The sequence below is a fragment of the Nanorana parkeri genome, unplaced genomic scaffold (genome assembly GCF_000935625.1).
Source record: "Nanorana parkeri isolate BGI_ZX_2015 unplaced genomic scaffold, ASM93562v1 scaffold55, whole genome shotgun sequence".
Classification (NCBI taxonomy): Eukaryota; Metazoa; Chordata; class Amphibia; order Anura; family Dicroglossidae; genus Nanorana; species Nanorana parkeri.
Genome location: NW_017306323.1, coordinates 790,628 through 934,806, shown reverse-complemented (window position 1 = coordinate 934,806; position 144,179 = coordinate 790,628). Strand labels below are relative to the sequence as shown.

Genomic DNA, 144,179 nt, shown 5'->3' with positions numbered 1-144,179 from the left:
GGACAGACAATCCTGCACATCTAGTTTACAACTGATAATGGAGATCTGCCCGCACAGTACAGCCAAAGTTAATAGTGGCAAACATTTACTCCCCAGCCACCTCCTTAACATTACATAGTAGGGGAAGCTAATTAAGATTGGTCAGCAAGTAAACAGGTACGCAGCAATTTGTAAATATAATGGGACCATGTAACAAATATAAAGGTAGAGATTAATGAGGATAGGTTATAGTGTGGAGGCATGGACTTTCATATTGTATTTACATTCCCTGAAATTGATATAGAGTGTTGAAGACTCCCGTCCATGTAACAAATTGCACAACTTGCGACAGATTGAGGTCGGTAACGTGTGTATGAATCGCTGGCAGAATTGCCTCAGATAGAATTTTGTCTGTGGCACAATAGTTACATATGCAACACAATTTACTCCAACATGGAAAAGGTCTTATTTACCTTCATAACGCCATGTCGCAAATGCTTTCTTGAATCTCCACTTGTTTTCCCGGTAAAAAGCCCCTGTATATATTGTTTTTATTGTTGTCTTTTCCTCCATTGTAGACCTCTTCCTACTCCAATGACTTAATGTACAGTGAAGGGAAATCTCCCTTCCTTCTCAAACAGTCAGGAAAAAAAGAGTTTTCCTAGATTTATCTATCGGCTTTGCCTACTTTAAAATCCAATCCATGAACAAACTTTAGATGACACTTTATTTTTTGTTTTGGGCAGCCGCTCAGCTCTTGCTGCTGTTAACTCTTTGCTCTAGGTTTGGTAAATGTATGTCTTCTATTAGACCAACCCCATTTAACATAGCTGTTCATGAGGAGAGCATTAGTGTAACTCCTTTTGGTAATCTATAGGGATGCACCGATACTGAGTATTTGACTTCGCCCACAAGCTCAGAAACCTTCCCCTAAACTGGAACTTCTGGTCAGCGGATTTCCTTTGACCGGCGGTGCCGTAGGGGAACATGGAGCCGGCTTCCCAGGCAATTAGGAAGCCATGTGACGAGTAATGACCCGGCTTCCTGATTGGCTGGGAAGCCGACTCCTTGCTGATTGGCTAAGAACCCAGCTTCCCGACCATTCAGCATTGAGCCAGCCAAACAGCCAATAACGAAGCCGGGAGGCCGGTCATTACTCGCCGCCCGGTTTCCTGATTGGCTGGGAAGCCGTCTCGATGCTGATTGGCTGGGAAGAAGGTTTCCCGGCCAATCACAATTGAGCCAGCCAAACAACATGGAGCCTTGCTTCCCGGGCAATCAGGAAGCCAGGCAGCATGTCATTATCCGCTGCCCAGCTTCCTGATTGCCCTGGAAGCCGACTCCATGACAGAGGAAGTATTTGTACTCGGTATTGGTGAGTACCGACAGCAAAATATCAGTACTCGATACCGGAAAAACCAGTATCGGTGCATCCCTAGTGATCTGTATCTGTTTTTAGATGCACCATGGACAGACGGCAATAAAAACTAAAACATTTTTTTCTAGATTAGTAATATTATTGTGTTCAATGTAAGATCATGCTTTTATCCAATTTACCATGGCTCTATTGTTAAGATATGTCATTATTGGTCATTGTTAACCTGAGCAAATTAGCCAATCATGTGAAATTTGAAATGAAAAGGTACATGCATTCTACCTGTTTTTTCAGTATTTTGAGGAGTTATATGCAGATGATCCCATGAAGTATCAATCGTACCGGATTTCACTTTACAGACGAATCATTGTATGTAAATCATGCATCTGCCTGCACTTCTGTCCTCGCCATGTCCTCAAGAACTAACAGAGATTCAGCCTGTCTGGCTATCTGATGCTGTTATTATGACAAGGCTGCATTGTGTCCCTTACCATCACGGCTTTCAGTGTCATTGTGTCCTGTCTTCATGTTTAGCACAAGAGCACAGTTTCTTACTAACCGCATCTGTAGGCAAAATGATTCTAACCACAACCCAATGAAATTCTCTGACTAAATGTAATTTTTGACCCCCATTGTATATTGTACAGGACTTTTATGTGCGTTCCTGTGCAGGTTGAGTGCCATAAGGATTTGCTTTTCCCTACTGACAGATATGGTTTGTCAGCTATGGGATATCGCTAATCTTGCCCCATCTGCCTTGACCCTTTTCTTTCTTTATAATTTGATCATAGTCCTATCATTTGCCATTACCATACAGCAGACAGAATCATATATTTTCTTTAAGTTTCTCTGATTTCAAGTGCAATCCAGTTTATTTATATACATTTTGTGAATATCATCAGATACAACCCTGTCCATCTTGCTGATACCATTAATACTGATTGATTCTCAGTCCTATAGCCTACCTGTGCAACTGAATGTGTCAGTAAATGAGGGGAATGCTGGAACTATTACTTAAAGGATATACCGTATAGAGGGGAATTACCTAAGACTGGAGCTGCTGTATGTGACAACCAATCAACTTTTAGCTTACAAACCGTCTGAACAAGGAAGGATAGACTCTGAATGTTTGGCATTCACAGCTGCTCCAGATTCTGTCTGCTCCAGTTTTAGTAAATTCCCCACATTGTACTTAAGATTTAGCACAATGACTAAGTCGGAGTAATAAAGGACTATACAAACTAGTAGTCCTATCAATGGAGCCATTTTTTAAACTTTATTTTATTGTTTATCCGATTAACCGATTAATCGAACCTAATAATCGGCTAACTAATCGATTTTGAAAATAATCGTTAGCTGCAGCTCTAACAGTGTGGTATATTCAGGTGGTATACCTCAGAGACGTGCCAAGGTGAGTAACAGAAAGGTGGGCCTTGTATTCCAGACGGTTTTAATAACAACTGTATGTAATACTTAACAGAAGCCAAGCAGAACTGTTAGGGAAATAAGGGGGATTATCTGATTCTGATTGATTTTTGTTGGGCACCTGCGACAGTTTTTATTAAAAGAAAATGCATCTTGTTTTGAATGTTTTCAGAAATAAAAAAAAAAACAGGTAAATGTGAAGTATTACATAATTGAACTAATGCTCACCAATATTTCATATCTATCACTCGCTGCCAATAGGTAGCATGTGTGAGCATACTATGCAGCTTTTCACCAAGTGGATTTATTGCTATGCTGTAAAGTTTGTGTCATGAATTGTAGGAAATGAAATTACACACACAGCTTAGTCCGGAACACACAACTCTGCTGGCAGCTTTTCTATTTAGGCATATGCAGTCAACAAAAAGGCAAACAAAATGTCTTGGATTCACCCCTTTTAAATATTTGTTTGTGAAATGATTGAAATGATCGTTTTTGCAAGTGATGAAATGTGGTTTGTACTCAAAAAATTGTTTAGCAACCACCATCTGTGTGGTCCTCCTGTCTCATACGCCACAGATAATGAAATGGGGATCCAGTCTAGATGGAGAGAGCTCCCAACAGTGGACATTAATACTCCCCCACTGTGGTTTTTTTTTTGTTTTGTTTTTTACCTATTCATTACACTGAATTGCGCACAGCTCTAGATTATGTGTGTAATCATCTTTTATATTCTTGCTTACTGTGTCAGGAAGAAATGATTTGCATGGTTCCTATATAGTTGCTCCCTTCCTTGTTATATTCTGTGTACCCTACACTTTTTAACATATAGTTGCTAGTTCTCCGGGCAGAATTTTACAAACTCTGTTTATGCCATGCAGGACTTTACTATATAGCAATTTTAGTTTGCTTTTTGACTCTAAAACTGTCAGATAAATTACCTCCAGCATGATATATGTACCTGTACAGTCAATTATATTTTCTGACAAATTCAGTGATCTATTGTGCTGCTTCCAAGAAAAGCAGCAGACTATACAAGTCATAAATTAAATGGTTCTAATGACATAAATGAGGATATGTACATTGAGTGGAGAATTCTGCCCAGATGAGCACTGACACTTCTGTACCTGAAGCACAGACGCACATCAGCCACATGGTGGTGCTGTTACTTAGCTGTTTGGTCCTGTTATTCACTAACCTGGCTTGGCAAGTCGAATGCAAAATCTGCCATGTTGTTTAAAAGGGTGTTCTCTATTAAGATAATGTTCATATCTGCAGGATCTAATGGAGCAACTTGAGAAGCAGGATAAGACGGTTAGGAAGCTGAAAAAGCAGCTGAAAGTATTTGCTAAGAAAATTGGGGAGCTGGAAGGTAATTGATATGCCGCACTTGCTATTGTGTCATCCAGTTTAATAATCTGCAACTACTGTTTTCTCGATTTTTAGGAATACTTTCAAATATGTACATTTTTTTTCTGCTCTGACGATCTTCTTATCGAATTGTGCCAACAATTACTGTGGTAAAAATGTCTGTTGAAGCATTTTCCATACGAGCTCAGTGCTGTTACTCAAATCTGGGCCCCCTTTAAGTGGGTGGTGTTGCATTGTAGGATAACCAGATATGAAATCTCATTGGGTCTTGGTGATGCAGGATTTTTAGATTTGGGCTGCATACATTCTCTACTCCACATGTTTTTACCTCTAAATATGAAAATACTGGGCAAGAAATTACTTTTTTATAGGGGATCAGATGAAACTTAAAACTGGGTTCCAGAATAACAAACTATGTTGCATTATGGACAGTGATGTATATTTGGAACATGTGAATACACATTAGCAATCACTTTACCGAGCCAGACTTCTAATCCCAGTTTACAGAATGCTGATTTGGAGAGAAATCATTAAATCATATGTTGAAAAGTCTCCTCAACATGTATTCTTGCTGTTTGAACGTGATATACAAAACAATTCTTTATGGTCCGTTTAGATGCAATGTAGTTTTAAAGGCCAGCTCCAATTTTTTATTTTTGAATAGAGTGAGGAAGTGTCGGGATTTAATTGCCCTATGCGTCTCTCTAGGGAAGATTTCCCTGCACTTCCTGTTGATAGGATCACATAGAAAAAACAGTCATAATTTAAAGTCTTCTCCTATATATCCAAAACTTGAAAACTTAGCTGGGATTAGGCTTTAAAAAGATAACAGACTTGTGGGAAATGTGATTTGCTTGGTAGATTAAGTCAACACTCCTCCCAGTGGAAGTTTGGGATATGGCACAAGAACACAGTCCTCTTCCTGGCATGCTGTATGGTTCTTCTGTTATAAGTGTAATTAGGTTCCTATATAATTACTGTGTTTACATGTTTCCTGTTGTCATTTGTATTCCAGTTGGTCAAATGGAGAATGTGTCTCCTGGTCAAATAGTGGATGAACCTATTCGTCCACTCAATATACCACGTAAGGAGAAAGATTTCCAAGGAATGCTGGATTATAAGAAGGAGGATGAACCAAAGCTGATTAAAAATCTAATACTGGGCAAGTATATGCATATAATGTATTTTTCCTATATACTCTGATCCATAAGCCTGACTATATACCAGCAGATCCAGGCTTTTAGCCTGACCACTTGGTAGGTCAAATGATAGGATACATTTACACATTTATGGAGAAATTTATAGAACTAAGCTGTGTGTTATGCTGGATAAATGGATAATGCAATAAGCTGTGTTTGTGTTGTGGTTTTATGGCAACATACATAGTTAGGTTTGGCCACCGTACATCTATGTATGCCATCTACCATTTCTAAAATTATGTAGACATCATTGACCTGGTATACCATCAATGCCGGATTCCCCCCCTCCCCGCTCCGATACTCCAGCTCTGGCTGGAGGAACGGACGGGGGAGGGGGCGGGTACAGTTGCCTCTGCCTCTAAATAGGCAGAGCCAGCTGTCATTCATGCAGCTGAGTGGATGTCGACGGTAATGTCTGGATCCGTCCCGGATGCGGCGGTCTCAGTATACTGCGAGCTGTAGCTCCCTATATACTGAGCTTTGGGTCACGGGAGGATGCTAGTATATGTCCTCCCGTGACCCTTAAGAGAACTATGGGGAAAAACACTTACTTTATAGTTCTCTTTTAAAACCACACATTTAAATGAAGTAGTGTATAAAATAGGCTTTATGTTGTGGTAAACAGATGGAGATGCCATATGTCCTGATATTGCATACATATAGAAATTAGTTCTAATATGCTAGCTCCCTGGTGCAAATCATGCAGCTGGATCTAAGGCCTGGTTCATACTGCAGCGCACTGCACCACGACATACACGTTTTTATGCATGGAGGCACATTGTGTTAGACAGTCCATTCAAAATGAATAGGCTGTAATGTACATTCAACACACAACTGAGATGTGGCGATAGACTGGGGTGCCAATTAAAATGAGTTGCAAAATGCGTAGTAAGCCATTTTTTTTTATGCAATCCTGCACACCTGAAGGATTGCTTTTTTGTGCACAAAACAGTGATGTGAATGAACCCTAAAGGATCTGTGGCCAGATCTAGTTGATTAGTCTTAGCTTGGGTTCAGATATCAGGCTGCCATGTAGAAAAAGAAGAGTGGTTGTCAACTTACAAGTTGTAGGGGTCCTTACTGTGCCCCCTGATGGCTCCAAAGGTCCTCACACAATAGTCATTATACGACAGTAGACTATCAGAGACTTAAGATGCACTAGAGGAGACAATCAGAGACTGTGGCCATGCAACAGGGGTGGCCGGAAACTAATGACACGGAACTCACAGACAAGAACTTCAATTCTACAATTTTTGTAATGGCTTTGTACTTCTTTACCAGATCTTAAGCCTCGCGGTGTTGCAGTGAACCTTATTCCAGGATTGCCAGCGTATATTTTGTTTATGTGTGTGCGCCATGCCGATTACCTCAATGATGACCAGAAAGTTCGTTCGCTCCTCACATCAACGATTAACGGTATTAAAAAGAACTTGAAGGTGAGTTTTGGGGGTTTTTTAAATTTGTTTTTGTTTTTTTACAAGGTATTTGCAACAACTATTTGTATATAAGAACTGGGTGAGATCTGGGAAAACTATATCAATAAAATGTAACTTAATTTTATCTCCTTTTAAAAATGTTAACGTGTAAAAATATAGCACCATAGCCGTTAAATAGTAAATGTTACTTATTGCATTGAGAGTCTTTGTAATACAATTAAAAGATGATAAATGCAATACAGCGCTCTGGTTAGACCACCTTTCCCACAAAAAATACCTCTGGGCTTAGTCAAACCATTAAGTATTAGAGACCAATATCTTGTATGTTAATCATAGCCCACCGTTTACAAAGACTATATAATATCCGGGAACAAAGTGAAAAAAAAAAATTGCATAACTTTTAGTCCAAAGTGCACCTGTATTGGGAGCCTAAATACCAAAAAATGCATTTAGTATAGTATGTCCGGAGGCACTTACAATGATATTTCTATAAAATAAGTCTGGCACAAGGTATTCCTGCAAAGATTGAATACATGAATTAGGGCTCAAAATCTCCACTCGCCCCTTTGCAATTGGCAAGTGGAAATTAATTCACTGAGTGCCCAACTACTGGAGGAGTTCGATGCGGCTTCCCGTGTGCCGCAGCTCACCCCCATGTGCCTTGCCCATGTTAAAGATGGCGGCATGAGGACAACCATATTTACTAAGGTCCTTAACTTTGCAGACGTACAGTTAAGTTCGCGTTATGAACCTAACGTCCATCTTTAACAGGGAAATGCACACGGGAAGCCCAGGGGAGGGCTAACTAACCGTGCACTAGAGGGACCCTACATATGCAGTGCCAGCAAGTAATTAGACCGGGGGTGCACAGACAGAGATGGGTCTGTGTGCATGTTGTGCCCTGTGTGTGTGTGTGTGTGTGTGTGCATGTTTGTTATGCCCTGTGATTTGTGCTGTCTTTGTATGTTTGTTTGTTATGCCCTATGTGTTGTGCTTTGTGTATAATGCCCAGTACGCTGTGCTGTGTGTATTATGGCCTGTGCGTTGCGCTGTGCGTGCATGTGTTATGCCCCGTTTGTGTTTGTTATGCAGTGTTTGTGTGTGTGTAATGCCCTGTGTGTGATATGCCGTCTGTTGTGCTGTGTGTGTAATGCCTTTTGTTTGTGTGATATGTCGTGTGTTGTGCTGTGTGTGTATGTTATGGAGCGAATTACAGCTGAGTTGATGGAGCTCTGTACTTAAGTATAGGGCTCAATCCATTAGGGTAGAAATCACACCATATTAAGTGTGAGGAGGGCTTGCTTGTGGGCAGGCCACATGGGGCCACATGACTGCCTATTGCCACCTGATACCATAGGCATTGGTGGCTTCTGGATATTAAAAAGATACACCCGGTAACGGGTGTGTTTAATCGTCGGGTCTTTTCTGCCCGTGCGTGCCCGCTAGGGGGCGGGCACGAGCAGAAAATAATTGCCGTCTGGAGACGGCAACCCGCAAATGCAGCAGTGCCGTCTGTCCGTTTTTTTACTACGGGCGGACGGCAAGAGGTTAATGGATGCCTCACATGCAAGGCATCCATTAATACCCATTTCTTTATTTAAATGGTGGAATTAAAGATGGGAGAGGGCGATGTTAAAGGAGGGGAGGCGGGCAGGATAGGATGGGATTGGTTCAAGCAGAGCAACTGGTGGCGAGTAACTTTTAAGGCCTGGCTAGTAGCTCAGGACCTGAAATTGTGAGCCCTGCATGAATAATCTACATAGAAATTTCTCCCACTATACCCTGATTAAGCACTGACATGATAGCCTAACTTCCTATTTGCACATACAATTATAGGTCACCTGAATATAGCAGCATAATTGCTTAATGACATTACAGTAATAACTATTTTCAGGGATTTTCCTTAGACAGTTATCCCAGTTTCTCAAGGTCTTTATCTGTAGATGATTCCTCTGGTGAGACTTCTCACATTATATGCAGAACCGAAGTTGAATGTTTCAGTATTTGTGTTCTTACGGCAATCAGAGACCTCGTATTGCTACAGATAGAATACACATGTGTAATAATTGGGGTATTTTGTCTTTAACCACTGTTTTCCTGCAATGGTACCTCCAAAAGTGGAATACGTCTATCAGACAGCAGCCTCCTGATTTAGACATTGTCAATCCAATAGTAACAGTTACATTGTAATCCACACGATAAGTTAGTGCGTGGAATATCTGATATTCAGCTGCTCTAGTGGTGACCAACTTTGCAGCCTGTGTACATCTTGCAGGCGTGAATGTACATATACCAGCCAATATGAGTAATAACCTCCTAGTATCAGCAGGTTTTGGAAACAGAAGTAACCACCTTAAGGGTGTCCTCGGGTGAACAAACCACCTTGGGGGCGACAAATGTAATAATGACTCAAAGGAAACCCTTGAACTACATTTCTGTGCACCTATTAATCAGATGCAGTCCAAGGAGTCTGTTAATCGATCTTTAAGTAATTCATGATTGATTACCAGCGTCTTTTCATTTATACTATCGTTTTCCCAGGTCTCCTTCAGTTCTCTACTGTTATTTTGCTTGAGTGGGATCTATAGTAGTTTGTATATTAGTAGAGATGCATAGATTCTCTTTGAAGCAGAACTCAGGGGGAAATTATTATTAACCCTTGCAGTGGGGCAAGGGTTAACTGTTCATTTTGGTTTACGGCTGAAAACAACAGTTCTACTCAGCCAATCCTCGGAGCCGGTCAGCGGTGACACAGCTTCCCCCAGCCTGTTTCCTCCTATGCTGCAGCAATAGAATGTCCCTCGGGGTCCTCACGTTCTGTGTATAGAATGTGATGATTTGCGGGACCTTAGACTACTGCAGCGGAGGGAAGAGAGGCTCCAGGGACCAGTCTAAGAGCAAGCCGGTTCAGAGGATCAGGTGAGTATAACTTTGTTATTTTCCTCCTTAGACACAAAGAAGCACTTAACCCTTGTAGTCTGGGGGTAGCCCCACTGCAAATGATTATAATTTTCACCAAAGTTCTTCTTTAAACAAAGCCTTTTGAGGCCAGAAGCCACCATACATGATCTGCGTGTATGGAAAGGCTTCTTCTGATCATCCCTGTACCAGAATGTATATTGCAAGCATGTTTTTTTTTTAAACATTTCCCAACTTCAGCTGTTGGCAGTGCCCACATGATGAGGGCGGTGGGGGGGCGGCTGTGGTGCATTGGCCACAGTTGTATCAGTCCCTCTATTCCAGACACACAACTACTACATTTCTAGCCCAGGAAGTTGTCAGTTTATCTGAGTGATATTGAACGGACAAGACATGTAAAATATGATTAAACAATACAAAATGAACACATGACTATTGTTTAGTAATAGAGCGCACTTGTTTTCCTTCTATCTATCGGATTCTCTTATATCTTATATGGTTGGACTTGATGGACTAATGTCTTTATTCAACCTCAAATACTATGTAACTATGTAACTATATATAACCCAGGATTCCCACAATTTCCAGTTCAATTCAGGTATAAAAATGTGTTAATTATGGGTGAAATAAATAGACTTCTTACTGTTGTCTAAAGGTAGTCTGTACTGTGTAGGTTGTTTTGATCTAAAATGTCAGATACCCCCGTCCACTAAATGGTTAAAGCAGAACCCCGGGGAAATGTTGATATTAACCCATGCAGTTGGCTGCCCACCACACCGCAAGTGTTCATTTTGGTCTAGGGCTGAAATAACCAAAGTTATACTCACCCGATCCTCTGAGCTGGTCGGCTGCGACAGCACTGCCTCCAGCTTGTCTCCGCCTCCACTACAGCGATGGTATGTCCGTTGAGGTCCTAGTGTACAGAAAGTGATGATTTACAGGACTTTAGAGCACTGCAGCAGAGGGGGAGAGAGGCTCCAGGGACCACTTAGACTCCGAGGATTGGGTGAGAATAGCTTTCTTATTTTCCTCCCAAGATCAAATGAGCAGTTAACTCTTGCAGTACGCAGGTAGCCCCACTGCAAGGGTTAATAATAAAAAATGTCCCCAGAGTTCTCCTTTAATGAAATAATTCTGTGTAACAGGTCATTAAACCACAAGATGTGTTAGTGTTCATTGAGCTTATATAAAGCACTAGACTGCGTTGATGATTTACGGTGTATTGCTATAAATCTGTTTTCTTCCTGCGTGCACTGTTTCGTATTGAGCAGGTGCGATCATGTGAACGTGCTATGTGTGATTCATGTTTGAGTGCAGTCTATACTGGCTTTACCAGACTGGACACAGTTCTGAATGTGGCTGCAGGAAGTGATACCAGCTTTGCAGTGACTTGGAGGCCAGTTCCACCTTCTCATTGACTCTTGGAGAAATGACATGTTACGCATGATGGCTTCTTTCCACTACTGAACAATGGGCATGGGTATACAGCGCACGCCTGCCAACACGGCCTTGTCTGAAGTTACTCTGTGCTGTTTAACTCTTGAAGCTACAGTTTAGGGGTTATTACAAACTGGTAGAATGTTCCTTTTAAAGTGTCTATAACGTTATCTATTATACTTCTGTCAGTGTCTGGCTGTGAACACTAAACAGTGCACAAACTAATAGCCGGAATCTCTTCATAAATGCTGTTCTAGGGAAAATGTTTTTGTGAAAAGGGCTGCACTACCATGCTGGGATCTGGGATTCCTGTGACAAAAATTTAGATGCAGCCGCTGTACCCATTGAAGTTAATGAGAGGGTGACAGCAGCTGCATTGGTCTGCGGCAGTCTGTATATAATTGTTCATGGTACGAGTACATGTAGTGTGGAATAGATGATTGTCGCTGGATGTATCTAACCTGCGTCCAGGGGCAATCATCTATCCCGCACTGCATGTACTTATGCCTTGTACAATTACATGTGAACTACCACTGAGTTACACTGATTTGTCTATCTTGTGTGTTGGAGCTTGATGTATTTGTTTGTTTCCCCTGCACAGAAAAGAGGAGATGATTTTGAGACCGTGTCCTTCTGGCTTTCCAACACCTGTCGATTCCTCCATTGCCTGAAGCAGTACAGCGGAGAAGAGGTACGTCATTCCTAAATGCTCTGTCTGCCTCTTGATGCATCATAAAGACTACTATGGTTTAAATAGAGTTATAATTCTGTGACTCCTCCAAACAAAACTCTAAAGGTTATCTACAGTCACCATGTAAATATTTGCTTGCTTAATTCCACCTTTTGCAAAAATGTAATAAATGCACCCACAGTAATAAAAGAAAAAAATGTGCATTTGTTCATTTTTTGCATTGAAGCATGCAAAGCATTGCAGCCGGGATCCGTCGATCACAGATGCAATGCACAGGCTCCTGCAGACTATTTCTCAAGTTTATACAGAGTTATGGGCCTTCAGTTATGGGACCGGAGGAAGTGATCAATGAACTACAAATGTGGTGAGGTAACTGCACTTCTGCTCCATTGAGGTCTACGAGTCCCTCATCTGAATGGGTCTGTGAATGAATGAAAAAATACTGGGGGGGAGAAGAGTCCAGTGATTCAGGACAGGAGAGGAGTGCTTTGAGGGTGCAGGGAGGCTGTGGAATGTAACCATGTTTCATGTTACACCCTAAATATGAGTGTACCATGAAACATGGTCTGAAAAGTTGACATAGTGTGACTAATGTGTAGTGTACAGGCATGTGCAAACAAATTATTTTGAAACTGAATTATATTGACTTGCTTTTGAGCTGAATGCCAGGCAAGTGACTAAATTCACAGTTGAAATATAGATGTGGGTTTTGTTTTCGCTGCTAAAGTATTTGTAAAGTTGTTTTGCCAGTCCTGGAATTTACACAACCCTGCCAGACAGCACAGCACTATATAGCAAAGAGCTAGGTCGCCACTTTGTCCCCAGCCTGTGACTGCATAGTGATGTATCAGCAGACTGATGAGCTCAACTCTTACCACTCTCCTCCTTTCAGCATGTTCCCTGTCAGCACATGCGCATGCACCAGAGCCTGATTGGGTCAGAGTATTGACTCCCTCTCCCAGTCTGGGTGCTGTTGTGTATAAAAGGCTGATATCAAGATGCTTAAATGCTTACATCATTTACATTTAAATTAAAAAATATATTTCAGTAATATTAATAACTATTTGCTCCTACAATGGTTATACCCCTGTCGGTATGTCCAAGGTCATACATGACAATCTTCATAACTACATTTCCTGGCTGAAACATAGCTAAGATGGAATAATGTATGCCAGTTGTTCTGCCTGGTCCTATTAATGACATAAAATATATGTTTTAGAGCTATTTTAGACATTGGGATACAAGTCGCTTGTGCTGGGTACTTTTGGTAATATTTTTAATAAATATATAAATTTAATTTTTTTAAATATTTGCCTCAGTTCAGCATCCTAAAACTGTGCTGTACATAAAGGAATTGTCTGTTTTTATGAAATCAGAAGTTTTGACCTTGTGATCTGTGTTGCAGAGTTACTGTAGGTGAATTGTGATATAAAACCTGTATTTGCTGATATTTAGTTCAGACACATTTTTAGATGTGAGATACCTTTGACAAGTTTGAAGAGATCAGTCCTAATAGGTTGTAACTATATCTGCAGTTCACTTTGTAATTAGTGTAAAGAGATTTCAATACTTTCTAGGAAAATGTGTCAACATTCATTGGAGAGTATTTTCATATACAATAAGATGATAAGTATGTAGCCCTAAAGATTCTCACACTTAGTGGCTGTGTGTAGGAGGATTCTCTGAATCATGCAGCAGTCTCGCTTTCATGCACTCCTTGAATCCAGTCATCCATGCACACTTAGTAATTATGTTCAGAGCAAATAATGGCATCACGGTATATCTGTCCTATATATTCTGAAAGTTGAAATGTAAGATTGTATTTTTAAAGCAGTTGGATCAACATGACTGCCAGGCTACTAGTATTTTCAGTAGAAGATAACAGTAGTGGCGCCCCCCTTTTCTTTCCACTTGCCTTAGTTAGCCTGATACAGACCTAAACTTGTATACTTGCTTATTATGGGCATTGTAACTGAGCTCGATGCTTATGCCTGCACTGGTAAAGAACATGGGGTTGCCGAGGAAAAATATTCTGCTTAATTAATAGAATTTCCCCCCAACAATAATGACTTGGAGTGATTTATTACAGCCTGTCATACCTCATAGAGCAGCAGTGTCCGAATTAAAAGGGCCCAAAACATTTGAATCAACAGATCTAAATATAGAAGCAATGTAAACATTATCTATTTTTATTTTTTTTTAGGACAAACCAGGCTTCCTATTGTTGCTTTTGTCTTGCAAAAATATTGTATCTTCTATGCAATCTAGAGACAAAAGGACATAAAACAAAAAAGATAGAAAGATAGATACAGAAACCCTAATAGCAGTGGGTACTTTACAACACACGCAGGGACCATGGGGAAGAAAGGTAGCCACCCTACAGAAGGTAGGACAGTGTTAGCACAAATTCAGAGATGAGTTGAGGATCTACAGCCGAGTGATAGACAAATAAGATACATTGTTGTTAATAAGGTACTTGAATGCATTTTTTAAGATTTAACTCCTGAGTTTAGTGTCACTTTGAAGGTGTGTGCTATGATGTGATTATTACTTGCTTAATTTCGGACATCCTTAAAGCTGACAAAGCAACTGGATCAATCAATATTTTCTAATATTGTGTCTCTGCAGGCATTTATGAAGCACAACACATCTAGGCAGAATGAACATTGTCTAACAAACTTTGACCTTGCTGAATATAGGCAAGTGCTGAGTGACCTGGCCATCCAGATATATCAGCAGCTTGTCCGAGTGCTGGAAAACTTCTTGCAGCCAATGATTGGTGAGTAATGCAGGATTTATACAGCTCCCAATATCTAACAAATGTCAACCTATCCCTTGAATTGGACATTTCAGTCCAATGATCAAAACAGGTGACAGGACACTAACAGTGTTATTGTACACCTTTACTTATACCGTGTGTGCAATTGGAAAAAGAGACTGGAAAGCTGGCAGACTTGTCCTCTACCCTTCTTACCCACCCAGTGATACATAGATAATGTTCCATTTCTATCTGTCATCCAATGTCTGCATTGAACTGTGCTCTTATGTTTGCTATGTGACAGTATATGGTTATATGAAGTACAACGAATATATATAGCTCATCCTCTTACATTTCCGCCCTGCTTTTTACCAGTTTCCATAATAATATTTTACCATGTAGATTACGTGTTCAAAACACATTTTCCACATCATCCTTTGCTTGGTGTTACTCAACGGTTTTCCTAGCCCTTCATTTGTTTGTGTACTTGCCACAACTAGCCTACGCCATTATACGCTCACCCGAGCTGCACATCCGTGCCAGCGTGGGTGTCCATGCTTGGACGCAGACAGGATCCATCCTGTCTGCGTCCGAGTACGGACACACGCACCCACACGGATGTGCAGCTTGGGTGAGCGTACGGCCGTGTCCTCCCATAGAGAAGAACAGGCTGCTGCGTGCAATCATACGCAGCACCTGTCCTTCCCGGGAATGGCCCGATATGCCGCACGGATCTGTACGACCCCACTCTACACTGTGTGAATGAAGCCTAATGGCTCATTAATTGGTTTCCCTTATTGCTATTTATTTCTGTCAGTTCCAGAATTCATTTGTAAAACCCCCAAGGCCACCTTATTTTTTGGTAACATCATATAATCTAAATAGTTGTTTGCCACCTCTTTTGAAATGTTGATTACATGTTTTTTTTTTCTTTGAACTTAACTTTTTATATTATTTATCAAATAATATTTCAGCTTAGTCTGCTGCTCTGTGGCCATCGTCCGTTCCACAAATCTGGACTCCACTACATACTGCAATATCTAGTAAAAATCAGTCATTATATGGTGGATTGAATTTTGCTTCCAATTCTACTGTATATTTAAATTGCAGTGGGGATTGGACGTCACAGTTTTCTCTTATAAGGTTTTAAATGAAATACTGTTGCTAGCCATTTTTATGCTAAATATTTTTGTGTATGCCGTTTAGTTTCAGGAATGCTGGAGCATGAAACTATTCAGGGTGTCTCAGGGGTGAAGCCTACTGGTCTGCGGAAGAGGACATCCAGTATAGCTGATGAAGGGACATATACATTGGACTCCATAGTTAGGCAGCTAAACACTTTCCACTCCATATTGTGTCAACATGGCATGGATCCAGAACTCATCAAGCAAGTGGTGAAGCAGATGTTCTACATTATTGGGGCTGTCACCCTCAACAACCTGCTGCTCCGAAAGGACATGTGTTCATGGAGCAAAGGCATGCAGATCAGGTAAGAATAATCCAGAAGTGTTATAGTTTGACAGATTATATAGTATAGTCCCCAGTGCATTTGAGGAATAAACAGAATACCTAGAACAGGAGAAAACATATTTGTTTTTCTCAATAATGGAAAGCACTTACTTTGCTTTAACGTACTTTGTCCTAAAATTGTAAAGATCAATCTTTATTAAAGGAATCCTGCAGTGAAAGGAATATAAAGGGTCTCAATTAGGGATGCACTGATACTGGACATTTTCACGAGCACTCAAGAAAAATGCCCAATACCAAACACCGATACCGGTGCTTACAATTTTTAAATTTAAGCGGCTGCCTGAGATCCTATGCTTGCTGGGGACCTGGCAGCTTCCTGTGAACCACGGTGCCCGTTTACAGTGCCAGCCGCACATCTCCTCCTTTCATGGGAACCACGCAGCGCCCACGAGACCCCGCACAGCCCACTTAAGACCCTGGAGATAATGCCACCACCCCAGAACAACACAGAGTATGTAGCTTCATATTATTCTGCATTGTGCTGTATAATGTGTTGCTGGGATTTGTAATTCTCTATAGCTGATGATGTTCTGTATTGTGCTGTATAATGTGTTGCTGGGATTTGTAATTCTCTCTATAGCTGGTGGTATTCTGCATTGCTGTATGATGCATTGCTGGGATTTGTAGTCACTCTACAGCTCAGAGTCAGTGGCAGAACTACCAGGGTCGCAGCAGTCACAGCTATTCCTACACAGTCTCCCTGTAGGACTGGTTTAGCTATGCTCATCGATGCATTCTTGTACGCTGCCATGTAAAAACTCCTAAAATGACGTCGGCAAGCTTTGACAGACTCGTCCACACAGCAACACCCACAGTGTAGCTGACTGACAGCAGCTCCAGTACTGTGCAAATCTGCTGGTCGCTGGATCCATTCTGCTATTTTTGTCCAGGCAGGTAGTGTAATAAAAAACAGGCAAACGTCTTTAGACAGAATTTGTTTAAAACTAATGAAATACTCATACTGTCATAGATATTCTGTTTATGATGGTCCTCTGCTGCTGTCACTTGTAGGAGGTACCAGTTGAGTGATCGAGAACGATGACATACAATGCATTGATTAACGTCAGTGAAAGGCATCATGGGATTTGTAGTCTGAGGTTGGCAGTGCATGTGTCCATGATGATACATACACTGCTCAAGCCTTAAACTGGAAGTGTAGGAAGGTGTTTCAGCAGTTTGCTGGCAAAAGGCAATAATTGGTAGATAAACCCTTTCTTGGCTCGTCCATCACAGCTCGTCTATCACAAATTGCCATGAGGTGGGAATTACTATTTAAATAACTATTTAGAGATAGATTTGCACATGTGTTTTTTTTAGCATGAGGGTTTAGTGACACATTTCCAGGAGCCCAGTAAAGCCTATATATCTCTACAGCCTTGCTTTAAGCATGCTAAGATCAGCAGCCTAAACTTTAAAAAATAAATGATTGTGCGATGTGTGCTCACTCGTAACAGGGATACAAAGGCTGATGATATGTGCTTACCAGTTACAGCGGAGTCCTACTTGTGACATCCACAATGCTTCCTCTAAACATAATTCATGTAGTTTGCTAATCACACCATCGTGGTTACTATAGAATCAGCCAGAGTGCAGAGAGTACAGAAGACAAGAGCACTGCGCTGCCCTATTGGTAAATTGCAGTATGCCCTAATAGCTTTCCAAGAAAGGCTGCGTCTTTCAGTTTGTGTGCTAAGGTTAATGATTCATTAAGAAAAAGGTATAAAAAAGAGTGAATAACATCTCTTTAAAGGTCAGTAAACTTCATAAATATGTTAGTTTATGTATAAAAGCTGTGAAGGAGCAATAAGAGAATTAAACATCTTTCAACAATAAAAACAGTATATTTGCGTGGTGTATTCAGCTTTTACTTTAGGTTCAGCTTTAATGGCTTTTAGGAAGTTTCTATACGTGTTGACGTTTCATGAGCTCTTTACAGTTCGTGCAAAACTCCCATTTTAGTTGTGGATGTTGGTGGGATGAAGCACATCACCAAGTCCATAATATTGGTGTAAATTGCTCTGCTGCATCAAGTAGTTGTAGAAAACACTGGCAGGTGATGTTACTGTTGAGGGCAAGTATAGGATTATGTATTTTGTGTAGTTGGGCATTTATGAGCATGATGATTATTATCTTTTCTATAACATGATACATATTTTGGCTTCTTTATCCACATTTAGACAAATTGGTTAATAGCAGTGAGCAGTAGCTTATTTGTACGGTAAATGTAAAGCTAAAATCAGTAGGCATCATAAAATGTTATGCTTTTTGTCTTTAATGCAATGCGATTGCTCTTCAAAGACTTGTCAATTTATATAACTGTTATTTAAACTATCCTGTGCAGTTCTAATTATTTCTACTTATTCCTTTAAAATTGTTTAAATTAAGCCAAGTTACAGTGTTTCTTGCCGTTTTCTACAACTTTCCTAGCAGTTGTTAAATAACTTGTAGTTTTAATGTAGTTTCAATGATTTTTATACATATGAGATGCCTGTAAAACCCAATAATGTGACCAATAATATGCTAATCTGGAAGCTGATGTTTTGTGTTACTTAATACAGGTACAATGTAAGCCAGTTAGAGGAATGGCTGCGGGACAAGAATCTAATGAACAGTGGGGCCAAAGAGACCCTGGAACCCTTAATTCAGGCTGCTCAGTTGCTACAAGTGAAGAAGAAAACCGATGAAGATGCAGAGGCTATCTGCTCTATGTGCAATGCTCTGACTACTGCTCAGGTAAGGTTCCTCTATTTACAGTGAGGATATGAGCCAATCCAGAAGGGGTGTGCAGAGCAGGTTGATGTATTCTTTGTGGTCACTGTGCTCTGTACCTTACGGTGGCCATGCACTGTGCGAATTTTGTTTGGTTCTTGGTGAACCGACCGAAATTCGCAGTGGATGCCGCTGTCTGCAGCCTTTTGTCTGGCATCCCTCGATTAGCTGATTGAAGGAGCCAGTCAGAAAATCTTTAAACAAATGAGCTGCCAGCTGTGCTCGGGTATACTGACAGGAGCCACCATGACAGCGGGAGATTCCATGATCAAATTGGTGCCAAGAAGCTAAAAGTCTTCTGACAAAGCTTTTCCTATTCAACCGAAGGAGCATTTGTCAGGTGCTGATGATGAACAAGAGGACCTGGCTCAAAACTGACATTCCAAGTCATCCCAAAGGTGTTCAGTATGGTTGAGGTCAGGGCTCTGTACAGGCAACTAAAGTTCCTCCAGACCACACTCATTAAACCATGTCTTTATAATGGAACAGAAAAGTGCCTTCCCCTAACTGTTGCCAAGGTTAGCAGTGCACAATTGTCTTAATCTTAAATGACTACTGCTAAACTGTACCTATAGTGTAAAGAAAGAAAAACCTGAAGGGTAAATTATATTGTCTTTTTACAGATTGTGAAAGTGTTGAATCTCTATACTCCTGTAAATGAGTTTGAAGAAAGGGTACTGGTATCGTTTATACGCAACATTCAGGTACAGTATGATTTTTGTTGTTTGGTCATAGGACATATGTCCTCCATGTTTTGATACACTTCAGTATGATTTATGACCTCAGCATACACTGAGTGGCCAGTTTATTATGACCACCTGACGTTTGTAGGCAAATTAGCTATAATTCCGCGCTGAAGTTGCTAGAGGGCCAGACCATTATAAATAGGGAAGCAGGTTGTTTACCACGACAGTAGAAGTGATTTTTTTCTGAAGATACGGGTAAACAACGCGATTTAACAGCCTTAGTACGTGGGATGATTGTTGGCGCTCTGAGCCATGGAGCGAGTATCAGCAAAACAGCAGAATTTGTAAATGTTCAAGAGGTGCTAATTGTTAAAGTGTTTAAAGACTGTCAGCTGAAAATCGGGGTCTGAACGTGCGAATTGTGGCCGTCAGCGACTAGTCAATGTTAGGGCAGAACGGAGAGGGGCAAGACTGGTACAAGACAACAGAGGGGCAACAGTGCAGATTCCTTGCATCACCTTTTCAACATCTCGTGGAGTCATCTCGTGGCCCAACGAAGTACTGATGGGGTGGTCATAATAATCTGGCCATTCAGTGTATATTACTAGGATGTTTGTATTGCCGTGTTTGAGTTGGGTACACAGTCATCAATGGATATTAGGGAAAAAATAAACCTCTATATATTAATAGACCGTAAAACATCACATACAATTTACATTGGTAATGCAAGTGTACAATTTAATATATTATGTTTTTGGTTTTTAATTTTATGGATTCAAAAATGAAATGGTTGGTGTGGTATCCAAGTTTTCTTGTGTTTATAGTTTTTCAATTTTTGTGGGCACTGAAAGTTCCGGCACCCAAAAATGGCATCTAATGCATAAACTCCAAAAATGAATTTACATCTTTGATAAGGAAGGTGATGGAAGTGTATTAGCATGGTCAGATTTGGTGAGACATTTTGTTCAATGGTGCCAGCAGCGTCTTCGGACTATACAGACATGCACCTCCATACAATAGACTTGCGTTGATGCTGGTTGGGCAATCACATTTTCCAATGTCTGCACAGTAACACTGGTGAGCCTAAAATGACATGTATGCTCATGAAATATTGAGATAAGGGGACCAAAAATATGAACTTTGCTGGCTTGAATAGCAGAAGAAAGAAAGGTGAGCCTAAAGGTTTATGTAGTGTGTTCAGCAAGAAAATGAAGCGGAACAAACTCGCCGAGTTTGTAGACTGTAAAGCAGAGTGAACAAATAATTAAAGTGGCACTAAACTCGGGAGTTAATCTTAAAAATACATTCAAGTACCTTATCTATTACCAAAAATGTATCTTTTTTTTTTGTGCATCACTGAGGTGTAGATCCTCAAATCATCTCTGAATTCATGCTGACACTGTTCTTTCTTCTGGAGGGTGGCTACTTTTGTTTCCCATGGTCCCTGTGTGTGTTTGTAAAGCAGCCACTGCGCCAAGCTCGCTCCTGTGATGAACTACAATCTCAATATAAATTAGCAAACTAAATGTGAGATTGTAGTCCATCACAGGAGTGAGCTTGGAGCGGTGGCTACTTTAGAATACACAGGGACCATTGGGAACAATAGTAGCCACCCTCCAGAAGGAAGGACAGTGTCAGCACCAATTCAGAGATGATTTGAGGATCTACAGCCGAGTGACACACAAATAAGATACATTTTTGTTAGTTAAGGTACCAGAATGTATTTTTAAGAATTAACTCCTGAGTTTAGTGCCACTTTAAGCCTTTCACTCACCACAACCATGCAGTGAATATTGTTATGATGAATGAATTCATACATTGTCAGCTGCTGCTACATGATGTGTCACTTATATTAAGTCCAGTGAGAGCACCAAACAAGACAATCTAAGAGTCCAAAAACATATAATAATATAATGGGTTCACAAACATTAACACAGACCAGCCAACGTGTTTCTGCAATGGGATATGACCGCAAACAGTGAATCAACAAAACTGAGCAAAAGCAAGTTTTGCCGATTCACAGATTGTGGTCATGTCCCATTACACCAAAATATAATCCCTGCGGATTTGTGCCAGCTTTCAGTCCATATTATTACCCATTATGTGTTACCCTGAAGAAGGAAGAGCTCTTTGAGCTCCCAAAGCTCATTGGCTGTTCTATGTTGTCATTTGTGAACCAGTTTTATTACTAAACATTTTTGGACTGTCGGACGGTCTTGTTTGGCGCTCTTATTGAATTCTATATACGTGAATCTTCAATTCTGGGTCTTTTTGTTTGAGGGACATCTCTTTTTGTAGAGTGTGGGGTCACCTTAGCCATTGTGCTTTATCAACAATCAACTGACTGATCTTCTGATTATTTAAATCCAGCACCTCATCTCTACTTGTTCCAAACACTACATGATGTGTGACGGTTCAAATTTAGATATAATTTCATTTGCTGGCAGGCGTAGGGAGTGGAAGTAATGGACTCTACTGTATCTACTCCAAATGTATATAACCATTAAAATATTGAAATACTTTGACCTGAAATAATCATTGTTTGTCTATTTTCCCTCAGTTGCGTCTAAGGGACCGGAAGGACGCCCCTCAGCTGCTAATGGATGCCAAGCACATCTTTCCTGTCACCTTCCCATTTAACCCATCATCTCTGGCTTTAGAAACAATTCAGATCCCCGGTAGTCTCAGCCTAGGTTTCATCTCTCGCGTGTAGAGAGAGCCACGTTGCCACATATCATTTTGGATGTGAATCGCCCTGACATGTAAGACGCACTGGAGAAGCATTATGGAGTCCACCACTGCATTCTTAGATATGACTCGTATACCTTCTGCAGTTTGTATATCATGTATAAGAGACTGATAGAAAGATGTCAGTTGGTACACATCCAGTGGAATTGTCCTTAAAGCCTATTGTTTGGGTAATTTGCCTTGCTCCTCAAAACCACATTCTGGGTCGCCAGTTATATTCCCAAAATAGCCATTCCCTTCCTGATAGGAGATAAACAGAGGTTACATGTAATGTATTTAAATACATTTTCTTAGTGTAATCACATGATTCACCAGAAGCTACGCTCTATTGTGGTAGACTATATGGTAACCGGTCATTTCATCACTATAGGTGTATGAATAACTGTGTACACTTGTAACAATAGCCAGACCACATCATTATTTATTTTACAAGAACAATTCTATAAAAGTATTGGAAGAAACAAAAAGAAATCAGCTTTATGTGTAATGTAGATGATGTTCATTTTGTTAGCACCGTGGTTTACTATGCATTGAAAATGCTGCTGTGTTTTTGTGTTGCTCTAATGTTACAATATCCGTATTCGGCACTACACAATAAAATATTCATCTCTTTATTATCCAGTATGTTTACAGTCCAATGTGATCTGTTTATTAGGGTAAGCCACAGAATAGGCTGGATTCCTTATCTGGAAACAAGGAAGAGGCACCTTAAGCACAAACGGATTACTGATACAAATTTCTGTTTTTAAATAAAAGAAATAAAATATAAAAAAAGAAATAAAAAATAGAAGCCTTAAAGAACAAATAGATTCTCGTAATATATTGTTAAAGGTTATGTATAGTCTTTCCTGGCATTTTTTAAGTCTGATTGAGTGTTTCAGTTCAACACAGTATTTTTTCTTTTGTTGCAGCTGATGGTTTTAATGATGTTTACTGTGTTATTGGTGTTTCTTTGCTGTATTACATATTGTTATTCAGTGCTGTTTATTTATTTATACCCCTATAGTACAGAAAAGAGGCGGCTTGTAGTGGATTGATTCATTCACTAATAGTAAGGGAGTTTAGATGAAGAAGTGGTCACAGTATTCCTGGTATTTGCATCACTCACTACTACGGACCAGCATGCAGAAAAAGAGGCTGTACCGCAGCATAAAGCACGACGTGTAAGTGCATGTAAGGACACTATTATACTAAGTATCGTGGTGTAGACTTCACCTGTCCACTGCATTTACTGTCTGCATTTCAACTGATTAGAGCACTACAAAAAATACAAACAGATGAGAGCTTGCAACACCTAAGACAAACTATTTATAAGTGTTCATGTTGGTGAGTATTCTAAAAGGAACAAGCAATGTGCACTTTCACCAGTGCTACCTGGCACAGATATTCCATATTTCTAACTGTTAACAATGATGATAAAAATCCCTCTTATGCTGAGTCCACATGAAGATGATAATTTGATTATAGAGAGGGCTGTATTTACCATAATGCCACTCCATGGCTAATACCTAGGGCAGCAGGGAAAAGGTTACAGCCCCATGCCTCAAAATGTACAAAGTGTGGAAAACTTTTTCTTTATATTGTTTTCCTCTTCTGCCCACCTCTAAACAGTTGTGGCTAAATGCAGAAAGAAAATGTATGGGCTTCTGGGAATATTGAGGGGAGTCAGAAAACTCTTCAGGAAAGTTCAGGAAATGTGAAATGATCTCTCCTTTCTCTTGTTTGTTGGTCTGGAAAGCTGAGAAGTTGCTCTGCATATTAAACATGGCCCAGGGGGTGGAGCTTATCACATGGCCCGGGATGGAACTTATCACATGGCCCGGGATGGAACTTATCACATGGCCCGGGATAGAACTTATCACATGGCCAGGGATGGAACTTATCACATGGCCAGGGATGGAACTTATCACATGGCCAGGGATGGAACTTATCACATGGCACGGGATGCAACTTATCACATGGCATGGGGTGCAACTTATCACATAGTACTTGGGGTAGAGCTTGTACATATAGGCATTATCATTTATGTCTCTTTGGAATAGCATGATGCCTAAAAATGACCCTGGTTATCGATAGATTCTTGCCATACTTCCTGAGTTTCTTCCTGTCCACATTGGAGAATATCTCCTGCAACAACAACCCGTTGCATTCCCTTTCATATTAAAAATAACCCAACAGGAAGTCTGAGTCCCCTTATAATGGCTGCAGCAGGTGTGCAAGCCCAGGAACTTAAGTGCAGGGAGCTCATCATATCTGAGAGATACTAGAAACTGTTTGGCTCTTTGAACCTGAAGCATCTATCATATCATTTCTGGGTAGACTCAACTAGCCCTGTGCGGGAAAATACAACATGTCTACATTTTTCCACAATGCTCTGCAACCAACCTCAAGTCAGAGTTGCAGTGTAAATGAGGCACATGCGGTGTTCTTGTGCAGAAAAACACCAGTCACCGCACATTATCTAAATGAGCCCTTAAGCTTGACTTACCACCGCATGTTTATTTGAACAGTAGGTGGAAGGTAAATACATTTTCTCTGCATTTATTGGGTTTCAATGTCTCCATTATCTCCATCTTGCTCCAACTCTATTTATAAGGAGCTATCATTGTTGTAATCCTTTTTTTCAGTGGTTTTAATTAGTTCCATCCAATTTTTTTGTTATATCGGCTGCCTTCCATAATTAAATCGATTCCCAGTACTGCTTTCTTCTTAAAGTACAGGAAGTAATTTGCTGCTTTAACTGAGAGTAGAATGGAACAAGACCACTGACTTTCTAACTTCCTTTTATATACAAAAAGTTCTCTAGACCAAAACAGCCAATTAGACATTTGGTCCCACCCTCTGCGTTTTACTAGACACATAAATGCTAAATGCTCTTGGTTACCATGGCTATAGGATAGATTTTTTTTCTCCATAAATACACTTTAATAAATGATCTTGGATTTATTTGATTGCATAAGCAGTCGGAGCATCAAATGGAGGTCACAATGTCTGTCCCCATGCATGTTGTTGATTTTTTTGAGCTGCATGTTTTGGTGCCACAGAAATCTAGCACTCTGGCTTTTACGCCCTCCCCCTCCCCCAAACAATGTGGTGTAAACATTTTGGGTCACAGTAAATAAATAAAGTCCGTCATACTATGCAAGCGTAGCCGCTTTGTGTGTGACATCATCAACTTTGTAAATCTTATACAACATGAGATTTGACCCACTCTGTAATATATACACCCTGATATGACTTTATTTTTACCACAGCCATATTGGATGTTGGTGTTTGTGTCACCTGTTAAGCAGCTCCATGCTGTAATGCCATGTTTGCTGCAGCACAGAACAGTTAAGGCCGTGACACACTGCACGCGAAGCTGTGCAGAGCGAAGCAAAGGTCTCCGACACAGAGCTTCGCGTGCAGTGTGTGAGCTGAGTGCAGTTAGATGATTGACTGCACCTTCAGCCAATCGGCTCGTCTGTAACAACCGGTCAGACGTCGCATCCCGCCGCGCCTGTTTATACGCGCGAGCCGATTGGCTGAAGTTGAAATTGTTCATCTCGGCACGCTTAGCTCTGCGAGCTCTCGCAAGCTGAGGTGCCGAAAAGAAAGTGACATGACACACTGCTTGCAAAGGCAGCGCGCCACCGCTCCGCGCTGCTTCACGTGCAGTGTGTCACGGCCTTTAAGATACAGAAGCTCTTCAATAAGCAGTTATAATACAGTGTATTTGTGGAGATTAAAAATGACATTAGAACCTTATGTTTAAATAAATCCATTTTTATTTATGAGATGATATTGCCAAATACATTGGGGTTGGTTTACTAAAGGCAAAGAGGCTTTTCATTTTGCAAGAACATTTTCCCTTAGCTTTGTGAATGTGGTGAAAATCCACTTTGCAAAGATTACCCAATCACATGCAAATAAAAAAAAATCAAAACAGGATTTCTGCTTGTATGATTGGATGATGGAAGTCCGCAGAGCTTTACCTCATTCACTAAGCTAAGGAAACATTCCCTGGGAAAGTGAACAGCCTATTTGCCTTTAGTAAAGCAACCTCATTGTGTTTATTATAGGTATGCATGAGCTCAGTTTGAGTCCGAATCTGAGCTCCTCTTAACCCAGAAGTGACATGGGCCCACTCAATCAGCTGAGGGTCAGGTCATTTTCCCCCCTGCAGCTGTACATATACAAAGGGCAGGATGCCTGTGATGATGCCACTGATTTTTTATGGCCACGTGGCATAATTAGGCCAAAGCCATTGACCTGATATAGCCATGTGACCATGTAAGGTCAATGACATGACAGCATCACGCCCCTTTGCTTACGTGCAGTTGCATGTATGGAATTCCCTGGCTGCAGCTGTTCGGGTGGCAGTGGAAGAAGCGTCCTTCAGGGTTCAGTCCGAACCTGAGCTCATCTCTAATTATAAGCATCATTTGAACTACGGTACGTATTTCCAAAGCTTTTTAGGTTTAATACTTACATTTTGCAGAATTCCTCCTGCCAACTTCTTCAAAGCTTTTTTCCACACATCTTCATCTTAATTTCTCAATACCCATCTAAGTGGCTTCTTTTAACTGGTACACGTCCTCCTATGGGTGCATTGTTCTAGGTATAGTTCTTTCCTTTTAGTTGTTGTTGTTTTTTTTGTACATTTAACTTACTCACAAGGATGTCTGTCTGCAAAGGTGACGAATAATAAGTTAAGGAAATGGGAACACTTGCACTTATGTGACAGGCAAACAACAGATGAGAGAAAGTTATACTTGCAGCTGGGGTGGAGACCTTTTCAAATGAACTTCTTAAGACACTTTCCCAAGTGTACACTCTTTGTAGAAAATACCAGTAGAAAAAAGGACTCCCGTACCAGATACTGGTTATCATTCCATGCGGATTGACTGATCGTGAATAAAAAAAAGAATAATCTTTGAAATACATTGCTTACCATGCATGAAGCTATTCTAGTCAAGGTGGTCAATGCACACAGTGCATGATACTATGTTTCTATCATTTATTTCATGTATGATGTAATTTATTCTTTACTAGACTAGGTACCAGAATAGGACTCATTTCTTAATTCATACATATCCTTGAAAGAAAAAGGTTGTTAATGAATTTCATTTAGGCAATAATAATACTGAAGTCCATATGCTAACAGTTATATTCTGTACTTTGTAATGTCATGCCTAGCAAATGTTTGCATCAGTAACACTGTAACTAATAAGCTATCACTGCAAACTGTAAAAAATAAAATAAATTCAAGAATGTGATGTCTAGCTTTTTTATTTCACCAATATACTGTGATATTGAAGAACTGTTTAATAAGTAAAATATTCTACTGTATGACTAATACAATTCTCATTTATTCAAAAGGTTTTAGCAAAATAATAGATTGTAAACATGCAGTCCAGTATAGACATGTAGAGAAATGTCACTGCTCCCAGCCTGTGTAAAAAAAATCTCCCTCCTCTAGAACCCCGGGTGGCGGCCAAAGAGAGCCCAACCGTGCTCTACTTATGAGCTCAACAGGAAAGCAGGAAGTCGCACACCGATGACATCCAACTTTATTGAGCCCAGACATGGCACACTGCAGCCCCGGCTAGGACCACCCTTCTCTATAGTTTCACCAAGCCTGTTTTAGGTGAAACTTTAGAGAAGGGCATCCATGGTGGGGCTGCAGTGTGCTATGTCTAGGTTCAATACAGTTGGATGTGATCTGACATCGGTGTGAGACTTCCTGCTTTCATATGGATACCATTATGTCATACCACCACCCCTGACACTGCACATCATTATAGATGGTACATGCATTTTAGCAGTGATTTTCTGCAATTGTATAAGGAGACTTTGTTCCCAATTTCTGGTTCTAAATCTTAAGTACATAGGCTCTAAGTATACACAGAAGGATTCCTGATAAGCTCCCTCTTCCACCTCCTGTGAAATTGCTGTCAGAACACTGCTGGGTACCGCTATCTAGTTTTCATCATCAGTGGAACTTACGGACACAGTTGCCCTTTGCACACCTGCACCTGTCTCATCGGACAATCACTTTCAGGCTGTTCTAGGAAGCCCTCAGCTTGGATAACTGGTGGAAGGGGGAGCAGCATGCAAGGACTATGGATCCATCACTACTGGTAGTGTTGGATTCCTATTAGATTTGTAGCACATTTTACTAACTGAAAACGGAGCCCATGGGCATCCTTGAAGGTATTTATTTTACTGAACTGACCGGAAATGGTCTGGGTAGCTAAATGTCATGTTGTATTCTTATCTAAGTATTGGGTTTAAAAGTTTTTATAGCTGTCATGAAAAGTAGATCATCCGAGTTTCTGGGAATTATGCTCCTAATATTGCTGTAATCAGGGACATTGTTTTTAAATATTACTGGTACTACCATAGCAGATGAGACCTGGAGACATTGACCATTCAGGTATGCTGACCCTATGGCCCATGTGGGTCCCTGATGCTTGTAGTACAGGGGTGAATACATTCTAGTTGATCGGTAGCCTGTACAAAAATACAACAAACTTTTTTTATGCTTTTTTTTTTAATTAGTATTATTATTGCCATCAATGGCACCATCTTCTGTAGTTCCTTAAAGTATCCATTGACACATCCCTTTGCTTCCCCTACTCTTACTTATATGCAGTAATGATGGAGGGAATGGGTATAATAGGTAGGTACATTAATGGGAATTGCATACATCATACTTGGTATACTATTGCTGGGGCACTGTAGGTTGGATTGCTCCCTTATTCTATCATTTGATCCAAATTTTCTTCTTTTATGATCTCAATTAGTAAAGATGAAAAATGAACTCCAGGCATATATAAACTTAATACAGTTCTAGATCAATTAAAATATTTCAATGCCTTTACATTAATAATTGAATTATATTTTAATGTAAATACATGCAGTTAGTGTAAGTACCTGAACCACATACCCTTCTGAAATCCCCGGTACAGTTGTAGTCAGGTTAGGAAGCCAATCAGGCTGCATTGCACAGTGATGTTGATCTAACACAGGTAACATGCTCACAGGAGTGGAGAACAGATAATGGATCTCTTTAAATGGGCTGCTGCTTCTTCACTATCCAGTTGAAGGCTCAGTTGAGTCCCATTTCAGGCTATTTTGCTTCATTTTAGTTTGGTCTGAAGTATGGTCACATACTGTGCCTGGTTTTTAATAGGAAAAAGATTCTCCTTCTGGTACTTTGGCAGAGGTGCCCTTTGGTCAGTATATCAGTGTTAGTGTGGTTACCGCGGGTCGCAGGTTAGATGCAGATTTACATGGTGATGGTATCGTTAAGAAGTAGGATTTGTTGTGGTGGTACACCCTTAAATCATACTACTTAAAGATACCATCACCAATCTGCATTTACCTGCGACCCACGGTAACCACACTGATATACTGACCAAAGGGCTCCTCTGGCGGAGAATCTTTTTCCTTAGAAACCTTGTGTTTCTACCATCCTGATGTCCAACATATAACCTAGAAAGCAGTAAGTCCCCCTGCACTCTTTGCAGCGTCTCTGGCCCAAATTACAATGGTGGTGCTTGTAGTGATCATCAAGGATGGTGCCATGTGCATCAAACAGTAAAAGGTAGGGATCACCAGTACTCGGTAGATAATGTTCAAATAATAACGTCTATTTATTCGGATCAATCGTCACACATATCAGAGTAGCCAATGTTTCAGGGCCACGCAGGGTCCCTTCATCAGGGCAATAATGTGACATATAACGTAGGAGTGGGAACCCCAGGCATTGAGAGCGACCTTATATGTTACTGCGTGGAGACCGTTTCATTTTCCAATAGACATGTGCACTGCCAAAAAATTTGTTTAGTTTCGTTTTAAATTCGGATTTGTGTTATTTCGTTTTTCAGGATTCGGGTGTGAAAGTCAATTCGGATTCGGAATTCGGATTCGGACGAAATTCGGTAGCGTTCGTACGAACGTTCGTTTCCTGTTCTTATTCTTTTCGTATTCGTTTCGTTCGTTTGCAGCAAAAGTGACATTTGAGGGGGAAAAAATATTTTTCTCCTCTAATGTCACTTTGCTCCAACGAACGAAACGAATAAGAAACGAATAAGAACAGAAAACGAAACGAACGTTCGTACGAACGCTACCGAATTTCGGAAATGGAAATTCGGATTCGTTTGCATTCGTTATGTCTGTAATTCGGATACATCCGAATTTCCGAAAATTCGTCCGAATTTCGATTCGGAACGAAACGAATCGCACATGTCTATTTTCCAATAGCCACCCAGGTAGGTTGGGATTACCAACATCACTGGTTATTCGCAACCTCAACAAGTGTAATTCAACTAGGGATGCACCGATACTTGTACTCGTCCAAATGCTCGGAAACCGGAAATTCCGGTCAGTGGGAGATTGCCTCTGGCAGTGACCCGAGGGAACATGGAGCTGGGCGGCGGCTTCCTGATTGGCCGGGAAGCTGGCTCAATGCTCCCGGAAGTACCGGTATTCAGTATTGGCAAGTACCGAAAGATAAATATCGGTACTCAATAACGAAAAACCGGTATCGGTGCATGCCTAAATTCAACCTTTTTATATATTTCCACTTTGACTCCCACCTAAGTGTATTTCTATACTTCACCTTAAAGCCTCTCCCATGTCCTCTTTTCTCTCATCTTTTTCCATTCGGTACAAGAGTCCACTCCGTCTAGGATACACCACAATGTTTACATATTGTACCTGTCTGTGCTGTCTGGCAGGGGTGTCTGGATCACAAGAACAGCTGAGCAGTATTCCAAACCCAGTGGCAGGCATGACAGTTAACATACTTGTATATATGTAAGGCAATAAAGGAGTTATTTAAGACACTGACGCTATGTTTTTTTTTTGCCGGAAGAGCTAGAGACAACTGTTAGACAAACGTTTTCATTTGGTTCTTTTTACGGACCTGTTTGCAGCTCTGACCTAGAAGATCGAGTAAAACAGGAAATTCTCGCTGAGCTGGAAAAGTCGTTCAGAAAGACAGTTTTTCTTTCAAAGAGCAAACACCTATTCTTAATAAAATGCTATTAGATTGTTTGCATTTGTAATCCTGCCAAGAATCTTCCAAGTACTTTCCAAGACCTTCAGCTGTTAAGTACCTCATATTTGGGTCAGTATGGTTTTGTCAGCCAGTTAGAAGGTGGTGACTGTTTTATGGTAAGATTGTGTAAAAGGTTTGTCTATGTTTCCTGTAGACATAACCAGCTCATAATACTTCTTAGAAATTGCCCATTATGAACTACTATTGCCTTCCCTCAAAGTCAGAAAAGGTCATGGTAGTCATTAAATGCTTATCGTTACTATAGGATTGGAAAAAAAATTCCAGCACAAGGGGCGAAGGGGGTTCTTCACAGTAAGATCAGTTAGGGTCTGGAACTCACTGCCACAGACAGTGATTTCAGCAAAGAATGTGGAATTGTTCAAGAAACTTTTGGACGATTTCTTAAGGGACCGTAATATACAGGGGTACAGGTACTCCTAGAATGAGATCCTAATAGGTTGGATTTGATGGACTAATGTCTTTATTCAACCTCAAATACTATGTAGCTATGTAACTATGTAAAATTCTGCTCTGGTATTTCCTGACCAAATGCCATATGTGATATGTACGTTATGGGAGAAGCACCCAATATAAACTGTGAGCTAGCCAAGATATCAGGACCAGCCATCATATTATCCTGCAGCATGGTTTCTACACAACTCGTACCTTCAGGGAACATGGGGGAGGTCTTCTGAACTTTCTGAGATAAGACAGAGATATTAGTGTAAATGTATTGCATTCTTTATGAATGAATACATCACTTTTGTGCATTTATAGATGTCTGCAATATTCATCAGAAAAAGGATGCCACTAAAAAGTTAAAGTGCAACTGAAGCCAAAACTTGTTTATAGTTATGGATGTAGTGGAGAGGGATTGGAACATCTGTCAGGTTTTCATTGCTGTCTGTGTCCCCGTTGGGGAGATTCACCCTCTCTGTTTGGTGATCGTTATCACTGACAGTAAAAGAAAATCCCCAAATTATGGGTTGTCACCAGAACAGGGGTAGATGGGAAACCTTTCAAAGGAGATCCTGCTGACCACCAGGGATTTCCCTCACTTTGGAAGGATTTCCTCTCGCTTCCTGTTGTGTCTATTGGACATGAATTGAAGGGAAATCTCTCCAATTGGACACAGAGTGATGACCCTCTGCTACTCTATCCAAAACTAGGTTTTGGCTTCAAATCTATTTTTACTAATCTACTATTTTACTCTAGATTTCACTTGCAGTACCATTTTTCTCCCACTAGATGTCCTCAAGTTGATAGCCGGTATCATTCCTCTGAGCCCAGGTCATCCTAGACTGGACAGTGAATGGAGCAGCAGGACAGTGATGAGTTCATCTCTCTGTCACTCTGCTTTCTCTTCCTATCCGCATGCTTCTTGTCAACAATTGAACTGATTGGCTCCTTGCACTAGTTCTTCCTCCTCATATTCCAGCCCTGTTATACAGGCGGCTGATACCCGGTCAAATTCAGGTACTTACATTGCTTGCATTTGAACAATACTTGTAATGATGCATCAGTGGTTACAGAGCTGCAGCTTTAATTTAGGCTAATGCACACATCATTTACTGTAATACACCAAAACTTACACTTAAAGCCAGTATAGAGATAAAATGTACATTTCCACTGCTGACCCTCCCTTTGGAAAATACTATTTCCCTAGCTGTCACCCTGCTCCTGGTTCTGACCTAGAACATGCAAACAACTTTGGAAATCTGATTTAATTCTAACTTCTCTGGTCTGCAAGCTTGGTCCAAAAAGGGCCGCATTTCGGTATAGCTAATATACTCCACTGCCTAGGGCGGTATGGATGGCAGGGGCGGCACACAGCTACCCGCCCATCATGTTGTTGACTTGGTCTGTACACCTAGAACCAATGCAGAATGTGGAGACAGCCCTACCCTTTTTGGTCCAGTTTTAGTGACAAATAATAGGCAAACTGGTTCTTTCAGCATTGTTGTCCCTTGTGTGGCTCTGATGTCTGATCCTATCAGTGTGGTACCCTGCTGAGGAGGGTAAGGCTGAGGGGTTACACATGAAAAGGAAGCTTTTTCTTGCACACGGGGTTCCTCTCCCCGTGTATGGAGGCTGCACATCCGCCCCCCCCCTCCTCTAAGTTAATCTTTTATACATTCCTAATTTCCACCAGAGTAGAGCGCTTACTACTTTTTTGTTTTATTCTTGGGGTTACACATGGTAGCTCTGTTTGGCATCCCGCTCAGCTCACTGACGTCACTGGTTGCCAGGAAACGCCGGCCAGAGCATCACAGGTTTCTAAGAGCTCCTAGGAAACTCTGGCCGGGAAGTGGGCGGCCTGTTATTGGCTATTGCAATTTGAAATATCCAATAGCATGCTGGCTATTGCTCCCAGCAATGAAGTAAAAAAAATAAAGTTTCAAAAAATTAAATTAAATTTAAAAAAGTTAAAAAAATTAATAAGAAGTAAAAAAATATGTAAAAAAAAAATAAAGTTAAATACATAAAAAGTATAAAAATACAAAAAAAGTTTACAAAAAATAAAAAGTTAAATAAACTCAAATTAAAAATCCCCCATACAATTAAAGGCCCCAGCCCCTGCGAACACACACATACAAAAAAAAAGTTGTAGTTCTCTATAGCTGGTGTTTCTTTTCATTGCTGTATAAAGTATTGCTGGGATTTATAGTCATCTATAGCTGTTGGTGTCTATATAGCTGTCTATAGATGTTATTCTACATTGGGGTATAATGTATTGGTTGGAATTGTAGTTCTCTATAGCTAATGGAATTCTGCATAGCTGTATAATGTATTTCTGAGATTTATAGTCCTCCATAGCTGATGGTGGTATTCTGCATTGCTGTATAATGTGTTGCTGAGATTTGTAGTCCCTCTACAGCTGGTGGTATTAGGCCCCATTCACACTGCGCGACAGCAGGACCCTTTGCCCCATTGCAAAGCATTGAAGAGCGATATTGCGCGGTAAATAGCCGCGATATCACGGGAATTACCGCGCGATAAATCGCTCAATGTGAACGGGGCCTTATGCTACATTGGTGTGTAATGTGTTGCTGAGATTTGTAGTCCCTCTACAGCTTGGAGTTAGTGGCAGAACTACCAGGGTCGCAGCAGTCGTACACGCGCACAGCACTGACGAGGCATCCGTCCACTACCAGTGTGCTATAATTTCCCTCAACCCATTCATTTCTCTACCGCGTCTCTTCCAGGTGTGCATGTCATGAAGAATGGGGGTCATGAAAACCCGCTGATTGGGATGGCTCGGCCCCACTGGAAGTAACACAGTCGAGAAAATGTATAGAATCGAGAAAAATTATACAACACTCACTTTGGTACTGTCCGGCCCCTCCCACAGCCTAGAAGCACGGACAGCCAGCGGCGGTCTACAGTGGGCGAGAGTGCCTAAGTACCGGACATGGAGCAGAGTAAGGCCAGAACCATGTATGGAGCCCAGTGGGAGGACAGCACCATCCCCTAGCCAGTCACCCCTTTCATGGACTTACTAGGAGTCTTCACATCTCCTGACCATTCACACTACCGTTACATGGATGGTAAAAGTGGCAGACGGGTGGGGAGAATGCGGGGAGCAGGCAGAGCGGGAGGGGGGCCAAGTAGCTGCACCATGGGCCTCTGGGTTGTACTTGTCCCCTGGGCTAAAAGTTGCCAGTCAGCCCCTGCTGGCGTCCGCGGTATTCAGGATTATGGGCGGCGTTGGACTACATGTTGCAACCGCAGGGTGCAGATGTCATCCGCAATTAAATCATCTCTCGGCGCCCAGCTCCCCCCCCCCCAGATTTGACTGTGGTATCTTATGTGCCCCCCTATATATTGTTTCTAGAGTTGCGACTGCTCACAGATAACAGCAAAGCTTCAATACTGCAGTGGGTTAGTGGTTGCTAGGACACCCACATGCATTTAGATATGTCCAGCGTATCTAATCTGCCCACTGACAGCATCCTAGCAACCAATGAAGCATCTTCGGCTCCATTCAGCTGCCGGACGGGAGATGCCCCAGAGAACAGCTGAATGTAAACAAAGGCACGGTGGGCACACTGCGGTGCGATTGTACTGCATCTGTCACACATCATGTCATAAGTGCAAGTGACACAATGCTTTCCTAAATAAGGCGCAGGATGTTTTAAAGGGACTATACCACCAGAAAAGTGTCATACATGTAGGGCCTCTGGCAGGCGTCACACCCAGCTCACTGGTAGCCAGGAGCTCAGTGGGATGCAAGCCACAGTGTCCAGCTCACCTCCTGGCAACCGCTGACCTCAGTGAGCAGGGCGAGACGCCAGAGCGTCACAAGTTGCTAAGAGATCTTAGGAACCTGGGACGCTGTGGCCGCCCCCCTATACCTGGCTTCCCCTCAATGAGATACCACCTGAGGCAACTGCCTCAGTTATAGGGTCGGCCCTGCATACATGCATTATTAAGTTCCCCCAGTATGTCACTTTTGCAATAAAAGCCTGCCTGTTCGCCCTTTTGTAACTTTCTCCTAAAGTTCCACTTTAAATAAGCGCTTGGGCTGCCACCCTGTGCTCTTCATGGTTGACCTCCTGCTTTTATCATCTCACTTAGTAGAATGTCTTCACTCATATGTCAGTTGAGGTCGAGTCTCCCGGGCACACTGAGGTGCAGGTCATACGTGGTCTTGGTCAGCTCATGACCGCTGGGTGTCTCTTCTCACGTGCACGCCGCTCACTGTACAGTCAGCCCACAGGGCGCGCCCACCTGCTCAGCTTACCGGGACAGGTGAGGCGCGAGCACGTCTCTTCGCTGCAGGTAATGTGGATGTGAACGCGCATGAGCACCCCATAGGCGACCAGTGACACTGCGGCCGCTCGTCCCCAATCATCAAGCCAAGACAACCCCCGGGAACATCAGACCGGCCATCCCGGACCATCTGTGCAATCACCATGGCTCTGGCCGAACTCTACACTCAGGTATTGTCCCCTCCCTGACACGCACGCACTGCTGGGCTCTCTCTCATAACGTCCTGTCCCCTATGTACAGCTCCTTGTGATAGTGCACTCATCGCCCTCTTATAGTGTCCTCTCCTCTATGACAAGTGTACAAGAGCTTACACTCATCTCCCTCTGATAGTGTCCTCTCCTCTATGACAAGTGTAGAAGAGCTGACACTCATCTCCCTCTGATGGTGTCCTCTCCTCTATGACAAGTGTACAAGAGCTTACACTCATCTCCCTCTGATAGTGTCCTCTCCTCTATGACAAGTGTAGAAGAGTTGACACTCATCTCCCTCATATAGTGTCCTCTCCTCTATGACAAGTGTAGAAGAACTGACACTCATCTCCCTCTGATAGTGTCCTCTCCTCTATGACAAGTGTACAAGAGCTTACACTCATCTCCCTCGTATAGTGTCCTCTCCTCTATGACAAGCGTACAAGAGCTTACACTCAGCTCCCTCTGATATTGTCCTCTCCTCTGTGACAAGTGTACAAGAGCTTACATTTATCTCCCTTTCATAGTGTCCTACTCTCTTTAACAATTGCACAAGAGCTTACACTCAGCTCCCTTTCATAGTGTCCTCTCTTCTATGAAAAGTGTACAAGAGCTTACATTCAGCTCCCTTTCATAATGTCTTCATCCCTATGACAAGTGTACAAGAGCTGACACTCATTTCCCTCTGATAGTGTCCTCTACTGTATGACAAGTGTACAAAAGCTTACACTCATCTCCCTCAGATATTGTCCTCTCCTCTTGACAAGTGTAGAAAAGCTGACACTCATCTCCCTCTGATAGTGGCCTCTACTCTATGACAAGTGTAGAAAAGCTGACACTCATCTCCCTCTGATAGTGGCCTCTACTCTATGACAAGTGTAGAAAAGCTGACACTCATCTCCCTCTGATAGTGGCCTCTACTCTATGACAAGTGTAGAAGAGCTTACACTTAGCTTCCTCTTATATTGTCCTCTCCTCTATGACAAGTGTACAAGAGCTTTCACTCAGCTTCCTCTTATGATGTCTTCGCCTCTATGACAAGTGTACAAGAGCTGACACTCATCTCCCTCTGATAGTATCCTCTACTCTATGACAAGTGTACAAAAGCTTACACTCATCTCCCTCAGATATTGTCCTCTCCTCTTGACAAGTGTAGAAAAGCTGACACTCATCTCCCTCTGATAGTGGCCTCTACTCTATGACAAGTGTAGAAGAGCTTACACTTAGCTTCCTCTTATATTGTCCTCTCCTCTATGACAAGTGTACAAGAGCTTTCACTCAGCTTCCTCTTATGATGTCTTCGCCTCTATGACAAGTGTAGAAGAGCTGACACTCAGCACCCTCTGATAGTGTCCTCTCCACTATGACAAGTGTACAGGAGCTTACACTGCGCTCCATGAGTGTGTTGGTTGGAGGGTGCCCACGGTGTGATTGAAGTGTACATAGTCTTCACTCACGGTGACAGACACTCCGGGACACATAGGAATGACAGCACAAGGATCAGATCCTTTATTTTCTGTTATTACAACATTCATTTCTGTGGAGCAATGGGAAATAATGTAACAGATCATTTAAGTTCTGGAAAGAATCTGCAGATGAAATCACTTCCTGTAAAGGAGTAACAATAGAGCCAGCCATACAGTCAGCACTGTTGTATTATGTGTACTGAACTGACTCCATATGGTGTGCTGCTCTATTCAACGTTTGTAGTACATCCCGCATTAAAGTGTATGTAAAGCCAAAGTCATTTTATTTTGTTTTGGAGGGGTGAGGGGTTTGCACCAGGGTTTTATTGTTGTCTGTTGTCCTCATTAAATTGTTATTTTACCTTTTCACAAAAAAATTAATGTGAACTAACTCACAGCACCCTCCTCACCCCCCTTCCTCCCGATCTCCACGCCACTTATCTGTAATGATGACCCTCGCCCACCACCCACACCAGCCGGTATAATGGCACGGGAACTTAAAAGCTTTATTACGCAGCCCTCAAGCCTGTATAGCAACATAATGCTTGCAGTGGGGAGCAGTGATTGGTCATTGTGGTCATAAGAATATCTCCTGAGCCTTCTTTTTTCCAGGACAGTGCTGACCAATCACTGCTCCCAATCACAACCGTAATGTTGCTATATAGCCTCCAGGGCTCTGTAATAAAGTTTTCAAGCTCCCAGATCATTATCCTGGATGGCGTGGGCAGCAGTTGAGGGTCATCATTATAGATAAGTAGCACAGGGACTGGGGGGTGAGGAGAGTGTCATGAGTTAAACTGGCCATACACTGTGCACATTTTATTAATTCATCAAGACCGGCTGAAATTCACACAGTGGGTGCCCCTGTCAGCACCCTTCTGTCAGGCATCCTTCAAAGGAGCCAGATGGAAGATTTTTGTGTGTACAGTGAGGCCAGCCATCACTGTTTAGAGTACTTTGACAGTGGTACCCCCTCCGGCATCAGATTACAAGGGACACAGCAGGAGATTTGTCCATCAAGGCTGTTTAACGTGGATGGAGGAATCTGTCATATTTTTTTTCCGTTCAGTGTGCAGGCTGTAAAAAATTATTCATTCAAAATGTTTGAAGTCTGAGGTTATCCTGCACCTGCTCTCCTGCTGCTGCCTACACATTATTGATGTTCACATCTGCCCCTGGCTTTCATTTGAGTCATTCACTAGGCAGAAGTGGTGGTGTGGGTGCAGAATGACCCCAGCCTTCAGTTCTGGGCCTGCTCTGCTGCCACTGTCTACACTTCAAGGGGTATTTCTCAACTCTGGAGCAGCTGTGCATGGCAAGCAATCAGCCTCTATCTTTCATTTTCAAATCTCAACTGAACAGACTGAAGAGAGAAGCTGATTGGTTGCCCTGGGCAACTGCTCCAGAATTTGTCTGCTCCAGGTTTGATAAATTCCCCCGTTTACATTTACACCTCAGCTCTTAATGACTGTGCAGCGGTGGTGGTGCCTATGGCCATGTCCATTTAGTCGTTGCATAAGTAAACGTTTTCAGAAACGTTTACATGTGTACCACATACGATACAATCAAATCAGACTGCGGGTGCAGAATTTTCTAGTTTAGTTTGATGCAGCTGGATGCTATGGGAAAAAAGTGAGAAAACACAGTTGTGTGAATGGGCTGTACTGTACACAGTAGGAATCTGAACACAGCAGTGTTATTCACCCATGGGCATGAGCCCTACACAGCTATAGCAGAAACTTTTTTTATGCAGCTACATATTGCTATTAAATACTGATGAGCTGGGGCTTGGTGTGAAGCCAATTCATTCAAGCCCGCTCCAAACCGAGACCAACACCCCCCTTCGGGCCCAATCAGTGGCAGCAGTTGCGTTGGGTGCATTGTCCACTCCTTTGTGGCATGTAGCTGCGTCATGGGGAATGCCAGGAGTGGGGTGGGTTGGTCATAGTTTTGCATAGGCTTGGGCAAATTTAAGCAAACTGGGTTCGCACCAAGCCCAAGCTTACCTCTGCTAATAAGCTGTGGTCACCAGAAGCTGCATTGGATAACATTATTAACTGGTAAAGCTGCTGATAAAAGTAAATCCCTACAAATCGCTTGGAATTTCTGCAGCCCAGACCTTTCTTTCACTGCAATTCAATGTTCTAGCAACAAAAAGCTAAGGAGAGCAATACTGTAGTCGTGTGATACGGGCCTTAGAATTTGTGCCCATCTTTTAAAAAGCAAAATTGAGAGCCACTGTTTGCCAAAAATAAATTCTCACAGCAGACAACTTTACTCTGAAAGTCTCTACAATGTCAAAGTCAATAAAAAACCTTTGTGGAAGCTGTATCAGACTGGCATTGCCATTGCTTAAAGAATGTATTCTTTGTATCTTAGAGGAGAGTTCTATGAGTTTGTCAAGTCGTCTGCTCATACATGTTATCTCTGTGTTTGGTGGAGCAAGAAAGCATGTTCATAAATAATACATTTCACCAACAAAGCTTTTGAATACCTTATTACTGGAAGTAGTTTATCAATAACTAGGAGAGGGGGCTAAAGGAAAGGTGATACGTGTCACCTGAGAGCATTTGCAATCATTGGAAACAGGTGACTTTGTGCTGTGAAGAAAAGTCCAAGGACCTGTAGCACTCCTAAAGGTGGCCATACACTGTACGATTCTCGTACGAGAATCGCGGGAAATCCTGCGATCGTACGAGAATCGTGCAGTGTATGGAAGGTGTATGGTCTTCCGTCGAACAAGCAGGCTGGAAAACCAGCCGGGAATCGTACGATTCTCGGCGAGTTGGTGGCCTGCTTGTTCAACAACTGCCGAACGGGCCGGTGTGCGCATGCGCACACTGCCCATTTGCAGTCATCGCAAGCCCGCCCCTCATTGCAGTCATCGCAAGCCCGCCCCTCAGGGGGGCGGGCTTGCGATGATCGCAAGTACGATCTGCCTGTCCAAGATGGGCAGATCGTACTTTTTTTTAAGTACTTTACAACCCTCGCAACACATAAGTCTTGCGAGGGTTGTAAAGTGTATGGCCACCTTTAAGGTGCCCATACACCTTACGATTATCGTACGATAATCGTATGCGATCGACTTTTCGTACGACAAATCGTAACGTGTGAATAGAGTGCCCGACCGATAGTACTGTACAATCATACGACTTTTGACGGTCAAGCATGTTTGAAAACTTTGGTCGATCGTACGATGTTCGCATGGTTGGTGGCGTTTAAGTCCATCAAAAGTCGTACGATTAACACTGCGCATGTGCAAATCCATTTATTTGATGACACTTTGAGTGATGACTGACATCAAATAAATGGATTTGCACTGACATCTAAGTGTCTGTCGTGCTGGTGTGCTGGTGACGTTCCTATACATTTTTTTGTGCTGTGAAGGCCACATTTGTTCTGCTACACCCCTCTTATTAATTACACTGGGATCTGAGCTGATGGTTTTGGCTGGACAATAGGTCAGGAGCTAAGTATATCTGTGGAAGATATTTCATTTTATGTATTTTTTTCCAAGTATTACATGGCAATATTCCCCTTTAAAGATTCAGTCCTGATACTAGTGATGAGCTGGGCCTTTGTGCAAACTCAGTTTGTCTGAGACTGCCCAAATCTGGTCAAATGTGACTGATAAGGCCCAATCATTTGAGTCAAATACATTCCCTGCCATGCAGCGCAGTGGGGTGGGGAATGCCCCTCAATGCAACTGCCTACACTGATTGTGTCAGTAGGGGGGTTTATCGGTCACAGTTTTGAGTGGGCTTGTGCAAACTCAGGAGAAATGGGTTAGCACCAAGCCCCAGCTCATCACTAGTTGATATCACCAGGTCAGACCATGACTGAGTTCCTGCTTACCTGTTGCAGCTATTATGGGGAGAGTCATTGTCTAAAGCTGGCAATACACTCCTCGAATTTTGCCCAAGTCCTGCTGACTTGGCCTAAGTTTGAGCTGTGTGTGGCCCTCCCAACATCACCCGGCTTGACAAGGGTTGATTATCCAGATGACTTTATCAAAGGACCTTGGTGGAAAATTGTCAGCTGAACAGTAACAGTCAGAATACTATAGCCAGCAGGGAAAAATCATTCATTCATGCTTTTTAGCATGCATGGAAGAATCTGTTAGATTTATTTTGTTCGGCCTGTGTGTGAGGATGTAAATATTCGGCATGCTTTACTCTCCCCATTGGATTTGTCATTTGATTCACATGATGGAAAATGCTGCAGAAGGAGTAAAGCTAGCCACCTACAGCTCCAGTTTTGTATTTTCTGCTGAATTGGCTGCAAATCGATCCATGAATGGCCATGCCAGCACCAACTGGTTTGACAAAAATTGATTTTTCAATTAACCTTACAAAATATTGGCCGAACAGTGCCTGCATCCAATTAGATACAGCCAGTTTTTGAGTATTCTGATAACTGTGGACACCGGCTGTCACATTACAATAGTTTGGCAGGTGAGATTTGTCCATCTACACTTAACAAAGCTCACAGGCTTAACAAATGATGTATGAGCACCTTAATGCTTTGGGAGTCTCGTGGACTGGGCTGGGAGACTGGGCTGTGATAACGCAATGTGCATTAGTACATGAAAAAATGTGAAACAATAGTGGTAACTTTCTTGATATCGAGGCCTCAAGTGCAGCCCCTGACATAACAAAATGGCTGCACATAATATTCAGCAAATGAAATGCTACAGGGAGCTGTCCAAGACTGCAGACATGCTACTGGAGATGATCAAAGACTGGGGACATTTTACAGGAGATGGTCAGAGAATGGAGACATTCTGCAGGTGAAGGTTAGAGACTGGGGACATTCTACAGGAGACGGACAGAAACTGCAGAAATTCTACAGCTATAGGTCAGAGACTGGAGACTTTCTACAGGTAAAGGTCGGAGACTAGGGACATTCTACATGTACAGGTCAGAGACTGGGGACATTCTACAGGAGACGGTCAGAGACTGGGGACATTCTACAGGAGAAAGTCAGAGACTGGGGACATTGACAGGTAAAGGTCAGAGGCTGGGGACATGCTGCATGTACAGGTCAGAGACTGGGGACATTCTACAGGAGAAAGTCAGAGACTGGAGACTTTCTACAGGTAAAGGTCAGAGACTAGGGACATTCTACATGTACAGGTCAGAGACTGGGGACATTCTACAGGAGACGGTCAGAGACTGGGGACATTCTACAGGAGAAAGTCAGAGACTGGGGACATTGACAGGTAAAGGTCAGAGGCTGGGGACATGCTGCATGTACAGGTCAGAGACTGGGGACATTCTACAGGAGAAAGTCAGAGACTGGGGACATTGACAGGTAAAGGTCAGAGGCTGGGGACATGCTGCATTCTGCAGGAGATGGCCAGAGCCTACAGGCATTTTACAGGTGAAGGTCAGAGACTGGGGACATTCTGCAGGTGAAGATCAGAAACTAGGAACATGCTGCATGCCACGGGAGATGGTTAGAGTTTACAGGCATTCTACAGGAGATGGTTAGAGACTGGGGACATTCTACAGGTGAAGATCAGAGACTGGGGACATTCTGCATGCTGCAGGAGATGGCCAGATAGTGGGCCAGTCTACAGGTGAAGATCAGAGACCAGGGACATGCTGAATGCTGCAGGAGATGGTTGGAACCTACCGACATTCTATAGAAGATGTTCAAACACTTGAGATATTCTTTAGGTGAAGATCAGAGACTAGGGACATGCTGAATACTGAAGGAGATTGTTAGAACCTACAGGCACTCCACAGGAGATGGTCAGAGACTGGGGACCTACGGCATTCTGCAGGTGATGGTCAGTGACTTGGGGCATTCTGCAGATCAAAAATCAGATACTGGGAACATGCTGCATGCCACATAAGATGGTCAAAGCCTACAGACATGCTAGAGATGACGGTCAGAGACTGGGGGCATTCTATAGGTGAAGGTCAGAGAATGGGGGCATGCTATCGGATATGTTTGAGTCTCGGGACATGCGTTGTGAGGCAGTCATAGACTGAAGACACATTATGTGAGACTGCTAGATATCACAGTCAGCACTGTCCCTTTACAAATCAATGCTTTCACATTTGTGTTCAATTTTAAAAGATCAGGGGGACAAAAACTAAAAGAGAAAAGGGATGAACATCACAGAAACGGTAAGTCAGTGTGAAATAAATAAACCAAGCCGCTTAAATATTTGAAGCCAGTTTAAAGAATATTTTCCTTCCCTGGTAAGCAGCTTAGTATGTAAAACACAGACTACTGTCTGCAGGAGCTCAGAAGGCCACACAATAAGTGCCAAAGGGCCACAGGTTGCGCACCAGGGCATTGGAGGCTGAAGCAGTTTTAATGGCATATTTTTTATTATCAAGGCCAACAAGAGATCACCATCCAGTGTACTGCTGTATGGACTTTTCTTGGTCCTCTCTTTCCTGGTACGCCTGATTCTTTATATAAACAAATGATGACCATTTTAGAAGAAAGAAAATTATCTATCAAACAATATAAAGAAATAAACATAATTACATACATGCTGTTTTCATGGTGCTACATAAATGATAATATCCTTTGTTTGTTCATATCCATGAATAAAGCTTGAAGATATATTCCAAAATTGACATAGTAGAAGACTTGAGTTTCGATATATAGTAGGAAGAGCACGTAATCAGTGGTTAAACAATAAGCAAAAGTCCATCTCCTCCCTAATCAGAGGAGAAAAGGATGTTATGCTGAAGCTATAAAATAACAGAAGGGATTATAATATTTATTTTGTTAATAAACCAATAAGACGCGGCTGATGTTTACAAGCCTGCTTTATATAGAGTGTCATGCAGCATATGCCAGGCTCAGACCAGGATGTACTGCTGACAGGCAGGCGCTGCCTTAGCACACCTAATGCTACATACCAACCTTCTACAAGACCGTGTTAAGGTAACCATCTTATAGACCTTTTAGATTGTTGTAGGTCACATTCAACTAGAATATTATACTTCTTCTGTCTGAGCTGGACAGATTCCAGGAAACAGGTAACCACTGCATATAATAAACTCACAGATAGCATTTAACATTTTAGATTCTTTTCTATTATTTTTAGTGGAGCACTTTTTCTTTGGATCATTTAAATTTGTACTGATTAGTCCTCTCCTGACTTGTAGAGGCTTGCTCTTCCTTTCTAATACAACTAATATTATATTAACTTAAAGGGGAACTTTAAGTTAATTGTTTTAGTTTTAGATAGAGTGGGGAGGGATTAGAACACCTGTTATGTTTCTATTAGTGTTTGTGTCCCCGTTATTGAGATGCACCCTCGCTATTTGTCCTGGTGGCCGTTATCAATGATAGAGAGAGTGAAAGAAAATACCAAATTTTGTGTTGTCATCAGAACAGAAATAGATGGAGACACTAGTTCTGGTGACCCTGTTGACCATCAGGGATTTCCCTCACTTTGAAGGAATTTCTCTCACTTCCTGTTATGGCTATCGGATGAGAAGTAACACAAATGTCAAAAAAGGGGTTATAACCCATCTTACTCTTTTCAAAACAAAAACAAAAGATTTTGGCTTCAAAACTTAGATATACTGTATAGATATAAAGTTTATATATATGAGAGATTAACTTGATGTAAATCATTTAATCCGAGTGTGTTGATGTTTTAAAAGTAGAGAATGGGTTATTGGTCTGTAAAAAGAAAATAGGAGATCTTTGCCAAAACCATCTATGAAGGCTGTGTTTTAACAAATGGAGCTATGCCCCCTGTTATGTCATTAATGTTTTGAAAATCATGTTTTGTGTGTATACAGTAAATTGTCATTATAATTATATACTGTGTATATACTACAATGGAGATGACCATATTTAGTAGTGTAGCTTCACTGCTCCTTCCCACATTACAAGCCTATGAGTTAGTCGACTTTTTGAAAACAATGTTCTTCTCCTAAATACATTTTATTTTCCCTTTATATTATAGATGACAGAAAGTAACATCCTCTGTTTGTTTGTTTGTGTGAATTACTATTACTTTGATTGCTTTTTATATGTGTTTAATGCCTTTGTGTGGGAATATGAAAACTAAACTTCAACTGATGAGGTAATGTTAGGGACTTCCTGGCGGTAATGTTACGAGCTGTTTCATGGTCTGTAAGCAGAATGTGGAAATTACCTGCGAGTACACATCCAGACATCATTTAGTATAGAGTGTTCTAAATATTTTTTTGTATTGGAATCTAGTAATTAATTTACTTCACTGTGATCGGAGTTTTGTGTAGGATTATGTAGTTCCTCCACTGAAATAGAACAGTGTGACCAGAAATATTGGGACACGTTTATAAAATTTGTGGCGGCTGACAGTACAGAGAACTCAGGACAGCGACAAGTCATAGCAAAGCAGATCACAAATAGAAAAAAAAATAAGGAGAGTAAAATAATGAGGAAGGTCCAAATTAGAGGTGTCTTATAGTGGACCTTTACTCATATCTTCACAACAACAACAAACACACCTTTGGAAATATTTAGTAATTGCAATCTACAAACAGATCCTTCTAGATAATTGGTGGCTTTGTATACTTTGCATTCCTTGTTTCTCTTTTCTTCCCCAGTCTTCTGGCATTGGCCATGTTTACTAAGGGCAGATTACTAGCTTTCCATTTACTTCCTGGATTTTTGGCACATGTGACTAGGACATGTGACCATGCACATCATTTCAGGGGAGGAAAATGCCTTTCCCTGAGATCTCATCAGATTACAGATGAGATTTCCCAGCATTGCTCTGCTGATGACAAGGCAGTCCCAGTGTGCATTACTTTGGTAAACTAAAATAATTTATTATTTCAAAATCACAGATTTTTCACCTGACATGTCTATGTTATTATTAATCATCATACATAGAAGATTTTTGAATGTAAAGGTCCGCTTTAACATTCTGCATTGTGGTTCCGGTGGCTGACCTACCAGGTCAGACCTTTGGACAATCCCAACTAGCATTTCTGTTTCACCCGGCTGCCTTGTCTCTAATGGAGCAAGAATGGGTTGAATGTCCCATTGCTCTCTCTCTACCTTTATAGGTTAAGGTCTTCAATTTGCACACTCCCTTGTGGGACGTTGACCCCTCCGCTCTTTTCTGTGTGTGAGCTTTATCCTTTTTTCTTTTGTATAATCATAGTTGTGTTCTCAACTGATGAGACTGGAATGATGTCTTTGTTCTTTTACTATGTTCCTATTGTATCGGCTATTTGTGTACCTTTTTCTATAGTTGGTTAGTTGATTGTTTATCTGTGTTGTTGTTTTTATATTGTAAACAAAGAAATTAAAAAAATATGATTTAGAAAAAAAAAATAAGGAGAACGGTCAAGGCTAGAATAAACAACAAAAACAATAGCCCCTTCTTGTACACAAAAGGCACAGAAAGTTATCAGGTCACTAGATTTCTATGAAAATCAACAATTTTTTTTGTTTGCATTTATCAAACAGAAATAACAAAATGCTTGTGACTGTGTATTTAGCAGACCAAATGGGGGCAAATAGGAGCAGTTCATTGTCAGGGTTTATCACATGTATTGTGGTGCACTGGCAAGGTACATTGTAGTGCCATTTGAATTGAATGGGAAGGTATTGGACCAACGTTAGCTTCATGCATTGCTGTAACATATGGTAAAATGCATGATTCATTGTGTGTAACTACAACGCACAGACTTGAATCTGTCCAAGCAAGGATAAATGTCAGTGCTGTGGGGGATTGCTGGGGGATCAGGAAAAGGTGGATGTAGATGGAACCAAAGGCATGACAGACATACAGTACTGTGTAAAAGTTCTTGGATAAATTATAATAGTGAATAATGATCATGGCCGAGGAGAATAAAAAAGAAACAAAAAAACAGTGTAATTCTCCAATAGATTGTATGCCCCATTGAGTTTTTAGGGCTATAGAGGTAATAAGGCAGGCCTTTGCTTTTTGTCTCTCATAGTTGAGGTCTACCTATGATGCCAATTACAGACCTCTCTCATCTTTTTAAGATGGCTGACTAAATACTTTTTTGCCCAACTGTAGCTGTTGACATATCGGAAGGAACCTGTACAATTGTACTTTCTTCAGCATGCAACATTTCCCAGAGTGTTCGATGTCTGTTACCAAGCAAGCACCATGGTTTTATCTTCTGACCCCTATATCACAAGACAAAGCAGTGGTGTAGGTGTTGGGGGAATGAGCCACAGCACACAGTGGGGGGTTAGGCACCTGATACTCCTGGATGAGTAGAGCACTGGAAACAACGACAGAGGCTGCAGAGTTGGAAAAAACAAAAAACACACAAAAGGGCACAAAGGCAATTAAAAAGCTAACTAACTGGGCAGAACATTACATAAAAAAGATCGGCACTTACATGTAATTCTGGGGACTAGAGGAGGAGTGGCCTGTGTGGAGGATCGAGATGCCCAAAGTGTATGCCCTGCCCAATTTTGGCTGGTCTGCTGCCTGAGGATGCTCGTCCAAGGGGAGAGGGGAGAGTAGTAAATGAGGGGAGAGATGGCAGAACAGGGACATCGTCCATGTCACTGTCACCGCTGCGTGAATGGGAGATCCAGGCGGTGTGAAGGAGACTGGGCGGCGCAGCGTCTGGCTGAGCTGCTGTGACTGCGGCTGTGGATGGCAATGCTTAGTCTATGTGTGACCGGGATGGAGCGGTGTGCAAGAGCCGTGATAACGGCGGTAGAGGGAAACCGACAGGGCGGCAGGCAGTCAAGTCAGTGGTAGTCGGTAGCAACGCGTTTAGAGGAAGCACCTCTTTTTCAAGCTCAACAAGAACGGTAATGCGGTGTCATAAATCCGCCGGTTTAAATGTGACAGCTGTCACATTTAAACCGGCGGATTCCCGCCACCGCATTACTGTTCTTGTTGAGCTTGAAAAAGAGGTGCTTCCCACGTCATTAAAATAAGGACCACCTGCTGATGAACCGGTTAGCCCACCAGAATCGGGATTCACATCAAATCAGAAATGTCCACTGCAGCTCCTTTGTAAACTGGTAATGTCTGCACATGCATGATGTTATGCACATTCTCTTATGTAGCAGTTTATCTTGCACAAACCTGCTGTTATTTGTAGCACATTTATATGCATGATAACAATTTAACTTTATTACTACTTTATTTATTAAAGGAGAAGTATTGGGAGAGTAAAATGTACTCTTCCCAATACTTTAAGCCGTTGTGTGACACTGCAGGTGTCACATGTCAGCCCTAAAGATCGAGAGCTGAGTGATCACAAACCGCTGATCACTCAGTTCACAATCTCCTCCCTGCAGATAGTGGTGTCTGTCAGTCATCACTCCTCACAGGGATTCCCCCTCCCCTCTCAATTCCTCTAGCGCTTATTGGAGGGACAGACAGGAGAGGGGGTAGGCACAGCTGGCTCTGGCTCTATAGAGGCAGAGCCAGCTGTCAATCATGCAGCAGAGTGGATCCCAACAATTTTGGGGGGATCCTTTCCGCCTGTAGCACGGCTATGTGATGTTAGCAATATATCAGTAGCCCACTATCCGGCGAGTTTCGGTCAGAGTAGAACATTAGTAAATCTAAAAGAGGACTAAAGGCAAAAAGGTTTTGCTTTAGTTCTCTTTTAAGTAAGCCACGTTTGTGTATTTATACCTGCCATTTTTGCATCAAATCTCTCTGTCCCTTTCCTTTCCATTTGTCCCTAATTTGGGTCTGATGTACAAATATCTATTAAAATGTTTTATTTAACTACCAAAAATGTTATGCGGCACTAAAACCTTCATCCCGCCTCTTAAGTATCTTGTTTATAGTTTCAGAAAATCAATATGAAGCAAAAGTAATGGTGAAAAAGAAACAATTTTAGATGGATCCAATCATTTTTGGCATATAAATGAATAATGGTCCGCATTACTGGGGGCACAGCAGGGGTGTGTCCATTGTCTAAATAGATTGTAATTTGGTATGTATGGTGAATTTAAGGCTACGCTAAACATCATGTCAGGTCACAGGCTTCCCACGATGCATGTTTTATATAAAATAATTATATAATAATAAATATTTTATAACATTGTTCTGTTTCACTCTCCCTGTTTATTATTAGCTGCTACAGGGGTGGATAAAGCTGTTTTTGCTTTCATTGCTGACCTCATATGAATGATGTCAGTGCAACTGGGGGTTATGAGAGGGAGAAGTGAATGGCTTCTGACAGGAATAGTACTGCTTTTGTTTCTGGAGATTAATTTGGCCACAGTTGGTTGAGGGGGCCACAACACTGGCATTAGGTTACGGGGCCAGTTTAGAACATCAGGTATGTTTCCAGGCCTCTAGAAATGGCCCACAAACTGCAAGAGTGCTGCCTCCTAATGGCCTGTTAGCTTGTAATAAAATATTTTTTTGGGAAACCTTGTCAGTACAGTGAGAATTTATGAGAATTCAACAGATGTTTAGGTATCCCTTCTCCAGGAAGGAAGAATTTGATGTTGCTTATCATGAAAGGGATCTTTCTCTGGGTAGGTGTACTTTAAGTTGGTATAAATTGAATGATTTTAACTTCAGGGACTGAATTGTTTGCAAGAGAACAAAGAGCTGTATGTACAAATGGTTGTTTATAACTGACACCCCTAGACTTAGAAAACGGAAAATATATCATATCAGGAACCATTCTCGGATGATTACCAGTGATTGCTCTGACAGTAGAAACAGATCCTATAAACATACAGCTGCTGCACACCACTAATACCTGTAATCAATTGAAAATAACATCAGTACAAAGTTAAAATCATCATTTAGAACTCTGGTTGGTATGCATTGTGTTTGAAATAACATTGATACTGTATGTCTTGTTTAAACATATTATTGAGTTGCACCCCTTGGCTTCTATATGGAGGTGTCAACTACAGCTGCAACCAACTAATTGATTAATCGATAATGAGAATAGTTGTTAACTATTCTCATTATCAATTAGTTGGTTGGATCCCCTAGCTCTCTCCTCCATGCTAGGAGGAGGGCACAGCAAGCAATGGGCGGGTGCAATAGCCAACCTGCGATTGGCTATTGCAATGCCGTGCGTTCCAGTGTAGTGCGATTGCAAAAAAATTTAAACTTTATGTTTGTAATTTTGTTTGTTTGTGATTTGTATTTTAAATTAAGGATGGTATTTGTTCATTTTTTTATCCGATTAATACACACTAAAAAAACACACTAAAACGAACCAAAAAAAAAGAAAAGGTGCATGTACGCTTTTTCTTTTTAAAGACAGTGCACCACAACACATGGTATTGAGTTACTGTGCATTGTAGTACACAATGTTGGCAAGGCCCATCAGGGTGCCATTAAGAACGAACCCCAACACGTACATTTTGTCGCGTCTCACAGAACACAGGTGTAAACGAGGCTTCAGGGCTTTTACATCTGTATACAGTAACACTCTTGGCACTTGGAAGTATTCTTTCACAAACAAGTGTATTGATACTAATGATGTAATGTGCTAGTGGCAGTGAGTGTGACTTTTTTTTTCCACAACACAGCCAAACAGCTCTTAATGTGCTAAGCATGTTTTCTGTTACCTAAGGGAGGGTCTCTTAGAAAAGGGTGTAACATAATGCCCCTGATTGAGTAAACAGCTTCGTGTTTACTTCTTAGGTTGGGCTTTTTCAAGAGATGATATTCACACGAAATGAACCATTTACCAATGGAGGTGCTTGGATCTCAGGGGACAGCTAGCAACTAGTGACTAACTTGATTCATAAATGTATTTTCATATGATCTCCCTTCTGTGTTCACTAAGGATTAACAAAACATTGCCGATCCTCTCAGTATATCTAACACTATACAGTATTTACTGTTGTTTGTGTTCATTGTGTTAAACAGGTTTTTATTCTACAACTTTCTGCTGCTATTTTATTATATATTATTATTATTATATGATTATATTATATTATAATAATCCCATATAATCTGGCCTCTTTGCTCATTTTTGTTAAGAATGTTTCTGGAGCTGGTATTGATTTTATAGGCCACTATAGATTATTTTCCTTTAAAGCATTTGGCTGGGGGAAAAAAAAACTCAGTATAGTTCTGCAATGCATGCGCATGTATTGATGTTTTGTATCAAAAAAATATCTGATGTCATTCCAGAAATCTAGTGAGCTCCTAACTTCTTGTAATGAGCTGCCATCGCTTTAGCTTTGATTTACTAAGGGCAAGTCAGCTGTTCTATTTGAAAGGGAATTTTCCTTTAGCTTAGTGAATGAGATGAAGCTCTGCTGACTTACATCATCCAGTCATGTGCAAACTCCTTCCCATTGTTGCACGGAAATCCCAAACATTGTCATCAGTGCTCTCTGAGATCTCCCCTGCTAAACGTCAGAACACCCCCTATATGATAGAGATGAGCCGAAGGGATTAAGGGTTTATTTTCACTTTAAGGTTAGTTAAACTGACACTAAACTTGAGAGTTCAACTTAAAAAATGTATTCAAGTACCTTAACAATTAACAAAAATGTATGTTATTTGTGTATCACTCGGCTGTAGATCCTCAAATCATCTCTAAATTGGTGCTGACACTGTCCTTCCTTCTGGAGGGTGGCTACTTTTGTTCCACTCCCCTGTGATGGACCACAATCTCATTACAAATTAGTAAACTAAACATGAGATTGTAGTCCATCACAGGAGGGAGCTTGGAGCGGTGGCTACTTTACAACACACAAGGACTATGGTGAACAAAAGTAGTCACCCTCCAGAAGGAAGGACAGTGTCAACACCAATTCAGGGATGATTTGAGGATCTATAGCCGAGTGATACACAAATAACATACATTTTTGGCAATAGTTAAGTTACTTGAATTTATTTTTAAGATTTAACTCCTGAATTTAGTGTCACTTTAAATGTTATGGTTCTGTTGTGACTTTATCTTTGTTAAGGAGACTCTCGTTCCTTTCATGTCTTGGTGACTGAAAGTGTGGGGAGTTTGTCACCAAAACAGGTGGTAAGAAGAATCTCCCAATAGGGACACCTGCTTCAATGACAGATGTCAAAGGTGAGGTTTCCTCTCACTATCTGTTGTGTAAATTAGAGAAACACAGAGCGTATCATCACCTTCAATAGGGCTGCAGCTAACGATTATTTTCATAATCGATTAGTTGGCTGATCATTTTTTCGATTAAACGATTAAACAGATAAATTAAAAAATAATACCGCCATTTATTGAAAATAAATTACACAAATGCAGCTCTACGGACATAAAGTTTACCTCAGAATAAAACGGTATGTACATTTTTTGAAAATCGCACTGCACTGGAACGCTCAGCATTGCAGTACCGCGCGTTCAGTGCGGGCGATCGCACTGCAGACGGGAGGTGCATTTGGGATCCATTAAAATGAATGGGACCACAAAGCACCTCCTGCAGCAAAATTTGTCAGGCCAAAACTGAAACTTGACTTTTCCCACCATGTGTGTATATATTTATTTATTTTTAAATAATTGTATGTATTATATTAGACATTTTAATTAGGTTCATGGATTTAAAATAATGGGGATTGTAGAACTCTAAGCCAATATCATAAAATAACCAAACTTTTATTTAAAATAACACACCAAAAAATGTTTTTTGTACTTTTAATTTTAGTTTATTTAACTTAATTTTTTTTTAATCGTTTGCATTTTTAATTTTTATTTGTTTAACTATTTTTACATTTTTTAGTCTTTTTAATTTTAGTTTAATTATAGTTTTTAAACTTTTTTTTTCAACTTCATTGCTGGGAGCAATAGCCAGCCTGGCATTGGATATTTCAAATTGCAATAGCCAATAAAAGACTGGGTATTGCACCTGCCCACTGCCTGCTGTCAATCAGCAAAGGAGGGACCTGAAGGAGACAGCAGGCAGTGGACAGGTGCAATAGCCAGCCTGTTATTGGCTTTTGCATTTTAAAATATACAAAAGCTTCATTGCACGGGGCCCGGCTTCCTGATTGGCCAGCTTCACGACCAACCAGGAAGCCGGACAGCGAGTCATTATACGCTGCCAGGCTTCCCAGCCAATCAGGAAGGTATAAGATGACTAAAGCTGTATTTTTGTTGAGGCCATTTGTTGTACAAGTAATGTCTGAATGTAGTCTTGTCACATTGTATGTCCACATGTCATATCTCAGTTATTTCTTTTTTTCTCCAGTATAACCGGGTATGGATCCCTGATGCAGATGAAGTTTGGAAATCTGCTGAAATTACAAAAGACTTGAAGATTGGGGACACCGTGCTTCACCTACGCCTGGAAGATGGCTCTGTAAGAGGGGGAGGGGGGGTTATATATTTTTAGGCATATGTGACTTTCTTTTATTCAGATTTGTTTCTCGTCAACAATAGCTATCTTATGACTCATTATAATAAAATAGGTAGCAGAGTCACTTTTGCCTTTCACTTATGTTTATAAAGGGATATTTTATGCCCGAGCTGTATTGATATCTCACATTACTCATAAATGGAGACACGTATTTACCTGGCCTGACCACACACAGGCAGGTTGCTGATCAGTAATGATGACAGTAATCGGTTTCCATCCCTAGTGTCATGCTGCCATATCCACTGTGACCATTTTCCTTAATTATGCTGTTACACTTTAAATTTGGCATGGAAGTCAAAGTCATATGATGATGCTCATCACATCTACATTTCCCTTTGCATCAGTTATGATTAACAGAGAAACACCGTGAGGGGGATTTAGCAAAACTGGAACAGACAAAATCTGGAGCAGCTGTGCATGGCAACCAGTCGGCTTCTCTCTTTCATTTTGAAATCTTAACTGAACAAACTGAAGAGAGAAGCTGATTGGTTGCGATGAGCAACTGCTCCAGATTCTGTTTGCTGCAGTTTTGATACGCCCCCCTTCCCCCTCATATATTCCACTGAATATTTTCTCAGCTATATTCTTAGCATGTATCCAAAGAGTGCACTGAATGGTAGCCATGTAGGAAAACTTCACCTTTCCAGCAATGAGTTAAACGATTCATGGATATTCGTGCATTGATGTTTATAGCCCCTAATGCAGAGGTGCATGAGAGTTTAAAGGGGAACTCCAGGCAACCAGATAAATATGCCAGCGAAGTACATAAATGTTTACTGTTTTGCCTTCCAAATGATATGCAATTGTGTCTTGTAATTTACACACCCTTACCGTACAAGTAGGAAGATCACTGTCTTGGTTCACTTTTATAGTTCCTTGAGTTAGCTCTCTGCCCAAATCAGGGTTATGTTGTAGATTCATTATCCAGTGAGCAAATTTGAAGCAGAAGGTTGATATGGGTAGCTTCAAAGCCAATCAGGAAATAAGAGTGTCAACTGCCTGGCAGGGAAGGTTTGAAAGGTGTGTGAAGATTAGCTAAACAGAGAACAAAAATCCTTTGGGAGGTAAAACAACTCATCTATATGTAATTAAGATTGAGGTCTGCATTAAAATAAGTTTTGTGTTTATGCACAAAATAAATCTTTTGATTAAGCCATGTTTTCTTTAGAAGTGGGTGCTGGCAAAATCCTAGTCATTAGGGCAAACATGAGAAGGAATGCTCATCACGGTGTACCAATTTGCTGTTATAAAGGTATACATAAAGTAAAATGTTTAGAATCAATGGTCAGTGGGCAGCAAAGACCACAGCAAATATCCATGGCAGGTTTCTCTTAATAAAGAGACTGTTATAGTTTAGGTCTTAGTCTATTTTCTTAAACTCCTAACCTAGTTCCTAAAACCTTGAATCTTTGGCGTATATGTGGAAATGTCTATGCTGTTCTCTAATACTTCTAATCAATGTATATGGAGGTGTATGTAAACCCTTAATCTATTTTTCAGTATGTCAGGCATTATACCTCACTGTGTACAGATTTCTTTAGGAAATAGTTTTTTGGGAATTTGTTGCAAATTGTATTACCTTTAATTTCCTGCCAGTAACAGCACTTCCTGTTGCAGGCTAATAATCCTCCTGGGCCATCCCTCCCCTCTGTCCCCCCCAGCATCCCCAGCCTACTATGTGCACTTCTTCTTCCCATTGGGCTGCCTAATACGTTTATCAGAAAGGCAGCCCAATGACCAAGTTAAGCAGCTCATACGGCAGTGGCCTAGCCCTGTCAGCCTTCAACATGAGGTAAGAAAGTTTGTAGCAGATTCACAAAAAATTGTTTTGCTTAAATAAACTGTATACAGTGAGGTATGATGCGAAACATACTGAAAAAAAGATTTGGGGTTTACATTGAAAATACAAATCTATTTTGTGGACAGATGTCTGTGAGAAATATTAGAATGGTAGTAGAATAAATAAGGTTTTATTACTGCTATTATTGTAGGACCTGAAATATGTAATTGAGAAGAGTCTGCCGCCTCTCAGAAATCCAGACATTCTTGTTGGAGAAAATGACCTCACAGCTCTCAGTTACCTGCATGAGCCAGCTGTTCTTCACAATCTCAAAGTGCGATTCATGGAGTCCAAACTTATCTACACCTACAGTGGTAAGCAAACATTGTGTCACAGCTGCTTGAAGCTTTCTTCATTTTTTAAAAGATGAAAATGATTAACTCACTTTCCTTTGTATGTTGGGTTGGTCATGCAAAAAAAGCTTCTGATCATTAATTCTCAAATGATCTGTGCATATATTCCCACAAGTTGGAATGTGAAATGCCAGCTTAGCTCTGCTAGCAGTAGATACAAATAAGAATTTGTCCAACTTCCCTTACCGGTGTACACCCTGTTGCTAGACTATTTATTTCAACATAAATCTTCCCATAAGAGTATATGTGATTTAAACATATTTTTGGCATGTTATTTACCTGTAAAAGCCTCCCTTGTGTAGCCATCTCGGATGTGATGTCAGCAGCCTCAGCAGACTCAGAGGTGTCACTCAAGTGAAACTCTACTGCAGTGATGGCTAATGTTTTTTAGCCCGAGTGAGCCAACTGCAACGCATAATCAAATTATTTATCTCAAAGTGCCAAAACTAAAAATACATTTAGTATCGTGTTTTAGTTTAAGTACTGGGGTTTAAAAAACATTCAACATCACTGCTTTAGGCAAAATAGGGAAAAACACATATTGAAACATTTAATTTTCTTCTTTATTTAGTAAATGTTTTTACTTTTTTATCACTTATTTATTTACTTTTTAAAAATGCCATTTCTTATTTTCTTTTACTTATTTTTTAAATAATTTTTATTGATTTTATTTTCTATTTTTTAATTTTTTTAATTTGATATTTTTTACTAATTTTATAAAAACATTTTTTAACTTTTTTTAACTTAACTTTATTGCTATCACACAGAGGATGACAAGCCCCTGTGTGATAGCATTTGGAGGTGACAGGTTCTCTTTATTGAACCTGTCACCTCCAATACAGGAGTTTTAGCACAGCATTGTGCTGGCTCTCCTGTGATATCTGAGATGGGAAGGCTGTGAGTACAGTGTTCCTGTCTCACTGTTCACACAGAGCAGAGCGGAGAATGGACATCCTCCGCTCTGCTCCCCGCTCTTAACCCTGAACTACTTTGCCATGGTCCCAGGTCCCCCAGAAGATCGATGGACCCCGAAAATCACAGCGGGGAGGACAGCGGAAGGCTGGGAAAGAGGCAGCCAGCGGTGGGGGCAGACAATGGAGAGGGGGGGCAGCGGGGAGGGATGGCCCAGGAGGCTTATTACAAGTGATATAGGTGGCATCCCCGAGATCACTTGTACTATACGAGCGGCGGCTTCCCTACTCTACATTTAGCCCTGCTTGCCCGAATCAAGGCTAAATGTAGAAAAAAAAGCTATCTGCCCAGCGTCCAGAACTGCATGTCCCTGGTATCGGGCGATACAAATTTGCCACCCCTGCCTAGGCTCGCATGCCACCAGAGTGGCTTCTACGTGCCCTCTGTGGCACACGTGCCATAGGTCTGCCATCGCTGCTCTATAGTATTCCCCTTCGCTTGTCCCCTATCAGCTACATAAAAGGTAATCAGTCAGCCTATTTAAATGGAGAAAAGTAGTCACTGTTGTTTTGTATTGTTGTGAACTCCACACTGAACATGGACCATAGAAATCAAAGGAGAAAGTTGTCTTAGGTAATCACAAAGAAATTTATAGACCAGCATGTTATGTTTTGGGTCTGCTTTTCTGTGTGTGGCACAGGATACCTTTAATCTGTGCAGGGCGCAAGGAAATATCAAGACTATCAAGGAATTCTGGGGGGAAATGTACTGCACAGTGCCACAAAGCTCAGTCGCAGTTAATAGGTTAGGATAATGACTCAAAACAGCTTCAGCCTTCTATGAGCTCTGATTTAAATCCTATTGAACATCTATGAAAATAGCAGAAACATGCAGTCTGGAGAAGGCACCCTTCAAACCTGAGACAGCAAGAGCAGTTTGCTAAATAAGAATGAACTAAACTACCTGTTGGCAGATGCAGAAGTCTCATGAGGGGCTACAGAAATGTCTTGTTTGCAGTAATTGCCTCTAAAGGTTGTGCAACAAATGTTTAGGTGAAGGGTCCGATCATTTTTGTCCATGCCATTTTCATATGATTAATTATGTTACCATATGGTAGGTGAGTTGCGTTGCCATTCATTTGGACAGACACTGCGACATGTATAGTTTATGTGGCCCATTTTATTTTTGGTATTTAGTATGTAGAAACTTTTAAATACAATTTCTTGTCATGACTGATAAACTCAAGAACAAAAAAAAAACTCACTTGAACTACAATAAATAAATAGTTGCAGAACTAAATAAATACACCTGGACAAATATGATCATGTTCACACCGTGGTTAGCTTTAGCTAGGGTAATTAAAGGACTTGTGGCTATATAGTTCTGGTTTGCTTTTCAATCATTTGTTTCAGTGTGTTGTGTTCTTTCCCTTGTAATGGATAAAACAGTGCAGTGCAGAAATATAAAATTCCACAACTAGAAACATGGCAGGGCAGGTAGAATAAAATGATTGGGCATTTAATAAGATGAAATAGAGATAATTTATTTCCATGTAATATAGTAGTGCTGCCTGATTAGGTGAAACGTATACTTCTTGTACGTGGCCAGTCATATAGCCACTTTGTGACGGGACGTACACTGTACGTCTCTCGTCACGAAGGGGTTAATGTGATATTCATTTTCTTTTGGTCAGCTATCCCTATACATCCTATACATGCATTTTAAAATCGATCTATTATGCCCATTGGAAAGTCTACTGTTGGAATGTGTATATTGGGTCTCAGGCATCAGATTGTCAGTGCTAAAAACTGTTCCCAAAGCTACTATTCAGCCTCAGACCTGCACTGGGCATTGACAGTTGGAATCTTAAAGTGTGTGGTCTAGTGTACATGGGCCTCAGTTCAGGTCAGTTTGGCATTAGCTCATGCTTTTGCTTCTTCAAGTCAGGATGCACAGCAAATGTATGTAAAAAAAAAGAAAATGTCATGATAGATGCATGTATAAACCTAATAAACTAATCACTAATATTACTCAAAATCTTGCACACTAGCTCTGTACTTGGTTGGTTGCCGTGAGGCAATAAAGACAATTCTTAGTAGTGATACTCCAAACAAAGAGAAACAAATGCACACTGCTATTCCAGCCACTGGATTAGTTTGTTAAGCCAAGCAAGTCACTCTTATCCTGCCAGGTTTCATTCTCTGACAGGCAGAAATTGTTGACTCAGTGGAGTTAGTGTGGTGCTTTTCATGTATTTGGAGAGAGAGAAACTGTACAAGCATAATATAACAACACAAGTAATGACATGTATTAGAGCATATCTAAACCAACAAACAAAAATGTCATATATTGCAGCTTACCAGTCCTTAGATGTGGTGGCTGCATTCATTTTCTTTTTTCTAGCTTTTATTTCTTTATTTTCACCAGGTGATCCTGCCAGTAGTACACTTGATGTCTTAGGGTAACAAATCTCATTAAGGAAGAACTCCTGTTACATGTTATTAACCCTTACAGTGGGGCTACCACCGGACTGCAAGGGTTAAGTGCTCATTTTTGTCTAGGTGTCTTCTCTTCCTCTGCACAGAGGGAATGCTCCTTGTGTCCTCACATCTATGCACAGTGTATAGAGCATGATGACAACAGGATCCTTAGACAACTGCAACAGAGGGGAGAGACGCTTGAGACACCGGTTTAAGAACAAGCTGGCTCGGATGGTCTGGTGAGTATTTACATTTCTTTTATTTTTTTAGCACCTAGACACAAATGAGCACTTGGCCCTTGCAGTGCGGAGGTAACCCCACTGCAAGGTTTAATAAAAATTTTTTCCTGGAGTTCTTCTTTAAGTGTACTACATCTATGCATCATCCTCACTGTTGGCTGCTTTTTCTGATTTATATCTACAAACACCTCCCATATTCTCTTCTTAAGTACATAGAGGGGAGGGTTTCAGCAGTCCACAAATATAGCTGCGAACAATGTAACTTTTTTGCACTTAACAAACATATATATAAAAAAAAACTATTTTAATTGTCTATTTAATAGTTCAAAAGGGAGCAAATAAGAGAAATACCACCTCTGTAGGAAACAGTGAGGTGGAAAAAGAAGTTATACTCCAACCAAAAATAGATAAATAATCAGCCATTTGGCTTACTTTAATTAGAAAAATATGATTAATACATTTAAGAGAGTATGAACATAACAGACACTGTGACAAGGACCTTATGTTATAATTTGCAAAGTTGTCAATGCATCACACTTGTTAAAATCACTGAAACAACACCATATCCACGACCCTTTCTATTTTAAGTATTGTGACCACTGATATATATTGCTGTAATTAATGGCAGAGACCACCTTGAGGTGAATATCCACTCCCCTCTAGAGCAAGGAACACATTCCAATGTAAATTAACCCCATGCTGGGTACTGATAAGGAATTTAGGAATGATTAATTCGGCTCTGGTGTGTTCTCATTGTAGCTGACAGAGAAACATTGCTTCAATTGGCTGATTATTTATCTATTTTTGGTTGGAGTATAACTTCTTTTTCCACCTCACTGTTTCCTACCGAGGTGGTATTTCTACATGTATGCTTTTAGGTTATCAACCACATCGGTTGATGTGTATTTTTACACACTATAGTGGTATCCTTTTATCCTATAGCAAATAAGAGAAGTTTATTGTTAGGGTTTACATACAGTAACCTTTAAACATCAGGGGCACTTGTGGGTGTCCAGCTGCGGCCAAAGCTAGTAGTGGTGTGCAATACTTTCATATGGGTACTGGTGCAGATAATCTAAAGTCCCCAAATTCTTTGCTGGAGTTCTGGGACAAGTAAATATTACTGAAAAAACTTAAAGGTCTATTTAAGGTCTATTCAACATCTGGATCGTCCTGCCACTCGCTGCTGTTCGTCCTACGGTATTCTCATAGGGGCCGAACGGCAGTGAGTGAATAGCCGAATGCCGCCGAGCTGAATTCGGCTCGGTTATTGTGCTCGGTACCTCCGTGTTACCGAGCAGAATAGAAAAACAGTGTAAAAAGTTGAAAAATAAAAAAAAGTTTACAAAAGTAAATAAAAGATCAATGTTCAAAAATGAATAAAGATTTCCAAAAAAAAAAGAAATACATTTAAGATTATTGGAAAAAGAAAAAAAGAAAGATTATTGAAGAAAGAGAAAAGAAATTGAAAAAAGAATAAAGAAACAATTGGGCGGAGCTAGCAGTGCCAGCTAGCTCCACCCAAATTTCCTATTTACCACCACTACAGATAAGCATGTGTTCAGCAAAGGCATATATCTGCGGCTGGGAGTAAAAGCCGAGATGAGGCTAGAGATCTCCTGAATTATCTGCATATGGCACCTGCCAGAGTCTCCTAGCAGGTCCCGGCCAATGAATAACAACTGGGCGGAGCCATCCGTGAGATCGCTGCTGGTTCCGTCCAGCTGTCAGTTGCAAGGCTTTCAGCCGGCCAATGGCCGGCCGCTCGTCCCGCTTCGGGTTTCACTTCGCCTCAGTCGAGCCGAAGCATATGCCTTTGTCTTGGCCGAACCGCTCGGCCAGCTTCGAGAGCACTACGGGCTATAGTGAATAGCCCGTACAGCAGCCCTTCGGTTCTACTGCCGCAGCTACGACTGATCCTTCGGCTAGCTTTGTGAATAACCCTTTAAAAGTTGCTTTCTTTTTTATGTTAATAATAGCAGGGGATCTTGGCACTCCAAAGATCAATGTGTAATCTTTAATTCATCCATTGGCATACAGCAAATATCACAGACTAACATATGTAATGCGTTTCACACAAACTTGGGCTAAATCATAGAACTCTGTGATGCACCGCAGAGTTAGAGTATGAAACACGTTACAGTCTATTTGCTATATGCTGATTGATAAATGAAAGATTAGACACTGATCTTTGGAGTGCCGAGATTACCCGCATTTGTACTTCATGTATTGCCACTTGCAAGCCCCCATGTGCACCCAGTGAGCGGCGTTAAGTGGACCATCCTGGAGCAGCACTGATGGGTGCTTATTTTTCATGTGGTTACAGTGATTGATTCAGAAGGATAAAATAAGATGTAACCTAAATAAAACTTCCAAGGACCAAGTCTATTTGCTAGCTAGACCATACTTCCTTGTAAAAAAATACATGCAGCACATGCTGGATCCCCTTTCATGTCTCATTTAAAACTGAAAGCAGGACTTTTTTTTAACCATGTTTATACTAGTGCAGCAAAGATGTTGGTTTGGGTCAAATCCTTCTCCAACTAATGGGCATTTTTTTGCCAAGGTAGCTGCGCATTGCAGATGGCAGGATGTGTATATATACTTCATTAAATTTTGTGAGGAGTAGCGATGAGTGAAACTGAAGGTTTTTGCTTAACCAAATTTTCTGCAAAATATTGCCATCTTGCCTAAATGCATTGGAATGAACGAGAAAGTCAAGATTAAGGTTGTTTTTGCTGGCGTTTAAGGGGTTTATTTGTTTTTTAATGTCTCCCAAGGGTTAGAAAGTGGACCCTCATTAGCTGGGAATATGACTTTAGATATTGAGAATTAGAGATGGATCTTTTATACAGTGTAAAGTATTTTGCAGCTCAGTTGCTGGCAAATTTGTTATTTTTAACGGATGGAGATATACCTTTAATACTTAGAACACAATATTATCACTTAATTTGCCTGGGAACTGGCAAAAGATGCATATGGGACTGCAGACTGACCTTTCATATAATGTTCTTTACCTAACCTCTGGACCTCACCCAGGTTTAAGGACATCAGTTGAGATTGGGAACACTACTTCAGGACCCCCAAGATCAAATTGAATAGAAATTATACAACAATTGGCAGCACGAAAGAGCTGTGGCACAGCCAGCTGTACTACTTCTTTGGAAAAAATGTATAGACCATTGTCAGCAGGAGATATGATATATGAGACTGGTTAGAATACACATTTCATATTTTCACAAGGCAGGCAGGATGGCACAAGCAGCACCTCTAGTTGACCAGCCTAGATTCAGACACAAACTAATTTTTTAAAGGCCAGTCTCTGGGCAAGTAGAAATGTGTCAGGAGAATATCATAAGACAAGAGGCTGTAGTTTACACTTTGATAAGAACAAAAAAGATAGTAGACAGCAGGACTATTTGTCTTTTTGATGCCCTTAAATGTACGTATCTACTAACAACTTACCTTTTTCCTGCAGGTATTATCTTGGTTGCAATCAATCCTTATAAAGAAATTCCAATATACGGAGATGCAATTATCCATGCATACAGTGGGCAAAATATGGGCGACATGGACCCACATATATTTGCAGTTGCAGAAGAGGCATACAAGCAGATGGCCAGGTATCTGTGGGACACCTGGAATGTTTAATGTTTTTGATCCTAAGAAGATTTCTTTTACACTTCACCCTGTAATTCACTATATATTGTGTGTGTGCGTGTGTACAGTATCTCACAGAAGTGAGTACACCCCTCACATTTTTGTAAATATTTTATTATATCATTTCATGTGACGACACAGATACACTTTGCTACAATGTAAAGTAGTGAGTGTACAGCTTGTATATCAGTGTACATTTGCTGTCCCCTCAAAATAACTCAACACAGCCATTAATGTCTAAACCGCTGGCAACAAAAGTGAGTACACCCCAAGTGAAAATGTCCAAATTGGGCCCAATTAGCCATTTTCCCTCCCCGGTGTTATGTGACTCATTAGTTACAAGGTTTCAGGTGTGAATGGGGAGCAGGTGTGTTAAATTTGGTGTTGCCACTCTCACTCTCTCATACTGGTCACTGGAAGTTCAACATGGCACCTCATGGCAAAGAACTCTGCGGATCTGAAAAAAAGAGTTGTTGCTCTACATAAAGATGGCCTAGGCTATAAGAAGATTACCAAGACCCTGAAACTGAGCTGCAGCATGGTGGCCAAGACCATACAGCCGTTTAACAGGACAGGTTCCAATCAGAACAGGCCTCGCCATGGTCGACCAAAGAAGTTGAGTGCACGCAGATTAGACATTAAATGGCTGTGTGTTGAGTTATTTTGAGGGGACAGCAAATGTACACTGATATACAAGCTGTACACTCACTACTGTACATTGTAGCAAAGTGTAATTTCTTCAGTGTCGTCACATGAAATGATATAATAAAATATTTACAAAAATGTGAGGGGTGTACTCACTTCTGTGAGATACTGTATGTGTGAGAACCTATAGGTTATGAACACCGACACCAAAACTATGCCTGGGGATTTAGTTAATCTACTGCTCTCTATAAACAGCAGTTGGACTATTGTTGTTTTCAAAGAGGCTGCAGAATACAGACTCAAGATCTTCCATTTAAGTTATAATTAGGGATGTCCCGATGCCACTTTTTCATCCGGAGACTGCCAGATGACCCCGCTCGGAGCGCCGCCCACCGGAGCAGCAGTGACGCGACGCTCGGCGAGGTAAGTAAGAAGAAAAAAAAAAAAACATAGCGCAAGTACTTGTCAAAATGCCCTGTATCGGGCCCGATTCCAATGCTAGCATCGGTATCGGGACATCCCTAGTTATAATATATATTTGCCAGCAGATAGACTGATTATAATAAGGGTGGTAAGGACCCCAAACTTTTGGGGTCCCATGGGAATAATAAAAAATGACCGCGCTTCAAAGATTTTCAAAATCAGTTTTGGCTATGCAAGACTTCAGACTTGTTTTTGGAAGGTGATAAGCAATGGTGGCTCTTATTGTAGGTTTTTGTTTTCAAGATTTTAAAACTATCATATGCAATATGTATGTGTGCTCCCAATAAAGCTGCATAAGATCCAATTCAAACATTCCAGAAATGTTCCATAAACCCAGCAAAACACAAATATCTATGTACATAGACCCTAATGCTTGATCTGCCGGAACTGGTGGGGGACTGATTCATTGAAAAGCGATCTGGGTCCCCAGTAGAATTTTCTGGAAATTATTTGTAATAAGCAAACGGGACCCTTATCTTAATGAAAGTATATTTTACTATTGCCTTACCTGCTTAATTACGAATATTAATGGTTGTCTTCAACTCTGCAAGAAAAAACATTTCAATGTGTTAATTATATTAATATTTCTCAGTCACGCAGTATTAGTCAATTATAACTCCAACCTAACTTTTTTTTCATCTAGTTGTGGATAGAGTAGAGAGATGTAAGAACCTTGTGAAGTTTGTATTGCTTATTTTTTTATGAATTTCATCCAATGACCAGGAATAATAGGAACCAGTCCATTATTGTTAGTGGAGAATCTGGAGCTGGAAAGACAGTTTCAGCAAGATATGCTATGCGCTACTTTGCCACAGTGAGTAAATCAAGCAGTAAGGCTAATATGGAGGACAGAGTACTGGCATCCAACCCAATTACAGAGGTAATTTGACACAACACTGAATATGTTATACGACATATATTATTATATTAGTACATTCCTATTTTTTAAATGTACTTGCATTTTTGGGCTATATAACATTATAGGATATTTAAAGTGTTAAAGTGTATATTACCCCAAAGTGTTATATTTTTGATATGTGTGTGGGGTTATGTACGCACACCCACCACAAAAGGAGAGACCAGTTCACGTCTGTCTCTGCCTTTTACACAGGGGGTACGACACGTCTATATGCTGCTCAGGCTGGCCCATCCCTGCACTGTTTGAGTGACAGCAACTGGGATGTATGGCGCTGGTAAATTGGCCGATTGGCGAGTCATGTGACCGCTTGTAAACAAAGAAAAAAAAGGTATTAACAAAGTGGTTTGCTTTATATTACTATTTAAAACTGCGTGGGCTGTTTAGCAATCTAATTTACACTTAAATATATTGTGAGGATTCGCTCCAAACGGTACCACATTAAGGACACCGCCACTCGCTCTTCAGTTTTTAAGGGCTTCTTTGCCCACTTTTATTAATGCACAACTCAAAAGAAAAGTCCACACAGGCGTTCCCTCGCAGGGGTTTTCAAACATAAAGAACCATTTTCTGTCAAACGCTCATTATTCAGTCTTACCGACTTCAGGTGGTTCCGTTACCTCAAAACTTCTGGCCACACAGGCGGATTGCCACTCAGGCTGTCTGCTCCCCAGACACACAGGCTGGTTCTAGGGTGGGGCTCCTCACTTAGGAGGCTGGGACTTCTTGTAGAGGCCCTAACAAGCCAGCTAGCTTCATCTGGGCTTGTTACCTCCAAGCCTCCAGCCCTCTCAACACTTTCCCCCTAGAGGAATAACTCCCTTCATACAATTGAATACAGACATCCCCATCTGCCTGCTGCCACAATATTTTAAAAAATCATTTTTTTTGGCTAGTGGGTGTTGAGTTAATTTAGACTCAATAGGCTTTATAGGCTTAGCATAGTTTTTGCACCCAGAAAAAAAAAAAATTTACTAGCATATTTCTGTTTTTGCCAGTTCTCAGTGAATGCACTATATGTTTTGGTGCGGTCATGTTTCTGTAGCCAATTATAATTAAAATATCCAACATGGACTTGGAACTGCAAATTTGAATTGAAATCGTAGCTCACGTAGAAGCCATGGTTTCCCATACATATCTTTAGATATTGTGTACTTATACTGTAAAATAATGTTTTCCGTTTGTCAAAGTGGCTCGTTAGGAAAATGTTTTCCTTAAAGCCTAAATCTTTAAATGTATTTGTTCTTTTTATCATAGGCTATAGGAAATGCAAAAACCACACGAAATGATAACAGTAGTCGATTTGGAAAATACACTGAAATTAGTTTTGACAGAAGATACCAAATAATTGGTGCGAATCTCAGAACATATCTTTTGGAGAAGTCCAGAGTAGTGTTTCAGGTGACAACAATAGAAAATATTAAAATATATATGTTATGCTCTGAATTTTAGTTTATGTTGATTTTAAAGTCTATTTTCTTTTTTTAGTCTGAAAATGAAAGGAATTATCACATATTTTATCAGCTCTGTGCATCAGCTTCCCTGCCTGAATTCAAGAACCTTCATTTGAGTATGTATAAAAATCAGCAAATTACATGCTTTTGAAAATGGGCTCCGGGAAAAACTGAGAAACTAGTAGAAATGTAACCCCGCAAGAAAATTGTTTCATTTCGTATTGATTTCGATTTTTATTTGTCTAGATTTTTGGATTTAGGATCCGAAATTTGATTCGGTTCATTATTCGGATTTCTGATCCATCCGAAGTTTCATTCCGGAACAGTCAAATTTTTTTGTTTTAGAAGGAAGTCACCTATAAAGCAACCCCTAACAGCCAAAAAAATAAAAAAATTTGATTGGCCAAAGTACAGTCACATGTCCAATTTAGTTTGGTTTTAAATGAAGTCTGGTCAGATCCGAATTTCGTTAAACGGACATTCAGATTCGTTCACATTTCGGGCGCATTCAAATTCGGAATTTCAGATGCATCCGAATTTACAAATTTAATGAAATTCGTATGAATATCCATTCAGAACTAAACAACATTTGCATGTCTAGAAACTAGTATTTTAATACATATTGACAGGACTTATACCTGTTACCTAGTGTCCCTAATGTATGCTGTGGCTGTGCCCAATTCCTCCTAGCTGCCACAGTCAGGTAATCCCTACTTCTGATTGGCCCTTTTCAAACAGGAAAAGGTGCAAAGGAGCATGGAAGGGAGCAGAAAAATGGTATACAAGGAATTTTTAGGAAAGTGACTCCTTAGAAGTTTCAAATGATACCGTAAGCTACTTTAACTATTAAAAGAAAAAATATATACCAAAAAGTAGGTACCACAATATGCCCACCACTGTCTTTATTAACCAGAAAACCTCCTTCTGTGTACCTCTATGGTTCAGTTTTACTTTGCCTGCTTTTAGAACCAACTGTCAGTCCCCTGTTCACTGAGATTGCCTTACTGCCCAATGAGAACACTTTCATAGGACAAGGAAATAACAGCTGCTGGGACTTAGCTTAGAGGTCAGGCCCCATGTAACAAAAGCGCTTAGAGAAAGGAATAGAGAAATAGGAATTTCTGGCTAGTAATTGTAATGCAAGAATCTTGTTCTAACCACTCTTATGTAGTACGTTATTTTTAAGACCTCATACACATAGAAATGAAAATACATGAGTCCGGGTGCATTTGGAGCTCAATTCTAAACACACCTGTGATGCTTTGCAGCGTCTAGGTGCATTCAGTTTAGCTCAGTTTAAACAAACAAGAATTTGCTGCGTCCAGGGGCCGTTTAGCTTAGTTTTACACAGCTAAACGCACCGAAACATGTGTAAATGCGTGTAAACACGGCTAAACGTGTCTAAATGCAGCTAAGCCCAGAAACAGCTAAACAAAGCAAAAAGTAATCTGGGAAGCATAAAAGTTGTTTATATTTCCCGGAAAACTTCTCTTGTGTTTAACGCAAAGCGGCCTGTGTGCATGAGGTGTAAGACCTTAAACTACAATTTATACTTCTGTCAGGATTTGTTCCACTAATAATTATTTGCATTGATGTTTTACATATGTATTTATGTATTGTACTTCTAGCGAGTGCAGACAACTTCAACTACACAAGTATGAGCGGCTGTATAGAAATTGATGGTGTCAATGACAGAAAAGACATGATAGACACACAAAAAACATTTCACTTACTAGGTAAGAATGTAAAAAAAATTAGATGCATTAAATGAAAACTGGTTTGTAGCTTCAGTAGCATAGTAATGAAAATTAATATCACCCAAAATTCAAGAATCAAGCAACTTTTGTACATGTTGCATACACAGAAAGGACTAGACAATGATCATCTTGAAGAAATACTTGAAGGATTTACAGCTATGAAAGCCATAAAGCAAGCTTATCTGCTACCTTTCTGTTTGTCATCATTTTCCAATTTAAACCTATCAAGTTAGAGCATGAAGCCAATTAAATAGCTGATCTTATTGGTGTAAGCAGAGAGGGTTGATAGTGTTCCAACTTTTTTGTTATCTAGCTTCCTGTTTGTTACTGTGACCATTTATTTATAATATAAATGTTGTTGTTTCTTATTTTTTTCTATGTTCATATTACTTTTGATTTTATTACTTGAAGAACTTATGACTTTTTGGTAATTTCATGGATTTATGTGGACAGTTTTTTTCCCAGTAAAACAAAGTAAGAATGTTATTTGTTACCAGATTAACCTAGATTCCCTTCTTTCTTTGTGGCAATTGGCACAATGTTTAGGTTTCAATGTTGACTTTCAGATGGATGTCTTCAAGGTTCTAGCGGCTATCTTGCATCTGGGAAACATACAGATCAAGCGAGTTAATGATGACAAGTCATCAGTCAATGTAAGAAATCCAAGCTATTGTAAATTAAAGTACTGCTACTAATCCAATAATAAACTTTTGCTTGGCCTATGAAACATTTCTCAGTTAAAAAAATATCAGATAAAGTGACAGGTTGGATTTTGGCAACAAGTGTTTTTATATCCAGGATAGATGAAGAAAGTTGGTTTTATTTGTTCTTGTAGCTTTATATGGAGAAGCTACCTCCACTTTACATGTTATATTTTCTGCTGTTTCATTATAAATCCAGTACCCCATTCACGGAGGTGTGGGTTTTTAAATATTACACTTCCATAAAACTTTGTGGTGCGCCCCATTTTAAGTTTTCCAGTGGACAGGTTCTCCTATCTGGGTTGTAGATCTCAACCAGCAACTTCAGAGTTACCATTGGTTTATGTTTCTGTCACTGGGTCACTGAGATGGGTGGCCCCATGCATGCAGGCTTGCGGTTATGCTATTATGTTTGCATTTTTTTAAATAATGGATATTTTTTATAACCCAACCCTAATAGGCATTTCAACCATACTATATCCAAGATTGCTCAATTGCCTTTAACAAAAACTTTGTTTAGATATTTTCTCCAATGAAATCCAGGGCCTTCCAGAAAAAGGCGTGTCTATTTTAGCATCATGTGAGACTTAAATAGCAGACAGTTGGACTCAATTCATGTACTCTTTTGCTTCTGAAGGCAGTTGGTAGTAGCAGAGTTTATATAAAAATGGAAAGACAAAAGAGCGCCACGACCTACTGCAATGACAGATGGCAGGGGGATGAAATGGCAAAAGGTGGCGTGTTGCACTCACAATGTGACAGAGTGTAATGCTCTTTTCTCTGATGAATCCTTGGTCAGTTGAGGTGATCAGTCAAACGAATCAGCACCTCTGGAGATGTTAGCACAGAGAAAAGATGACTGGCGCCCTGATCGTATGACACTGTAAACATATATTAAATAAAATTTGTGCAAATACACTCACAGAAATATGTGGTAAAACGTGCCCATCTGGTGATCTGGTGATGCTGTGGGGGGGGGTCCCAAACCCTGCAGGATGCAGCTGTGGCGGTGTTCTCTCCAGTGTACTGTCTGATCCAGCTGCCACAGAGTGGCAGCTGGATCATGCTGGGTGAAGCAAGTGCTCATGCAGTGGTCATTAAAAGGCAGGACGGCAGTTGGATGTACTTATGTGAGGAGGATGGAGCCTCACGCTGGACAGCCTTGCAGAGCGGTAGCTAGAAGGTGTTGAAAGAAGGCAGGAGCCAGCTCACAGCTGGTCTTGAGAGAGCAGCGGGGCATCAGTTGAAAGATGCTTGTGGAGAGGTGGGGTGGGAGCTGCACGCTGGCTAATTGGGCAAAGCAGCAGCTGGAAGGTGCTCTGTGGAGGGGAAAACAGGGGATACTGTGCGGGAGCAATGAGATGGGGAGAGCAGAGAACAATAGCGGTGTGGAATGGTGCAGGTGTAAGGGGAAGTGGAGGCAACGCGTTTCAAGCATATTTATTCCTCTTTCTCAAGCCAGTAAAGGTGTAATTTTTTTTTGTTTTTTTTCATTACACCTTTACTGGCTTGAGAAAGAAGACCTTGGTAATGAAATAGATGCAACAACGGGTCACTTATATGGGCAGTGAGCTGCATCAGGCATTTTCATATAATGCTGTCATTCACAAACAGCAATTCTGAGTAACGTTCGGGCCATGGATGGTCCAAATTGCCACGTATGCTTTCCTAAGCATTCTGGTGTCCACTAGACAAATAGCTGTGTTCATTTTGAAATGTTGGGAAATAAGATTTTTATATTTGATAATTGTTCTTTAAACTTTAGATATCTTTATAAAAAAATTGATGAGTATATCATTGCTTTTGAGAGAAGTCTTGGTGAGAGCAGTGCTGAAACAATATCAGTGCATGCACCTGTTATTTGATTTGGGTTTTAATTCTGAATAATCAATGTAGCTGTTATTGCCATCATTGCTATAGGTACATCCCACTTTCTACATTTTAAGGAATTTACTCCAACTGCTGTTCACTTACCTTTGTAGAAAAGTGACAAGCATCTGCAGATATTTTGTGAACTGCTGGACCTCGACCCAGAAAAAGTGGCACTATGGCTTTGTAATCGGAAAATAGCCACAACATCAGACACCGTCATCAAGCCCATGACAAAACATCAGGCTGAATATGGCAAGGATGCTCTGGCTAAGAAGATCTATTCTCATCTCTTTGACTTTTTAATTGAAAAAATCAATAAAGCCCTAAGGTTCCCAGGAAAACAGCATACATTTATTGGAGTGCTTGATATCTATGGGTAAATATAGCTTATTGTTTTCTTCCTATCGACATAACCTTTTCAAGTTTTATTGAGCTCATTAATTAAGTTATATTGGGGAAACTATTTTATTTTATTCAGATTTCTGTGTACTCAAATCAGTGCAAAATCTAAACAGGATATTTTGTTACTGAGACTCTTTAGGGGGGAAAGTTCCTGAAGTAGGTGTTTCAGTAGGTCCTTGCCTCTTTTCATTTATTTATTATATACGTATAACTGGTATTTTTATAGCGCCAACAATTTACGCAGCTCTTTACAGAGTTGCACTTTCACATCAGTCACTGAACTCAAGGAGCTTACAATCTAAGGTCCCTATCTCACATGCGCACAGAGCTGATTTAGACAGGAGCCAAACATGTCTTTAGTATGTCTTCCACCCACTACTGATTTGCTTTTGCTGGGTTTTGTAGTCCTCTATAGCCGGTGCCATTCTGCATGCATTGCTGTATAATTTTACACTTTCCATTTCACTATATTGCACACCACACTATCTTTTTTCTTTTTTACTTCCACCGCTCCAAGCTTGCTCCTGTGATGGACTACAACCTCAATACAAACTAGTAGTCCTATCAATGGAGCCATTTTTTAAACTTTATTTTATTGTTTATCCGATTAACCGATTAATCGAACCTAATAATCGGCTAACTAATCGATTTTGAAAATAATCGTTAGCTGCAGCTCTAATGGTGTCTCAGCCAAACTGCCTGACACAATTATAGTCGAGCTGCAAACAAACAGCTAAATACAAAGTTAAAGGAAAGATTTAATTATACTTTAATAAATGCATAACATGCATAACATGAAAACAGAACTCCAGTTACAAAAAGTTATAGTCTAGCTATAGAAAAAAATTAAACAAAAACACTTTCTTTTCATCCAGAGCTGTCCCTCACAGCAATTCCTTTCTGCCAATCTCATACAACCCACTTCCTCTGAGCCCAGGCTGCCATGGACCTGCCCCCTGGGCTGGGCACTACCGTACTAAAGGATCTGTGATGTCACCAGACCAGTTTGAAGACTTAAGGAAAACATTTATAAATAATTTGCTTAAAAAAAGGGCACTGGGGGTAATTGTTAACCAAGAGTTCTGTTGTGAAGCTCGGCACACCCATTACAGTCTGATTGTGCAATCTCCTTTAGATCTACCTAAGTATGTTGTGCCAGAACCTGCCTGACTGCATATACATTGATAGGATAGATTAGGTAGGTTCTCATATTGCATAGTTCTGGTAGATCTAAATTTGATTGTATAGAGATTGTATGGCCAGATTGTATCATATATGGTGAGCTTAAATGTTTGTGCCAGCTATTGCTAAACCTAAAGATATTTAGGACTTGCTATATTTTTCTTGAAGACATTTCGCTGGTCATCCAACCAGCTTTCTCAATTCAGAATGACGTGTACAAAAACTATCTGTGAATGTTGTGCCAAGCCACATAATCTGTTAGTCACAACCAGGTGTTGATTGCATTTGCATAATTGGAGCTAGGAGGTGTTATTAACCTGCCCAGAGAGAGGTGTTAAAACAGCATTGCATGTGGCAGACAATAGATGTCTCACCCCCCACCTCTATAAATATTTATTTTTGTGTTGGCGTTCCTGTCCTGGTGACGGCTGCACCACGACCTATAAAGGCATCATGGGGACAGGATATGAGGGAAAATCTCCCCAGTACAGTCACAAACAGAAAAAAGAACCTTATAGAAATGTTAACTCTTCCGCACACTACACAACACTACAAATTAGGGTTTAATGTATTAAAACATAAATCTCTTCAATGCAGGTTTGAAACATTTGAAGTCAATAGTTTTGAACAGTTCTGCATCAATTATGCAAATGAGAAACTACAACAACAGTTCAACTTGGTAAGTACTCAAAGAGCAATGTCAAATGCAGTAAACCATAGAGACCAATTAGTTATCACTTCCTGATATTCTTACTTCACTTAAAAGGAGATCATAATAATTGTGGTCAGTTTCATGTTCGTTTTTAAAGTTTGCAAAATTGTAAACTGTTAATATATTTTTTTTATTGTGCATGTAAAATCTTTGTTTTAAACAAACCTTTAATACTGGAAGCACCTAGCACACTGGTTTCTGCAAAGCATTCTGGGGGTAATAGAAATGGAATTATAATATTTTTTTAAAATTCAATTTGATTTGAAAGTTTTTGAGTTTTATACGGATGTTCTGTTTTACCTATTTATATAACAATCTTTGTTTTACAAATAAACATTTAGGGTTCACTCATGACAGTTCAGTGTTTCTAAAGGGAGAGCACAGCAGAAGCTGCTTGTTTACAGATTCCCTTTTTCTTATTGAAACTTTGTAGGAACATCTGAACAGGCAGACAGGGACAGGGATGAGTTAGATAATCTGTCAGTTGTGGAAATTTAACTTCAGCTGTTGAGCTCTATAATAAATAGGCTTTTTACAGTGAAGGAAATGAGGTTAGCCTGTAAAACAATGTGAGCTCCACTCAGGGCCGAAAGAAGGGTGAGGCGAGTGAGGCACTCTCCTCGGGCGCAGCTGCGAGGGGGCGTAGCCAGGGCCAGACCTGCTGGACCTAGTGCCCTGCGGGGGTAAGAGGTAGGTGGGTGCTTTGGGATTTGGATGCAGTGCTGTTCGCCTCAAATTACCATCTCACTCACGTGCAGCTCTGCCATGTTACATAGTTACATAGTATTTGAGGTTGAATAAAGACACAAGTCCCTCAAGTCCAAACTATTGCGTTTATGCATTTCTGTTTGAGCAGGTGTGTGCGTGTGTGATTTTGCTCTTAAGAGTACTTGTACCCCTTTATGTTATGGTCTCCAAGGAACTCGTCCAGGAGTTCCTTGAATGATTCCACACTCTTAGCTGAAATCACTTCCTGCGGCAGAGAGTTCCAGACCCTAACCGCTCTAACTGTGAAGAACCCCCTGCGATCCATGTGTATAATTTTTTTTCTACCAATTGTGGTGGTGCCCTCTGGTCTTTGTTATGGAGCTAACCGTAAATTGTTTGTTAATAATGTTGCTGTCGCCGTTGAACAGTTTATACAAGAAAATCATGCCCCCCCTTAATCTCCTAACCTCCAAAGAGAACATATCTAATTTTAACAACCTTGTTTCATAGTTCAGGTCTTCGAACCCCTTAATGAATTTGATTGGATTTTTTCCAGCTCAAGGACATCTTTTCTGAGTATCGGTTACCAAAACTGGACCGCATATTTGAGATATTGCCGACCCAGTGATCTGTAAAGTGGCAAAATTATAGACTGATCCCTGCAATAGATTCCCTTCTTAATGCAAGACAGGAGTCTACTTGCTTTGTTTACAGCAGTCTGGCACTGCGAGCTGTTCTTCAGTCTGCGGTCTATAATGACCCCCAAATCCTTCTCCGTTTCCGACTTCCCTACTGGCACACCCATAAGTGTGTCCATTTGCCTATTTTTAACTCCAAAGCGCATTACCTTGCATTTATCGACATTGAACTTCATCTGCCATACAGTTGCCCATTCCCCGAGTTTATCCAGGTCCTCATGTAATGTTACAATGTCTAAATCCGTGTCTATTACCCTCCCAATTTTTGTATCATCAGCAAACACTGAGACATGGCTACTCAATCCCTTCCCGATATCATTAATAAACAGGTTAAAAATCATGGGGCCCAGCACAGAACCCTGGGGCACGCCACTGACTTCAGCCCAGTCTGAAAAGGTGCCATTTATCGATACTCTTTGTACACGTTCCTTTAGCCAGTTTTCTATCTACGTGCACACTAATTCATCTATGCCAATAGCCCTTAGCTTGTATAACAAGTGTTTATGTGGCACCGTATCAAATGCTTTGGCAAAGTCCAGATATACTACGTCCACCGTCCTCCCTCCATCCAGATCTCTACTCACCTCTTTGTAAAACGTTAGCAGGTTGGTCTGGCAAGAACGATCCTTCCTAAATCCATGCTGGTTATCGGTTATTATTAGGGCTGCGGAAATTAACGATTAATTTCTCGATCAATCGTTAAACTTTTTGATCGATTAAAATTATTTTGATCGCTAATGAAAACACTCACCTCTCCGCCGGCTTCCGGGAGTCCCTTTGACGTAACGGACATCGATGTCATTTACACATACAGCACAGCAATGAAGTAATAAAATGAACTAGGATCACACTAATCCAGCACGTTATTAATCTCACGTGCCCCACTCAGGCGGCGGCAACATTGAGTGGGGCACGTGGGATTAATGATGTGCTGGATTAGTGTTATCCTAGTTCATTGTATTACTTCATTGCTGTGCTGTATGTTTATAGGCCAATGTAGTTGTATCTGTATGTGCGTTATAATTAATCAACATTAATCGATTCATCGATTTAAAAACATTCGATTAATCGAACACGAAAATTTTAATTAGTACCAGCCCTAGTTATTATGCCATGATCCCGGACGAATTCCACTAAGTAGTCCTTAATAATTCCGTTTAACAGTTTACATATTATGCATGTCAGACTAGCTGGTCTATAGTTCCCCGGTTGGCATTTTGACCCTTTTTTGAATATAGGTACCACATTAGCCTTTCGCCAGTCGCTTGGCACTCTGCCAGCCATTACGGATTCCTTAAAAATGAGGAATAATGGTCTCGTTATCTCCTTGTTGACTACCTTGGGATGTAGATTATCAAGTCCTAATGCTTTATTTGCATTTAGTAGTTTAAGCCTATGTTGTATCCCAGTTTCAGTCAACCACTCAGGTGTATTTCTTGTTACATTTTGTGTTTTATCATGTACATTAAACCCGTCTTTTTCCTTGTTGAATACCGACGAGAAAAAAGTATTTAGCGCCTCCGCCCTTTCCCTGACGTCTGTGACTAACCTCCCATTTTTGTCCTTTATTGGGCCAAACTCCTTTTGGGAGAAAATGTGCTGTTAACAGACGAAACAAAATTACAGCTTTTTGGTAAAGCCCATCATTCCACTGTTTTCAGAAAGAGAAGACAACACAGTCCCTACAGTCACACGTGGTGGGGGGTCACTGATGTTTTGCTGCTTCAGGCACTGGATGTCTTGACTATGTGTATGGCATTATGAAATCTGAAGACTACCAAAGAATTCTAGGGTGCAATGTAGGGCCCAGTGTCAGAAAGTTGGGTCTCTGTCAGAGGTCATGGGTTCTACAGCAGGACAATGACCCAAAGCACACATCAAAAAGCACCCAGAATTTATTTCAGACAAAGCGCTGGAGAATACTGGACTGGCCAGCAATGAGTTGGGAAAAGGAACTTCCAATCTGAGAGACCTGGAGCAGTTGGTGAAAGAAGAGCGGTCCAAAACTCCTGCAGAGAGGTGCAAGAACCTCATTGATAGTTACAGGAAGCGATTGATTTCAGTTATTTTTTCACAAGGGCTGTGCTACCAAATATTAATTGAGGGTGCCAATAATTTAGTCCAGTCTATTTTTTGGCGTTTTGCTTGGACTGCATTAGTTTGCCTTTTTTTTCTCCACTTTTTTGTGTCATACCAATACAATCAAAAGAAATAAACATGAGAAGGCCTAAACATTTTTAAATGCAACAATTTTCTGCGCAAAGTGGTGCATTATCTGACAGAAATGCAGGGGTGCCAATATTTTTGACCATGACTGTAAGTGCAAATGCACTGATCTGGATCACAAAAGGAATGTCAATGCTAATGCATTGGGAGTATTTTCTGCCATAGCCTGCTCTATCCCCATGACCCCTTAAAAAATCAATTTTACTTCTCTTTGCTCTGTCCCCATCAGCCTGTAGTGCGTGGGGCTGTTGGTTCCCTCTTACAGCTCTGCTCTCTGCACAGGCTGTGCACAGCACAGAGATGATGTCACCACTACTTTTACAAGGTAACACCTGTGATTGCAAAGCCAATCTGTGCACACAAAGTAGATTTATATCCTTGGTGACTACTGAGGAATATATTTAAATTAAAGTTGTTGTGCCTGCAGTTCAGCTTTAATGTGACAAGCAAATTACTAGCAGTGAGCTGTGTTAATGAATTATAGTGTCTTTAATTTCTGGAAGAAATTATAAAACCCTGCTTTTGTCATTACATGCCCTGTTTACTTAAGGGAGTATAACTTCCTGATAGCTGAGATCAACTGAAAAATATTTCATTCTTCAGATACCAAGAACAGTTGAAAAACAGGTTGAGTGGGTTAAGTATAAGCACTATCCTGCTATGGCACCATATTACTTTACACCTCAGTACAGAGCCGTAGCTAGCTCCTTTTGCACCCGAGGCAAGAACAGAAAATTGTGCCCCCCCAACAGACGGGTGATGTCACCCAACGCCGCACACGTGTAGCATCATGTGACGTCATGCGCCCCCGCCTTCATGCGGAGGAGAGCAGCGGGGATCCGAGGAGAAGCTGGAGCCTGTGCCGCTCCTCCCTGCCGAGCTGTGGCTGCATGGTGCCCCTGTTCCCATGGCGCCCTGTGCTTGCCATGGCAACAGAGGCGAGGGGGCGCAGCCAGGCCGGCCCTGGCTGTACCACCTCTCATCAGCGCCTGAGGCGAGTGCCTCACTCGCCCCATGGTAGCTACAGCCCTGCCTCAGTACCAGTAATTACCTAATGGCTTTACTTTTATAGCTCAGGCATAAGGGAAGACCTGGATTCCAACTTATTTATAGTCAAACATGCAGTTTAAGAGTATATATATATTATACAGCCAGAGAGTGCCATATAATGTAGGACAAGATCCAGCCATATAACACAGTAGAAGCTTGTTCATGTAAGCATTTTTTATAGCATATCTGTCATGTGAAGTAAGATCAGAGTTGAAACCTCAATCCTTAAATATTGATTACTGCCCACTGTAGTATTACAACTGTTTTTTACATGGCTGTATTAAATAGGATCAGTAGGAACTTATAAACATGATAGTGTGATGGGTATATGCAAATGTAATACATTAGATATATTATTATTATTATTATTATTACATAGGATTTATATAGCGGCAACAGTTTGCGCAGCGCTTTACAATATAAGGAAGATATTATAATCACAATACAATTCAAGACAAGATGGTAAGGAGGGCCCTGTCCCTGAGAGCTTGCTATCTATAAGGAAGGGAGAAGTGATACATGAGGAGGTAGGTGTGTGGGGATAAATTGTTTGAGAACGTGATGGTTCAGTAGTTAGGTTGAGGCGGCATAGGCTTTCCTAAAGAGATGAGTCTTTAGGGAATGCCTAAAGGCAGTCAAGGTGGGAGATAGACGGATAGGTTGAGGTAAAGAGTTCCAGAGAATTGGAGAGACTCTGAAGAAGTCCTGGAGGCGAGCATGGGAGGAGTTGACAAGGGAGCTGGATAGCAGGAGGTCTTGGGATGAGCAGAGAGGATGGTCAGGGTGATATTTTGAGACAAGGTTTGAGATATAGCCGGGGGCAGAGTTCTGGATGGCTTTGTAAGTGTTAATAGACACTGAGCGGTTGGTCAGGTGGATGAGTCTAGCAGCTGCATTCATGATAGACTGAAGGGGGATATCCTGTGTAATGGTAGGCCAATGAGGAGGGAGTTGCAATAGTCAAGACGAGATATAATAAGGGAGTGGATGAGTAATTTTGCGGTTCCATTGGTGAGGAAGGGGCGTATTTTGGAGATGTTACAAAGGTGAAGGCGGCAAGATTTGGATAGTGATTGGATATGGAGAAGAAAGGTGAGGTTCCAGTCCAGGATGACACCTAGGACCTTGGCATGAGGGCAGGGATGGATAATTGTGTTATCAATCTCAACTGAAATGTTGGTGGAAGGTGCACGGGCAGGAGGAAATATCAAGAGCTTAGTTTTTGAAAGGTTGAGTTTTAAGAAGCGTTGTGACATCCAGACCGATATGTCAGTTAGTAGATTAGTGGCATGTAAGGACACAGAGGGGGTGAGTTGTGGAGTAGAAAGATAGATTAGAGTGTCATCGGCATACAGATGTTATTGGTACCATGTGACGATATTAACTGACCAAGGGAGGAAGTGTAGATGGAGAAGAGGAGGGGTCCAAGGACAGAGCCTTGAGGGACCCCTACAGAAAGAGGAAGAGGAGGGGAGGAGTTAGATGTGTAGGTGACACTTAAGGAGCGCATAGCTAGGTAGGAGGAGAACCATGAGAGAGCAGAGTCTTGTAGGCCAAGCGATAGGAGTTTTTTGAGGAGCAGTGGGTGGTCAACAGTGTCAAAAGCAGCAGAAAGGTCTAATAGCAAGAGTAAGGAGTAGTGGCTGTTGTATTTAGCAGTTAGTAGGTCATTGGTGAGTTTTAGGAGGGCGGTTTTAGTGGAGTGTATGGGGCGAAAGCCAGACTGAAACGGGTCCAAAAGGTTGTTATTAGCAAGGTGGCGACTCAGGCAGTTGTAGATAATGCGTTCTAGTAGTTTAGAGGTGAATGGGAGTAAGGAGATAGGGTCCAGTGAGGGTTTTTTGGTATTGGGGTGACTAGTGCATGTTTCAGAGGGGAAGGAAAGATGCCTGTAGAGAGTGAAAAATTGAAAATGTGAGTAAGAGAGTGTAGGATAGAGCAAGAGGGTGGCCGAAGTAGTGGGGAGGGAACAGGGTCCTGGGGGCAAGTGGTGAGGTGGGTGTCAGAGAGAAGCTTTGCAACCTCCTCTGTGGTGACTGTGTCAAAAGAGGAAAGTAACAAGTGTGATGGTGGGTCTGGTACATTAATAGGGGAAGTTGATTGTACAGTGGTGATCTGATCCCGAATTGTATCTATTTTGTTTTTGAAATGAATGGCAATGTCCTTTGCAGTGAGTGAGTTAGTGGGTGGTGGCGGTGGGGGACATAGTAGAGACTTGAAAGTAGAAAATAGTTGACGAGGTTTGGATGAGAGTGTGTTAATGAGAGTGACAAAATAAGTTTGTTTGGCAGCACTGAGGGAGGAATTATATTTTAGGAGGGCAGCTTTATACAGTGTGCCAACCAATAAGACTTCAGCTTATTTATACATGTCAACCAATAAGACTTCAGCTGTCATCAGTGTATATAGTCAACAGAAGTGTGCTTTTAAAAGGTTTGGCATAATTTAAGAGGTTGACATCATTTTGAGCATACACTGCCATCATTCAACACTAGCAGAACTGTCTTTAGCATGCAGAACTCATGTTTCTCTGCAAGTATTTGATGACCCACGCCTACAAATGGAATACATTGGTATCCTTGCTGAGCAGAGGGATATGTATAGAGACCCACAACCATGGCAGGTGGGTGGAAATAGCTATAGGAAAGAATAATGATTTCCGATTGGTTGCATGTGTGTTACGGATCTTAGCACATTGCTGTTTATCATCTTGAATAAAAAATTTGTCATGGCTTTAAATTCATTTATTCTTTACAAAGCTAAGCTCTATTTTAAATATTTTTCAGCATGTCTTCAAGCTTGAGCAAGAGGAGTACATGAAGGAAGATATTCCTTGGACTCTCATAGACTTTTATGACAATCAGCCAGTCATTGACCTCATCGAAGCAAAGATGGGTATTTTAGAACTACTAGATGAAGAATGCCTGGTAGGTTGTTTTCTAATTATATTAAATTATTTATTTCCTTTTCTGTTTTACTTTTTCTCTGCAATTGTTGCTATTATTGGAGTCCATGACTGAGAGTTTGTATGCTTTGGCCTATCACCCTTTCAATTTTAATCATGTAAGAGCCAACAGAACACAGCTGTGTCTGTTACCCCATAGCACAGTCTATGTTATGTTCTGCCATTTTCCAGTATAGATTTTTGTCTGAATGTTATTAGGCGACTGTCTTTTCTTCATAAATAAAAAAAAAACATTTTTAAATCCATAAATGTATGTGTCCTTGCATGTGAATGCCCAGATTGGAGTTATTCAGCATGAAAATTAACTCGGAGGTGACAGGTTCTCTTTATTGAACCTGTCACCTCAAGGACAGGAGTTCGAGCACAGTTATGTGCTGGAACACCTGTGACAGGTGAGAGAGGAAGAGCACAGCTCTCCCCTCTCACTGTGTACATGGAGCAGAAGGGTTAGTTCTAATCCTGCCGCTCTGATCACCGCTCTCCATCCTGAAGACGGCGGCGGCCAGCGAGCAGAGGACGGGGGCGGCGGGGGGAGGACGGACCGGCAGTCTAATTACAAGTGATCTCGGCGACATCGCCGAGATTACTTGTAAAGAAACAGGTGATTTCTCCTATTCTACATTTAGCTCTGCTTGTGCAAAGCAGAGCTAAATGTAGAAAACAAATTACCGCCCGGCGCCCGGAACTCCATGCTGCCCCTCTGCTCAGTGCCACCCCGAGGCCGGGCCTTGGTGGCCTTGCCGGGAATCCTGCCCTGATTGTAAGCATACCTAATGGAATGAACATCTTGTTGTGGGATATTTTCTTCTAAAAGCAGGTGGCTGGGGCTTCCATGAGCATCAGTTTTTGTGACCATTAGAGTTTATCTATCCTGGTCATCCTGGGATTTGGAGGCTCCCAGGGTGGCCTGCAGCACTGCTGTGAAAAAAAGAAAACACTAACCAGTGCCGGGTACTGGTACATATCAATTGTTTGATTGTTTATTACTTCTCTTGTACTCTATCCAGCTATACTAGGTTCATTACACTGTATTTTACAGTTACCACAAGGCACCGATGAAAACTGGTTGCAAAAACTGTACAACAACTATGTGAATAAGAATCCCTTGTTTGAAAAACCAAGAATGTTCAACAGATCATTCATCATTCAACACTTTGCAGATAAGGTAAACTCATGAAATAAGTATCTATGAGTTTAAGGGGTTTCATATGCCGTTAGATATTGTAGTTAGGTTGCCCAACGTTTCAAGTTTGGGAGAAAATGTAGAAAATAAAATAGATTATATTTGTTAAACAGATTGTTTGCTAATTTTATGGCCTCATTCACACTGCGCTAACTCGGGGCATACACGTCCATGTGGCGTGCACGCCTGTATGGGGCCGTTATGGATCCATCCTGTCTGTGTTCAAGTACGGACACAAGTAAGTACACGGATGTGCAGTTCAGGTATGCGTATGACAGCATATTGCCGTGTTCTTCTGAAGGGAAAAACAAACAAATTACCTCCCGGCGGCTGAAACTCCATGTTCCGGGCATCGGGTGTGCCGCCCCTCTGCTCAGTGCCGCCCCCAAAGGGAAAAAAAAGGCTGCTACACCCAGCACCTATCCCTCCCGGGAACATACCGATACGGCGTGCACACCGCACGGACGTGTACACCCCGAGTTAACACAGTGTGAATGAGGCCTATCTCTGAAAGAAGTCAACAGTGATGCTCTGTAAATGATAAAAACTGCAGTGTAATCTGTTATTGTTAGAGCCTCTGTAAGATTTTTAGTGCAGTTTCTTTTTTTGCTTAGAATTCCCTTCACTTCTTTTCTCATTAAAATTACAGGAGTTAAATCGTAAAAATGCATTCAAGTACCCTATTAACAAAAAATTAGCTTATGTGTGCATCACTCAGCTGTAGATCCTCAAATCGTCTCTGGAATGGTGCTGACACTGTCCTTCCTTCTGGAGAGCGATCCATTATAAGTGTTGTTAAGTTGCCATCGCTCTAAATTCACTGATGGACTACAATTTCTCATTTAGTTTACTTATTTGCATTGAGATTGTAGTCCATTACAGAAGGTGGGCTTGGAGTGGTGGTTACTGTAAAACACACACAGAGACCATGGGGAACAAAAGTAGCCCCCCTCCAGAAGGAAGGACAGTGTCAGCACCAATTCAGAGATGATTTGAGGATCTACAGCTGAGTGATACACACATGAGATACATTTTTGTTAATAATTAGGGAACTTGAATTAATTTTTAAGATTTATCTCCTGAGTTTAGCGTCACTTTTTAACAATGTTATGAGTCAGGAACAGTGTTTTCAAGTTTATCTAAACCTAAATATATATATATTGCTGCTTCCCTGTCCTTAAAGCAGAAGTAAAGTGATTGGAAATAAAAAAAAGAAAAACATGTTGTAATGCTAATGTTTATCATAGTATGTTTTCCTGTCTAAAGCTATGTGTTTGATCTGCACAGGTAGAATATAAATGCGATGGATTTTTGGAGAAAAATCGTGATACAGTATATGAAGTATTGATTGACCTGCTGAAAACTAGTAAGGTTTGTGTGATTTAATTCCTGGTCCTTTTTGTACATTTGCATTGAGAAGCTTGGGAAGCTATAAAAAAACAAATACACAGTTTCTGCGAACAAAAGGAAGGTTGGAGTATCATACATATGATTTTGTGCAGCGAGACTTAGCGTTACCTCCTGCCCACTAGGGGGTGCTATAAGAAACCTTCCAAGTTTAGAAATAATTTGCAGAGGATTACAATAAGCCACTGGATAGTGCAGGGGTTGGCTGACTGGATGTCTATCATGCACCCATTGTACTTCTAGAAGAGCCCTTATTATCATTCCTAATATACAACATTTTCACACTGTGTAAAGCTCTGTTTACCTAATCGAAAAGAAAGACGTTGCCTAGGAGAAAATCATTGGGTAGATTTACAAAATAAAGTAGAGGCAGTTCACCAAACATAGTAAATGTTCACTTTGCAGACTGTTCTGTATATTAGGTTAGGAGATAGTGTGTTCAATTTGAATACCCAATCACATGCAGGAGAAGAAAAAAAAGAATTTTGCTTAGAGATAATTGGATGATTGAAACAATCAGTCAATAATTAAGTGAGTATATACTTTACAAAGCAATATGAACATGCTCTATTTTTTTGGTAAATAAACCCCATTGCGTGTAAAAAAAAAAGGAGCGATATCATTAAAGCCCAGCACTAGGCAACATTTTTGGTTTCAGATATTGAGGAGCTGGGTGGAACCCCTGATGACTTTTTTGTAATCTGTGTCACATTCACAGATTTCACCTCACTTCCTGTCTTGGTGAGAGGGGTCAGAAGAACGGGATGTGATTGGAAATCTCCAATAGGTACAGAGACAGATAGTGGCAATGCTGAAACCTCTGGGATGTTTTTGATGCTGCATGTGTCTTCCTGACCTGGACTTCCCTGTTCCACTCATTTCTTGTTCTGCTCTAACAGAAATATAAAGTGAGGGGAAAAGCACTGTTATCCAGGAAGCTGTTCTAACCCTTGCTTTCCATTATTAAAACAAACAAAATTGTTGGTCAAAGTTGGGCTTTAAATTTCTGTACTTGTTTTTTTGTATACAGGTATTCCTCACTTAACGACCGAGTTCCGTTCCTACGACCAGGTCGTTAAACGGATTGGTGAGGAACTCTATACAGTACTGTACTGCATTAGTACAGTACTGTATAGAGTTGCCAATGTACAGTACCGAACAGTGTACTGTACATCGGGCAATGGAAATACTTACCGGGACCCGCAGTGAAGATCGGAGGACGTCACTTCCGCCAGCGACACGGCGCACTGCCACTGACGCGCAAGGTCGGAGGTCGATCGGCGGTCCGTCGTAAGTGCGAGTGGTCGCAAAACAGGTAAGTCGGTAAGCGAGGAACATCTGTATTTTGTAATATAATTTTACTCCAATTACAGTACAAATGTTTTCCAAAAATGTCAGGTCCCAGTAGGTAAAGATATTCTCTTTTAAATGCTTCAATTAGATAACATAGGAAATATAATAATACATATAAACATTTTTTAGATTTATGTTACCCTGAAAGTTTTTTTTCTGTGGCTTTGTTTTTACAAATTGTTTGTAGCCATTGCCCAAGGTTTGCTTTTTTCTTTTAACAATCCTAGTTCGAGCTGTGTGCCAGCTTTTTTAAAGACAACACAGCCAGCACGCCGCAGTACAGTGCTGCTATCAAGGTGAAGTCTGCAAGACCTGTGATAAAGTCAGCAAACAAAGAGTTCAGGATGACAGTTGGCAGTAAGGTACTGTCTATACAAAACACTCTATTGAATGCTGTAATGTTATCATACTCATTTTCTACTTGTTCTGTAACTAGGAGACTAGGGTTTTAAGCCTTGTGTTCGCTGAGCACTTGAAATGGGAAACAGTGTGAATTCATCTTGTTTCTATATTTATCCAGGGCCACCAGGGCGGTAATCCCCCCCAAGCCCCCCCCGAATCCATGGCCACAGTTTCAGCTATGAGAGCTCATCAGTATTGTGCCCATCCCTCACCACCGTGACCGTTAGCGACAGGTGGAGCACGAGTGTATTTGACAGCACCATGGGAAAAGGCCGCGGTCTCCTCCCGTCCCGACGCCCACGTCCTCGGGGGGCTCCCAGTCTATAACCCTGGGCCATAAACAATGAAGCCACCGATGAGGTGTAAATATGAGCGCCGAGTGGGGTAGTGTACCCCATTGACCCCGTGGCAAAGCATATTGACGGCTCCACCGCCAAATATTGACATCCAGCCCCCTGACAAGCATTACCAAAGTGGACACTCATACCACCTCCCGCCACCCACCCCTAGACCTCGTGTTGAAATACATTACAATACAGATATTGTAATAAGGCCATAAATGGAGGAAAGGATATGAAGGCGTTCACGACTTGGGGTGGTGCAGGTGGCAGTCTGGTGTGTTTCCGAGCCTACCAACTGTAGGAGTCGAGGGGGGCGACCGGAGTAATTAGATAAATCACCGGGGACTCAGCGCAGGGGAATCAAACCTGGTCAGGAAACGGAGGAACCGCGGGCATAGCACTTGCTGGACTCACAGTTCGGGGGCAGCCGGGGCGGGCATCACGGCAGCATGTCGCAGGGATCTGGATCGGGATCTAGCACGGCCCGCCCGGGATGGTCTGGGGGGCAATGAAGCGGCCTACGGCGGTATGTGGCAGTCCTTTTGGGTGTCTCCTGGCTTCGGCTCCTTCGGCATCAGTTGCGGTGCGTGTGGGGGTCAGCTAGCACATCAACCACCCGAGAACGGTGCAGAGCTCCTGTATACAGCGTGCTTACTCCGCCATCGCTAAGCCACGCCCCGTTTCTATATTTTCTATGCAAGGAGCATAGGTAGACATACCTGTATATTCAGTAAGACAGCAAAACTAATGTCAGTTTAAATGCAGTGAGCAACCATGAATATACACATTATAATCTGAATCCCTTAGATTTACCCACAACTATGGAGAGTGGGGGTTCTACATGATTGAATATAATCTGATAATACAATTGCCTTTCGATTTACCACCAACTATGGAGTAGGAGGGTCTATCTTTTTAGTAAATGTAATAGATTGTTTAGATAGGTTCTTGGGCTACATACAGTGGGGCAAAAAAAGTATTTAGTCAGCCACCAATTGTGCAAGTTCTCCCACTTAAAAAGATGAGAGAGGCCTGTAATTGGCATCATAGGTAGACCTCAACTATGAGAGACAAAATGAGAAAACAAATCCAGACAAATCACATTGGCTGATTTGGAACTCCTCCGGAGTATCTTGTTCCCTAATTTGATACTGTCTCAGGATCCAGTGCCTGGAGGAGGGTTGTGGTCCACACAAGTGAAGCTACTTTTTTTGTAGTGTCCTATATCTAGGGCTTATACCCCAGAGGTTTTTTATGTCCCCAATAAACTCAACAAGAGAAGCTTTCATTGTGAGCACGAAAAATAACATTTTACTCACAAAAGGGTCCCATTTACCTTTATCAGAGCTGTCCAACAGGTGGTCCCCTGGACCATTTGCAGCCCACAAGTTGTAGAGCCCTGAGCAATATAAATATTGCATAGATATGGAACTGTGACATTTTTTCCCCCCATGAAATAGTTATATAACTATTGAAGCCCTTTATTTCTTATGACCATTTTATCAAATGAAACATTATTTTATCTCCAGCTGAAATGGCTCCATATTCTGCTTTCTTTTCAACAGTATATACTTTAGAGAACGTCATAGTTATGTATTACCAGCAGCAAACTTTTGTGCTTCAGTCTTTGTGAATTGATTTTTATGTACAAAATACTTTCAAAGATCAAAAATATAAGGTCTGGGTGGTAAATTAAGATGGTCAGTGCGGTAAAACAATTACTGATTTAATGTTTTTTCTAAAACAATCTATAATGCATAGTAATAAAACTATTGCATGCATTATGTGTTAATAAATTGACTCCCACTATTTATTTCTTTTTGTGGTCTGTCATACTATGTTTTCATGTATTTTCAGTTCCGCAGTTCCCTCTGTTTACTTATGGAGACCCTTAATGCCACCACTCCTCACTATGTGCGATGCATAAAGCCTAATGATGAAAAGCTGCCATTTGAGTAAGTATGGAGTTAAAGTGTTAGTCTGTTTACACTGTTACTTGAGTGGTTGGAATAGGTTACTGCACCTGGCTACTTGGCAAGAAGTATTGTAGTTCTCATAGGCCTTGTTTATGTAAGATGTCATGTTTTATGTTCAATATCCCCCTCTTGTTGTGATCGCAATGCTTAGGGCAGATTCACACCATTTTCCAGACCTGATCTGGACCAGATCTGGAACGCAGTGCATTGCATTTTGCTGCGATTATGCCACGTTCCGGAGACATTCTCTTTAGCTTAAAATGGGCTTTCAGGTGTGTTCCAATGCGGTTGCATGTGTGTGTATGCATTTTGATGCGTTTCCATGCGTTCCAGTGGATTGCAAACCAGACAAAATGAGACATGCAGTATTTTTCTGGTCTGGAACAGACTGCGCTGGTGTGAACAGAGGCCAGAAATAGCATAGGGATATATTAGGATGCATTTTGGGTCCGGAAACCATCTGGTCTGGAGCTGATCTGGATGTAGTGTGAATGGGCCCTAAGTCCCTAGGAGGCAGTACACGAAGACATGAAAAAACCTCCTCACTGCCCTGACTTTTCCAAGCTAGTTCGTTTTTATTGCCCCGCTAGGAGATAGGCTCCACTTCTAGTGTCTTCTGTAATCATCCTATGCACTGGTTCTTCTCCTTAAATCCCTCACAGCACAGCCACATGGAAGACAAGAAAAACATCTACATATCTGTAGCAGTAGCCCAGCAGCTGTAAAGGAGGGAGAACCCTATTCCCTCCCAGCCACTATCATTTCTTTCTCTGGCCCCTGTCACCTCTTCCTCTTCAGGATGGCTTAATTCCTCCATATGCATTTACTAGACTGCTATCAGTGCTGTGGTGGGGCTTCTTCATACATAAACACTGACATTATTCAAAAGATGGTGACAGAAGAATAGTGAATGCCCAGTAGTTTCCACTTTACAAGCATTACATTTCTACTTATTCTCGATTTAATCTGGAGTCTGATTTATATTCATTTAGTCATTTGCCCCAGTATTTGATACACGTGTGTCCAGATCAGGCCCGAAGCTAGGGGGGCTGGGGGGGCATGTGCCCTGGATGACGCTTAGAATTGGTCCAGATTATCGCAAAACATTATTGTTCTTCTATCAGATTCTGCAGTTTTCAAGCCATCTGATTTGCAGAGTTCCTGAAAGGTTGTTTTTTTTTTACCATGGACGCTTAAGCTAGGTTCCTACCTGTCTGGGTGGTCAGAGCCCTCAACACCTATCTGGATCAGATCTAGGTATCTAGGTTTCTTATGTCTTTTACTATATCATGAAGGTATCACAAAATTGATTTTTAAAAAAAATATTTTTAGTTTGTAGGTTGAAATGTTGTCTAATAAAAATAAAATAAAATTCAGTACTTTATTTTAGCCGGTGAAACAACTATTTTATGCAAATGTTGTTCTTTGTTCCTACCATTTCTAATGTTGTCAGCTTTTTCTGTAAAAGTAACAGATTTTTCTGCTGTGTGTCTGTACCAAAATCTGCTTTTTTAATCTCCCCAGTGAGCATGCATCATATGTAGAAAAAGAAGTTTAGCACGTATAGCAAATTCCTTGCATTGATTCTGGTGTTTACAGTATATTAAGTGAAAAGGCCTTTTGATTTTTGTGCTATGAATATTGCCCAATATTACAAAAAGAAATGTTATTTGTGATTAATTAGAAAGGTCCCATGCAGTGTATAGTATATTTAAGGTTAATGATACATGTGCTACTGACCTGAACACCTGTGTATTCTTTTTTTTTCTTGAGTTAGACCTAAAAAGGATGATCCCACAGAATATAATAAACATACATTTACATGTATATGTTAATATTTCTACTGTATCCCAGATTCGACCCTATACGAGTTGTCCAACAGTTAAGAGCGTGTGGTGTGCTAGAAACAATCCGAATTAGTGCACAAAGCTATCCTTCCAGGTAATTCTTCATCTTAGCTTACCCAAACATTAATCTTTGGATATGAGCCTTTAAATAATTGGGTTTGTGTCTTTCTAGGTGGACATACATCGAATTTTTTGGTCGCTACAGCATTCTCATGACACAGCAGGAATTGGCTTTGAGTGATAAAAAGCAGATTTGCAAAGTTGTATTGCAAAGATTAATCCAGGTATGTTCCATATTTGATACATTGTATGATTCTACTGGTACATGTAGATATTAGAAGCAGCTCAGCTATTTGGTAACAGAACAGTTGTGGAAAGTACATGCTCCTATCCTTCCAGTGTGTGCTCCATTTGGGTGCACACTGTGAAGGGACAATATTGTTGTATGAGATGCAGTTTTTCAACCTGAATAAAAAGTGCGCCAAAGTCATCTACTGTGGCATTCAGAGGCTCAAAGACAGGGCAATTGTACTGTTAAACAATATTTGAAATTATTAGATTAAGTAAGTTTCTTTATAAACAGCTTTAGGATTTTGGGGAAACATTTTTGTGTATATTAAATGGTCCATTTCTTGGGAATAAATATAGATTTTATGTTAACTGTGCGCTTGTATTTAACAGTTCTAAAACTAGGTCAGTGCTGACAATTTAATTTCTAACCAGTAGGTGGCCTGCAAACCAAGGAAGTAGTACAGCTGTGGTAAATAGTTATAGATCAGATTAATGCAGTGGCAGCGAGCAATGTGGAGTATAATAAGAACAGGATGTGTGGCTGCTCAGGGGCCTATGTTCCGGGGGGTGGGGATTTCTGCACTTCAGCACTGTTTCTGTCAATTTCAGATTTGCACATTCTTCTCACTCATGAGTGGATAAACTTTAAATACATAACCTTACACTAAACTCAGGAGTTAAATCTTAAAAATGTATTCAAGTACCTTAACTATTACCAAAAATGTATCTTATTTGTTTATCGCTCAGCCGTAGTTCCTCAAATCATCTCTGAATTGGTGCTGAGACTGTCCTTCCTTCTGGAGGGTGAGTACTTTTGTTCCCCATGGCCCCTGTGTATGTTGTAAAGTAGTCACCACTCCAATCTCACTCCTGTGATGGACTACAATCTCAATACAAATTAGTAAACTAAACATGATATTGTAATCTCAGGAGCGAGCTTGGAGCGGTGACTACTTTACAACACACACAGGGACCATGGGGAACAAAAGTAGCCACCCTCCAGAAGGAAGGACAGAGTCATCACCAATTTAGAGATGATTTTAAGATCTACAGCTGAGTGATGCACAAATAAGCTGCATTTTTGTTAATAGATAGGGTACTTAAATGCATTTTTAACGTGCATTTAAGTACCCTATAAATATCTTTACATAGATACATTTCACTTTAAATATCTATACATAGATACAAGCATACATATTCTATTTATACATAAATATTATATTATATGCGTAAGAGTCTCAAATTTTAGAGTTTGTATACATGTCATACTCAGAGACAGCTTTCAGATGTTTACTGGGAAAAATAACTTCCGTTTGAGACACATTCACATTGGCTTTCAAGAAAGTGCAAAAAAGCAAGGCAACATGACACATGGCAAAAACAAATGTATACAGCGCCATACAATCCTTCCATGCTTCACAAATGTATATCAGAAGCAAAACACTTGACCTCTTCCCGAGGCCCAATGTAGAATTAATCTGACACTGGTTCTCACTAGCCACTGGTTTTTAGAGAGTCTACAGAATGATTGCTGCCAGCATAGTACAGATCAAATTTATTTATTCATGAATCAATAAACAGCCCTTCTGAATTCATTTTATTCCACGGAATGCATTACAAATATATGTCCTACCCCAATAAATATTACTGTTAACAGGCATATTTACAGTTTAAAATGAACCTTACTATCAATATTAGCACTTATTAGAAATAATAAGAAATTTGTCTGTTAATTTTTGATACAAAATCAGAAGGACTTAGTCGTTTTTACTGAAGAGTAGCACTTGTATTTAATCTAGGGGAAACAATAATTGCTAGTGAACATGACATGATGGACATAAAACAAGATGAACAGTTAGGATTTTAACAAGTATTAAGATGACCAATGTTTTTTTTTTTAATGACTATTTTCTCAGCTACTTCTCAATTCCCAGTATCACACAGAACAGTTGTTACTGCTAAAATTCAGCAAGAGTTGTCACAGTGTTGTGTGACCAAACCTGTCTTGGCTATTGAAGCTGCTTTAAAACGGCTAGAAGGCTTTATTTATCAGTTGCCCTTCACAGCAATTATCCATATGTCATCTTAGCTCTATTGCAGCTCAGTAACTGTTACTTTATTTTTATAATTTAATACTGGCTCTAATATAGATCTGTGTGGTCACTATTTTCTATAAATCCATCCAAGTCTATTTTGTGTTGAGCCTTGATGAAGGGGAGTGGTTTTGACCCCAAATGTGTTGACTGTTTTTATATGACCTATTTGGCAACAATTACAAATGATCTTAGGTTCTAACATTCATTTTTGGTCTGGTGCTTCTTTCTGTAATTCTATGGCTTGAGCTACTTTGTGTTGCCCATTGAGGGAAGCCTTGCTGTACAGGAGCCAGCTCAACAGAGCAATAGAGCTTGTTTTAATTTTTCCTTTCATCTGACTACAACTACAAATTTGAATATTTTCAGGGCCTCTTTAAATATGTTGTTCTGGAGCTCATTTATTGTTTGTCTTTCACAACAATTATTCATGTTGCCTCTCAGCAAGATTCAACCTTCCAATGTACTAATGTCATTATCAAATGAAGGTTTGAATCTGATAAATGCAGCCCAGAGTTAAGGTGCCCATACACTGCTCAATTCTCGTACGAGAATCGGGCGAAATCCCGCGATCGTACGAGAATCGAGCAGTGTGAACGAAGACGTGCGACCGTTTCTACTGTACGGTCGCACGTCTTTTGTCGAACCAACATGCTCGAAAACCCGCCGAGAATCGTACGATTGTCGCGGGTTTCTAGCCTGCTCGTCCAATAGCTGCGGAACGGGCCAGTGTGCGCACGTGCACAGTGCCCGTTCTGCATTGCGGTCATTGGAAGTCCGCCCCTCAGCGGGGCGGGCTTTCGATGATCGCAAGTACGATCTGCCCGTCCAAGGTTGGCAGATCATACGAGCTTTCAATAAGCATACGACCATCGCAAGACAAAAGTCTTGCGATGGTCGTAAGGTGTATGGGCATCTTTAGGTTTCATACCTGATTGGATTGGTTCCAGTATAGTATAAAACATTCACTACATATCTCAGTGTTGCAGCTTTAATTCCCTGCATCAGGTGTGCTGGGTCAGTGGGTCAGTGCAGATACCAGGTTCAAGGGAGGATTCCACAAAGGCATTTCACTGTCAGTGGGTGACATCCCAACTAAAAGGAAAAATTGTCTGTAAGGCAATGGTTGTTCTTAAATCCCTACTCCTTCAATACTATGGCTCAGCCTATTTTTCTTTAAAGACTTTAGATGCATATAATGGCTCCAGCAATGGTGGTGGTGATAGCAAAATGACCCTTTATTGTTTGTCTCATTATAGTAAAATAATTATTATCTGTTTTTAGGACTCCAACCAGTACGTGTTTGGAAAGACTAAAATCTTCTTCCGAGCTGGCCAAGTGGCTTACTTAGAAAAACTAAGATCTGATAAGCTGAGAAATGCCTGTGTTATGATCCAGAAGAATATCCGAGGCTGGGTGCAACGTAAGAAGTTCCTACATGCAAGAAATGCTGCCATTGTCATACAGCAGTATTTCAGAGGACAGCGGGCTGTCAGGTAACCCACATAGGCACCCACAGTGGTTTACTTATAAAAAAAAACAGAGGTATTTCCAACAGCAGCCAAGTACATATGAGATTTCATATCAAGTGCTGATTGTGATTTGAAAGCTCCTACCTGCTTTCTTACTACTGGCAACAGCTCTATTTCCTGTTGCACCAGTTTTTATTAACCCTTTCCCAGCTGGCCAGGTCAGTATGCCTTACGATGCTTTCACCGTAAGGCAGACTGTCCCCTTTAAAATAATAGCTGTCATCAGCAGCTAACAAGCCGCTGATGACAGCTATTAACTAAAATTCCGGGACACCGCTGCCGATGGCCACCGGCATGTTCAGCTTCTGATCCCTGTCTGGAGCCGCTCCAGGCAGGGATCTGTGACTCCTTGGATCCCCGCTGCTCTCCTCCGTTTGTAGGGGCTGAGGCAGCGGGGATCCGAATCGAAATGGCCGTCTGATCACTCCGGTTTCTGTAAATAACTGGGGACACATAGTACTATGTGTCCCCAGTATGAATGAACATCACTTCCTGTTCATTCATGAATTTCTGAATGCGGAGTAGCACTCAGTACAGAGGCTCCTCCCCATTCATAAACTGGTGATAGTAAATATTTTTCCTTGGATCCCCGCTGCTCTCCTCCGTTTGTAGGGGCTGAGGCAGCGGGGATCCGAATCGAAATGGCCGTCTGATCACTCCGGTTTCTGTAAATAACTGGGGACACATAGTACTATGTGTCCCCAGTATGAATGAACATCACTTCCTGTTCATTCATGAATTTCTGAATGCGGAGTAGCACTCAGTACAGAGGCTCCTCCCCATTCATAAACTGGTGATAGTAAATATTTTACTATCAGCAGTTTCTGAATGAATGGGAAGCCTCTATACTGGGGGCTTCCCATTCATTTAGTGCTGGGGCTGAGGAAAAAAAAATGGAGGACTCTGTCCTCCATTTCTTTTTCTATTTCAAAAGGGACATTTCAGTTATATTATTTAAAAAATAAATAAAAAAATGTCAAAAAATCAAATTTTAAAAAAAATTATTTGTAAAAAAACCACAAAAAAACTAATAGAACAAGAAAACCACAACCCCCATCCCACACACCCATAACATACACGTGCACCATATTGTGTTGTTAGAACGCACCGCAGTGCATGAGTTTTTTCTTTTTTTTCTTTTAAAAAAACATTATTTTAACTGTGGCAATGCATGGAAAAGCTTTGTCAAGCATTGTTGTGCATTGTGATACCTTGTGTTGCAATTAAATATACGCCTGTATCAATTTATCACAACACAAACACCAACACAGCGCAAAAACGATTTTTAACATAAATCGCTTATTTACAGTTTTGCGTTCCTTCATTTTTTTACCTTTTCGTAAAAAGGCGCAATTTAAAATGTCAAAATATTTGTTATTTATTAACTAAATACAGTTTTATCCTTTAGATTTAGTCAGAAAATACTTTTTTTGTGCGCTGATACTGATTTTAGTGTGTTTTATCAATTGAATTGTGTATTTTTATCGGTTTAATATTAATTTGAGAAACATTTGCGCAATTATCGCAGGGCCTACAAATTTAGTAGCACCATCTTTTTATTCTACCGGGCCTGCGTTTCAGAAAATATATGGTCTGGGGGGTCTTTTACAAACGCCAGCAACGCAGCAGTTGAAAATCAAATCAATGGAAAAAATTGCAAAAATGGTGTGGCCAGCTGAGCTGAAAAATGTTCCAGAGGGCTTGGCAGCGAAAGGGTTAATCAGACCTGTCTCTAAAGTGCATGAAAATGAGAATTCTGCATGGCAACATCAATAAGAATTGTCCGAACCTAAAGTTGCTTTTTATTTCTAGGCAAACAATAAGTGCAACTGCAATTAAACACGCCTGGGCAGCTATCATCATTCAGAAATACTGCCGAGGTTTTCTTGTTCGCCGTATTTACCAGCTCATAGTAGTAGCTGCTGTGACCATACAATCATTCACACGAGGTTACCTGGCCAGAAAGAAGTTTCGCAGGGTATGTTTATGAATTGCTGTATAACTATGATTAGTATGTCCTTACAGTATATGTATCAGTGCTTTTTTTTATTGATATGATATAGAATTCTAGACGTCTCATCATTAAATTTGTTAACCCCTCCGATTGCACTCTTGAGGGGAATTTACTTGGAATGTGTAATTAACCATCTTTTATAATGGCTGGAACAGAGGCTAGCAGAAAGAACAAATAGCTAAAAAGCTAAAAACTCCCCTATCTGCTGGTAGTTTTGGCAAAGATTGGAAAATTATAATATATACTAAAGTGTGCCCTTTACAGAAGTGTCATGGGGCATATTACAAAAAGTGCTAAAGAAGCATTTTAGCAGAATGTGCAGTGGGTATGACTGCAGCCAGTATATGATGCACAGGAGGGTATGACAGTTAGTTGTATGTGCAAGAAAGCAGTGCGAGGGTCAGAATGAACAGAATGTGCAGGAGAGGAGTACATAGGGTATGGCGCCAAGCAGATTGTGCAGGTGAGGAGTGCAGAGAAATTACAGAAAGCATAATGTGCAAAAGAGCGATGCAGAGGCTATAATAGTGGGCAGAATGTGCAGGAGAGAAGTATGGATTGTATGACAGCAGGCAGTATGTACAGAAGAGGAGTGTGTGGGGTATGATAGCAGGCAGTATGTGCAGGAGAGGGGTGCAGAAGGTATGATAGCTGACAGGATGTGCAGAAGTGGAGTGCCAGAGGTCATGTTTACGTTGTTCTGGAACATTTATATTACATTTGAATTTTTGCTATCATTTTACTAATCTTTGACAAATCTTAATAATCTTGTTTAAAAGATGCGTGAGGAGCACAAGGCATTGATTCTACAGAAGTATGCCCGAGCTTGGCTTGCACGGCGCAGGTTTCAGAACATACGGCGCTTTGTAGTGAATATTCAACTCTCCTATAGAGTGCAAAGACTGCAGAAGAAGCTTGAAGACCAGGTCATTTTTCTATTATTTTATAGTCTACAAGACCAGCTTCCCTTTGATGTCAGGATACCAAATGCCATTTTAGTTTTTAGAACATCTAGTGAAATCATGAACAGTGGTGTGCATTTCTTAGAGTGGATCTTTACCCCCCTTTCACTAAAAATAATATCATATTGCATTCATTAGTTAAACAAACATGTTTTTCATTTACTTACAAATAGAGTTCCTGGTCCATTGTGGCATAAATTATGTAATCGCGCCCAAGCGTTGGATGTTCTGCTGATACATTGCTATGAAATCTCATCTGCAATCTCATGAGATTTCAGGGAAAAGCCTTTTCCTTACCTGAGATGATGTGCATGGTCACATGTCCTAGTCACATGTGTCAGAGTTCCAGGAAATAAAGGGAGATCTAGTAACATGCCCTTAGTAAAAAAAATGGCCACTGTCAGAAGACTGGGTAAGAAAGTAAAAATAAGTTATACAAAGAATAAAAAGCCTGCAATTATCTAGAAGCATATGTTTGTATATAGTCATTACTAAACATTTCCAAAGGTGACTTTGTTGTTATTTTAAAGATATGGGTAAAGTTCCTCTTTAAGGATCCAAGACACTAAATCTGGTATTAAAGATTTGTAAATACAACCATGGCAGACTTTCCTAATATGTGGGACAAGGTGGGACATCAGAACAATGAGACTTGTCCCACCTTGTCCCACATATTAGGAAAATGTCAAGCAACAGTGGTGCAGCAGCAGTGCTGACATGCATGGAGTTATAAAATACGTAATTCATGTGTCCTTGGCAGCGACAGCCCTAAAACAGAATCCATGGCACTCTAATGCATGAGGCTGTAACTACACTTGTGCAGTATTGCGAAAAGTATTCAGCATAAAGCATATGTATAGACAAACACTTTTTTGGGGATAGTATAGAAAATAGTTAAACCCTCCATTTATTTTTTCCTATCTATGCCCCATTGGGTAGAGTTCCCTTTTCATTTCTGTTCTAGAGAAGCAACAGGAAACTATAGAATGTTCTACCAATTGAGAGGATATGCCCTCTACACAGTTGAAGAAACCAGAACAGGTGTCCCCATGGAAAAATGTATCCTTACGGATTGTTCTGGTAACAACTGTAAAATGTTTCTATTCCAGCGATAATGGTGACAGAACAAATAAAGAGGTTGACACTACCCACTGGGGACACAGCAATAAAAACTTGACAGAGGTTCCAATCTTTTTTACACGATTCAAAAGGGAATGAAAAAGTGTTGGCCATACATACAGGTGAAACTCGAATAATTAGAATATCGTGCAAAAGTAATTGCAGTAATTGCTGCAAAAGGGGCCCAAACCAAGTACTGAGTACATATGCATGCTTGTACTTTTCAGAGGTCCGATATTGTTCTATGTGCAATCCTTGTTTTATTGATTGCATGCAATAATCTACTTTTTTGAGATTGTGGATTTGGGGTTCTTGGGGTTTTCATGAGCTGTAAGCCATAATCATCACAATTATGACAAATCACGGTTTGAACTATCTTGCTGTGCATGTAATGAGTCTATCTCATATATTAGTTTCACCTTTTAAGTTGCATTAGTGAAATAAATGAACTTTGCACGATATTCTAATTATTCGAGTTTCACCTGTACATTTTAAATTGCATAAATGTTTTAACCTTTGCTAGGTTTAGTTTACTTTAAGTGCGTTCATAGCAATACCTGCAAATGCTGTTTCAGAACAAGGAAAACAATGGCTTATTGGAAAGACTTACCAGCTTGGCTTCCACTCACTCACATGATGTTGATAAACTTCATAAACTCGAATCTGACCTGCAAAAATCCATCATGCAGCTGAAGTCACAGGAGGAAAAAGGGAAGAAATACAAAGATGACACTGAACAGGTCAGTGCCCCATGTTCTCTGTAACACCATAGCATTGCATTGTGATGGCTTTAACCCCTTCGTGACGGGAGACGTACACTGTACGTCCAGCCACAAAGGGACCAAATGACTCGTCACGTACACTGTACGTGACGAGTTATTTGCTGCACTAGAAGGCTGCTAACCGCTGAGAATCAGCGGTTACCTTTCAGTAATGGATGTCTAACTATCTAGAGATCCATTACTGAAAGGGTTAACCTTTTTCAGACACCCGATACCTTAATATCGGGTGTCTGAGAGTCACAGCAAAGCAGACACACATGTCGGCTTTTGCCGGCATTCTGACAGCTCGTATAGATGGAGAGATATCTCTCTCAAGCTATACTGGCTTTTTTTTTTTTTATCTTTTGACTTTCAAGAATAGATACAAAATGTTATGTATTAGACACATAATGTATCTATTCTTGAAAGTAGAATGTTTAAGTTTTCTGAAACATTCACTGACAGCTGAATCCTGAACTGCTGCAGGATCAGTGTCACTAACTTATTATCGGCTGTTCTGAAGTTTGAAGCAGCCTGATAATAAAAAAAATGTATTAATTTATCAAGCAGTAATAGTGAGATTAATTCACAATGACTGCCTGATATAATTAAATAAATAAAATTTGTCAGTATAAAAAAAGTGAAAAGTGTAAATAAATTAAAAAAAATAGTGAAAAGTGTAAAAAAATTAAAAATAAGGGACAAATAAATGAATGTATGTATTGCATTTTTTTTTAGCTGTGCTGGTTTTGTTAAAAAAAAATACTACAAATCAAAACTGGGAAAAAAAGTTTTTTTTTACGTTTTTTCCTCTTTTTTTAATTTGTATTTGTCCTAAGTGAGGCGTTAGACACACATATGTGATATAAATATATAGCCCTATCTGTCCTCTAAAAAACAATATATAATATGTGTGGGTGCACTTTGTAAGAAAGTATATTACTGACGTGGAAGAATCACACAGCAAAAATGTCAAAAGTGTGTCAGTCATTTACGAACAGAAACCAAAAACAAGCTCAGTCATGAAGGGGTTAAGGAAAGTTATTATATTTTTTTCTTGGTTGGTTGTGGCAGATTTTTTATGCTAATATTTATGCTGCCACTAGAGGGCACAGCCATCTTCATGTCAGACCGCATTTGTTTGTCATTTGACTGCATGGCTGTGATTGTAGGAGATGCATTCTGCTTAACTGAACTAAATCAGTCAGTTTGTCTGAATGAATTGTAATGGCCTGGAACTGAACTTCTGATGATTTCACCAGCTTGTGTTTGTGGCCATTGTCCAGATACAGATATTTAGACATGATAGATCAGTTATCTCTACATAAATATATGTTGTAGATTTTGCCATATATATGTAGCAATAAGGCAAAATGCAGAATTTGCTTTTATAAAGAAAACTGTAATCTGATATCGGCAAGATAAATAAATAATTAGGGGCACATTCACATTGTTGCAGTGTGATCATGTGTGTTATTTTGCACATTGATGTGTGTTGCATTAGGGCAGCACATTTATTTTGAATGAGCTGTCAGTGCACCAAAATGCAGGTAAAAACGCACTTACACCATTTTTGCGATGCAGCTGATCACAACACAACATATGGAGTGCTAACATCTGCGTATTGTAGCGCGTTATAACACAGGTATATTGGAGTGTGCTGTATAACTGCATTGGGGTTGCCATTCAAAATGGATGGTACTGCAATGCACATACAGTGTACAGTACCTGTGTGTTAAGGCGCGTTGCATTAACACATGTTTTACTCCATGTTTTACTGATTTTTTTACTTGAATTTATAAAAACTAGCCTGTTCCCTAGATGTTTTATCATCAACGTAATTGTGCATTTGTCTCTCATATTAGAAAATATCAAAACTACAATCTCAGAACACTGAACTTCTGGAGCACAAGCAAAAACTGGAGACCCGATTAGAGGAAACAAACCAAGAGATGAAGGGTACACTGTTTTCAGATTCATATTACTTTATATTATTATTAGTTTTGCTAATATAATTAATGTGGTTTTGCATTATTCTTCTGCACAGATAAAATGAATGAACTTACAAACCAGCTGTTTACAGATGTTGAAAAAGAGGGAAAACAAAGAATGTATGTATAGTTCCTTTCATATGTGATGACTCTACTCTCCCACCATAAATAAAGGAACCAGCTAGGCTGGATTGTTAAAGGGCACACTCAGTAGGGTTATGGATGTGGAGTTCATTTCACATACAGCTTTTATCTATGTAGATTGTTTTTTTTTTAGACTGCTGATTCAATATTTTATTAATTGTGTAAAAATGCAAATTAAGAGCTAATATGCCATATTATATGACTCCCAATGTCACCTGCAGGACATATACAGGGTTATTCACAAAAGGGTGAAGAGTTTGGAGAAGGCAGGAGAAGTGAACTATCTAGGACAACATAGCTGAACTGGAAAGTGAGCTGAATTGAAGAATTCTCTCAAATCAGCTATGTTGTCCTAGATTGTTCACTTCTCCGGCCTTCTCCAGACTCTTCACCCTTTTGTGAATAGCCCTGTTAGTGTATGTGTCACAGAGGGGGCTATTCATTTCCTTTTGGATCATAGATATTGGTGCAGGTGTAACATGTTAGTCAGTTTATTATTTACACTGTTCTTTTTTTCATAGAAAGCTTGAAAAACATTTTGAAATTCAGAGAAAAGATTATGACAACCAGATAAAGCAACTGAAGTGGGAGATTGAGATCTTGAAAGAAAAAAACAAAAAATTAGTGAAACAGATAGAGAAACAGACTGCTCTTAATGATGGACTCACACTGGAAGTAGCTCAGCTCTCTAACCAGGCAAAGGTAAGGAAAGGTCAAGTCGTTATGTCAGTCTGTGTATTATACCCCTCTTCCAATATGAACTACATAGATGTATGAAATTGATATTTCTCTATAATGTTCTGGACAGAGTTCTAACACATGCCGGCGTCCACTTTTGTTGTTATATGTTAAAGCAACAATATCACTTTAAAAAAATGCACCATGTGAAGAATACTATTGCTACTTACCTGCTGCCCCGCTTCCCCCCAGTGAATGAATATACATTCTACTGCATAAGGAAAAAGTTTGGTAGAGTCTGCAGCATCAAGCACTTCCGGGTGTGTTGGATGCCTGTATGCTTCACTGCACATTGTGGTTCCATCCTCCGGCCTCCATGCTACTAGTGTGTCTCAGGTACACAGGATTGACTCATTGGCAGGCAGCTGGAAACACAGAGGGGGGAATTTATCCAAACGGGAGCAGACAGGATGCGGAGCAGTTGCCCATAGCAACCAATCAGCTTCTCTCTTCAGTTTGCCCAGGTAAGATTTGAAAATGAGAGAGTAGCTGATTGGTTGCAGTGCAAATCTGTTCCAGATTTTGTCTACTCCAGTTCTGATTAATTCCATTAAGGGCCTGTTCACATGATATCAGGTCCTGATCAGGTGCAGATCTGCAGACTGATGCAGTGCATTTTTGCCGCGTTTTTGATGCGTTCCAGTAAAAAAAAAAAAATATATATTTATTTTTTTTTGCTGGAGTGGGGCTGTTAGTATGTTAGCTGCAGTGCAGTGCATTTTTCATGCATTTTTGCCGCGTTTGCGTTTCTTGACCGTTTCCGGACCGGACAAAATGTGACATGCAGTATTTTTTCTGTCATAAGCTGAACGGACTGCGCACGTGAGAACTGGAGCCCATAAAACACATAGGGATACATTGGGATGCATTTTGAGTGCAGCAGCGTACGGAGCCAGTCAGCACACAAAACGGACGTTGTGTGAACAGGCCCTTAGGGCTTGTTCACACCAAGCGCGGAGCAGATCCAGACCAGAGCAGGTGCAGACCGGATCAAAACTGCGTCCAATGTATTCCTATGGTATTTTGACCTCCAGTTCACATCGCAGCGTGCGGATCCAGACCAGATCCAGAGCAGGTGAAAAAACTGCGGCAAGCCCTATTTTACCTGCTCTGGATCTGCTCTGGAACGCATGAAAAACGCATCAAAAGCGCATCAAAAACGCAACGCAATGCAACCCAATGCAATTCAATGGGAAAAAATAACCATAAAGAAAAAAAACCTCTATGGTCATCTGTCATTTTCCTTTGTCACTTCCTGTCTTTGGAAAAGGTGACCTTGTGAGCTGGAGAGCAAAGGAAAAATGGTGGACCAGTTTTGTGACCCAGAGAGATTCATAAGTATGGTTCAACAGTGCCCTGAGCTATATGACAGCAGACACTTTCAATATAAGAACAATAGAAAGAAGGCTGACCAGTGGAGTTTGATAGCAGGGAGAGTTTTCCCAGGATATAAGGATATGTCCTTGACAGATAAGGAGAGCTGTGGTGAGTACTTCAATGTGATAGAGAGAGATTGCTAGAGAAGTAGAGAGAAAAAGAGAGTGTGATATAGAGAGAGATTGCAAGAGAAATAGAGAGAGAGTTATAGAGAAAGAGAGAGAGAGAGAGATTGCTAGAGAAATAGAGAGAGAGTTATAGAGAAAGAGAGAGAGAGTGATAGAGAGAGAGAGATTGCTAGAGAAATAGAGAGAGAGTTATAGAGAAAGAGAGAGAGAGAGTGATAGAGAGAGAGATTGCTAGAGAAATAGAGAGAGAGAGGGTTATAGAGAAAGAGAGAGAGTGATAGGGAGAGAGAGATTGCTAGAGAAATAGAGAGAGAGATATAGAGAAAGAGAGAAAGTGATAGAGAGAGAGTTATAGAGAGAGAGTGATAGAGAGAGAGAGATTGCTAGAGAAATAGAAAGAGAGTGATAGAGAGAGAGAGATTGCTAGAGAAATAGAGAGAGAGTTAAAGAGAGAGTGATAGAGAGAGAGAGAGTGTGAGATAGATTCCATCACAAGGGACACATAACAAGCAAACATTCCTACCTAGATATCGACATGCGGGTGTATGAAAAAAACTTGTCTGGGTGTGCACGAAGGTCTGCATTTAGAGTCCCAAACTGGCCCTTTGGATCTCTTTCTCTCATCAGTGGGTGCACCCAAAAGCGACGTCTCCTTACAGCACTTTGGTGTAGCAGTATAATAACCATCACCAGGAGCATGCCTGCATCCCATGGATCCATGTTGCAACAATTTTACATGTGAAACAAGGTCAGAGGAAGCAGGAAATAATCGGAACAGCTAATGAAAGGTCAGAGGTAAAAGGAAATGACCTCATAACCTTGTTAGCTTCCTGGGGGAAAAAAACGCATCAAAAACGCGTCAAAAACGCATCGTGCGTGTGCAGAAACCTGACCGGATCTGGTCTGCATTTGGTGTGAACAAGGCCTTAGTGTGTACAAAAACATCAGTGATGAAGCAGCTGTCTTGTGGAACCACAGAGTGCAATGCAGGCATCTGAAACACCTAGACATACCAGATACTGAACATTCCACTGGACCTTCTAGCTCTGCAAGAGAATGAAGATTGAATTCACAGGTGGTAAGACTATAAGCACACCTCCCAACATTCTGAGATGAGAAAGAGGGACACCTTCCAGCACAATTAGGCTACACCCTCAGTCATGTGAACCAGTAGGAGTGTATATGTCTAAAATGATTGGTTAAACCCAGAATAGTTTTTCTCACTATTACTTTTTCTTTATTCTGGCTTTTTAAAATAGCAAACAAGATCATTAAGAGTTTAGATTAAGGTTTTAGTGCAGAATAATACGTTTGGTAGTTAAATAGTATATTTTTATAGCTATCTGTACATACCAGAAAGAGGGACAACTGAGGAGGAAGAAGGGTCAGAGGGATGTGGTTCCAAATGAGGGACAGTCTTTCCAAATTGAGGAACAGTTAGGAGATATGTTTTAAGTAGTGGCACGTTCTGTGTATTTTATTTGTTTGTTTAATTTTTTTGCCACAGAGTTGATTTAAAAAAAATTGTGTCTAATTACTTCCTCACATATCAACGAGTACTTCGTTATACAGTATAATAACCATGAGTACTGGAAAATGAACCTATACGCACGCAGCATGTGTTTTCATAGCAAATACATATAAATAGAACCACGGTACTTTGGCAATGCCAAGTCCAACACCATCCCCATTAACGATATTTTCCCCTTACTTCCTGTCCTGGGTACATGAAGTTACAAAGATAAAAAGTGATGGGATATTTCTGTGATGAGGAGAGATACAGCATGAAAGGCACATTAATGGAATAGAGTGGGGAGGTGTTAGAACATTTGTCATGCTTTTAGGCTCTGTGTCTTCTGGTCCAAATGTCTTCTGCACCCTCCCATTTCTTGTCTTGGTTTTATAAGGAGAGGACAGGAGGGAAAATCTTCCCAGTGAGGACAGCAACAGCCACAAATTTAGCTGGAGTTTAATAATCATCAAGATGAACAGACTTGGCTACAGACTAATGATTGCTGCTTCAACTAACTATAGGGGTTAGGGAAGTTACAAAGTTTGGTTTACCTCCTCATATGAAGGACCACTGTAGTGGCAAATGCTGTATACTGGAAACAGTATGCAGTTAAGGCATGTTATATAAAAATCAATAGATTATCCACTCTTTTTTTTTCCATATTCACAGTACACACAGACAAAGTTGTCCAGTGACAGGGGTTGAGATAAACTATCACAAAAATGCTGTTTTTCCTCCATATTTACTGCACACACAGACCAAGCTGACCAGTAAAATAAACTGTGACATGGGTTTGGACAAACTATCACAAGGGTGCTTGCACTTCTTTTATTTAACTGCTCAAACTCCTCTGGCAGTGTTCTAGTTTTTCCCCAGTCCTGTCACGTTTGATTAAACCAAAATGGTCTACCACTCAAAGGCTTCTCCAGGCTGCTTCTGTCAACTGTGCATCCTGGCAAAGATAGAGCTTGTCCTGTCGACTTCCAGTATCTCACATAGAAATTACAGCCATGCAGACCATGTGATATAATTATTTCAGATCTTCATTCTTCCTAGGCAAGAACAGCCTATGAAACTCATCAAACTTCAAACTCTTAGCTATTGCATTTCACTCCACTCAGGATCTTATTCACAGAGTCACTACTTTTAAAGTCACACTAAAATGCATTCAAGTACATTAACTAATAACAAAAATGTATCTTATTTGTGTATCCCTCGGGTGTAGATCCTCAAATCATCTCTGAATATCTTTTTACTCATCCTGTACCAATCACATTAAAGTGACACTAAACTCAGGAGTTAAATCTTAAAAATGTATTTAAGTACCCTAACTATTATAAAAAATGTATCTGATTTGGGTATCAGTCAGTGGTAGTTTCTCAAATCATCTCTGAATTGGTGTTGACACTGTCCTTCCATCTAGAGGTTGGCTACTTTTGTTCTCCATGGTCCCTGTGTGTTTCAAAGTAGCCATCACTCCAAGCTCACTCCCACGATGGACTACAATCTCACGTTTAGTTTACTAATTTGTAGTAAGATTGTAGTCCATCACAGGAGCGAGCTTAGAGCGGTGGCTACTTTACAACACACACAGGTACCATGGGGGGAAAAAGTAGCCACCCTCCAGAAGGAAGGACAGTGTCAGCACCAATTCAGAGATAATTTAAGGATCTACAGTTGAGTGATGCACAAATAAGCTGCATTTTTGTTAATAGATAGGGTACTTAAATGCATTTTTAACGTTTAACTTCTGAGTTTAGTGTCACTTCAAGTCCTTAAACAGGCCTCAGAACAGAGGAGTTTTGTGGGACGGCTGTTTCCACCTATAAACAATAAAGATATTTTAAACGTCTTGATTATGTGTTCGGTGCGTCTATGATTTCTTAGTGAAATCCTGTCACTTTTGTTGGCCTGTTAAGTAAATGTGGAGAAAAACATAGCTAAAGCTATGCGGAAAAAGCAATAAATATAATCTCATTACATGCATTATCACAAAACCTGATCAGAACTGGTCCTGTAGAGCATGAATTTAAAGTGGCATATTTACTCCTGTAATACTTTCTAAAGCAAATCCACACCAAGACCAAATTGTGCTTTCACTGGCATTGGCAAACATAGAAACGTGGGAGTTCATACACACACCTGTCTATTCCAGGAAAAGCCAATGAACATGAGTAATGTTACATAATTGCACCACATTTGATTTGTCAGTGTGCATCAGAAAAGTCCCTCTGACAACATCAGTTAATCAGCAAGACAATTTCGTTATATATTCAGCTTGTTACGTAAAGAAACCTTGGTTGACCTGCTTACATGTTTGAACAGTAATTACTCCTTAATGCAAGGTGCATTGTTTGTACATGGTAGATGACATATATATGGTCAGTAAGTGTGTATTGTTTATAGTTCAAGAATATAGAAGGTTGATGATTTCATTTACATTTGTACTTGTTTAGAAATACTATGCAAAAGCAATAGTAATATGCAAAAGTGCAGTAATCCATAACAACCAATGTGACTGGGTCCACGTTACGGGTACTGTAAATATACACAGACTGCGTTATCTTAGCAAAAACAAAAGCCCATTCAAATTTAGAGATTACACTCCCTCCAGTAGCTGGGAACTGGAGGTGCTGATGATTTAAACTTTGCTACAGGCGTTCTTCACTTTAATGAAGCTTTCTTTTGAGTTATAGTTTATATGAAGTAATAATGCACATTACAATTTAAGAAACTAATGGCTAAACCAACAGTTAGATTAACAATATCTTTACATGAACTTCTTTGTTATGATTTTGCTATGGATAATTGACTAATACACTTTAATTCTGAATTAATAATTTTGTTTCGGCACCAAGATTTTATTCCTGTAAGATATGTGCTTGAAACTTTAAAATATTGGTGCTGATAAGGTAAGTACAGACATATAGGTGTTAATTTAGGGTTTAAATATAGGTAAAGAATTAATTATGGTTAGGCTAAATGGCAAAGGTTTGGATGGGGTGAAGTATTAGAATTCGGTCAAGCATTTAGGATTTCTTTAAAAGGTTAACCAATGCGTCTGGGGTTAGTTTTTAAGGGCTAGACTCCAACTTTGGTCATATTTTTTTTAAATAACTTGTTACTCCAGCATTATTAAATAATGAAAACATCTCAGGCTGCAAGATTCAACTTCAATGTGGGGTGGTGTTCTGCAGTATTTCTATTGTGCCTCATGATGTGCTAAGCCTATCAATGAAGTCCAGTGTCACTCAGCTTGGAAGACTGAGGACATTACTGAGAATATAGGGCACTGTGGGTTCACCATGGCACCCTGCATTCACTGTGTATTTATGCGCAAAGCTGTGCTGACGTCACCACATCTGCGCTGTTCTCTGCAATTCTGAGAACTACTCACCAATGGAGAAGATTATAAGAGGAAAAGGACACAGCACATCTCATGACTGGCTAAAAGACATCAGAAAAGATGAGTATATATATTTAAAAAAATACACACTGGGGAATACTTAGGGAGGGGGGTACACTTGTACCTTGGATTTGGACGTTAAGTGTTAAGGAATAGTGTTAACTATACATTTGTTGTTAACACTATACACACAACTGTTAACACAGTTAAGAGGAGGGATAAGGTAAAGGATCAGGATAACTGTTAACAATAGGTTATAAATCCGGGTCTGGGATGGACTGTACACATTTTAATCTGCACTTGTTTCTGCCGCCAAAAAACAGTGGACATTTTTTAAGTCTAGTTTTGTTGAAGTTATATTTTGAACCTGACAAATTCTTAAATTCATGGTACTCATGTAATATAGTGAGCAATATACATTGCATTTCCTGTTTTAATAATTTCCTATCTCCTAATGCCAAAGTGAGACTTATTATGAAACAAACTACTTCATGTCATATTCATCAGGAAACATCTCTAAATTGCTTAATAATTAAAAACCCTGACAGAGTATTTACAGTATTTCCTTTTAGATCACACATAGATAATTAGTCAACTTAAAGGAGAACTATGACATGAGTGATTTCCACTCACCTCATAGTTCTAAGCCGACTCAGTAGATCGGGAGGTGAGGGAACACATACCGGGTTCCCTCACCTCTCGATCCTGTCATGGCTCTCTGCCGTGACAGGGGGAGGGGCTGGATTCCCCTCTCCCCGCTCCGATCTGCCAGCGCTGACTGGCGGAACGGACGGGGGAGGGGGCGGGTACAGCTGGCTCTGCCTATCTAGAGGCAGAGCCAGCTGTCACTCACGCAGCTGGGCGGATCCCGTCATCTAAGTCGGGATCCGCTCCAGGTGCGGCGTCTCAGTATACCGCGAGCTGTAGCTCGCGGTATACTGAGACGCCGCACCTGGAGCGGATCCCGACTTAGATGACGGGATCCGCCCAGCTGCGTGAGTGACAGCTGGCTCTGCCTATCTAGAGGCAGAGCCAGCTGTCACTCACGCAGCTGGGCGGATCCCGTCATCTAAGTCGGGATCCGCTCCAGGTGCGGCGTCTCAGTATACCGCGAGCTGTAGCTCGCGGTATACTGAGCTTAGGGCAACGGGAGGACGCTAGTTTGTGGAGAACTATGGGGAAAAACACTGACCCCATAGTTCTCCTTTAAAAAAATATACTTGTTGATCGAGTTCATAAAGAAGAAAACATCTTAAACACTGAGGTGATCCAGAGAAAGACAAAAAGAACATTATAAAGCATGGTTCAATTTGCTGTAACAGGGAATAAATTAATTTCTTATCCAAAAGGGAATCATATACTCCCTGAATCAACATTCTACAATGTTACAACTTATAGGGGGAGGAGCCAAAGGATTAAGCCGAGCGTTTGTCTAATCCTTCGAATCACTTCGACTGTAGGAAGCCAAAAACTTAGCTGAAGCGGGAGAACCATGTTTGAAGGGACCCCCAAGTTAAAAATTTAAAAAAAAGTGGGGTCCCCCCTATGATTCTCAACCAGACCCTTAACCCGGGCACTGGCCAGGCAGGGTAGGAAAGGGGGGGGGGACTAGCGAGCACCCACCCCTCCCTGCGCCATACTGGGCTTGTTCAATTAAAGGATTTGTTCAGAAGGCTGGTGTGTTTATTTACTTTTTATTTAACTCTTTAGTTAATGAGTAGGGGTTGAACGAACGCTTACTCATTCACAGGGGGGTGACATCTGGATGCCCCCTTTATGAACGGCGGTACCCAGATGCAAATGAGCCCCCCTGCACGCAGACCCCCACAACCACAGGGCTTTGGGGAAGAGGCCCTTGTCCCCACCATCTTTTTACAAACGCTAGCAACGCAGCAGTTGAAAATCAAATCAATAGGAAAAAATTGCAGAAAATTCAAAAATGGCTTGGCCAGCTGAAGGGTTAACATTTCTACCAGACCTAAAGGGGTAGCGAACACTCTCTGCTGTTCGGCCCCTTTGGCCCCCTTTAGGGTTGAACAGCAGCAAGTAGCAGCTGAATGGTCGCTTCAGCAAATCCAGATGTTGGATTGGCTGAGGCAAACAGGTTCTTTCCTTCGGTTCAGCCGAACGTGCTGAGGCTGTTCGGCTGAACTGAAGGAAAGTGAAGGGATCCGAGGGCAGCCGATGTACAGGCTTCGGCTCCCTTCACATCAGGTCTTTTATCCTATCGGCTGCCTGCGGCAGCTTAGTGATTAACCGCCATAGAAACACATTCAGCCTCTTTTTTAAGGAATGTATTGAATCTGAATCTTGAAAATCAACCTTATGCCTTTGTGGTGACCTTAAAGTGAACAACCTTCTAGTGAGTTTAATTTCTGGACATATATTTTACATTTGCCATTGTCTTATTGATTGGAATATTGTTTGTTTTTATTTATTATTATACAAAAATTATTAGACTAATGATAAGACTATTAGAAAGTAGAAGAATATCAAACTGCTCCCCACGGAAACCTAGGTTGGATCATGTTTGGTGGACAAATCTTGTTGACAAATTTTCTGTGACACTAGGCCACTGAACAAAGTCTTTTATTTATTTGCCTTTATCCGCATATAGGATTCAATAGCTGTTTGTTGTTTCTTTGACATTGACTGTTTAGAAAAAAGCTGTTTCGTTGTCAAAAACCATTTATGTTGACTTTAGTATTCTTTAGCACATTCAATGCATGTTCTGGTTTCCATATCTTGTCTGACTTCATTTGCTCTCTTTTGTCATGCATCATGACTGCACAGTCTCCAAGGCTTCACTAAGAAGATTCTTAATGCCGTATGTAATACAAATATATGACTACAGTTAGTACATATTCCAAAATTCTAATACACCATAATGTACATTCTATACTGTCCTACACAGAAAATACCAGAGTTTCAAACTCAGATTGAACGTCTTGAAACCCAGGTGAAGGAGACTGACAACCAGGCACAATTACAGAAGCAGGAAATGCGTGGTAAGATAAAGCACTCTCTGCAGATGCCTTGTTGAGTCCAGTAGAAATACACAGGAGGAATTTATCAAAACTGGAGCAGACAGAATCTGGAGCAGTTGTGCATGGCAACCAATCATATTCTCTTTCATTTTCAAAGCCTAACTGAACAAACCGAAGGGAGAAGCTGATTGGTTGGCTCACTTTTTTGCAGGGATTTTGCAGGGGAAGTTCGCCGTAACTTGTTGAAATTTCACTTTGCAAAGAATACGTAATCATGTGCAAGGAAAATAAAAAATAGTATTTTTGCTTGCATATTATTGGGTGATGGAAGTCAACAGAGCTTCACCTCATTCTCTAAACTAAGGGGAAACTTCACCTACACAGTGCAAATTCCCTTGCAAAGTGAACAGTATATTTACCTTTATATTTTCCCTTTAGTAAATCAACCCAGGGATGTGCGGTCAGGGGAGGCAGAGCCTCACCTAGTATTATGGAGGAAAAAGCTGTTAGCTTCAAGTCTGAAGCTGACAGCTTTTTCTCCATTCAGATCGGCTTGTAACATGTTACACAGCAGAGAAATCCTCCCCGCTGTGTAACCTGTCATGGATGGAGTGCTGTTGCATCTGGCTTTTGACAGCTAGGTTAGGTTACACAGCAGTGGGCTTCCCCAAGAGCAAGAAGTCAAGGGCTAGAGCCAAGGCCAAGAGCAGCAACAGCCACTACTCTGTGTTAGAGGCTCGAGGTCTGTGGATGGTTTGGACCAATGGCAAAGCGCCATTGGCCCAAGCTGTCCAATCGAAAAAAAGAAAATCGATCTCGATGCCTCACCAGTGACAAGCAAGTGAGGGACAGAGAGGCTCCTCCAAGTCTCCTCCCTTCCTCCTCCCTTTCTTCTCCACACATAGCTTGGTGCTCGGGTTGGGGGTGGGGCATAAATGGGTTGGGGGCAGGGCATGCTGGGACAGGGTGTCAGTGGGCTTGGGGCAGGGCTGTGGCTGGCAGGGGGAATGCCTCACCCAGCACGGAAGGTACCGCACATCACTGAATCAACCGCTATATGCAGTATCTTCCCTTTGCATGGAAAAGCTTTGCGGAAAACCTCTATGTTTGTTTGCCACCATCCAAACTTATAAAGTGTATGTAAACCTGGACAATAAACTTCTATTATTTGCTCCCTTTTATTCTGTTAAATATACTAATGAATGTGTTTTGTTATATCTGTTCAATAAACGTAAAACAAAAAAAGTGTTAATCCTTTTAGAAATTCAGAGCTGTCCTGTGTCCTGTTTACTTTGCTTGTGCTATCTCGAGGAGTCTAATGAGCACTCCCAGTTCTTATATAGGATTACAAAACAATTAATCCCCAATTTGTGGAGATGAGGATTTGGGGAAAGATCCTGTATCTTACCAAAAGGCAACTGGACAGGGCTGACATCATTTTTGGCAATTTCCGTCCAAAATGCTGTGTGTTGTCAGCTCACAACAACACTTAGAAGCTGAGTGCATTTCTGTCATATCAGCAGGTATTTTGCAGGGTCTTTAAGGGAATAAAACCTAGGGAAATGTGCATATACAGTATTGCAGAGATGTGATGCCTGTGTTATTTTGTATTTATGTTTCAATGAAGTAATTATGTTACAGAGAGAATGTCTGAAATGGCCAAACAGCTTTTGGAGAGTTTTGAAGTTGAGGATGTTAAAAACAGGTATTAGACATTATAACAATTGTATCAATAATTATTTATTGACTAATATTGTGTCCAAGTGCTTTCTATACTACAGAAGGTGTGAGAGATTTTGCCATGTTAGTGCCAATGTTTGAATTACATGATGGTTAGAAGAGACTGAGACAATTCTAAGGGGATTGTCCCTTGAACCATTAATATTATCTAAATATTTCATATTTTTGGGATACTCCCCCAGTAAGTGACATAGCTTTTTGTGAATATCATTTGTTGTCATATGCATTTCTATATGCTTGCTATCACTTTCAGTTGAGTTCTTTTACAGCTTGGATGATATTTTGATTGGATTTTCAATAGGAATTTTGTCCATTTAAGCATGCATTTGCAATCTGTATATATAATCAGAATAAATGTTACTAAATTGTTGACTACCTTTTAGAGAAAGAGAGGCTTCTATGTGCCTCAAAATATGAAGTGTCCTGAAATTTAAGCAAACCCTTTACAGAAGTTTGATAAAAGTCAGGGTAATAATATCAGACAGAGAGTTGACCGAAAGCATTGTGTGCCCTTTTGCATGTGTCATGTTGATGGTTCCACTGTCAGTGGAATATGTTAAGAGATTTTTAGCTAGAAAGAAAAACTTCAAATAACAAATACGTAACTATATATGTATACATTGCTTACCCGCAGACTTGCCCAAGAAGATATAGGAAATATAAATGAAGATGGAGAACTTTGGTTTGCTTATGAAGGCTTGAAAAAAGCAACCAGGTGAGGCATTCTTGGAACATTACCATAGTTTTCATGAAACTGGGCAGAAATTATGGTCCCTACTGCCATATTTTATTACGCATTTGCAGTAGCACTGCCTATATACATATGGTAACTACTTTACATATCAGCAACCCCCGTGGAGTAGACATAGGCGTTTTTCAAACAAAATCCTTCCAGTGTAATTATAAAGTACATGTATTAATGTGGCCTGGATTGGTGATCATGAGAACTAGAACATATCTTTTTACTCATCCTTTACCATGCTGGCGACGTACACTGTACGTCGTCAGTCACGAAGGGGTTAAAGTGACACTAAACTTAAGGTACTTCAATTCATCTTAAAAATGAATTGAAGTACCTTAACTATTAACAAAAATGTATCTTATTTGTGTATCACTCAGCTGTAGATCCTCAAATCATCTCTGAATTGGTGCTGACACTGGCCTTCCTTCTGGAGGGTGGCTACTTTTGTTCCCCATGGTCCCTGTGTGTGTTGTAAAGTAGCCACCACTCCAAGCTCACGCCTATAATGGACTACAACCTCATGTTTGTATTGAGATTATAATCCATAACGGGGGCAAGCATATCCTGTCAGTTTCAGGATGACAGCAGCTCTGTGCGTGGCAGAGCGTGGGATCGGTAAATCAATGATATTTACCGGTCCTCCGTGTGAGAAGGACAAACACAGGAGCGATTGTCTGATCACTCCAGTGTTTGTAAATAACTGGGGACACATAGTACTAACTATTCAGTTATGAATGAACAGGCTGTGATTCACATCACAGCCTGTTCATTCAAGATTTACGCAATGGGGAGAAGCACTTAGTACAGAGGCTCCTCCCCATTCAGAACCTGCTGATAGTAAATATTTTACTGAATGAATGGGAAGCCTCTGTACTGACTGCTTCCCATTCATTGAGTGCTGAGGCTGCTGAAAAAGAAATTGAGGATTTGGTGTCCTCACTTTCTTTTCTATTTTAAAAGGGAAATGTCAGGGGTCTGTTTGGATGCCAAGCATGCATGATGCCATGCATGCATGGCATCATGTAACGTCATGCTCCCCACCTCCAAGATGGTGGCACGCATTCACAGAACACGCCGGTGGCCAACATGGCCGCCGCACATTCTCAAACAAATTATTATGTGCCGGAATACATTTTTCGTATATCCGGGCAAATAGTAATTCATTAATTTACACGTAGTCTTGAAAAAAGGGATCGGCATGACAACCTGACACTTTATGTTTATAGATTCTTTTTTAGTTTGACATTTATTGTTTATCACTTGTTTGCCTTCTGTTGTTTTATTTGATACGAATACTTATATTGTGCCTACAAATTTAATACCTCTGAATAAAAGTTTATATATTTTTGTTTGTGGCTTAACAAAATGGGAGTCTTTAAATGGTGCGGATATTTGGGGAAATGGGTGTGGTTACTGGGGGTGTGACCACTGAGGGGCGCTGCGGAGCGGTGAGGGGGAGAGAAGCTGCGCCCGCAGCTGTCAGGATGGCCGAGCGGGGAGGAGATCGGAGCCGCTGTCATCCTGTCAGTTTCAGGATGACAGCAGCTCTGTGCGTGGCAGAGCGTGGGATCGGTAAATCAATGATATTTACCGGTCCTCCGTGTGAGAAGGACAAACACAGGAGCGATTGTCTGATCACTCCAGTGTTTGTAAATAACTGGGGACACATAGTACTAACTATTCAGTTATGAATGAACAGGCTGTGATTCACATCACAGCCTGTTCATTCAAGATTTACGCAATGGGGAGAAGCACTTAGTACAGAGGCTCCTCCCCATTCAGAACCTGCTGATAGTAAATATTTTACTGAATGAATGGGAAGCCTCTGTACTGACTGCTTCCCATTCATTGAGTGCTGAGGCTGCTGAAAAAGAAATTGAGGATTTGGTGTCCTCACTTTCTTTTCTATTTTAAAAGGGAAATGTCAGGGGTCTGTTTGGATGCCAAGCATGCATGATGCCATGCATGCATGGCATCATGTAACGTCATGCTCCCCACCTCCAAGATGGTGGCACGCATTCACAGAACACGCCGGTGGCCAACATGGCCGCCGCACATTCTCAAACAAATTATTATGTGCCGGAATACATTTTTCGTATATCCGGGCAAATAGTAATTCATTAATTTACACGTAGTCTTGAAAAAAGGGATCGGCATGACAACCTGACACTTTATGTTTATAGATTCTTTTTTAGTTTGACATTTATTGTTTATCACTTGTTTGCCTTCTGTTGTTTTATTTGATACGAATACTTATATTGTGCCTACAAATTTAATACCTCTGAATAAAAGTTTATATATTTTTGTTTGTGGCTTAACAAAATGGGAGTCTTTAAATGGTGCGGATATTTGGGGAAATGGGTGTGGTTACTGGGGGTGTGACCACTGAGGGGCGCTGTAAAGCTTTCTCGCATGGGGCGCCTAAGGCCGGCCCTGGTTATCTCCATTCCTGTGTCCAGAATTTGAGTGGCCAGCGCATGCTGATGGCACAGGTGTGCACAGCCTTTAAAATAAAGGTGTTGCGAAGGGTTCAAGGCTCCACCGGCCAGACAGGAAGGCTCCACCCAGGAGTCAGAGTGGAGTCCAGTGCAGCAGGGTGCTGCGGATTGAAAAAACCCCCAGTGTGCACACAACTGTGACTGTCTGGAGGTACAGACAGTGGGCTGAGGCCGGAGCAGCGGTGCTGTAAATGCAAAGCCAGGAGGCTGGCTGGGCATGTGCTGCCATGAGATGCTAAAGAACCCCTGAGAGGGTAATTACTTTATGTTTGTGAACTTTCGTTTAAATAAAAGTGGGAAGGAAGCCCTGAAAAGAACATGTTTGCGAGTGGACTCCGTCCTTAATGCGCTACCATTTGGAGCTAATCCACAAAGTACTTGAACTGATTTTTAAGATTTCAAGGGCTTGTTCACACCATAAACAGTGCGTTCCAGAGCGGTCAGCTGATGGAACGCACTGTGTCACATCTCGGGCCAGTTTCCTCCGCACACTTTCATATAGTTGGATTTTGTGCATGACTTTTGTGGAGTGTTTACCCAACATAATTCATTTTTGCCTTCTAGAATCCTGGAAAATCACTTTCAGACACAGAAGGAAGGTTACGAAAAGGAGGTTGAGCTGTTGAACTTCAAAGTAAACCATTTTAGTGATGACATAAAAAATTTTCAAAAGTCGTTGCAGGAAGAGAAGGATACAAATGATGCCCTCAGAGAAGAGATTATAAGGCTGACATCTGAGAATAAGGTTTGAATGACTAAAGACTAGGAAAATTGCATTTGTCTGTTAGTCCTCGGACATATTAATGACATCCACTGAAGCGCAGTGTTTAGTCTGCAGCAGCAGAGGAAGGTGAATAGAATAGTACTTGTGTTAAACGTTATAGCAAGGGTTTGGCATTCCAGCCGTTACGGAACTACAACTACCATAAGGCATTGCAAGACTCTGAAAGCTACAGGCATTAGTTCCAGAAAGAAAAGGCATGATGAGTTTTGAAGTTTTACAACAGCTGGAGTGTCTTGGTTGCCTACCACTACGTTATAGTCTTGGGACTCTGTAAAACAGGAATTTTGATAATGATATTTACCAATTAATAGATTTGATGTGTACCACTTGCAGCCAGCAAGTGGAGCAGTATGCTCTTAATGATCTCTGTGCAGTTTTGTGCTATGAATAGACGAGAATAGCAGACCCACCACCTTTCCTCTCTCCTAACAGAAATGGAAACATGTAAATCCACACAGGCTGCAAAAAGCATACAGACAGTGCTGGGCTTTATCATCAGGTAGTCCAGCATGGTTTGCAAAACACACCCTGGAAGAAAGGCTTATTTGTAAATGTAAAAAAATATATATACAAATGAGTAAAACATAAACATGAAACATGTTTATAAACCTGTATCTTCCCCAAAACATTATTCTTTATATTTCAAAATATATGTTTGTTAAAAAAAGATCGCTTAATCACATTGTTATTGCTTTTCCCTTTCAAGGCCATAACATCTCTTAATGATAAAATTTCTGAACTTGAAAAGGAAAATCTGGATCTCCAAGGCTGCATCTATGAACAGAGCATGAAAATGCCAGGTATCAGTGCATTGGACTCTTATGTTGAAGACTGTTATTACACAATTATTTAATGCTTTCTGTATTTTTATTTGGCTCCCCAGATGCCATTAAACGGGGTAACAGGTCTACTACTTCCTACATACTTACCTTTCCCATGCTTCCCCACTGGTCCATTCACCAACTAGAGCCATGAGAAATATCAAAAATGCCCAGTATGGGGAAGCGTGCTTTTCTCTCCTCTGTCACTGGATGCTGCCAATCATAAGGCTCAACACTGTCATCTAGGGATGGAGGAAGGATCCTTACTCTGTTCAAGCTCTGACCAACCTAATGCTTACACAGAGTTTTTCCTTATGGCTCTAGAGGATAAATGGAGCCGCAGGCAAGAACAGGGAAGGTATTAGTAGAGGATGAGGTGGCAGGCTATTGTGTCAGTCTGTTAGTTCTTCCTTAACAGGGGAAGTACAGGTTTACCCTAATGTTACAATAATATGTGTATAATAAGTGCACACAAGATTTATAGAATCTTTATACTATGCGTTATACTGGCCATAGATATGCCAATTTTATGGTTAATATATTGTATTTAACATTAAAGAAAATATTGGCTGGAGTTAAGCTTTGAGAGCTATTTCCTTGTACTCAAGACATGACATGAGGGAGATCTGCTAGTCTGTGTTCAGCCAAACTAAATAATAGCACCTGGTCTGTCTGTGCATTTTCTCTGTGTGACAATGCTCTGTTTAAATGCATTGTTTCTATTTTAGTAGCTGTAAAATAAGAGTTTTTGACACTAATCAAGCTACACCCACCCAGTCATGAGGTTTACTACTGTAACACAATGCTCTTTGTCAACAGAACTAAATATAAGAACATCCTTGTAGTTCATAATATGTTGATTTTGTGCAGCGCTTGTGACATAATTCTGCTGTTACCCAACTATTATTTTTCCGTGTGTTCTTATTTACATATGTTATATAATATTTTCAATGTTGCAGACAAAGGAGACAGAATTTTTAATCATAAACATTACCTGGAAGATGAGGAAATGTCACAAAAGTAAGTGATTATGTCACACTCCTTGTGTGTTTCCTCCTCTGCTCTTCATACACATGCAACTACTGCATATCTGTCCTCTTACTAATCTGAAAACCCTGCAAAAACAAATAAGAACAGATTTATAGCTTCACATGACTTCCAGATCTTTGCCAAGGAAAATGTCTTAATAGTGTTTTGGAGAATTTACAGAAGGACATCAATCAGGCACCCATCTACTGCAAATCAGGCGGCCTCTCATTTAGCAAAGTATATGTGCCAGTTTTTGTTTTGTATATATGTGACCTCTGCACCGACAATGCTGGGCAGACCAGCAAACAGTTTTGCAAAGGACTGACACATATTTAATACTGTATATGAGACTTGCACAGTTAAGAAGTAGTTAGGGGCAGGTTTTATATTGTCGCTGTGCTACTTTAGGTAACATTTTATTAATTAAAGTGCATGTGAAAATTAAGATTAAAAGTTGGGGACTACGTTGCTTTCTTGCTCACTAAACTCTGTTATCTCTGTCATGTACATGAAAGGTCTAAAAGTGAGTAAATTTCTGGTGATCCTTCCAGTCCCCTTCTGAAAAACCTACTTGTTGTTTTTTTTACTGACCACACTAGGCATGGAAGCAGATCTGTCCCAGCATGGTCAGTTTGTGCCTTTGCTTTCTACTTGAGAGCTACAGAATGCCATGCAAACACACAGTGTACCTGTAGTCCAGAAGTCAGATTACGTCTCTCTTACATTAAACTTTAGAATCTGTTGATCTGCGCTTGTGGATAATATATTAATAATATGGGAAATAAAGCTGCCACAATAACAGACTGAAAAGCCCTAAGAAATTGAATAGAGATTTTGCGGTGCTAAATCCCCTACAGTGCTTGTAACTAAATAAATGAACACTTTCATGTGCTGTGAACAATGCAAACTTCTATCTGTGACCAAAATGTCCTTAATCAGGAAATGTGAATAAACACAAATTCTTATTGTGAAGAAATAAAAAATAGTCAATAAATAGTAAAACAGAGAGACCATATGGTCTATCACAATTGTAGTAACAATATGAACCAATAATGACAGTAAAAAATTGAACCAATAATGACAGTAAAAAATTGAACCATTAATAACAGTAACAAATTGAAAAAGGTGTACCGCAACCATACGGCTGTGGGCCAATGCTCCTTCCCTTCCGCCAGTGCTGCTGTATATGCTGTATATGTATTATTATGTAATACATATACAGCATACATATACAGCATATATAGTATATATATGCTGTATATGTATTATTATATTATGATTTTACGGGTACAGATATTACAGCAGCACTGGCGGATAGACCATATGGTCTCTCTTTTTTTACTATTTATTTACAATAAACTTTATTTTTTCTTTGGACAACTGCGTTTTTCTGCTCTTTTTTGAAGGATACCTCACTTTCAATATTTTATTAATATTGAAAGTGATATTTAATGCTATATTATAATTTGTATTAAAACTGTGTAAAGGAACTTGAACAGAAGCACAATAAGTCACATATTTGCACTACTTCAGTGTCTATTCATCAGTACCCAAATGCGCACATGCTTGTCTTAGGAAGGGCAGGGAAAGTCCATACATGAGAAATATATAATTGTAGTCATTCAGCAACAACTGTTATATATATTGCTTTAAACCCTAGCTTTTCATACCACATGATAATTGGCTGAATGTGCTATATATAGGAATTAGCAGAAAGGAAAATGCAGGTTTACTTTTGTGTGCACATCTGTCATAATATTTTGCAGATTTGTTCCTTCAGTCCTTCTAATTTCCAATTTTTTTCCCTCATGTCAATCACATGTAGATAAAAAAATGCTTGATTTTTATCATTAACAAATCTTATGTCATCTTTTGGTTTTTATCCATGACTGCTTTTTATTAAAAAATATTGTTTATATTTTATATATTATGATTGCAACCCCAATCTCTCCTTTCCTTTAGACTTCAAAGGAGACGGACAGATCAACATGCAAATGAAGAACCTGATGGCAAAGTCCAAAAAATTCAAGAGCACAGCATTCTCCTAAAAGAGCCAAATGAAATGGACGGCCAGGTAAATGACTAAATAGACTCAATTACCAAAAGTATATCACTTTCATCCAGTGCATTATTTGCTTATTCCAACATTCAAATTGTCCTATGTTCAATTCAGTAAAGACCTTGCAGCATGCATGAGGTGAATATACCACACTGATTTAGAGCACCTTATGAGATGATAAAGTTATCAATATTAAATTTAGATTTAATATGGAAGAATGATTCCAGATGCATCATTGATGCAAGGATGAACATGAGATAACATAATAATAACTCATGTGGCTTTGGGAATTTAGGGAAACATATCCAGAGAGTTGTTTTTTTGTCTGCATAAAGAATAGAAAACTATCAGAAAAAAAGAAGCTCTGCAGGCCACATTATAAGGTCATATCACTTTAAATTGGCTAAACCAGGAGCCATAGTTGACAGGATTTACTTGTCTGAAACTAGGGATGTTCAAATTCCAGTTCAGATACAAGTGCCGATTCTTGGCATTTTCACGAGAACTACCAGGGTTGCAGCGGTTGCAGCTGGGACCTAGCCCTGGTACTCCACCACTGTCCTGAAATCATTAGTCTGTATTTTTCTAGAAAAACTGTCACATGACACTAAACAAAAATGTGTCAGTAATTGTATCTGTGAGTTCTTGGACAAGTGTCAGTACTTGTACTTGGTCAGGAAAAAATTGTACCGGTGCATCCCTAATATATAAACAGGGATGCACAAATCCCATGAGCCCCGTAGCCAATGCTTCCTAAAAATGACAGCTGCCTCCTAACTTTTGGGTTTTTCTCTAGTCTAGTCTTGGAGCTGAAAAAGTATCTGTACATACACTTGTACCAAGTAGGGTCCTTGGTATCTGTGCATCCCTATCTAAAACCAGTGACTCTGCCTTCTTAGTAGGCTGCATAACACTTGCAAATACAGTACAAGCTTTTATTTAAGTTTTTTGGGAAACAAAGAAAAGGAAGTAAATGGTGAAGTGTGTATTGACTGAAAAATATTTGCGGCATTTGCATGTCAACAAAAAAGCTTATTGTATGGTAAAGAATGTTTAGTCATTTTGTGGGGAAAGTTTAACTTCCTCGCAATATAGTCATCAAAGCAGTTAACAGAAAACTATTCTAATATCAGTTCAGTTAGGAATGCTCTGTTGTTTTGTCTCCTTATCTGAATGCTATATTGTGATATAACTGACTGACCACTTTAGGTTTGGGTCATGAAGAATGACATGTAGTGTTGAACTAAAACAATAAAAAAAGTTCAAGTCCAAACAACAGTTTTGATAGCAACCCATGAGAACTCACCTTCTTCTACTGTAATCTGGCTTTAGTAAAGTGAATTTAGCTTCAATTGTTTGGGTTGCAGTACTTCACACTTGGCATTCTGCTGCTTGCACTGTTATCTAAATAGGACCAGAAATGACAGTCCAGCAGCAAGTCAGCATATCAGGATTTATATATGCTGATGATATATACCATCGCCAAGCAGGGACATAACAACATCATCGCCAAGCAGGGACATAATCACCTAAGAGGAAACAGGTGCTACACTAGGAGTATTGTCTCCTTTAAACCTTGAAGTTCTTTATGGCCGTAGAGTGCATGGGTCTCATAGGAGGAGTGGATGAGTGCTCTGAACAACGTTGTTCTTTTATGAAAACAATTTGAGAGGTGATATTATGGGTGCAATACTTTGATGTTTTTTCAAATAAAGTTAATATTTTTATAATCAATTTACTGGTCTCGGTTTACTTTGTAACCGCTTTGGGACAGTGCTCCACACCTGGAACTCTGTTGCCTCCTTTCTTTTGCATATGAATTTTGGTTACGTAAACCTTGATGACCAATCACCACCCTACCAAAGGGGATAAATTATATATATCGGAGCTCCAGGGTAACCACACCCCCGTTTTTCATTACCAGGTATTTCCCCATGCATTATTGAATAAGAAGAGAACAGATACACATACACGTATAAATACATTTTGGGGGTAACATACACTTTTATTAGTGCAAAAACACATTTAATATTTTAACAGTTTAGTTATTGTTATAGACCATTTCTCAATCAAGCTCACAAACAGAATGCTAATGATGAATCAATTTTATTCTATTAAATGCTGATGTTATCATAAATGGCCGCCTAACAGCCCAATTCCATTTAAAAAAAATATATATATGAACAAAATGACTGGTGTCCATGTTTCTCTTTCTGTCATTTACACATGCAGAAGATTCAATCTTTGTTCCTGTGTGGCCGGTCTCTCAGCTAGTCATAGCTGACCAGATCTGAATGTGTTAAAAAGCTCTGCTCTGTTAAAGTATGAAGAGTGTTCTTCTTGGTATATGATGTGCTAGTAATCATGATGTAGTGTAAGAGTATATACACACAAAAAGATTAGCCCAAAATGAGGTCCTGAAATTGTAGCCGCACCATTCTTGCGAGAACATTTTTTACTTGTTTATATTTGGAGATTTTAGCAGCTCATCTGGTCAAAACTCTATGCTAGATACTATTTGTTTTCTACTTTTACATAGGACTTTGAAGAACAAGTGGATAAAAAGGATAGGATTATCAAGAAACTACAAGATCAGATCAGAGCTCTCACAAAAACCATGGAAGTTGGTGAGTCAGTTGTATGTACTTTGTAGACATGCTGTGGGCACTATGACCAGCAAAAGTTCAGTACCCTACACTCCCTGGGCTGCAAGATCCTCAAAAATACAACCCCACATCTAAAAAAGTTGGGACGGTGTGTAAAAACTGCATAAAAACAGAATGCAATGGTTTGCAAATCACATAAACCCAGATTTTATTTACAATAGAAAATAGAAAACATATCAAATGTTTAAACTGAGAAAATGGACCATTTTAGGAAAAAAGAAGTTAATTTTTAAATTGATGGCAGCAACACATCTCAAAAAAGTTGGGACAGGGCCATGTTTACCACGGTGTTCTTTTAACAAAACTCTCTACATGTCTGTGAACTGAAGGGACCTGTTGCTGGAGTTTTGGAAGAGGAATGTTGGCCCATATATGATTCTAACTGCTCAACAGTCCTGGGTCTTCTTTGTCGTATTTTCCGTTTTAAGATGTGCCAATTATTTTCAATTGGTGAAAGGTCTGGACTGCAGGCATGCCAGTTAGACACCCGGACTCTACTGCTATGAAGCCATGCTGTTGTCATAGATGCAGTATGCGGTTTAGCAGTGTCCTGTTGAAATATGCAAGGCCTTCCCTGAAAAAGACGTCTAGATGGGAGCATAGGCTGCTCTAAAACCTGGATATATCTTTTAGCATTGATGGTGTCTTTCCAGGTGTGCAAGTTGCCCATTGCATATGCACTAATGCACCCCCATGCCATCAGAGACAATTGTGTATATGTGTTACACTTAACCTTGAGTGCCCACGAAGTATCAAATTTGCTGCTGAGCCAAGAATTAGAGGATCAGAGCTTAGACAAGCTAAAGACAGACAGTTGTGTTCCTGAGAACAACTAGTGAGACAGCTGTTCACTACAGGACCAGCACCCAGTGCAATGTTCTGTCCAGCTCAACCAAAGGTTGAAGGTGATACAAATGGAGTCTTTTTCTCTTTTCTCTACAGGATTTCCTGTCCACACCTACATTTTCCAGCTTTGTTCAGTAGCAGGCACTTCCTATGGTCAGGAATACTTGTTATCAAATCCCTTAGGCTGTGGTCTGATTTTTGCAAGCGGTGCTTCCAAAAATTGGGTCATGTATATGCACCCTTATGGTTATTGCTAAGTAAGAAAAAAATAATCTGTAAACATAGCAACAAAACAACATTTTAAGATAACCACAGGGACGTGCCACATAGACTGGCAGAAGAAACCATCATGTGAGTGGATTTCTACCCCAAGAGAATCATGCTTTTTATTACTCTGCACAATATGACCCATCCCTTGATGTCACCCAAGGCATTGATCTTGATGCTGTATCCTTCCGATTCTTCTCCAAACTGCAGTTGGGATCATTATTGCCCATCCTCTATCAACCCTTTCCAATCCCCTGCTCCCCTTCCTGTCATCTCCCCTTTATTTGTAGCTATCATTTTTGCTTTTGCATGCTCCTGTATAGATTTGGAAAAGAGACAGTAATACTGGTCACTTTGTCTCTTTCTTCCAACCACTGTGTAGAGGTTGCAGTGAATGACAGATGGCTGAATAAGATTCTAATCTTTGTTCATAACTGAAACAAATCAGAAATTGGCAAAGTAGGGGCACCTCATGACATCTAACCAATGTGTTCTCTCTCAGAAAACCAAACAAGCGTGCCAAGTGTTTTTAAAGATTATTTGGGAATGCTGGAGTTTTCACCAGAAGAAGAAACAAGGCTTGTAGTCAGTCTTATCCTGGGTATGTACAATTGTTTCAGCATAACATACAGTATGTCTTAAGTGAGTGTCAAAAAAACAGATTATTATATACATACATTGTACTAAAAGCATTGCAACAAATTACATAGCAGCTTTTAAACTAGGACTGAAAACCTCTCCCATTCTCCTCCTTTCCTTTACATAGACGGGTAATGCTTTGTGGTTTACAGAAAATGAGAAGGCTTTAAACATTGTTTAAGATCTCAGTTCAGTACACAGGCAGTTACAAGGATGTACCATTTCTGACAGGATCAGCAGACATTATTCTGGACTTCAGAAAATTTTCTTAGCCTTAAAAAAGAAAACAAATGCAGCCTCCAGATCTAAGGACTTGCAGCATTTAATATATTGCATTTTTGTTTTTGAGTTTAGAAATATTGTAAGCAGTATACAGTCAATAAAGGTCACATATCAAAATGTGTTAAAAGAGAACTATGGCCTAACCTTTTTTTTCCATAGTTCTCTTCAGGGTCTTAGGAGGACATATACTAATGTCCTTCGGTGACCCAAAATGCTATTGCCTGCTATATGCTGAGAGCGCAGAACCGCACCGCAGCCAGGAAGGATCCCAACAGTACTGTCGAGATCCACCCCCCTGGCTGATTGACAGCGGGCTCTGCCTATCTTGAGTCAGAGCTAGCTGTGCCCGCCCCCTCCCACGTCCGTTCCCCCAGTCAGCGCTGGAGGATCGGAGAGGGGAGGGGGGAATCCCTGTGGAGAGCGGTGACTGACAGTGACCACTCCCTGCTGGGAGAGAATCAGCAGTATCTGTTTGCTGACTTCCCGATCAATAGAGCCGACCTGTGACAGCATCAGTGTTCAGTTTCACTCACCCCATAATTCTCCTTTAATTATAGAAGACTTATAGTGTTTCCAGGGACAGGAAACAAACAACCAGTGGTGCCCAAGCTACATCCCTCCAAAGTCAAACTTTTTTTTAGAATGTTGACCTGCTTATCCTAACCTGACTTAGGAAATATGACAGTGTGTATATGAGGCAATGTAACATAACTGTGTTTCTACTGGTAATAGAAAAAATATATGGCTTATAAACATAAATGAAAAGGCCGCCTTTTTGATTACTAATTGCTAGTAACATGGTAATATAGGCTTACAATATCAGTTTCAGGGTTCCTGGACTTGAACTGCACATGTTTGCTTGCTTTGTATAATGTGAATTCTTTACTCCATTATGACAGATCTGAAGCCACGGGGAGTTGTAGTGAATATGATCCCAGGTCTACCCGCTCACATCCTATTTATGTGTGTTAGATTCACGGATTACATTAACGATGCAGACAGAATCAAATCTCTGATGAATGCTTCCATTAATGGCATTAAACAAGTTATTAAGGTAAGGTTAAACATTTTCATAAGTCTTGGTTCCTACAATGTGCATTTTCAGGGCCTAGTCTCTCATGCAGCTATGTATGAGCACATACATGTCGCAGTCAGTATATCATACCAGAGATACCCTTCTTGGGACATTTAGCATGTCTGTGCACAGTCCGTACAAAATATCCACAGAAAAGAGACACAAGAGGCTTCATTGTCAGTTGGAGTCATGCCACTGTCCTTAGAATGTGATATTTGCAGACTACAAAATAGAAAAATACAAAATACAAAAGGGATGACTTATAATGGAAAGAGAACTCAAGTTGTGTTTTTTACTTAACACATAGGGGGTTAGTTACTAAGCTGCCAGAGGAATAACTGACCAGTTATTGGCTCTTCGGCCATTCGCAGCAGCTTTGTACGGCTATTTTTAACCGTACAGCTCACTTCCATTTGATTCAGCAGAACAGCCTAAGCACGTTCTGCTGAACCAAAGGGAAGAATCCAATCGCCTCAGCTGATGCAACATCTGGATCAGGTGAGGCGAACGTTCAGCAGTTTATTTGCTGCTGTTCCCCCCTATTTTCATAGGGCAGCAGAGAGTTAAAGGAGAACTATGAGGTGAGTGATTTTCACTCAACCTCATAGTTCGAGCCAACCTGTGACAATGAGACTGTCACACGTCGGCTCAATAGATCGGGAAGTGAGCGAACACATACCGTTGCTCGCTCACTTCTTGATCTCACTCACGGCTCCCTGCAGGGATTCCCCCCCTTCCCTGTCCGATCCTTCCCCCCCTTCCCTGTCCGATCCTCCAGCGCTGACTGGCGGAACGGACGGGGGAGGGGGCGGGTACAGCTGGCTCTGCCTCTAGATCGTCAGAGCCAGCTGTCACTCACGCAGCTGGGTGGATCTCCACAGTAATGTCAGGATCCATCCCGGCTGCCGCGGTCTCAGTATACCGTGAGCTGTAGCTCGCTATATACTGAGCTTTGGGTCACGGGAGGACGCTACTTTATGTCCTCCCGTGACCCTTAGGAGAACTATGGGGAAAAACACCCCATAGTTCTCCTTTAATTGGCGAATGCTGCTGAACAGAATGAAACTATCGTTGTAAAATGAAGGAAAAAAGCAAACGGCGCGTGGTCTCCCATTTCAGGTCAGTGAGCTGTCATGGCATGAAAACAAATGGGCGGTGCTAGTCCCGTGGATTGCAGCATCTTTGTCTTTGTGTTTTTGTTCAATTAAAGGATTTTTTCAAAAGTGTGGTGTCTTTATTTACTTTTGATTTAACTCTGAAATGAAAAGGGGTTACCCAGGTGCAGAGGAGCCCCCTGCCCGCAGACCTCCACAACCATCGAGCCAGGGTTGTAGGGAAGAGGCCCTTGCCCTCATCGACATGGGGACAAGGTGCTTTTCCAGGGGGTCCATCCCTGGAAAAGCGCTCTCCCAATCCCGAGGGCATGTGGCCTGGTATGGTGTGGGGGAGGGGGCGCTTGCTCAGCCCCCTCCCCTTTCCTGCCCAGCCAGGCCAGTGCTCAGATTAAGGGTCTGGTAGGGAATAACCCCACGTTTTTATTTGGGGGGGGGGGGCGTTTTATTTTTCTTCGGTTCAGCTGAACCAAAGGCTTTGTGCAGTTAAAGTGATCCGAAGGATTAGCCGTTCAGCTACATCCTTCGGGTCTTTAGTGAATAACCCCATAATGACATGTTATAATATAAGAAATCTGTGAATTTATTACCTAGAAATCTGCTTTTTTTACTACAAGGTTTTTTATTTGTTTATTTTATGTAGGAACATGCAGATGATTTTGAAATGTTGTCTTTCTGGCTGTCCAATGCACATCATTTCCTTAACTGTTTGAAGCAATACAGTGGAGAAGAGGTAGGTGCAAACAATCTAGGTGCATAAAGAAAAATGTGGTTTCAGATGTCTCACTGTATAGTTCAGTGCTCCTATCTCAGCCCAACTGTTACTCTCTAGACACCTGCCTATATGACAGGGGACTTGCACTCTTCACGCCTACTTTATTTCTTTTCAGAGACTTAAATTGCTTTGCAGATCTGAGCAAATGAAATGCAATCTTTTATTTTAATGCAGGTCATTATGCTGCTTCTATATTTTGTAAGAAGTTTTCCAGAAATTGATTTACAGCTGCTTACTATTAATCAAAAACATTTTTTACATTTCTTTGCCAGTAACGATATTGACATTTTGTAGCACTTTTTCTGCCCTAAAAAGCGCTAAAAAAATGCCCCCCCCAAAATCCCATTTATTTCTATGGCCCTGCTCACATCTGAGCATTTTGTCGCAATAAACAAAACGACTGTCGCTGGAAAAAGTACATGAGCTTTTTTGGGCATATTACAGTTCGATTTGGCCCCATAGACCTAATAGGAAACGATTGAAAAAGCGCAGTTGCTGTGTTTTTGCATGCGTTTTACGCTCATTTGCTTATTCATGACAATGAGCTTCAATCTGCTCACAAAAGCGTGCAATCTGATTTATGCGCATGAAACGTGCGTACAAATGTGCAAAAAGCGCACAAAAACCTGCGTAGAAACGCGCATAAACGCTGTCACCTAGTTGTGACCTCAGCGTTAAGCTACTGAAAAATAGTGTTTTTAATGCTGTCTGTATTTCCTCTAACTTTTTGTTCCGTTGACATGTTGCCTCTGGGACAGGAAGTGAAGGGAATCGCCTCAACAGAAAGCAGTAAAACCTGACAGAGGTTCTTACCCTTTCCCGCTCTATGTAAAAGTAAATAAAGTTAGGCTGGAGATACATTTTAAAGGAAATGTGTGCTGAGAGCAATATAAAGGCAGCCATTGCTGAATTATTTTTCTAAAACAAGCTAGTTGCCAGGATCTTTATATATATAATCTGATTTACTGACCTAGAACAAGATTGCAGAGCAGGTGTTCTGACTTCAATGGCTATGTGTCACAGAAAGTTGTGACACCATTGAAACAGCATGACTGCATGGCAATAACTATTTACAGATGGAGATTAGCAGCGACAGTCACTGTAGTTTTTCTCAGCACATGTTCTCTTTAAGTTACATTCAGTGAGTTACAGTAGGGAATGAGATGAGAGTGAACAAGTAAATAAGACTAATCTATTTTTCATCAATGTGTAATCCAAAGTCAAACTTTTCAGGACTCATATGACGCTGATGTCTTAAGTGTAGGACATTTAGGAATTGATTACTAATGTACTAAAGAATGTTTTCCACTTAAAGTGACTCTATATTCAAGAGTTACATTTTAAGAATGCATTCAAGTACCTTTACTATTAACAAAAATGTATCTTATTTGTGTATCACTCGGCTGTAGATCCTCAAATCATCTCTGAATTGGTGCTGACATTATCCTTCCTTCAGAAGGGTACTTTCTTTTGTTCCCCATGGTCCCTGTGTGTTTTGTAAAGTAGACACCACTCCAAGCTCGCACCCATGATAGACCATTATGGGAGTGAGCTTGGAGCGGTGACTACTTTACAACATACACAGGGATCATGGGGAACAAAAGTAGCCACCCTCCAGAAGGAAGGGCAGTGTTAGCACCAATTCAGAGATGATTTGAGGATCCACAGCCAAGCGACACAGTAGGTAAATTTATGTTAATAGTAAAGGTACTTGAATGCATTTTTAAGATTTAACTCCTAAGGTTAGTGTCACTTTACAGCTATGCTAATTTTTTATACCCAATCAAGTAATTTCTCTACATTGTGTTTCTTTGAATTTTGATAGTGCTGATGAACCACATTTGTCCTTAGGTTTCAGAGGGATGCCATTACACTTTCCCAGTTTTCTTTATGCAAATATTTCTAAGTGTGCTTAAAAAATGGAGTAGAAACAGTATAATGAACACATAGTTAACACAGTGCCAAAGTCCTCATGTTCATAATTCAAGACTATAAAAATGTAACAGTGCAAGAAACTGGAAGAAAACTGGACTTTGAGTTGAAGTCTTTTAGCCCTCCACCAAATATAGCTTCACTTGGATACACACATATAGGTGGGCACAGTGCCAAAGTGTTTCTATGAATAGAATGTAACACTGCTGAGAGTGAAGCTTACTGTCCAATTTCCCAAACACTGACACCCATGTCACTGTCTTTTCTGTTCTCATTCTGTAATCTCTGCTAATAATCCTCATGTGCTTCCATTTTGCAGGAGTTCATGAAGTACAATGTGCCACTTCAGAATAAGAACTGTCTGAAGAATTTTGATTTATCAGAATATAGACAGATTATCAGTGATCTGGCTATTCGTATCTACCATCAGTTCATTACAGTGATGGAGAACAATCTCCAGCCAATGATAGGTAAGGCTGGACTGTGAAAGTGTTTATCATTTGAGATGGCAAATACTTAGGTCACAAGAAATTCTACCCATAGGAATTCTCAATAGAACAAGTGCATTAATCAATGGAAACCAATGAGATTTAAAGGAGAATTATGAGGCGAGTGATTTTTACTCAGCCTCATAACCTGAGCCGACCTGTGACAATGAAACTGTCACAGGTCGGCTCCGTAGATCAGGAAGTGAGCGAACACATACCGTCGGTCGCTCACTTCTCGATCTATCCCTGCAGAGAGCCGCGACTGTCACTCACGCCTCCCTGCAGAGATTCCTCCCCTGTCCGATCCTCCAGCGCTGCCTGGTGAAACGGATGGGGGAGTGGGCGGGCACAGCTGGCTCTGCCTCTGGATAGGCAGAGCCAGCTGTCAATCCCGCGGCTGGGTGGATCCAGACAGTATTGTCGGGATCTGTCCCGGCTGCGGCGTCTCAGTATACCGCGGGCTGTAGCTCGCGGTATACTGAGCTTTGGGTCATTGGAGAACACTAGTTTGTGTTCTCCCGTGACCCTTAGGAGAACTATGGGGAAAAGCACTGACCCCATAGTTCTCCTTTAAGTCAGACATGTTCAAGTTGGACACCTACTGGCTGCTGTTCTCACATCTAAAAGTTGTGTAATAGGTCAGCTGACTTTAGGATAAATGTAGGCATGAAATAATTATTGGCATCATTTGTGCTCTTTACACTGACCTCACTAAGTAGAATTTGGAGCCTCACGGTGGTCTCTGTGGAGACTTACAAAGGATATGCTTAGTGAAGCACAAGAGAAACTTGTGGAGTTTCTTGGGTTGTTGACCATGACTATTAAGGTGGTAGCCTGGGCATAATTCAGACTACTTATGTCAAGAGCAGCTGAACCTCGTGAGCTCTAATAGGTAAACTGGCTAAGTATCCATCATCAAGTGTGTCTCAGGTACAATGGCAAGTATTTGTAATGATACTATGGATTTGTGCAATTAAAGGCTTTCTAATGATGCATTATTGCAGTGCCCGGCATGTTGGAATATGAAAGCCTTCATGGAATATCAGTCGCAAAACCCACAGGATTCCGCAAACGCTCATCTAGCATCGATGACACAGATGCGTATACCATGACGTCCATTCTCCAACAGCTGAGTTATTTTTATACCACCATGTGTCAGCATGGCATGGACCCTGAACTTCAGAAACAAGTTGTGAAGCAACTATTCTTCCTGATTTCCACTGTCACACTAAATAGCCTTTTCCTGCGTAAGGACATGTGCTCTTGTAGAAAAGGAATGCAGATAAGGTATGAGCATTAATCATAAATATGAATAGATTCATTTGCAGTGTACTCATTTTGTCATATTTTATTATACTGTGCAGGATTTAATGGCAAAAATACTATTCGGAGCAACAAGGTTAATGTTTCTAGCTTTTGGAGAAGTCCATATACTGACTGAAAGCCTCCCTTTCTGCACATTGTGAGGGTACATTGTCTACCCAGAAATGTCATTTGAAATATGAGCAGTATATATTCAAAGGTTTTTTTATTTTAAAAAAAGTCAGTGTTTGGATAGCAATTAGAAGGGCAAACACTCAGTGGAAACTTATATGTTTACCAAGAGAAAATCATTTTTCGGCACCAGTTTGGCACAGAGACTGCAGGGATTTGGTGTTTATAATATATTCATCTTGAGAGTGTTGGGAGTTACTTAAGAGTTAGATTAAGGATTAAGGTTAGTGGGATAATTGGGTTCAGGGTTTACATTGGTTAAAGTTATGATGTAAATTTGGGATGCATTCGGTGCCAATACCGAGTATTTGGGCGAGTACGAGTACCCGCCCAAAAGCTCCAATACCAGAACTTCCGGTCAGAGGAAGATTTCCTCTGACTGGCAGTGCTGCGAGGGAACATGGAGCCAGCTTCCCGGCCAATCAGGAAGCCGGGAAGCAGGTAATTACTTCCCCCCCTGCATCCTGATTGGCCGGGAAGCCATCTCCATGCTGATTGGCTGGGAAGCCAGCTTAGTGTCAGAAAGCAGATAGAGGGTTGAGACAAACCATTTAGCCCATCTAAATGTGCAGGGCTTGAAAAATCCACTCATCCACTCGTCTGTGACGAGAGGACGGCGGAGCCCGACGAGCAGCTTCCCGGCCTTCCGGCTGGCAGTGACAGCTGTACTACTGGCAGCTGTCACTGCCGTTGCCAATCCCGAGATCTGCTGTGCCCGATGCGGCCGGGACCGGCAAGGCTCTGTGACAGGAGATCAAAGGGAGATCAGTACACGATCTCCCTTTGATCTCCTCTCAGTCCCGGAATGCTGATGAAGCAGATCTCTGCTACATCAGCTTCCCTGGGGGTCCCTAGATGGCATTAGAGGTCTTGGAGACCCCTGATGTCTTCATAAAGAGGACCTGTCATGTAAATTGGCTATCACATAGGGGGATTCTTAGCCCCCCCCCCATGTGATAGCAATAAAGTTGTGTAAAATAAAAAAAGTAATACAACAATTAAAGAATCATAAAAAAATAAAGAACCATTAAAAAAATGTTTAAAAGAAAAAAATATATATTTTTAAGTCCTCCGCCCCCCACATACACAAGCATATATGCGTCGGGTGCGCCTACGTGCGAAAACAAGGATTGTGTCCATTGTGCCGCACATGTTACATATAAACGCGAACGTCGGAGTGTGAGCAATAATTAATGACTGATAACACTAAACTTAGGAGTGCTTAAAGCGCTTTAAGCGTTGCCTATGGCCAATTTTCAGTGTGGACGTTTTTTGCAATTTTGCGGGCGCACGCAATTTTAAGGCTTGACATGTTTGGTGTCTATTTACCTGACTTGACCCTGTCTTTTATGTTTCACCAAAAATATGGGTAAGAAAAGATGTTTTCTAACATAACGTAGGGGAAACATTTTTTAATTCGAAATTTACGGTACTTCTTTTATTATATAGTAAAAAATAACCCCCCAGCTGTGATTTTATATACCTCCAAAAGAAAGCTGTCTGTCCCCAAAAAATGTTAACATAAATTGCAAGTCTATAGTCCGGTCATGCTGACTGGTGACATTTTTGACTGACTGGTGAGACACCCTCAAATTTTTCAAGCCCTGTAAATGTGCTAGTACATCTAACACCCTTTTCACAGGTTGACAATGCTGTTGCTCAAGGCTGGATCCATCTTAAGAGAGGAAGTGTATTACTGGCCGGATCATCAAGTGAAAATAAAGGAAAAAAAGGCTGAAAGGATTTAAGTAGGGATGTTCAGATACCAGTGCAGATACCAGGCATTTTCAAGAGAACTACCAGGGTTGCAGAGGTTGCAGCTGCGACTGGGCCCTGGTTCTTCACTACTGTCCTGAAATCACTAGTCTGTATTGTTTTAGAAAAACTGTCACATGACACTAAACAAAAAGGTATCAGTAATTGGTATCTGTGAGTACCTGCACAAGTATCAGTACTTGTACTTGGTTTGGAAAAAATAGTATCAGTGCATCTAATGCACCTAATATATATGTATAAAACAGATCATACATTAAAACTTGGATGCACAAATCCCAGGAGCTCCGTATGCTCCTTAAAAATGGCAGCTGCCTCCTAACTTTTGAGTTTTTCTCTAGTCTAGTCTTGGAGCTGGAAAGGTATCGGTACTTGCACCAAGTACGGTACTTGGTATCTGAATATCCCCTGATTTAAGCATTGGTAAACTACAGAATATGGCATTTGTTGTTGTTTTTGGGTTTAGATACCATATCTTATATTCAGTTACAAACTGACTTTCCACTGGTTTGAAACATTTTACTCAAATCAATGTCACTGCTATATGCTGGTTCTTGATGGATGTTGTTTAACTGTAGATGCAATATAAGTTACATGGAAGAATGGCTGCAGGGGAAGAATCTACAAGGAAGTGCAGCCAAGGAGACTCTGGAGCCCCTTTCCCAGGCTGCATGGTTACTGCAGGTGAAAAAGATCAAAGACGAAGATGCCAAAGAAATATGTGAGCGATGTACGGCTCTTTCCCCTGTGCAGGTATGGTTTACACACTTAGTAAAATCTTTGGTGTCCATTTGTATGCATGATTCAACATGGCCATATAAAGGCAATGCTGCTTTCTTTTGAGTAGAAAAATAAAAAACATTTTAGGATATTATGAGTAGGGATGCACCAATACCGGTTTTTCGGTATTTAGTACGAGTACCGATATTTTTTGTTCGGTACTCACCGATACCGAGTACTGATACCGGTGCCATGTTCCCCGATTATCAGGAAGCAAGGCAGCGGATCATGACCCACTGCCCGGCTTCCTGATTGCCTAGGAAGCCAGTGTTCTATTGAAAGAAGGTAAGAGGTAAGTATCGGAGCATTTGGGCGAGTACTCAGTATCGGCACAAGTATTGGTATCGGTCATCCCTAATTATGAGTATGTTGTTTCATTTTGTCTACCTGGGAAGGGTGTGAAAGGCTTAGAGTGTAATTTCAATTTTATAAAAAGTTTTTTTGTCTTCGTTTTTTTAATGCTGTAGATTGTCAAGATCCTGAACTCTTACACTCCGATTGATGATTTTGAGAAACGCGTGACACCTTCATTTGTACGCAAAGTTCAGGTAATATGATTTTGAGTTAATTTTAAGAGGCAGGCTGGTATGTATAGTTGCTCCGGCTTTTAAAACTCAATTTTTAAAGCACAATACAAAACATGTTGCCTTAAACAATGATTACATTTTTCAGATAATAAAATGCGTAAACATTGTTTACACACTGCTCACCTAAATGTCTGTCTTTGTTAGTAAGAGCGACACAGACGCATTTTAAAGCAGTTTGTTGTCAAATTCCCTTCCCCTGCACAATATACAGTATCTCCCAGAAGTGAGTACACCCCTCACATTTTTGTAAATATTTTATGATATCATTTCATGTGACGATACAGAAGAAATGACACTTTGCTACAATGTAAAGAGTGCACAGATTGTATATCAGTGTACATTTGCTGTTCCCTCAAAATAACTCAACACACAGCCATTAATGTCTAAACCACTGGCAACAAAAGTGAGTACACCCCTAAGTGAAAATGTCCATTTAGCCATTTTCCCTCCCGTGACTTACAAGTGTTACTCAGGTGTGAATGGGAAGCAGGAGTGTTAAATTTGGTGTTATCGCTCTCACTCTCTCACTGGAAGTTCAACATGGCACCTCATGGCAAAGGACTCTCTGATGATCTGAAAATAAGAGTTTTTGCTCTACATAAAGATGGCCTAGGCTATAAGAAGATTGCCAAGACCCTGAAACTGAGCTGCAGCACGGTGGCCAAGACCATACAGCGGTTTAACAGTGCAGGTTCCACTCAGAACAGGCCTCGCCATGGTCGACCAAAGAAGTTGAGTGCACGTGCTCAGCGGCATATCCAGAGGTTGTCTTTGGGAAATAGACGTATTAGTGCTGCCAGCATTGCTGCAGAGGTTGAAGGGGTGGGGGGTCAGCCTGTCAGTGCTCAGACCATACGCCGCACACTGCATCAAATTGGTCTGCATGGCTGTCGTCCCAGAAGGAAGCCTCTTCTAAAGATGATGCACAAGAAAGCCTGCAGACTAAGGACATGGATTACTGGAACCATGTCCTGTGGTCTGATGAGACCAAGATAAACTTATTTGATTCAGATGGTGTCAAGCTTGTGTGGCGGCAACCAGGTGAGGAGTACACAGGCAAGTGTGTCTTGCCTACAGTCAAGCATGGTGGTGGGAGTGTCATGGTCTGGGGCTGCATGAGTGCTGCCGGCACTGGGGAGCTACAGTTCATTGAGGGAACCATGAATGCCAACATGTACTGTGACATACTGCAGTAGAGCATGATCCCCTCCCTTCGGAGGGCAGTATTCCAACATGATAACAACCCCCAAACACACCTCCAAGACGACCACTGCCTTGCTAAAGAAGCTGAGGTGATGGACTGGCCAAGCATGTCTCCAGACCTAAACCCCATTGAGCATCTGTGTGGCATCCTCTAAAGGAAGGTGGAGGAGCGCAAGGTCTCTAACATCCACCAGCTCCGTGATGTCGTCATGGAGGAGTAGAAGAGGACTCCAGTGGCAACCTGTGAAGCTCTGGTGAACTCCATGCCAAAGAGAGTTAAGGCAGTGCTGAAAAATAATGGTGGCCACACAAAATATTGTCACTTTGGGCCCAATTTGGACATTTTCACTTAGGGGTGTACTCACTTTTGTTGCCAGCGGTTTAGACATGAATGGCTGTGTGTTGAGTTATTTTGAGGGGAGAGCAAATGTACACTGATATACAAGCTGTACACTCACTACTTTACATTGTAGCAAAGTGTCATTTCTTCAGTGTCATCACATGAAATGGTATAATAAAATATTTACAAAAATGTGAGGGTTGTACTCACTTCTTTGAGATACTGTATATCTACGTACCTTTTTTCCAAGGGTCGTCTAACCAGTCTGATTATTTAATTCCTCCTGCACTGAATGGTGCTCACGTTGTAATGTTTTGAGCACTGTCAAGTGTAATCTAAGTCCAGGCTGGCATGATGACATCCCCCCTGGGACGGGTGCATGACAGACTGGGCTCAGAGGAAGTCGATTGAATGATGCTGGCTGTTATTTAACCAAGAACACTGGTGGCATGAGGTTGCAGAAAGAGACTACTATGGCAGACAGCTTTGGCTTGGAAGTGAGTAATGCAACAGAAGCTGTTTTTTTATTTTTAATAATGCTGTCCTTTTTCATTTTAAATACAAAAAGAAATGAGCTTTAAATGACCCCGCACTGTCATTAAGGATTCCCTTTAACAGTTATTAACACGGTTCCTTGATATTTGTAATATTTGTGTACATACAATAAGTCATCACCACTTGCTTACTTTGTTCTTTTAATCAGTAAGCAACTTCTCTTTGGCTCATATTTTGTGCTTACTGTACTGCTGTAACTACTGGAGTGTGACATGTAAAGCAGCATAAAATTCTCCTCTCAGTTTTGAATAGTAGCCCACACTTGATTCATTGATGTGTTAAAATCAGTTAAGGTGAGCAGGTGCAAGAATAACTGATCAATGCAGCTTATTTCAGCTGTGTCTTCCATACAGAGTATGAAGAAGTAGAAGCCATTTGTGTCATGCATTATATGAAATCACCCTTGGTAAAATGTCATTCATCTGCGCCTTCTCTCAATAAAAACAGAAAATGACAGGGCGCCTGCCCTAGTGTAAAATCGTTATTGAAGAGTGCGCCTTCTCTCCCCCTGTCCAATCACAGAATTCCATGTACTCTGTGACTAGAATACAAGACATTTTAATAATGGGGAAGGGGGAGAGTGAGTGACCAACCGACCGCTATCCCTACACTGTACAAGATGGGATGTTACAGCAGCAGAGCCTGGAAGATCAAAGCTGACAAAGAGTTTTAGCATCCCTAGCAGCCCTGCGGATGCAGTATATCAAGCACTAGATGTAACTAAACTGGACCAACCTAAAGTAAAAACATGTTTTGTTTTTTTGGGGGTTTTTTTTAACCTGGAGTTCAGCTTTAATTATGTTATTTGTGGGGATTTAGGCCCCTTTCACACAATGTTCCAGTCAGGTCTTTCAGTCAGTTTCCTGACAGATCCAATCGAAACCCTTATGTTAGTCTTTTGCTACTGTTTACATACGATTACTTCCAAGTCTGTCTAGGTCAGCATAAAAAAACAAAACTAAACAGAATTCCATTTTGGCGGACCTGAATGGGACAAATCGGAGGCAGTCGGATGTAAACAGACACATTTCCGCTTACATCTTACTCCCCATGGAACTAACATGGATCCAGTTAGTTTCGTTTTTTCCTCCATCGATGTACGAAAAAAACTGGACATGGATCCCCACAAAGTGACATCCGTTCTTTTCTGCTTTGATCAGTACGGATGGCACCCGTGTGAAAGGTGCCTTACTTTTCCAATTTGCTTTTGCCATTTGCACCACAGTTTAAATTTTTTATCCCAAATTCTTTATCCCAACAATCTTGGTAGAAGAAAAATATATTGGATAAAACCTAAAACATAAGGTTCCTATTCTTGTTTAGAAACAATACAGAAAAGAAGTGGTGACACAGACAAGAGTTGTATGTCATGCCTGTCTACACTAAATATTTCAAAGCAAAAGGTTTTATAATTACATGCAATTATGAGATGATGTCACTTTTTCAAGTATTGTTGCAGTTTACCTCAAATGTTTTGCAGATCATTTCTTTTGATACATTATTCATTGTTTGTTTGTACAAAGTGGTCACTTGACATATAATTTAAATGTTCTGTTTAATATTTCAGTCAATGCTAAACAATCGTGAAGACAGTTCCCAGTTAATGCTGGACAGCAAATATCTCTTCCAAGTAACATTTCCATTCAGTCCATCTCCCCATGCTCTGGAGGTGATCCAAATTCCCAGCAGCCTCAAACTTGGCTTCCTAAAGAGGATCTAAAGCCTAAGAAAGAACTGCACTTTCTTTGTCTACAGACACGAGGGACACGTGAAAGCATTAATCTGTGGATGAACTGGCTAACATTCTTTATTTGGGAGTATTCATGGTTTTAGGTGGGATTTCCCCAGATTATTGTGTTTTTAATTGATCTTTTCCAACAAACAAATAGTTTTTTTTAAATGAAGGATTTTCTGAGAAGAAATTACAGCATTTCATGCAAACAAACAGACAGAAAAGTTCCATATTAACATGCGTTACTATGCTATGCATCAGGTGTTGGCAATTACAGAGTTTACATTGTATATGTTTTATATATGAACAAGTTTTATGAACTGAATATAAAGTGATACTTTTCAGTGTATGTGTCTGTCTGCGTTTTTTTGTGTTTCTGGGTAGATTTTGTTAAAGCACATCTACAATTCTAAAACAAAAACCCCAGTTTTCTACCTGGTATATAGATAAAAGAGGTGACAATACTACAGATCACATTAACTATCACTTGTCATCGTTCAAGATAAGACTACTGTTTGTAATACTATTTAGGATTTTATAATTTGTGCAAATCTGGTATGAAATTCTTTGTATTGGCTATATTTATCTTTCTAGATAATCAAAACATGAAAATTATGTTTTGTCAAAATGCCCTGTATCGGGCCCGATTCCGATGCTAGCATCGGTATCGGGACATCCCTACTTATAATATCTATGAGCATGTGTTAATGTTTTGTAGTGCTAATCATTTATTACAGGTTGAAAGTACAGTATTTCTAAATGTGCAGAATATATCTGGATATTAACATACATAAGTAATAACATCAGAGATTGTTGATCCGGGGGATATCCAATTGCCTTAGGGGATCAGGAAGAAATGTTTTCTCCTATTTGAGCAAACTAAGCAATGCAATATAAAGGAGTTTTTTTTGCCTTCCTCTGGATCAAATGTTGGAAACTGGGAATAGGGTTCTGGAGGTTTTTTCTTTATTGAATTTTTGCCAATTTGGTTTAACTGAGTAGATTTATTTATTTTTTAAACCTATGTAACTTTGCTATATGTTTAGTAAGTTTTTTTAATAATTTTTTTCGTGAAAATGGCTTTTTTCATTGGCGATTCTCAGGCATTTCGCATTAGGACACTTGTGTTTACTCAAAACCCTTTCTGGCAGAATAATGATTTTTCCTTTTACACTGTACTATTTGGTCTATTCAACTTGGTCTCCCTAATGAGACCCTGTTGCTAGACCATTCATTTAATCAAAAATGTCCCCATAGAATTAACATATTCAAGCGCATTTTTACTGTAAAAGCCTCCCATTGTGTAGATATCCAAAAGCCGCCAGACTGCCGTTGGCACCTGTAATCTTGGGTGTGATGTCGGCTGAGTTAGAGCTATCATTGAAGTCACATTCTATAGTATTCCCCTTTGCTAAGTAAAAGGTTATGAAGGGTGTAAAAACTGGGGCCAGCACAGAGAGTAATTAGACTCCCAGATGAGGAAAGAACTGAAATATGCAAGGAGGCTCTAGCTGAACTACAGAATTAACACTTTCTGGAATAGCAAAATTTTCTAATGAGTTCAAAGGCACATTGCAAGTGAATAAATAATACATTGTGGTAATTTTCCTTACACTGCTTGTAAGCATTTAAAGTAGAACTATTGACTACCATTAAAAACAATATATGCTAAAGCATCTAATCCCAAGTACATCTGCATTTCAGTTTTATCGTAAAAGTTCCACAATATCTCATGCTCTTGCCAGTGAAATCCACCTAATGCAGCTGCCTGTGATGGTGTGGCAACAATACCGCACTGCTCCTGCTGAATCTGCCAAAATTTGAGACATGGGTGGCCTTGTCGGCCAGTGTAAGAATCAGAGGAGCTGGGTGGAAAACTGTCAGATACAGTCACTGTTTGGGTATGCAGGCAGTGCACGGTGCTGTCACCTCTCAAAGTACAATAGCTGGCAGTGCAGATTTTTCCTTCCACACGGTTTAGTGTAGATGCGGGAATCAGGTAATTTCTATCATTCAGAGAAATGTAGCTTACAGCAGTAAGGATCTAAGATGGCACAGTATAAAGTCGGCTGCACAGCCACTAGAATTTACATTAATTTGTAATTATTGGGCCAGCATTTTAGTCCAGGAAGTAGATGCTGACTCCAGATGATACATCAATAAACATGCCAGCAGCCTTTTGGGAAAGAAAATAGATAAATCGTTTGTCACGTGGAGTACCTAGCATGCATGTATTCATAACACTGATGACAAATTGATCCTATGTCCACTATAACTGTTAAATGGTGATGCTGAGCCTTTAGAGTGTTTTGAGTGCTGATTATCACACACAGAGGTTAGTAAAGCTTGTGTGATGTTTTGGGGATATTAGCAAAATGGTGAGCTCTTAGTAACCACTTTTAAAGCCGATTTAACATGGAAGCACAGTCTTTTTTGAAAAGACAGTCCTTTAATTCTTCTACAAACAGAAATTAGCTTTCCATCAGCAAAATGATACACAAATGCAGCTTCTCTTTTAGCAAAGTAAATAGATAGTCTCACTAACGAAAGGTAGGCAAGGTGTCGCATTGGCAAGGTGTCCCAACCCCAGGGTTTTCGGGGTACTTCCCCACAGAGCTACGGTTCACAGCAGTGCTCTGTACAGTCTAAGCAGTACCCCAGGGGCATTCTACATCACTCATGTGACTCTTACACACATCCCTGGTGTGTCACTAGCTCTCTCAGCCTCCCTGGCTATCACTTGTGTGTTTCCAGCACACATGCCACCTGAATTGACTGACTCCTGGGTGGAGTCCTCCTAACTCCTGGATGGGAACCTTCCCCATCTCCCAGGTAGAGCCCTAAACATTGCCAGTACCCTTACCATAAGTGCTCTGTACAGCTGTGCAATCAATAGATGCTGGTCACTAATAATTTTACATGGACCCACGAATAGAGATTTCATCCCTCCCAAATCTCTTTGAAATCTCCCAGTTCCAGGATCCTGACCAGAGTCCAGAAAATCCGTAACAAAGTGAAAAGCCAACTCTTTCCCTGTATAAATGCTTGCTTTCTGAAACCCCCAGCCCCTCTGGCTGAGAGTCCTGGGTGACAATGTTGCCAAATTACATGATTACACAATTGTAGAGTGGGTACACACAACTTTCATACGAAAAATCTTATCAGAGCATTCAATAATGCCATCAGAGACTTGGCTATTGTCATTAGAAATTTAATTCGATTTTGGAATGAATGGCGTTTCCCAAATGAAAACCAAAAATGAAACCGTTTTCTATCCTTCCATCGATTATTAATTTGAGCCCATTAACAATTAGAAAATAAGTAAAATACCTAAAGCTGGGTATACGTGGTTAGAATTCCAAAAACTATTTTTTTTTTCATACGGAATTCTAACCATATATACCTTTAGGTATTTTACTTTTTTTGTGGAAAGATATGAATTCTCAGTTTTTCCCCTATACATCCACATTTCAGCCGAGCTGGGAGTAGAGGTTAGTCAATGTGAGCAAGAAGGGGCAGTTTCCCTGTCTGTTGCTTTAACTAAGATAACTGTCTGTCCCTGGTTAGGCACAGTTGACCGTAGACTTCAGAGAAAACTCAAGCCAATTTGTTTTGTTCGGAAAGGTTAAAATCTGTGTCAGCTTTGTTTTTCTGTCCGTGACCATGCTCTCAGTAAGGTGGGGGATGTCTGGGTTCATTTAAAGATAAATCCTCTTTATGGTTTTTAAACTGTTGTGATCATTTTTGTTGTTCAGTGCTTTTGGTAAAGCCCCTGGCCTGCTGCCTATACCTAAATTTAACAGAACTCCTCTGTGACTTTATACTAATCATCCCATTTTGGATGAATACAAAATGCTAAAACTTAGTAAACACTGGTACTTTCCTTTCTTACTTTGGATATTTAAACATCCATAGGCTATACAAAGGACAAAGGGACATCAGCTGCACATTGGGGAAATATGGGAAGTGATTCATTATATCAAGAGTGGTTACATCTGGCAATGAAGTTGATGGATCTGTATCTTTTTCATTCTGTCTATGTTACTAAACTCTCTCTTTGCATTGTAAATGCAATTGCACTGAAGGAAAATTTACAATCCTGCCCATAGCAATTTTTATCCAGCTGTGAGCTTGGATTTTTTTAATTTTCCTCAGATCATCTTACAAAGTCAGACCTGCTAGTTTTAGTGCATCAATTGTTGGTAAGTTTGTTCAGTAGCATATGGAGAAAGTAAAGCTCCCGATTCTGTGTAAAAGTCTGTGCATATACAATAGTCTACATTAGGGATGTCCCGAAACCGATACTAGTATCGGTATCGGGGCCGATACCAGGTATTTTCACGAGTACTTGTACTCGTAAAAATGCCCCGTTTCTTAAAGCCGATACCAGCCCTTTATATTTTCAAGTCCCAGCGGCCGTCCGAGTTCCCGCGCTTGTGGGGACCCCGGCAGCCTGCTGGGGACCCCGGCAGCCTGCTGGGGACCTGCCCTTAGCTGTGCATGGCAGTGCCTGTCTGGTTGTATATGTCCTCCTCCTCCTTCCCGGCGCAGGCTCAGCCATGGACAGCCCCGCACACAGCACAGTACAGCCCAGGATATCGGCACACTCCACAGCATAGGAACTGCCCGCAGAGCAGTGGAGACATGGACTTGTATTCTGCTGTGGTGACATGGACTTGTATTCTGCTGTGGGGACATGTATTCATTTCTGGTGACATCTTTATTTAGCTCTGGTGAGAAACTGCCCTAAAATCATCAGTCTGTGCTGAGAAAAAATGTCACCGGGACATCGGGACATCCCTAGTCGACATACACAGTAGTCTTTTATATAACTAATAGTATTTTTGAGATGTTTTTTTTTGCTGTGCAACATTGGTACACATTCCTTAAAGCAGTTCCCAAATTCACTCTAGTTTATGCAAAAGCTATGTGATCAAAATTTGTCCAGAATGGAGTTCAGGCTGGGGACCTTTGAAATGTCGCACAGCAACAATCCTATATAGACAGACATTAGGGGTATAGGGTCTTAATGGGAATGT

At 40.7% G+C, this 144,179-nt stretch overlaps 2 protein-coding genes and 1 long non-coding RNA gene across 5 annotated transcripts in view; 2 read left to right on the top strand and 1 right to left on the bottom strand.

Annotated features, from left to right (window-relative positions):
* The window catches only part of MYO5A (myosin VA), a 148,964-nt gene extending 125,876 nt beyond the window's left edge, over nt 1-23,088 (top strand). For 2 of the 3 annotated variants that reach the window (XM_018576070.1, XM_018576069.1), the window contains 9 exons: nt 4,058-4,151; nt 5,166-5,312; nt 6,631-6,785; nt 11,743-11,832; nt 14,461-14,611; nt 15,797-16,079; nt 18,679-18,853; nt 19,513-19,593; nt 22,136-23,088. In XM_018576070.1, the coding sequence (XP_018431572.1) occupies nt 4,058-4,151; nt 5,166-5,312; nt 6,631-6,785; nt 11,743-11,832; nt 14,461-14,611; nt 15,797-16,079; nt 18,679-18,853; nt 19,513-19,593; nt 22,136-22,288 (1,329 nt within the window). In that variant the 3' untranslated portion in view covers nt 22,289-23,088. Of the gene's footprint in view, nt 1-1,648; nt 1,724-4,057; nt 4,152-5,165; nt 5,313-6,630; nt 6,786-11,742; nt 11,833-14,460; nt 14,612-15,796; nt 16,080-18,678; nt 18,854-19,512; nt 19,594-22,135 lie in introns of all 3 variants that reach the window. The other variant, XM_018576067.1, reaches the window with a different exon arrangement.
* Nucleotides 9,753-24,493, bottom strand: LOC108804359. Its single transcript, XR_001942355.1, has 3 exons — nt 24,413-24,493; nt 10,253-10,259; nt 9,753-9,763 (listed from the first exon to the last, which is right to left on the bottom strand). It is a non-coding gene; the product is annotated as an uncharacterized LOC108804359 (long non-coding RNA).
* An 11,578-nt stretch (nt 24,494-36,071) lies between these two features.
* On the top strand, nt 36,072-139,370 carry MYO5C (myosin VC). The gene is made up of 41 exons (XM_018575964.1): nt 36,072-36,315; nt 53,934-54,044; nt 56,093-56,255; nt 63,404-63,548; nt 65,437-65,593; nt 66,887-67,030; nt 67,118-67,199; nt 68,712-68,819; nt 69,387-69,493; nt 71,524-71,789; nt 73,595-73,676; nt 81,178-81,318; nt 82,396-82,521; nt 83,827-83,910; nt 85,527-85,661; nt 87,900-87,997; nt 89,873-89,959; nt 90,038-90,149; nt 93,534-93,745; nt 95,594-95,759; nt 96,575-96,721; nt 98,452-98,616; nt 100,503-100,596; nt 100,685-100,752; nt 101,298-101,474; nt 110,849-110,942; nt 112,563-112,626; nt 113,296-113,376; nt 116,466-116,646; nt 117,392-117,485; nt 118,466-118,526; nt 120,498-120,609; nt 123,134-123,221; nt 124,876-124,974; nt 126,194-126,348; nt 128,125-128,214; nt 130,508-130,658; nt 131,681-131,963; nt 134,522-134,696; nt 135,191-135,271; nt 138,976-139,370. The coding sequence occupies exons 1-41, from the start codon at nt 36,289-36,291 to the stop codon at nt 139,126-139,128; spliced, it is 5,166 nt and encodes a 1,721-aa protein (XP_018431466.1). The 5' UTR covers nt 36,072-36,288; the 3' UTR covers nt 139,129-139,370.
* The last annotated feature ends 4,809 nt before the right edge of the window (nt 139,371-144,179 follow it).

What these genes read in the sequence shown, in the direction of transcription:
- MYO5C (XM_018575964.1), top strand. Translation starts at nt 36,289, where the DNA reads ATGGCTCTGGCCGAACTCTACACTCAG. An exon ending in ACTTATCTACACCTACAGTG is followed by an intron (nt 56,256 to 63,403) that starts GTAAGCAAACAT and finishes TTTTTCCTGCAG; the next exon opens with GTATTATCTTGGTTGCAATC. An exon ending in GCATACAAGCAGATGGCCAG is followed by an intron (nt 63,549 to 65,436) that starts GTATCTGTGGGA and finishes TCCAATGACCAG; the next exon opens with GAATAATAGGAACCAGTCCA.